Source organism: Pongo abelii, chromosome 12, assembly GCF_028885655.2.
Source record: "Pongo abelii isolate AG06213 chromosome 12, NHGRI_mPonAbe1-v2.0_pri, whole genome shotgun sequence".
NCBI classification, from domain to species: domain Eukaryota; kingdom Metazoa; phylum Chordata; class Mammalia; order Primates; family Hominidae; genus Pongo; species Pongo abelii.
Window position 1 is genome coordinate 124,889,559 of NC_071997.2, and position 144,179 is coordinate 125,033,737.

The following is a 144,179-nucleotide window of genomic DNA, read 5'->3' on the forward strand; positions in this document are numbered from 1 at the left end:
GGAACAAGTTGCTCTATTTTCATAAGTAAACCAGCTTTGTTACCCTAGATGGAAATGCACTAACCAGACACTCTTTGGACAAAACCTATACCTTTATGGGGAGTACTAGAACACTAATAATATTTGATTCTGAGATGCCATCAGGGCATGAATGGTGAATGAATGAATGAGTGAGTAAGTGAGTAAGTGAGTGAATGGAAAGTAAAGCAAAAAGCTAAATGGGACCCCAAAGGGCATAAAAGTTGTAACTCTCAACATCAGTGCTTGTTTGTGTGTGTGTGAGGTAGATCAGATGTCCTTCTGGCTTCTAGTACCTTCTTACTGACCCATAACTAAGGCTTCTTTCTGATAGGCTTCAATTTTGGATTGGCTGACTTCATTTTTCAGAGTGGAGATGGTAACTGCTATAACTGGGTTTTCATTTTGTTATAGAAATTTATAAAAAGACCCCTGCTCAAATCACACCAATTAAGCAGGCGTTTTCTATACCTGTGTAAAAAACCAGCCTTGGGTCTATAAAAACAGCCTTCTCTCTCTTCCTCAATCCTTCTGTCCTTCCTTCTCCTTTTTTCCTTCCTCAAAGATTTACTGAGGGCCTGCTGTTCAGGTCATAAAGTTAACCTATGTCCAATTATTATCAAAATCAATACAGGAGCAGCAATAACAATAATAAAATTATTTTTCTCTTTAACAGAGAAAGCAAGTACTCACCAACATCTATGCACCCTCTCTTCCTGGGTCCACAGCTAGAAAACATTCCTAGTACTCTTGCAGCAGATGACTGGGTTTTGGCCAGTGCAATTGTAGGCAGAAGTGATGAATGCCATTTTCAAGTGTTACTTGAACTGGATTTAGCAGATCCAAGGAAGAGTTCTGGGGGCCCCAGATGCTTATGGAGCTCCAGCTCTAGATAAAAGGGTCCCGGAGCCCTGGATGGAGCACTGTGATGTCCACCACCTCCAGTCCCAACAACCAACTGTGATGCGAGCCAAGAAAATAACAACAAAAAGACTATTAAGAGAAGCCAGTGACATTGAGGGATTATTGTTAAAACACTTAGCCTACTCTGAGTGATGCAGTCTCCTCAATGAATTGACAACAAACTCTAACATTTACTTTAATAAGCATCGTTATTTCTCCTCCTTCCCCATTATATTTAGGAGTGGTCATTCTTCTGATTTTGTACCGTCTTTCCCAACTTACCAAGGAAACTTATTCTCTTTTCAACCTCTCCTTCTATTGGCATTGAAGCTTGTCTAAACCTTCATCATCATAAACAAAAATAAAAGAAAGAAAAAAGGAAGAGAGAAACTGGGCATGGTGCTGCAGTTCCCGCTACTCAGGAGGCTGAGACAAGAGGATCACTTGAGCCCTACCCCAAATAAATATAGTGTTAACTGCTTTTTACCCCTGAATATCAAATTACTGTGTCAAATATGAGGGCATTTTTTTTGTATTTGAAAACTTGAAAGGAGTAAAAACCAACCGTAAATCTTATTTCATAGGTATAACTAACTGTTAAGCACTCGGCGATCATTGTTCTAGATTTTCCGTCTGCACGAACACTCGCACACATCCAAACCCATGCTAAGCACACTCAAAAAACCTTATAGATGCAGATCATTTTTGAGCTATGGCTGGTGTCCCTCCCTGTATTTCCCAACCTGGAACCAAGTAGATTTGGATATCAAGGCAGCTCTCACGAGTCGAATTCACTATCTAAACCCCTGACATGAGAGAGGCTTTGGATATGTGTGTGTGCCTGTCCCAGACTTTCCCAGAATGGCTCAATAGCAGATGCAGTTCTCTTAGCTGTGCCCTTTCAGTCAATGATATGTTCTGCTGGGGCAGAGATGCCTTCCTTTCCACCGTAATTCAATCTCTCCCCTCCCTTTCAAATAAAGTGGAGCCACAGAGGGGAAGCAGCCTGCCAAGTCAGGGGCTGTTTTCTCAGCACTTTGTGTCTAGCTGGGTCCCCAGGACTGAGTTCTGGTTGACGAATTGTGGGTCAAGATGGTGCATGTTACTTCTAGGCCCATTACATAACAATCGCCCCCGTGACCCTCTCCTTTTCCTCTCCTTTCTCCTATTTGCTGGGCAGATATTCATTCTGGGTGTCCCAAGAGCCATATGGTGAGGGTGACAGGCCTCTGGAAACCTGGGGCCCACAGGGCCATGTGGAGGGAAGCTCCCACACCTGCACTTCTTCTATTGAGTTTGTATGAGTGAAAAATAAATTTCTGTCTTCTTAAATCACTGAAATTTTGTGCGTTAACCTAATTAGCACAGTTAAGCTTGTTCCGTATCCATGAACATAGATTTATATTATTTTTATTAGTTGCTTTCTACCTCATAAATGAGGAATATACCATAATTTTTTAATTCCATTATTGATGGACATTTCAGTTGTTAATGTTTCTGTTTCTTTTATTTACTTCTTCCCTAATAGCATTACAGTGAATATTTCTAAACATAAATCTTTGAAAATTAATTGGCTATCATTTTGAGATAAATGCACATAAAAAAATCATTGGGCCATGTGATATACATGTTTTAAACACTGATATAATTTTATAAACAGACCCCCAGACTTGCAGTAATGGTTCATGAATGTGTCAATGTTTTGAATCCTCTTCCAGCATTGTTAAGACTCTCTGATATATACAAATATATTATTTGAATTGTATTTCTTTAATTAAAAGAGAGGTTAAAGATCTTTTTACACATTTATTGTCTGTGTAATTTTTATTTTCTTCAGGAATTATTCATCTTTTTGCAAATGTTTATCTTGTTACTTTTAAAGCACTCATGGCATATTAAGAATATTATCTTTTTATGACAAATATTTTTCCAATAGTCATTTTTCTTTAAGCTCTTTTGTTGTGTTTTTTGACTATGTAGATTAAAAAAACATATATTCAAACTTATAAATCTTTTCCTAAAATACGTTTCTAGCCATGATAACATACCATGTCTTTTTATACCACAAGATTATAAGCACATTCACCCAGATTTTTAGGAATAATTTTAATGTATTTTTTTTACATTATTGCTTAAGTCCATAGGAAATTCATTTTGTTAAGAAGGATGAGGAAAGGATACAGCTTTATTATTTTTTTCCCAAATAATTAATTACTTTTGTATTTTTATTATTTTTTTGGGGAAGGGGGTACGGAGTTTCGCTCTTGTGACTCAAGCTGGAGTGCAGTTGTGCGACCTTAGCTCACTGAAACCTCTGCCTCCCAGGTTCAAGCAATTATCATGCCTCAGCCTCCCAAGGAGTAGCTGGGACCACAGGCGTGCACCATCACACTCGCTTAATTTTTTTTTGTTTGCTTTTTTTGAAATGGAGTCTCGCTCTGTCGCCCAGGATGGAGTGCAGTGGCGTGATCTCGGCTCACTGCAATCTCCACCTCCTGGGTTCACGCCATTCTCCTGACAGCCTCCAGAGTAGCTGGGATTACAGGCGCCCGCCACCACACCTATTTTTTTTTTTTTGTATTTTTAATAGAGACGGGGTTTCACCATGTTAGCCAGGATGGTCTCGATCTCCTGACCTCGTGATCCGCCCGCCTTGGCCTCCCAAAGGGCTGGGATTATAGGCATGAGCCACCGTGACCAGCCCTAATTTTTGTATTTTTAGTAGAGACGGGGTTTTTCCATGTTGGCCTCCAGTGATTAGCCCACCTCGGCCTCTCAAAGTGCTGGGATTACAGGCGTAAGCCACTGTATCCTGTCTTGTTAACCACATTTTCTAATAATCATTTTCTAGTGACTAAAAGTGGTCAAATGCAATGCAGGTTTCTGGTCAGCATCCTCACCTGTGCGGCTGAGCTGGCAGTTTCCTGAGCTGCTGTTGGGATTTGATGGGCAACGTCCAGAGGGGCCGTGCTGCCCTGCAGAGGATGGCTGTTCTGCTCCCCCCTCAGCCCTCTGTCTCCTGTCTGGAAACCTGGGCTCACTGCTGCGACTTTGGGGCTCACTGCATCATCATGGAAGTCCGAAGATTGGGAGAGGTGGCCTTGAATATTCTTCAGTTCTGTAATTAACAGGGAGGGTATCTCATGGGGTGCAGGTAGGGCTGGAGTGTGCACTGAGGCATGTTCTTTTGCAGGCCAAGGGGGTTCTTGGGGTCAGTGCAGGTGTGGCTCTGAGGAAGACTTACTTGTGCTGCTTACTCTGAGTCTTGGGGGCTTCTTTGAGCTTCATGCTCTGAGGGCAGACATCAGGTGACCATGGAGACAGCATCGAGTGATGTGGTCACAAGCCAAGGGAGGCCTGGGGTACCATGAGCAGGAGGAGACAAGAAGGCTCCTCTCTCAGAGGCTTCAGAGGAAGTGCAGCCCTGCCGACACTTTGATTTTGGGCTTCTGGCCTCTGGATCTGTGAGAGAGTAAGTTCCTGATGTTTAAGCCACTCTGTTTGTCACACTTTGCTAGGACAGCTCGGAAAACCAACAGGACACCTAGCTGGGCGGCTGCGCCTTCCCCGGCTCTCTGTGTTTCCTTCACCTCCCAAATGGATCTTCTGTGTCTAATCTGCTTTGGAAGTAGCTGTAAATGACACAGTGATAGTGATAGGACTTGTTGCTATTTCTGCTGCTGTTCTTGTTTTATTATTTTCACCGTTGTTGCAGTTGCTTGGAGGAATGAAGAATTCTGCCCTTGACATGTAGATCCTTCTGGAGAATGCCATCTCGGCCATTAGTCACCGGAGGCCTGCTTTCACCTCCAACATTCTGGAACATTCTCAGGCAGGCTGATGACTCAGGGTGTATGTGACTCTCAGTGCAGCTTGACCGAGAAAGTGATTCAGTATTCCTGGTTTCTGTTTGAGGCTGTCACAAGCCATACCAAACCGTGCTACAGCCCAGTGGTGCAAGCCCCATCTTGGACCAAGCTGGGGCAATGGTTTAGAGGCAAGGGGCACCTGGCAAGCTGGCAAGATGCAGCTCTGCTTGGGACTGGCAAGTCCCCGAGGCTGTCAGAGAATGACTTAAATCATAGCAATGCTTGCAGACATAGAGGCAGAGGAGTCTTTAAATATAATCTTTGCAATGAAGCAGGTTCCACGTGGGTCTGTGCTGAGCTGAATGGTGATGAATACAGCCTTCCTTGCAGCTGTGGGCATTAGATGAGCAGACCTCCTTCCCTGGGAGGCAGTAACCACCATCCTCCTCCATTTGTCCTGAGGATGAAAGCCGTCCCACTGCTATGACTGCAGGCCGAACACATTGCCTGCCCATAGGAGATGCTCAGTACATGGAAGTACATGGCCCAGTTATTAAATGGGTGAGCAAATGAATTGAGGGAACAAAATAAAAACGGATGATATAACAACAAATATAAATTATGGGATTCTAACACTTCAGTGTCAAGTAAATGGATTTCCTCATCACTCCAAAATAGCTGAATAAAATGTGTGCGTTTGTTTCTCAGCCCTTTGTGTCATTTGACACAGCTGTCCCCTTCAGTAGGTGACATTCTGCCCATTCATTTGAGCTGGGACCTAGGGAATCTTCACATGCATACATCCACGCTGACCTTTTCACTGAATTTGACAATCCTCCATCATTCTTTCCCCAGGAACACCAAGGACCCAGTTCCATTCCTTAATTCCAATGAGCACATCCTTGACTCATGACATTACAGGTTCTCCATGAAAAGACCAAAAGGTATTTGGAATAATGGTATTGATGGGTTCTCAATATAGAACTTGTGGGTTGAGGGACCCACAGAACAGAAGTGGCTTAGAAAGAGATCATCATGACGAGGCTTCGGGCTAATCAAGCCATTGGTTCCCATTGGCATTCTGACAGAATTCCGTACCCTCAGTGTGTCTTCACGACTCCCCTCAGAGACAGACGAGGGGCATCATTAAGAACTCAGACCTTCTTGTCAGCCTTAAACTTGCCACCTGAGTCCCCAGAGAGTAGAGGTGATTATTGTTCCTGATTTGAATAAGGATGCTGAGATTCAGGTAGGTTAAGCAAAATCTCCAAATTCAAGCACCCTGTTAGCACTGGGGCTGGAAACTGTAAATGTTCAGGGCTTTGTGGAATAGGCCATGCTGCCTCTACCCAGAGACAATCCTCTGAATGTAGAATATTCTTTTAAGGTACTTAAACCCTTTTCATTCATAATAAAAGGGGTTTGGATGTGAGAGTTAGGGAAGAGGTGCCAGTTTGAATCAGTAAGAAGTTTTTATCACAAAACACTTCCTAATTGACAAAATACAACTGTATAGCACTTAGGCAGGTAGATAGGATATTGAGAAATTAGTAACAAAGAACTATGTGTTCCAAACTGATATGGGACAGTAATGACCACGTAATAAATGAGTTCACACGCAAATAGGTGCTTCTGCAGGGCCTGAGCCACAGAGACATCTGCCAGTTTAATCTACACAGAAACTACACTTGGTTATGCTTTTAGTTTTCTTGTGACAGGCTAGGAGCAAAGTAGATTCTTCATAAATAATCACTGGGTGGACATTATTAAGAATGATCATCTCCAGACACCTCTGACCTGGACAGGTTCTGCCTTTAGTTCCTCCAGTGACAACTGGCTGCCCACAGGTTAATCCCCCAAAGCTTTATTTAGGGTGAAATTCAAGGCTCTTGCAAATCAGCCACAAATGCCTTTTCCAGCCTCCTCTTCAGGTTCTCGAGGATCCTCATCCTGTTGTCTAGCCACGCTCACAGCTGCTCCTCACCCTGGGCCACGCCTTCTCTGCTGCTGTGGCTCAGGCCACGTCACAGCTCCTTCTGCCTTGCTTGACCTTGGCCAGGGAGGCAGGGACGGGTCGTAATGCCCCTGAAGTTAAGGCTCTTGAGAGGAAGAGCTGGGGCCGTGGGCTGCTCCAGCACCCCTGTGAAGGGTCGAGGGGGATAGGTGATTCTGGGTCTATGAGGCAGTTTTCATGGGGAAGTGGCCCAATTCCAGCCTTTTAGCGCAGGGTCCACCCTCAGGCCATCAGAGTGATTAAATCCAAAAGGCTGTGAGGTGGGGTCGAAGTCACTGAGCAGGTTCCTAGCCAGCTGAAGGGATGAGCCTCTTCCCTGAGCTCTGCATATCAGAGGGGGCAGCTGGGTCAGGCCAGAGGGAGCCAGGGCTGTGCTGTCTGGGGTTCAGTGGCTTCTGGCTTAGTGGCTGTCTGCTGTGTCGTGACCGAGTCACGTGGAGTCCATGTTTCTTGGATCCACCTGAGCTCAGATTCTCATGGGTAGGAACCAGGCTTAGGATTTGCCTGTGAGACAGGAGACCCTGGAGGCAGTAGAGGAGACCAAGGTCCTGTGCACTGCCCGGTCTCAGCCCTCCCTCTGTCCCCTGGAGCCAGCTCCTGCAGCTGTGGCAGAGAAGCTGGACCTCAGTGTGCCTCCCTGGGTTTTGGCTCCAGCAATAATCAGGGACAAGCCCAGCCAGCCCAGAGTGTGATGGTGTGGCCGGGGGACCCAGCCCAGAGTGTGACAGCGCCCAGAGTGTGACGGCACAGCCGGGGCACCCAGCCCAGAGTGTGACGGCGCAGCCGGGGGACCCAGCCCAGAGTGTGACGGCGCAGCCGGGGGACCCAGCCCAGAGTGTGACGGTGCAGCTGGGGGACCCAGCCCAGAGTGTGATGGTGCCACTGGGGGATCCGGCTAGAGTGTGATGGCGTGGCCAGGGGACCCAGCCCAGAGTGTGACGGCCCGGCCAGGGAACCCAGTGGGCAGGAGGAATCCTAGACTTCCCGTCAATCTCAGCATGGGAGCACTGGAGAGCCACAAATGGGGACACATTTCCAGACCATAAAGTGTGGATATAACCCAGTTATATCCACGCCATTTCTTGATACATGGGCGGTAGTTATCTCAGGTTGTCTAACCTATTATCCTAGCACCTAGTACCTGAAAGCATCAAACACTTATTGCCTCACAGTCTGTGTGGCCAGGGGTTGAGGAGACTCTAGCTTTCATTCAGGCTGTGGAGGACCAGGTGCACCCTTGTGGTTGACAGGCCTCAGGTCCTCAGGGATGTTGTCAGAGGCAGCAGTTTAGTGTTACATGGGCATCTCTGGATGACCTGCTCACAGGTGGTAGTTTGCTTCTCCTGGAGCGAGGTTTGAGTGAGAAAGAGAGAGGAGAGAATGAGAGTGTCACTTCCAAGTGGAGTCGTAATCTTCTCATAACCTCATCTTTGAAGTGACGTCCCATCACTCTGCCATGGTGATAGTCACCAGAAGCTGGTCATGAAGCTCTCCTAGACTCAAGGGGAGCAGGTCATGGGAAGGCATGAAAGCGGGAGGTGGGCATCACAGGGACTTCTGCAACAGCAAGCATTGACTGAGCAGGGATTCTGCTCCAGGGAGGACATCTATTTCTGAGGATAAGACATGAAAAGGCCTCGTCTCTGCTGACAAGGGGTACTCAGTGTGGACAGGAAAGAGGTGTGAACACACTCACAGGGTGGGCCAAGGCTGGCTTTGATGAGGGCCCATCTTGAGTACAATGAGGGCAACAGAAGCATCTGGGTCTGCACCAGTGGAGGGTCAGGGCTGGACTCCAGAGAAAGCAGCCCCTAAGAGGAGGCTTGGCGACCCCATGACTTTAACCCAGTGGATTACTGAAGCATCTGGGTCTGCACTGGTGGATGGTCAGGGATGGACTCCGGAGAAAGCAGCCGCTAAGAAGAGCCTTGGCGACCCCATGACCTTAACCCATTGGATTACTATTGCCTGGAAGAATGGATGAAGATACACAGCTCCACTTTTCACCAGCCTCCACCTGAAAAGCTCTACCTGAAAGACTCTGCCTTTTGAACAAAGGGGTGATGATTCATGGGGAGGGTCTCTAGAATTGAATAGTCTCTGATTTGTGGCTGGGAGAGGGACCCACAGTAGCACAGACCACCTTGGCTATGGCTCCCTAAGGCCATGTGTGTCCCCCACAGTGTACTCTAGGGGCTCTGATCCCACTCTATCTTCACAGCTGCCTCCAACTCCAAAGCACTGGGTTTAGAAACACAGCAAACCGCACACGTGGCTGGTGCGTGCTTGGCTGAGAGCTGACACTTGAAGTCCTGGTCTTCTTAGTAACTGCTTCCATCTGGGCTTACTTTCCATCCTCACCCTGCATGCAGAGCTGTACATTCCAGGGTACATAGAGAGGAGGGCCTTGGCGAAGGTGTCCAGCACACGTGGTGAAACTCCTTGGACTCACGGTGACTATTCTGCTCATCATTGCTAGGGGGTGAATCTCAGGTGCAGTTCTCTGGAGGCAGTTGAACGTTATGGGAAATTGCAAAGTGGCTCAAAATAGAATTGGGGATGTAGTTGGTGAGAACGTGGGGTGTGGTTTCCAAGCAGGGCCGGATTGCAACCCTGCTCTGCCACAAGCTAGACTTGTGCCCACCCTCTGCTCCTCCATGCGCTGTGTAAGGGCAGGATCAGGAAGCGCCACAGACCTGCTGTGGAAGCAGCTGAGGCCACTTGCGCTGATGAGCGGGATGTAGCTGATGCTTTAATAACATTATTCCTCCAACCTGGAAGACAGGATTGGTTTTAAATCTGCATTTTGATTCTACTCTTACTTGCAGATCCCTTCCAGGTATCAGAACACAGCTGGGCAAAGGGAGGTCTTCAGTCTGCCGTCACCTCACTGCCCACATTTCCTGAAAGTCCCAAATAGTGTGTGGTTTGCTCATTGCACCAAAAGCTGGTTAGAGGGGTAAACAAATTTTAATCTTCATAGTTCTAGATTTGCAAAGTTGTTTTTTTTTCTAAAGAAACATTAATTCTAACAACGAACTCTCCTCAGAGGCCATTCTGTCAGATAATTCTCCCTCCACTCATTATAAAATATATGTTCAGTGAAATTCTAAAATTGTACCTATTATCATGGCTTATTTGGGGGGAGTATTCTGTTTGTTTTTGTATGTCAATGCAGCTTTCTTAATTGTGGCTCATATGTATATTATTGAGAAAACCACCACAGGCATTTCTGTCTGGTCTAACTTTTGCAAAATCATGGTACACAGGTCATCACTCTCCTCCTTTACTTGGACAAGGACTCTTTTGATCTGGAAGATCTTGTTTTAAGTTGTATTAAGTATGCAACAAAAATGGTCATGAATCCATTGATATTAATATAATCATGGGTAATCAACTCAGATGCCTTCAAAGCACAGAGAGTGGCAGGATTGCGGGAAGTTGCTGCAGGTAGCATGGTGGGGACAGGAACCAGAGAGTGTAAATCCTACCTAGAAACATCCAGGTTTGCATGAAAATAAAATATGGCACTGGTGAAAACATCTGCAAGCCAGGAGACAGAGGCTTCTGGTTTGTAAAAATTGGTTGGAATGTATCACGTGGGGGAGGCTGTTTCTTGCCTTGTGTTACTGCCGATTTGGAGTGACCCAAATCCACAGACAAGGATACCTCTACAGACCTGCACACATGCATCTAGGTAATGGATCTGACCTTAGAGGCACAGCCATGCAGCCAGTTATGAAACCTCAATGAAGTACCTGAAAGACTACAACGGAGGGCTCCTTTCAAAGCCTCAAGAACAAACTGAGTAGCATGCAGAGTGTTAACTGAAGGTTGGAGTTGGACTCTGGGACAAATTAGGTCTCATTTCTGTGCCTCTGTTAACTGGGACCCCAGTGAAATTTCTGAATCTTGGGTAGCCTCAGCTCCCTCACTGGAAAGCAGGGATACCATCAGTAGCTCCCTGGTGGACTTGTCGAGGGGGTTCAGCTGGGTGATGCAGCCCGTGGTCAGCGCTCAGCAAAAGGACGCCTCTGTGACTGGGGTTCTTCCTTCTGTGCTTCCAGGAAACCTGAGAGGCCAGTGGAGAGTGGAGGTGGTGGGAAGGCGTGGAGAGGATACCCAGGGTTTCACTGGACATCAAAGGGCGTCCACTATTCTCTAGATGGCTCAAACCCTCTTCCCGGCTCCCTGGGTTTTCTTTCTCGGGGTTGCCCAACCCCTTTGCCTCTCTGCTGTGTCACTCATTGTTGGTTTCCTGGCTCTGGTCCTCACCCACATTAGCTGCACCCAGCATGGGGCTGGCATGGTATTTGCTGGATGATTCCATGAGCCAAATGCAGTCTTCCTGGGGGCCCTTTCTCTCTGCAGCTGCCCAAGATGTGACATTTCTCCCCGTCTTGTGAGGCACTCTCAGCCTGGATGCTGTGTCCTTCCTGCTTTTCCCTGGTGTCCTGAACCTCAGACTTCAGGCAGCTTTGGGCTTACACTGTCAGTGCCTCCACTTACCCCTCTGTGCCTTACAGTCACCTCCCATAACTTCTGAATTTAAGTGGCTCAAGCAAGTCACATGCATCTGTCCTCACTTCCACCCAGCCCTTCATTCTGTCTCTGGGAGACACACTGCCCAAACTGTCCTCACTCCTCAAGGTCATCTGGTCACCCTCTCTGGGCTTTCCTCAAGTGTCAACACTTGCTACCATTGCCCTTTATTTCCAGAGCCATCTGGTGACCCTCTCTGAGCTTTCCAGGCTGCCTGAACCGGGACCTCTGCATATGGCGATTCTGCCCCGAACTCTCCCAGCCAACTGGTCTCGTTGCTTCCCACCCCACCTGCATCTCTATCTCATCTGCATCCCCTCTCAACTGTCCACAGTCTGCCTCTCACCAGGGAGCTGCACGCGCACTGTCCCTGCAAGACCCTTGCAATTACAGAAAACACGCCACGTGACTTCATAGAGAGTCAAATTTACTTTAATTTGGGGGAAATGCAATGCCACTAATTTTAAATTAAGATATATATACATATATCTTAATTTTATATATATATACACACACACACACACCCCCCTACCCACACACGTATATATAGAATACACCGATCTAGACTTTTTTTTTTAAACAAGAAAAGATTTGAAGTAATGTCACACTTGTAGTTTCCAGTTTAGGCTGTGCACCCCAATTCTTAGAGCTGGACATTTACTCTGCTGTGCTGGTGGTGGGGAGCTTCAGATGCACAAGGTATGGGGTGCCTCATCTTGAAAACTAATGTCAAAAATCAAAATAGTAATTTCCTGCCTATGAGGGAGCTCCCCCATCACCTCTAAGGAACTTCCTGCCTTGTGGCTCACTCTCCCGTGTGCGAGCCCCTTGGACACACTTCCTCTTTTCTGTCCCTAATGTATGACAAAGTTAACTATGAGCTATCACCTCATAGCTCGAGGATTTGTGTATTTATTTTTCACTTCCCAAACTGCCTAAGTTCAGGCCCTCAGAATCTCACTGTGTTAGTCTGTTTTCATCTGCTGGTAAAGATATACCTGAGACTGGGAAATTTACAAATGAAAGAGATTTATTGGACTCACAGTTCCAAGTGGCTGGGGAGGTCTCACAATCATGGTGGAAAGTGAAAGGCATGTCTCACATGGCAGCAGACCAGAGAAGAGGGCTTGTTCAGGGAAACTCCCCTTTTTAAAACCATCAGATCTCGTGAGGCTTATTCACTATCATGAGAACAGCACAGGAAAGATCCGCCCCCATGATTCAATTACCTCCCACTGGGTCTGTCTTACAACACGTGGGAATTGAAGATGAGATTTGGGTGGGGACACAGCCAAACCATATCATGCACGCACGGATCCCTTCAGCTTCATACTTGCCAGTGTCTCTGCTCCTTCTCAATTCATGTCACCCTAAAGCTTGTTTTATGTTCTGTTCTAGGTTGAAACCAACAGACATAAAACAAGCAGATATATGTATTTTTAGATTTCTTGAGGAAAGGGTAAATGAGTTCCCTACCGCCCTGCCAAGGTTTTACAATCATACAGATGAAGCTTGGCTTTTAATATAAAAAGATCATAGGTTGTAGCAAAGCTGAGAATATTCTGCTCTCCCAGAGCTTCTGATCGAATTCTAGCCTCCCAACAGAAGAGGAGAGCTAACTGGAATTTGTGTAAGGACTGAGAAAGCAATGGTGGTCAAGGTAATTCCTGTCTTCATGAAGCGTCTATGGTTATTATCTTCTCTCTCCCAATGACACTCTATGATAACTGATGTCTCATACCATCCAGAAACTGAGGCCCAGAGAGCTTGAGTCACGTGTCCCTGGTCACAAAAACTGTTCAAGCTCCAAGCCCATTCTCTTTCGTTGGAATCATGCCCTCTCTCCTGTGTGACTAGGATAGTTGCCTTAGCACCTAGTCAAGTGTCTATCCCATGTGAGTTGCCAATATTTGTTTACTGAGTGGATAATTTAGTTCACATAAAGTCCTACATGCACATGGATATGTATACTGACATATTTCAATCTTTTAAGAATTTTTCTTAACAGGCTTGGAAAATTAAGTCAGTTCAAAACTACGGTAACTTGAGAAGGCTAAATGTTTTTCTTTGTTTCATTTTCCTATAACTGGAAGGATATGAACATGACCATAGGAACACATTTTTTCTAGAATTGTTCGTGTTATTCTTTGCTTTGACATTTGCCAAATACTTAAAAAAATCTAAGGTTATTATGCGTGTGGACCATTCTGTCTTAATCAAGATCTGCTCATCACTGTTGTGATGGAAAAGAAAATCCAGCCAAAGAAAAGATTACTAACCAGTTTTGATAAATGGCTTGTGACTGTCAGCAACATTGATTCCAACAGATCTCAGACAATAATTTGAGGGCGTTTTATCTTTGTTGGGTATTGGAAACTTTTTAAAATTATTTGACCAAGACACTTACGTGGCACACCCTACTGGATTTAATATATCTCTAATTTGGCAGGAAGTAGTCAAGTTTCCAAAACTTTGGAAAGTAAAATCTTTGCTACGAAATGTATATTTCACTTAATCTGCAATTTTTGGAGGTCTTTGGGGCTGAGAAAGCACTCATGAAGCACATACTGTCAAGACAGACAGGACCTCACTTTTCTGGGTCACTCTTTTGCTAAGGAGATGCTCCCCAATGTCTTGCAGGTGGATTGTGGGGTGAACAGCCAGAGGCTGCCTGGGTTACACATGTTTCTAATACTAAGTTCTATCCCTGACTTTAAACTGGTTCCCACATTTTAAAATCACAAGCAGGTTTAGCAGACATGTTACTGCAGTAGGGAGAAAAAAATAGTTTTCTCCCTACTGCAGATGTTATGGTGGCTCACCTGGCTCCATATTCATTTTTTTCAGAGAGCAGTGAATTGATAAAGTGTGAAGAGTTTTTCTTGGGCAACCCCATGGCAAGGTCCAAGCCATCCTGAATCTCTGAAATGTAGCCCAGATGATGCCCAGTAGCATCAGTGTGGTCTTCTTGTCTCCTTGTTCCTCACTCAGCAGTGTATCCAAATGTTGCTGAATCTCAAATGCATGGGCAGGTGCATGAGTGCCCCTCTCTATGGAGTTATGGTGACTTCCACGCTGCATTAAGATCCTCCTGACAGCCTCTCGGGCTCCCTCATTCCTTCAGCTCTTATTTCGCTTTCTTGTCTCAGCTTTTGCTCTTTGGTGCTGCCTGGTTTGAAGAGTACATTCCTTTGGCCCAGGTAAGACAGTCCGCTATTCTGGGCCCTGCGTTTTAGAGAATCCCACTCCAGCTTCTCCCGCTATGCCCCTCCTCACCTGATAAGGCAAACATGTGAGCCTGGGCCCACTGGGAGCCCACTCCATCTTCTCCACCTTCTAGACAACGCTCTGAGTCCCCGTGACTCCATAATTCCCTAACCAACCACCCCTAAATCTCTTCTGAGGCGTGCATCAGCTCATCCCAAGGAGGAACCATGGCACTGGTGTCACCCCACGGTAGTGTCTTTCTAAAATTCTACACACCAGACTGCACACCCCTCATCACAGGCCAGGGGTGGCCGCAGGGGTGGTTGTCAGGAACAGGAGGCTGCAGCTTGACTCCCAGGCTGGGGGCTCCACACTCAGGCTCAGGGGGACCCCTGCACTGTGGAAATGAGCAGAAGCTGGTGGGGAGAAGGCATATGTCTAGGGGCTGAGAGCCTCCAGTTCTCCTCTGGTCCCACAGTGTCAGAGCTGGGCCTGGGCTGGAGAACTCCTGGAGGCCTCAGCATCCTCACAGGTCACATCTTCAGCCCCTGGTGCTTCCCTCCTGGCAGATGAGAGGCACCTGGCCCTCTGGTCTTTGTGCCAGTCACACCCGAGGAGTCCCCCCATGGCCTGGCCCCTCCCTACAAGGGCACCAGGAAAGTGGAGCCTCTGGGCAGGGTCTTCCCTCTGGGGTCAATGCCAGGCTAACTCAGGACTCTCCCATAGTCTCAGACTATGCTGGAGTGGGGAGTGTGATGCGCCATTCTTATTCCATATGTGGCTTATCACTGAGGAACATCTGCCGAGGGCTGGCAATAAGGTCACTCCCAGCATCTCCCCACTCCTTAACCACGTCTGCCTTCATTCCACACTCCCATTGATTCCACAGGGATGACATAGTTGAGAAAGCTGGGCCATGCTCCTGACTGGCCAGGCCCCTATCAGCAGAGAACAGGCAGGACAGGGAAGAAGGATGTAAGGAGGCTTGCTAAGCACCGGGAGCCCTCCACAGACAGTGCTGCACTCGCTCTGCACAGCGCTTGCGGGGCAGGGCTTTCCTGCCATTTTACATGTAGGTGAGTGAAGGCCCAGGTAGCTGTCCAGACTTCTCTAGGGACCCGCTGCTTGGGAGTAGTTGGGATTGAAGGCAGCTCTGTTTTGTTCCATATCTCTGTTCTTCCTATTGCTTCAAACATCTGCACATGACATTGTCTTTCTAAAATTCTACGTGTCCCAGGAGACAGACACTCATCTTTCTTTCTTTAGACCCCGCCGTGGGCCACACAGACATTGGCTTGGGTGGCCCACTCATAGGATAAAGCAATTTAAGAGAAACAATGGTATATTGTGTTTATAGGGTAAGGCACAATAATGCAGAGATGGCACACAGCATGGGCATACACACATGTACACACAAATATGCACTTACACACATGCACACACATACATACACACACACGTAAACACACATGCACATACACATACACCCTCACTCACATACATGCACACACACACACTCACAAACCTACTGCTTGATTGACAGAGTGGTTACTGGCTCTGAGGTCAGAAATGTTGGTATATATTTGTCCTAATCAACCAATTTGCAGAAATCCCAGATTTTCGGACCAAATGAGGCAGTAAGATCAGGTTTCACCAAATTTTTACTGGATTCCACTTATTAAGATCCAGAATGGATCTTTGATGTTTCCACAAAGAATTGGGGTTAAGATGTTAGCCTTCTCTGCCCATGTTCTGGCATTTTGCAGCCACATAGGAGCCAGTATGCTCCATTGATGTGGCCACGATTTTACAGAATATTGAACACATTACTGAGCTACATCACCATGGGTGAATGTATGGCACGCATTTGGGCGGCCCTAATGGAACACAATTGGAGTCCTCCACTCCTGCCAAGGCAGGCTCCACCCATCCCTGTGGCCTGGTTCTAAATTGCATTCCTGAACCTATAATCATCTTGCGCTTGTCAGGACATATGGCGGCTGCCCTTGAATTCCATTTGGGATTTCTCAAAGGTCACCATTGTAAGGAGCCATCAGGAATGTGGTTCCTCTCTCTAGCCATACTTCTCCCAAGCCCTGGGGTTTGAGCTGCATGCCCTCAGCCCCCTTTATGTCCTGCCTTAGCAAAGTCCTTTTTCTTCTTTTGAGTTCAACAAAGTGGAAATTCAAATTCTTCTCTCTCCACTTTTCAATTGCCAATTCCCAAGCCAACTCTTACCTCATTTGAATAACAGAGTCCTTGGAACCTCTACTTACTCCTCAGTCAGCCTTCAGTGCCTCCTTCCTCAAGCAGTGTCTCAATTGCAGGGTGGCACCCTTTGGCCCTAAACTCCTCTCCCAAGTTCAACCTTCTTCCTGGGAGGTGAACACAAGCTGTACAAACTTCAAATAATAAATTATTATATTTGGTAGGGATCTTATTGACAATCTAAACAACTCTTCCCTTTTTACCCTTGGTGAAACTGGGTTCAGGGGAGATGAGATAATCACTTCAATGCTGCAGGCATCCGGTCACTCAACTGGGAAGAGGACAAAAGTGTCTTGGCATCCCATGCTCTCCTTCTCATGCCCTATTTTTGGGTTCCAGTTGCATTTAGAACACTCATTAATGCTTTTTTATTTTCAAATCTTGCTGGCCTACATGCATATATTCCTGCCTTGCTTTGTTTCAAAAATTTTTTGGTGCAGCTTGTGAGACTATAGTACAATAAAATAGCAATATGTAGATGGATGTTTTAAGTCAATATGCAAGAAAATATAGATAAAATGGAATGATGAAACCACAGGGAAAGTTAGTTATAGGAATTTATTCCGTAAGGTGTTACTTGCTTAGTGAAGTTGAATTGAAAATTAAAGCATGGGTTCCCTGGCAACCAAAGCAAAAAGGGAATGCCTACAGTTGAAGATTCACACTGTCCATAAAAGAAATATCAATTACTCAGAAGTAAGCTTTTCCTGGCCACATTTTTTCTTATTTCTGGCTCTTTTTCTTTTGTCTGAGGACATACATGTCATATCTGTCATTCAACAAAAGGTACATTTATTTTCCTTCCATTCACTCCATCCAGGCTGCTGAACCATTCTCTGGCATTATTCCAAACCGAGGTTACTCTCCATGGAACAATGGCTGGCAGCTCCTCTTTGGTAACACAGCCTCCTGAGCTTTCCTTGCTGTTCTCCCTCCTTGTTTCTGCCCAAGGTTGTGTTCCTTCCTCAGAGACTGGCCAAGGGTTAACTGAGGGATGGCAGCTGCCACGTGACATGTTTGCTGTGGTGCATTTACATTTGCCTTGATGCCTGAACAGCTGGACACACAGGCAAGAAACTCCCATCGCTTGTGTTCATGAGCCGTTCCCTGCTCCCTGGCAGCTGCAGAGGAAGACAAGGCAGGGAATCAAGGTCTCCTGTCATATCTACCTCCTGCCACCATCACTGTCTGCAGACAAGGCAGCAGGAAAGCCCTGTTTCCCTGTCCTTCACCAGGAGCCAAGAAAAAATGCTCCAGGTGCAAGTGGCAGCTCAGGGGACTTGAGGCAGGGTGCATCCTGTTCCCTGGAGAAACCAGCTGTTTCTTCACAGTTTTTATATAGCATCTATTTTTATTATCTTTCTATCTCTTTGCCTGTTTGTCATCCATCTATCCATTCATCCATCCCTTGCCAGTTTCCATAAATTACTTGAAGTGACATAGAATTTCAGATAACACAAAAGGATAGAGTAAGGCGGTCAGGGCCAAGCCTACTTGCCTGGAACCGGGGGCCTAGTGGGTAGGATAACAGAGCCTTTGAGTGTCATTACCCTCTAATGATGAGAAGCTACTGTTCTTTCTCTAACGACTTCAACTTTGAACTTCCTTTTCTCTTGGGCATCTTGTAGATTGACAAGCCATTTCTTAGGACTATCCAGGTTCCTATTAACATGCTCAGTCAGCACATGCCAGATGATTGTCCAATAATAGTACAACATTTGTGTAATGCTTTACAACAATCACTAATTGATTCTCAGGAGGAGAGGATTCCTACTGTGCTTAGGGATTTTGGTGTTCTGTTTTGTTTTCAGACTTCTGTTGATGTCACTCAGGAAGAGCTAGAGGACTTCAAAGGTCAAACTTCGCAGGTCACAGCTCTGCCCTTTTCTCAGACCTTCTCATAGCTTGATCAAGGATGGAGTGGGTGGGAGTAATGTTTGAGAAAGACGGTTGAGAGGGGTGGAGGGAGAGACTATAGTACCGGGGAAAGAACACAGAGCTGAAGGTAGGCTTAGACCTGAATCCTTGCTCAGCAACTGGCTTGCTGAGTGATCACAGGTAGGTCTCTTTGCCTCCCTGCGCCTCTGTTTCACCAGCTGAGAAGGATGGCATTGAATTAAGTGAATCTCAGACGTTTCTTTAAGGTAAGCATTGGGAGTCTGTGCACTTGCTAACAAAGGCTTTTCCTGAAGAAACAGCGCATGGTGCCCAGCTTGCAAATCTCAGGACTCTGCCTCATGTCAGGTTCTCAGTTCCTCTCTGCCTCACACTCCTTTATAGCCCATTACAAAAGCTGAAAGGACAAAAATGAAGATAATGAAACACAATGCAAAGAGCGAATCAGTCACTAAATCCCTCACTCCATACACAGAAAATTATCACCAGCTGTTACCCAATTAAATGCAACAATCCAGTAGTGCACAAGCCGTTCGCAGGAGATTTCAGTGCATGCTGTGTGCCCAGCCAAACGACTTCCACGAAAACCCGGAGGATTTCCACATAAAAACACATTTTTCCATAAACTACATTTGTGTTTTCACTAGAAGCATTCCAACACAAAGACTTGGTGAACAGCAGTGGACTCTGTTAGCAAACTTTGCTCTGGATTTTTGTACACATTCTGCCTTTCGCATCATACAGAAGGGAGTCTGAAAGGAGAGCTTCTCATTACAAGTGCAGGAAGACTATCTTAAACTCTTAGTAATGTCCTGTAAGATGAGAAGATAAATGCAACATCATTAGTAGGTGCACTCTTGCATTTAACAACTCATCATCCATTTATTGTGCATCCTCCGGGTGGCAGGCAGTTTGCTAAGTTTCGGAGGATAAAGACCAATAAGACAGAGTTTCTGCTATGAGGAAACTCAAAGTTCAGTGTAATTGACAGGTGTGAAAATTATAAGACAATGTTACAACGTTATAAGGGTGGCATTAGGATCTTGGATCAAAACAAAAAGCATTAAGATGCTCAGAGGAGTCAGAGGAAGCTTCTAGAAGGAGCTGTGTTAGAGCTGGGACAAAGGCATGGCTAGCTCCTAAATTTAATATAACCCATTTTTTCCCTATAATGTAGGGGTTGTTTAAGAAATGGTTTTCTGTTGGTGTGGATGTGGTGAAAAGGGAACACTTTTACAGTGCTGGTGGGATTGTAAACTAGTACAAACACTATGAAAAGCAGTGTGGAGATGACTTAAAGAACTAAAAATAGGTCTACTGTTTGATCTAGCAATCCCATTACTGAGTATCTACCCAGAAGAAAAGAAGGCATTATACAAAAAAGACACATGCATGTTTACAGCAGTACAAATCACAATTGCAAAAATATAAAACCATCCCAAATGCCCATCAATCAATGAGTGGATAAAAAAATTGTGATATATATATATATATATATCACAATATATATCAATATATATGATACAATAAAAAATTGTGATATATATCATATATAAATATATATGATATATATAATACATATAATCTATAAATGATATATGATTTATATGATATATGTGATATATGATATATACTTATAAGTGAGGGTTAAGCTATATTTTTATATCATATATGTTTATATGTATATATAATGTATAATGTATAATATATTATATATAGAGTTATTTTTATATAGATCATATATGATATATATTACATACATATATATTTATATTACATATATCATATATGATATATTACATACATATATGATATTTATATGACATATCATATATGATATATTACATATATATGATATATATCATATATGATATATTACATATATGATATATATCATATATGATATATTACATATATATGATATATATCATATATGATATATTACATATATATGATATATATCATATATGATATATATATGCGTGTGTGTGTGTGTACACATCATGGAACACTACTCAGCCATACAAAGGAATGAAATAATGCCATTAGCAGCAACCTGGATGGAATTGGAGGCCATTATTCTGAGTGAAGTAACTCAGGAAAGGAAAACAAAACATTACATGTTCTCACTCATAAGTGGGAGCTAAGCTATGATATTTTTCTCTTTAAACATATGTGTTTAGAAAAGATCCCATAAATTCTAAAATGTATTTTTTAACATTTCATTTAAAAATATTTTCTGATTTCCATTATGAGTTATGATTTCTCCATAGGCTCATGGATTATTTATAAATGCAATTCTTAATTTCTAAACATATATGTATTTTATAATTATCTTTTCTTTGTTCATTTTGACTTCTATCATAATTGCATTGCCATCAGAGGGCACACTCACTATAAATTCACTCTTTTAAAAACTGGTCATTATTTGTTTATGATCCAGTATATAGTTAATTTTTGTTACTGTCTTTGGTGTACTTTAAAAGTCCCTGTATTCTGTAGTTTGGGAGATAACATTCTATGTACTTATAAGTCAAGTTTATTAATCAAGTTCTTTAAATCTCTATATTCCACTTTGTTTGTTTGTTGTTGTTATTTTGGTCTGCTTGAATCAATCAATAATGAGAGAGTTGTGCCAAAAGTTTTAATATGATGGTGAATTTTTCTATTTTTCCTTGTAGTGGTAGCAATTTTTGTCTTATGTATTTTGTGACTATATTATTGACTGCATACAAATTCAGAATAGCTTTTTATCTTCTGGGTGATTTTAATGTTCCATTGTTGTGATTTGATCCTCTTTATGAGTGAGTTTTGCTCAAAATGTATTATATCTAATATACGAGGTTTCTTTTGGTTGATGTTTGCATGATCTGTGCTTTTCTTTCTTTTTACTTTTGACAGTTCTATACATTTTGTTTAAGATATAATTTACATGTATAGATTATATTTGGATTTTGTTTTTTTTTCACTCTGTGGCATTTTTTAGCTTTCTGCTGGGTCATTTAGTTCATTTATATTAAATGAAATTACAGATATATTTATATTATTTTGTGCTTTCTATCTATCTATGTTTCTTTTCCTTTTCTTTCCTGCATTCGTTTAGTAGCTACCCTAAGAATTATAACACTACTACTTAATTGATCTATATTAACAAGTGCTTTTCTCCTCCTCTTGAACAATACAGTACCAGATAAACAACTCCATCTCTTTGCCTCCTGACTTACTGGCTGCCCATCTCTCTTGCCCTCGGGAATGTCAGGTTCAGCATCTCCACAGCTAACTGTGAGCCAGGGTCCCTGGATGCCACCCTGCCAATCATTACAATCATTGCACCTACCTTCCTTTTAATGATCAAGCATTGCCACCTAGCTTTTGATTTTGGGGAATCCTACTGTGTTATGGATATCAGGGGACACAGTTCTGTATCAGCATTCCCTACTGTCAGACTTGACTTGTAGAAAGCAGCCGCACTGAGCTTTCCTGTGAAACTGATGCTCTATTCAACAGGACATTCCTTTTTGTTTGGAAAACAGCCTCCAGGCCCTCTTGTGATGCTTAATTGGCTGGTATTCCACTCCTCCCTGTTAAAATCAAGTGGTCTTCTATAGCACATTCACACCAGCAACCCCATTTCTGTGAGACTTTTGATTTCTTTTTTCATGTCTGAGATATTCTGAGATTTCTGCCTCACTTAGTATAGGCTGGTGCTTTCTCCTGGCTTCCCAGTGCCTCCACAGTGTGTTAGCATCCTCCCCCATGGCCCTAGCCTGCATGCTCAACCCTTGATCACAGGAGATTTTGCCCTTGTCCTCCTATGTCTCACCTTCACCTTGATCCCAGGCCTTCAGGCTCCTCTCTCCCAGCTCCTGCTGATACATGTTGATAAGGGCCTGCAGCTCTTTTGGGGAACAGTCCTTCTCCTTTTCAGCAGTCCCAACATGTTCCCAGCCATATTGTGCTGAGACGTAAGTGTTGACCTGGTAGCTAGGAGAGCTGGTGGGATAGGTCTTAAGCAGGGTGAGGGATAGGGAGGAAGTGGTTCTGGCTCTCATTCTCTTGTAAGGCAGTGGTCACCAGATCTTAGCAGAGAGGAGTGGGTTACTTCTGCTCACCCAGAGGTTTGGACAGATGAAGGGGCTTGAAATTTTCAAAAGCATTGATGTCCGTGCTCTAGCGCCAAATCTCAGCACCCAACTTCCCAAATAGGGATCTAACCTTGGCATGGTAGTAACTTTGCTGAAGTTGAGATTCTACTTCCACTGGAGCTCTGCCACACTGACAATGAACTTCTGGACCTAAATCTCAAATTTTCTGCCCCAAAGTATCAATAACATTCAGCAATGGTCATTGGAGTCTCACGTCCTCAGAATTATCCTATCCCTTGAATTTCTCAAATGTGTGGGGCCTCGCGCCCTGTGCATGCCCTGCTGTGTGTCTCTTCTTAGTTCATGACTGTGAAACGGGCAATTGCAGTGCAGCATGCTGGGGCTTTTCATGCTTCTGTCCCTGGCTCCCAGTGACGGGATCTTCACTGCCTGTCGGCCAGAAGGCTTCCCAGTTCCAGAATTCCATTTTACAGTCAAATTCCTGAGACCAGGCCTGGAACCAGCTGCTCTAAGTCAGGTTCCTCAGGCAGCAGATACAGATAGAAATCTGAGTCAGGAAGTTATGGCAGTGTGCCTCTATGGAGGAGTGAAATGAGGACAGTTGAACAAATGAAAGAGTTTAACTGAAATGTAGTTAATGCAAAGGCCTCATAGATCCCACAAGGAGTTCTCAACTCAGTGTTGTTCTATCTGGAGGCCAGGAGGCCAGACCTTTCCACTCTCTGCACAGGATGGAGGCTGTCCCTGGGGAAGGGGAAAGGGTCTCCTGCAGAGGCAGCTGTGTTGCACTGCAGGCAATTGGGATAATTCCTTGAGAATAAGTTAGCCCTGAGCTGTCAGTGTTGGTGGAGCTCCTCTGGGGAGGACTATGGAGCTACTGCCCAAAATGTAGTGCTTGTCACTGGCTTTCATTGTTTGAGGGGCTTGGGCTGCTTGAGGGCAGGTTCAGAAGAGTTATTATGGACTAATTTGTTTTTAAACTGGTAACGGCATTTGATCTGCATGGACCAGGAGGTTCCACATTCCAGAGAATCTGCTAGAGAGACGTACACCAAACAGGTTGAGACTTTAAATAAGAAAGAGTCTCTCTGTTCTCCCTCATATACTCATTATTCTTGTGAATGATCAGGAAGAAAAAAGCGGGCATTGAATTTCCATTGAAGAGAAACCAAGCTCATATCCAAGAATATCATCCAAGTATATTCTTACATGGAATGTGAAAAATCAGAGAAGCTCCCCAAAGAAATTCTGAGTCTTGAGTTCTGAAAAATGCGGCCAGAGTGGTGGAGGGTGGGCAAATGTGCCAAGTGGTTCTTCTGTGTCTCAAAGGCAGTGATTTCATGAAACATTGTTTCAGGTTTGCTTATTTATAAATCAGCAAGATTGTGGAAGGCAGAAAAGATGACTAACATGACATTGTGGACTGAATTGTGTCCCTCCAAATTTGTGTGCTGAAGCCCAAATCCCGAATATGACAGTTTTTAGAGATGGTTCCTGTAATGAGATCACAAAGGTGGGACTTTAACCCCACTAGTGTCCTTATGAGAAGGGGAAGGAACAGGGATGCAGGTGCACAGACAAAAGGCCATGCAAGGACACAGCCAGAAGGTGCCATATCCAAGCCAGGGAGAAAAGACTCAGGAATCCAACCTTGTGGACACCTTGCTCTCAGCCTTCCAGCCTCCAGAGCTGTGAGAAAATAACATCTCTTGTTGACATCCCCAGTCCATGGCACTTTGTTATGGAGCCCTTGGCTGACTAAGGTGCTTGGCAGCTTGTAAGTCATTCCAGGCACACCAGTACCCCTCAGAACAGTGGTTAGAAAGCCCTCCCATACAGAAATATGGAAATATAGCTTAGGAGCACATGCATATGTAGGAAAAGTTGAGGAAACAAATAAGAAAAGATACAAAGGAAACCATGGAAATGATAAAAATCCAGTTCAAGCCAGTGGTTACCTCTGGGAGCTTATCCCTGGGGAAGGTGGAAGAGAGAGGCGGGGGAAGAATTGGTTGAAAGTGGGCTTCAACTATGTTGGCAATATTTTGTTTCTTCAGCTGGTTTTAGGTGCATTGTTATTGTTTATATTTTTCTTTATTTCTTTGTATCATTTTGTATGCATTTTTGCATTCATATAATATTAGAAAAAAGAATAGTAAAATATTTCCAAGAGACACTGATTAATTTAATAAATATTTACTCAATCTGCTTTTCATGGTACTGATAGAATAGACAGAAAGAAGTAATCCAACACATGCTTGGCTTTATTTTTCAATGAAACTGTGTTGCCATTGACCAACCCATCCTTTCTGGTCTGGTTCTGGACCCAACTTACAATTGGATTTTTGCTTTTGCAAGGTGAACGGAGTTATGGCTGCAGGGCTTGCATATTTAAGGATCATGCCTCCACAGTGTGATGTCTTTAGTTAAAAGATGCCCATTTAACATGAAGGTTTGATTTCTGCCATGAGGCCAGCCATCACTAAGATTTGCTGCAGATTTCATTCGGTTGTGCTTGCAGAAGTTTTTATGCCCCATCATATTCAAAATAATATGAATTGCTATGGTCTGAATAAAAGAGGCTCGGCAAGATCCCTCACCCCTTCTACCATACGAGATCACATCAAGAGAGTACCATCTACGGATCCGAAAGCAGGCCCTCACTAGACACTGAATCTCAAAGCACCTTGATTTTGGGCTTCTCAGCCTTTAGAAGTGTAGGAAATAAATTTCTGTTATTTATCAGCCACTCAGTCTATGCTATTTTATATAGCAGCTCAAATGGTCTAAGGCACTAATTATACCTGACATTTGTTATTTACTTCACCAGTATCAAAGTGCTCCCAAAGACCTTAATATAATAACTCACTAGACCCTACTATTATGAGACGGAGACTATTCCATCCATCAAAGTTCTCCTGAAGGCAGGGCAGGCTATGTGGGCTGCCTGCTGGCCTGGGAAAAGCCCCAGCCTGGGGAACTGGACATCACTCCCTAGAAGACTTGACTGCGGGAAGACTTAGAGGAAAGGGGTGCAATTAACCAAATAGCAGAGACTATATGATATAGGATGTGATGCTTCCAAACAGCACCCACACCTTTAGTAAAACTGTGAGGCTGAAATGCCAAAGGGCGTTAGATTAAAAGATGAAGCTGAATAGAATGAACGAGCACAGAACTGGGGGCAGAGGCATCGAGGTGGGGGGACTTGCAGAAATCTTGGAAATGGCGTGAAGCTCTCACTCCAGATTCTAACCCAATTTCACAAGCGGAGAAAGTCCCATCCAACATCTGATTCCACAAACAACAGAGACAGGAGGTAAGTATGGCAGATGCTGGGACTGTCCCATTGCGGGGGTGCAGAAGCAAAAACCAGAGCCCACCAAGGTGAAGGAACAGATGGTGCCAGCAAGTGACAATGCCGGAGGTTAAGACTAAGGCTTCTCCCTCCACATTGTTTCTCTTCATGAACCCAAGCTGCCCCCAAACCCCAGGGACCAAGCATGGCCTGTGAGGGTTCTCCTCCGGCTTGCAGGTACCATTCTGTCACCAGCAAGGGGGGCTGACAGGAGGGAGATGAGAGCCACAGATCAGGAGGACATTTCGGTGGGATCACAGGGTATAAGCGGATGGTGCTACAAGGTAGGTTTCCGCTCCCATTTTCTGGGTGTCAGTGACATTTCCTGAGGCTTTACATTGTCTCTGACAATCAATCCTAATGACAGCCTTTGTGATGGGTGGCCAGGCCTGACTCAGCTCCAGCCCTGTGCTGAGGCAGCAGGAAGTGATCTCATCAACTCTGTGGGAAGTTCCTACATTATACTGGAAAGAACAGAATCCAAATAAATTAGATAGAAAAGAAAGCCCTCATCAGCAAGAATGGGAGTTTGAAACATGAGAAATAACTACCGTAGGATGTTGGGGGCATTTTAAGTGGGAAATGTAATTAACTTTGATTTAGGAGCAGATAACTCGGTGTAAAACAAAATAAAAACAGGCAGTCGGTTCAAAGTCTCTTTTATTTTGCTCCACTTGCTATATGTATTACTCAAAACTTACAAAATAATACAATTTTCTCTCAAATAAGGTTTAAAAACTCTTTGATTATGGAAGTTGTAAATGCTCCTTAATGAAATAGGTAACTACCAGGCCTGGATTTGATTTTTTTTTTTTTTTGGTCTTCTCTTTAGCTTCCTGTTTCCAAGGGAATTTTTTCCCACAGAAATATATTGCTTATTGGATGTTGCCTCTCTAATTTTGGAGACCATATGTTCTAGGTATTCCGGGAAAAATCTGCATTTCAAATCCTGGATCCATTGTTCCCAAAAGCCATGCAAGAATCCCAACAGAGATAGGTCCCTCTCATGGATATGTCCTATGTCCCAGGGATACTGCTCAAAGCATTTTGTGGCTAAAGACATTTAATCTTTCATAGAAACTCCTGAAGAAGATGTTATTGCTATTATAATCATATGTATTTGGAAATGAAGACTTTGAAAGGTTCTAATTTATTCAACATTTCTCAACAAGCATGTGGCAAAGTTCTGAAAGTCTGTTATTCTAACCAACATCCTACCTTGAGGAGCAATGATGTTCACCTGTCTGGTTGCCACAACTCACGTCCATCTGTGGGCAGCAGAGTTCCAAGACGTTCCCCAAGATCTCGTTTTCTAGAGGTGCATGCCTCCCATGACGCCCTCTTTGGATTGCCCACAAAGCCCGTGAAGATGGTGTTATCACTGCTGTGATAACTCTACTGATCAGGTGACTTTGAGTCAATCAAAAGGTAGATTATCCAGGTGTGCCTGATTTGATCAGGTGGTCCCTTAAGGAGGCTTAAAATGACCCTTTCTGAAGTAGAGTAACTGGAAAAGTAAGAGGGTCTACGGGTGGGGTCACCTGGCAAGGACCTGAACTCAGCCTCCATGAGCTCTGGCCACCAGCTGACCTTTAGCAAGAAAGCAAATCTTTCCTTGGTCAGTCTCCACAACAGGACGAAGCTGGCTGAGCCCTTGCCTTTGGCCCTGTGAGACACTGACCTGAGTATCCAGTGAACACGTGCCAGAGTCCTGACCCATGGAAACTGAGATGATGAGTTTGTGTTGCTTTAAGCCACTGTGTCTACAGTAATTGGTTAGACAGCAATAGAAAACTAATAAACCTCCCTCTTTTTCATTTACCATCTTTCTTTCCTTCTGTCCACAAACATTTATTGAGTTTTTATTCACGTATTAGAACATGTGCTAGGAAATGTAGCTACAATGGCCAGCAAAGCCAGATAAGGTCTCTGCCCTCACGTAGTTTATAATATCATGAGGGACATAAATCAAATAACATGGATACATGAAAAGCTGCAACTTAGATGACTGAGGAGACCCCATAGTCTCCTCATGTCTCATAGACCATGACAGTGTATAGTAGTTGCCTTGGTCTAGTCAGAGAGCATTGGAAACCTGTTCCTCGTTGCATTAGCAATTAACAAGAGCTGACAGATGTGCAGTAATTGCCAAGGCCAAATTGAAAGGAAGGACAATGCGGGCAGAGGGAACAGCATGAACAAAATCTCTGTGGAGGCAAAATCATACAAGTGCAAGGGACAAAAAGAAGGTCCTCTGACTGCAGCTTGGCCATTGGGACAGGAGATGAGGCTGGGCTGGTGCATACAAAGCCTAAAAGCCATATGAAGTGCGTTTCCTTTGTAGGAAGAACAATGATGTCTTAGTCAGTTTGGGCTGCTATAGTGAATTACCATAGATTGGGTGGCTTGAATGACAGACATTGATTTCTCACAGCTTTGGAGGCTGGGAAGGCTAAGATCAAAGTCCTGACAGATTCAGCGTATGGTGGGTCTGCTTCCTGGTTTGAAGATGGCCTTCTTTTCCTTGTATCCTCACATGGTAGAGGCAGTAAAGAGAAAGGAAGCCAGCTCTCTCCTATCTCTCCTTATGGGGGCACACATCCACCACGAGGTCCCCAACCTCAGAACCCATCGCCTCTCAATGCCCCCACCTTCTAATACCATCCCATTAGAGCTTAGGGTTTTGACATATGAATTTGTGGGAGACACACACACATGCCGTCCATAACAAATGGAAAGCCAATTACAGGAGAATATCAAGCAAAAGGAAGGCAGAAAGGCAGGAAATGGGCAGAACAGGTGTAAAGTAAGTAGTACAGATCCCAGGAGAACAGTGAGCCTCCACCTAAGTGATGGCACAGGGAAGGAGAAAGGCGGGCCAGGGGGCAGAGAGGAGGCAGGGTGTGTGGTTTGGAAACTGATTAGATGAGTGGAGCAAGAGAGAAGGGTAGCCAGTTTTGGCTTTGCTGTCCTTAGAGAATTCAGAGGAGGAGGAGGAGGGGGAGCAGAGGGAGGAGGAAAAGAAGGATGCAGGAGAAGAGAGAGGAGGGCAAGGGGAAGCAGGGGGAGGAGGAGAGGAAGGAGTGAGGGTCATCGGAAGGAAGGGGCAGAGCCTGGTTTATCCCTCCTGCGGTGAAGGGTGGAACTGTCACAAATATCTACAGCCAAAGGCACAATCAGGAACATTTACTACATAGCAGAGGCAGCTGAAATGATGACAGTGAATGGAATCTTGGATGATGCGAAAGCAGAGAAAAAAGGGCAAGGACAGAACCATCTGGACAGCCTCCATATCTTTCTCACCTCTTTGGGTGACTCAACTTTTCTGTTTCAAAAATAAACGGAAAGTGGGTAGCATGCACTTCCTTTCATTAAGTATCCAATCAATAAAAAAATTGAATAATAAATAATAAAAATTATAATATATGTATAGACTATAAAATAATAAAATTTAAATAATTTGAATTTTAGAGACTCTGATGTGATATAATAAGAAATGAGGCTGTATTATAATGACCTTGGGATAAGAGAAAGACTCAGATACACTATTACAGATTTAAATTGGGTGCTTTTATGAAGTTTAAGTCAATGATGTAGCCAGCTGTGGTCAGAGGACCTATGATTGTACTGAATCTATGAGATACTATTGATTTTGTTTGTTTTTAGCTGAGATTCAATGTATTGTTAATTTTTCATTCAAGCAATTCTGGCAGATATAGTTTTATTTTTCATCAGAAAATGAATGGAAAGATTTTATACTTTATGGACTCATCAAATTATATGAGAAAGTTTACATTTAGAAATACAGGGTGTGTTGGCTTACACCTGTAATCCCAGCATTTTGGAAGGCTGAGACAGGAGGATCACTTGAGGCCAGGAGTTGAAGACCAGCCTGGGCAACATAGCGAGACCTCGTCACCACACACACACACGCACACACAATAGAAAAAAATAAATAAAAAAAAGTTTTAAAAGACACAGTGGCTCACATTTGCAGTCCCAGCTACTGGGGAGGCTGAGCTTGGAGGACTGTTTGAGCCCAGGAGTTGGAGGCTGCAGTGAGCTATGATTGTACCACTGCACTCCTGGGAAACAGAGCAATAAGCAACAACCTGTCTCAAAAAAAAAAAAAAAAAAAAAAAAAAAAAAAAAGAAAAAAGAAAGAAAGAAAAAAAGAAAAGAATGCATTTTTATCCAGAAGATGGCGTGGTCAGTATCACTGGAGGCTCTCATTCCACCCAGATCCTTTCCCCAGCATATATTAGATTTCCATTTGGATTCAGGCAGAATGAGTTCAAATCCCAGCTCTGTACGGACCATCTCTGTGACTCTGTGGAAATTGTTTATTCTATAATATACTTAACTTCTTGGGCTGCTTGTGAAAATTACAGGGGATAAAGTAAGTGAAGTGTCTGGAAAGTGGTGGTTAATTGGTCAGTAGTAATTGCCTTCCCTGGTTGTCAGCGGTCACCCTTTTTTTTTAATCTAAAGGCGATGATCTAGACTCCAGTTCTGGGTCTATTTTCCCCCCAAATAAAATCCTATCCTCTCAAGAAGTAAAGTAAGAGAACAGTGAAAGTGTTGATGTCTATAATATTACCTAAATGTCTCCTGGGATACTGTGAATGGAGTGAGGGAGTTTATAAAAAATTCTAGCATTTCATTCATTTTCAGCTGCTGTCTCTGATATATGGAAGGCTGTAATTTCACAAGGAAGTGAAACCTTACCTCCTACCAGGTGTCAGTATATTTTAAGCAAAGAGATATTACAACTTGGGAATTATTGAAAACCTATGTTCTTTCCCTGCAATTGCTCGAGGCAGATTTTGAAAGCCACATTTTGAAATCAGCCTATGACGTCATCAGAACTAGCTGTAATCGAGGTGACACAGTTGATGACTCTCTGGGTAGGGCTGGTGTGGGAGATAGTGATAAACATTTGGCCTGAAGAAAGCTGGAGGACAGATCTATTTTTAGATTTTTATTATGCAGTTTTATCTTGAGTCTCTTTAAAATTGTGCAACTCTCAACTCTCCAAACAAATCAACATTTCATTGCTCTGTATCCTAAAACAATTTCTTAAAAACTTGCTTTCTGTCTTTTTCTCAGCTCTCCATATCTCAAAAGGTTAAAAATCAGAAGGTAAATTGCTTGTGTCCTTTCCATGCACCCAATTCCAGCTCATTTTAAGTGTTTAATTTACTTAAATAGCCTTCAATTCATCTTGGAACTATTTCGACTTAGCAAGAAAATATAAGAACATATACGATTTACTGCCATAATAGCGTCTTGGAGAGGTATGTAGTGTGTGTGTGCACGTGTGTGTGTGAGTGTGTGTTTGTCTCCCCCAAAGAGCAGCAGCAGTGCCTGGTATTCACTCTGTTCCTATTTTTGTCTTTTGTCATCACTGCTGTAACTGAGCCCACTGTCATCTGGTAGGAATATTTACCCGCTGGATCTGACTTGGCTGGGTAGCAGTGAACACACATCTGGAGTCTAGACTTGGCGGCTCTGTGGGCAGGCTCACAGCCCAGGGCTCCATCAGCCCCAGGGCTCCAACACTCCGGCGCCCTGCTCTGTTGACATAGCTGGTGGGCTGCCTCATCAGTTTCAGCTGCCTGACCCCCGGTCCCCCAGCCTCCCCCATCCCTGCCATATCCCAGCTCTGTGCACTTTGGAGAGCCACCAGAGGAGTGCCTCTTCTGCTTCCTTCGGCGAGCCCCCTCTACTCAGGATGCTTTGCTGGAGAAGAAGGGAAGGAGGAATCCATGTTAATGTGAAACCTGCAGACAATGATTCTGCTTCAGAGATGAGGGGTTGCTTTGAATTGGACAGAAGAGCTCTGATAAAAGCACTAAGCATAAGAGAGAAAAAATCTGATGGGGTAAAACAGATATACACCTTGGAATATATGATTTGGGTTTAAATCTTACACCCAGCTGTTACACCAGATGTGTAGCCTGGAAAGTCTTTGAGGCTCAAATTCATTATCTATAAATTCAGGGGAAGAGTGATGACCGCATTAAGTTGTTGGGCAGGATACAAACCTGAATAAGGACAAAAGGTCTAGTTCAATATCTGCCTTAAAGCGACAAAAATCAGTTCCCTTTTTCCTAGTCTATGTTTCATTTACACAGGTCAGAATGATTCTTTGACCCAAGGCAAGCAAAAAAATCCTTGAGATTTGCTGAAAATAGAGAGTACTTGTGGGGAAACCTTCATGTGAAATGAGAAGTTTTTGAAAAAGGTCCCACAGCAATACCTGCTTTTAGATAGAAGGTAACAGAGACAGAGGTGACCACATTCTTGTGGCAGCAACATTTCCCATGTGGGATTTTGTTTTCTCTTGTCTATTTTTATAAAATGATACTAGCTTGGGGCTTTGGTAATGGGTTGCTGACTTCTACAGAATCAGGCTGAGCCCTCCAGGAGTTGAGGCTCCCCTGAAACGTCAAGTTTGGGATTTGAGAGATTCTTAATACACATGCATTGGTCTGTGCTTTAACAGCAATGGGTTCTTAGTGTACTCTCACAAGGAGGCTAAAACACTCTTTACAGTTATTTGCATATGTGTCTACTCAGTTATATCTGCAATAAAATGATACCTAAATCAATTTTTTGCAAAAAGAATTATTTGGATGTCTACCCAGCAAACAAAAGTGTTTGAGAAATTATAAGTTTCTTTTAGAAAGTATATTTTATTATACTGTGGTTGGTAAACCACGGCCTGCAGCCCACAGACAGAAACTGTGGATCTGCATCCAAGCCTGAAATATGTACTCTCTGGTTCTTTACAGAAATGTTTGTTGATGCTTGTAATTGTATAAATAAATAAAATTAAAAAGTGTAGTTTTCTCTTTTAAAATTGGGAATACCTGTTGGTACTGTGTGACCATGGTATTTTCTGGTTTACAATCCATCCTGCATGTTCATTTTACTACAGTATTATGAGTGTGTGGGGGCTGCTGTGACAGAACACCAAAGGACTGCCTGATGGCTTAAGCAGCAAATGTGTATTTCTCACAGTTCTGGAGGCTGGACAGTCCAAGTTCAAGGCCAATTTGACTCCTGGTGAGGGCCTTCTTCCTGGCTTACAGATGGCTGCCTTCTCATGGTGTCCTCACATACAGAGAGGAAGGACCTCTGGTCTCTGTTTTTTTTCTTTTTTCTCTTTTTGAAATAGAGTTTCACTTTTGTTGCCCAGGCTGGAGTGCAATGGAATGATCTCGGCTCACTGCAACCTCCCCCTCCCAGGTTCAAGCAATTCTCCTGCCTCAGCCTGCAGAGTAGCTGGGATTACAGGCGCTCCCCACCACACCTGGATAATTTTTGTATCTTCAGTAGAGATGGGGTTTCACCTTGTTGACCAGGCTGGTCTTGAACTCCTGACCTCGGGTGTTCACCTGCCTCAGCCTCCCAAAGTGTTGGGATTACAGGGGTGAGCACCGCACATGGCCTGTTTCTTTTCTTATAGATTCTAGTCTCATCAAGGAGCCTCGACCTCATGACCTCCTCTAAATCTCATTTCCTCCCAAGGGCCCTATCTTCAAATCCCATCACATTGGAGGTTAGGGCTTCAACATACATATTTTAGGAAGAAGGGGAATACAAACATTCAGTCTGTAACAATTACACAGTAAGTTATTTACCATGGTGTAGAAAGCCCTTCCTTTTCTGATCTTAACATAGCAACTTCCTTCCATCGCACTCACTTCTACCCACCTTACGTTCCAGACAAATGATGAGTACTCATGATAGTCTATGGGAACATAAATGGGGAAACAGATAATTCTGTCTGAGGCCACCAGAGACATTTAAGTGAAAAAGAGTATATATGACTTGGGCTTTGAAGAATAGCAGATAAATAGGCCATGCGTGTTCTAACCAGTCAAAGCAGCACAGCCCAGGCCTGGCTAGAGGCATGAAATGCTATGTTGTGCTCCAGGGAACCAAGTCATGCCCAAGAGCAAGAGATTGGGCATGTGAGGCAAAGCTGGATTCACAGATCCACTCTATTACTGACCAGACTAGTGTCTTTGGGAAAGTGCTTAGGTTCCTAAGTTTCAATATTCTCACCAGTGAAATGGGAACAATAATGGCATCTGCCTTCTAAGGCTGCTGTCCTTGTCATTACATACGGTATCTCCACCATGATCCTCCCTCATTTAAGCAAACTCAACTCAAAGAAACATAAACCAAGCAAGTCACCAATCCAAACAGAAACCCATCTCCATGCTTGTTGCCGCCTGCTGGTCAAGGCCAAACTCAAGGAGGTCTCCTTGCACTTTGGAATCCTGATGATAATACTGCGTAGTGCAGTTTGTCTTAAAAGAATTATACCCCTTACAGCAGCTGAAATCACAGTCAGCAAGCTCTCTGCCTGCTACTTCAATACAGATGTATGCTTGTTGCTATAAGGAGACATTTGACCTTTAACAGTGACCGGGAATCAAAGAGTTTTGATTTATGTTTGGTTTGGGTTTGGTTTAACCATCTATCATGTTCCAGTTTGTTGGTTTGGTTTAACCATCTATCATGTTCCAGTTTGTTGACTAGTAGCAAAAATCTAGCAGGTTAACCAGACTAGCATTTCAGTTTTAGCAACATGAAAGTATATGAAAATATAATCACTTAAAGGGCTAACTTAGTCTTTATTATGTTTTAACATCATTGACTTGTACAATTAGTTGTATAACTAGATTTTAAAAATCAGGTGCCTTCAATATGAGCCCGTCAATCTTTAGGATTCTATTTTAGATTTATAATATTTTAGCTCTGGGGACACATATATTCTTTAATATTTAAAGTGAAAATTTCTAGCACCTAGATATGTACTTATTTTTGTTTTTTTCTGCTTCATATAAGTGGAAAATTGAGCCCAAATAAAGAAGAAGTTACCTAGAAGATCTTCTTTGTGTAGTCACCAGTCACCAGAATTCATCAATGCATAAGTCAAAGACTATAGGATGAAGGACTTGGTATGCCATCAATCAGTCCAGAGACAATAGCTAGCATTGTTCAGTGAGTGTGGGCATATGTGTGTGTATGCATAAGTGTGTATATATGTGTGCACATGCCTGAGTATGTGTGTGTGTGCATACATGAATGTGTGTGCATGAACATGTGTGCATGCAGGAGTGTGTGTATGTGTTTACATGCCTGAGCATGTGTGTGCTTGCATGAACATGCGCGAGCCAATAGGCTTAAGCATGATATAAGCTGATGTTTGCAGATGAGGAAACACTTGTGCCTTAAATAATAGGCAGCATTGGCGCCACTGAAAATTTCTCAAGAGATAGAAATCATGCGGAAATCTTGTCCCTATTGATTAAGACAAGCTCCAGGGTCCCCTAATGACACTCTTGCCTTTGGATGGAGGTCTTGCTGCATTAGCAGCAGGACGTGATTTTGAGTCATGAGCTGCTCTCCCCAGTAGCTGGGCTCCTTCTGAGCCGATGGGCAGGAGCCAGAAGTCTATGGAGAAGCTGGCTCACACCACGATCTATCTGTGACAAGCTGGTTTGGCACATGAAGTGGGAACATCTTCATTGTCTCCAGCAGGACTAGTGGCAGAAGCAGATTCTGCTTTCCTGTGGCATGCCCCTCCCTGCACTGTTTTTTTTTTTTTTTCCTTCTTTTTTCTTTCAAGGAGCCGAAAACCAAATCTCCCTTTTCAGGAGCTAGTTTCAGAGAAGGTCAGCACTGGCGTGGGGGGCGGTGGGGGGTGGGAATCTTTTTTTTTTTGGGATTATTGTAGGTTTTTTTTCTTCTTTTTCTTTTATTATACTTTAAGTTCTAGGGTACATGTGCACAACGTGCAGGTTTGTTACATACGTATACATGTGCCATGTTGGTGTGCTGCACCCATTAACTCATCATTTACTTTAGGTATATCTCCTAATGCTATCCACTGGGGGGGGTCTTAAAGTGAGTTTATCAGGTCTCATTGTTTTATAAATGAAGGATTCAAGGCCCAGAAAAGGGTCTTTCCCAAAACCAACCAGGCCACATTGTCATTGATACAGCCAGAAACAGAAATGCCATCTCCAGACTTCCACCAATCCAGGTTCTTTCTACCACCAAATTCTTTCTTGTCTTTTTACATTTCAGTGGTCTAGAGAAAGTAGCAAGAGGGAGGGAACTGTTCATGCTATTTTTCTGTAAGAAGAGATCATTTTGTTATTACATTGAACACATTTCCTGGCACATGGTACTCAATGAATTCTAGCTAAAGACCTCACTATTGAGATTGGCCGTCTTGTTCTTTTCTGCTGCAGTGCTGTTCTGCCTATATATAGCTTTGCTGCTGATATTAGACTAAGAAGATTCTGAATGAATTCAGTAAAATAATCCAGTTGAAACAAGCCCTAGAATTCTTCCCAAGGTAGGCACTCAGCTTCTGAAGCTTTAGAGAAGGTTCAGCATCCTGCACATAGCCATGGGCTCCGCCCCTTACAAAGGTGGGTGAACTCTCTAGGTTCCACTGTATCATCACCTGCAAAGGACCTGATGACATCTGCTGCTAGTAAGGCCAATGCCACTGAAGACCCACTGGTATTGGGGAGGTGCTCTCATCAGAAGGTATCAGCCCTGACATCTCTTCATTGCCATTGCCATTGGTGAACTGCTTCCAACCTGGAGCATTTGACCAATTGTATTTCAATTAGTAAAATCCTAAAATGTCTATGCTGATTTAGAAAATATTTAAGGGATTTCCAGAGCCTATATGTGTAATAATATGTAAAAATAATGGAAGTGAATAGGTGGCTTTCTCTATAGTTAAAAAATGCTTTTATGCATATCATCTCCTTGATTCTTCACAAATCTTAAGAGATATAACAATCTCATCGTACAAATTAAACACTGAGGCTCCAAGAGGTTGTGAGTAGCCAAGAGTAGAACCCAGGCAATGCTTTATTTGTTTTTGATTCTTATTTAGTACATTGTCACAGTGAGCTCAGTTTCTAATCACGCACAGGCCATTGCTGGATGAGATCTGAGCCAGTGGTACTCAGGGAACCACAGCGTTATTTCCCCAGGCCACCACTGTTTCACACACAGCTACCCTCTGCTACATGAATTGCAATACGGGCTTTGTCCATTCACATCGTCTTTGGTTAAAAGGGGGAAGAAAATGGCAACTTTTGGAGAATATAGATGAAAGAGAAAATATTTATTTATTTATTTTTTGAGACGGAGTCTCGCTCTGTCGCCCAGGCTGGAGTGCAGTGGTGTGATCTCAGCTCACTGCAAGTTCCACCTCCCGGGTTCTTGCCATTCTCCTGCCTCAGCCTCCCGAGTAGCTGGGACTACAGGTGCCTGCCACCATGCCTGGCTAATTTTTTTTTTGTATTTTTAGTAGAGACGGGGTTTCACCATGTTAGCCAGGATGGTCTCGATATCCTGACCTCCTGATCCGTCTGCCTCGCCTCCCAAAGTGCTGGGATTAGAGGCGTGAGCCACCACGCCCAGCCAAAAGAAAAAATATTAATCATATGTATTCAGAATAGTTGGTAGACAAAAAGTCGACCCTAACCCCACCTCTGTCAGTTTATGAGGTGTGCACAAGGTGCTTCCATTTCTAGAGGAATCTTCTCATCTACACATTGCAGAAATTGTATTTGATAATCATTCAGGTTAGTCAGCTCTAAAAGCCCATCTTTACAGATGCTGCCCCCTCTATAAAGAAATGGGTCCTATTAAAGTCTTTATACAGTAATCTCAGGTTATGCCTTCACATCTTCTATCTAGTTTTGGTCTCTCAAAAGCCAAACTATGAGAATCAGCATTTCTAAAAAGTCTGTATTGTCACTTCCTTCCATAAAAGTGAATGAATGTATACAGCGAGACCAGGTGGCACGTGGTGGGCTGGGTTTCAGTTCCAGCTCAACCACTCTTTAGCTGTGTGGCTTTGGACATATTGCCTAACCTGTCTCTGTTTCCTGATCCCTGAATTGGGGATTAAAATAAAATAACACTTCAGAGAGCTGTTGAATGAATTAAAAAATTGGTAAATGCAAATGTTTGTAATTGCTTCTAACTTGTAATAAGTACCATATACACTTTAATTGGAACTTTTCCTCCTCTGTGTGGTATATTCTCGTTTTCCTGCCAGGTGGTCACTCACTCCTTAGCCCAGGGGATGAGTTATGGCTGGAATAAGGCAGTCCTGGCTGTCTTACTCTTTCCCATCCATTCTCATGGTGTGATGGGATTTGGGCCTGTGGGATGTGAGAAGAGCTCTTCTTAGGGACTTTGGGGAAAGATTTTGCTCTCTGATAACACAGGGAGGCACTGGAGGAGAAGGCGCTATGGCTCCAGCCCTTCTTCATCTCACTCAGAGCTGCTCAGTGAGAATAAGGTACTAGAAGCCACAACAGCTGTGACTTTGAGAGGAGATATTCCTGACAGTACTGGGACAAAGGAGCAGGAAGGAGAAACAACTTGGGTCAAGTTTGTTGAACTTTGGAACCAACTCTGCTACCAACTCTATCCAGTCCTTATTTCCCATGAAATAATAAAATGTCTTTGTGCTTAAGTCACAGCTGGTCAGTTATTTTGTTATATGCTCCCCAAAGCATTCTTAAGACGGTTTAAATATGCAGTAACCTTGTCCCTTAATCAAATCAGACCATAGCAAGGAGGAAAGACACAATGAATACTAAATGGTCCTAGCATAGTTGCTGCAAACATGAGATTTAGTTCTGGGCTTCCTGGCTGCCAGGGGGAAACACACACACACACACACACACACACACAATTTTGCATGGCATGCAAGATCAAAAAGAAGAAAACAACCAACCTGAATAGCTAAAACTGTTTTGGCAACACATTTGAAAAGCCATTTCTCACATTCAGCATCATAGAAGTGAAACTGAAAGGCTGAATGTGCACCTTCTTGACAATTTTACATCAAACTGCATTTGGTTTTATAAATGGCTGTTTTTTTTTGTTGTTGTTTTGTTTTTGTAAGGAATCCGTCACTTAAAGCACAAACAAAGCAAGGACAGCATGCTAAAGTGAAACACTTGCTGTTTTCTGTGTGGCTTCCTGCTGTTTTTCTTGTTTCTAATTTTCTACCCCTACTTCATTAAAACTTTATCTCCACCTGACTTTGGTCCTTAGATGAAATTGCTTCACATCCTTTCAGGACCAGAGAGAAAATGTATTTAGTGATATGAAAACATCCTAAGTTGAATTACATGGATTCATGCCAGCATGTGTAGTTGTCAATGTGTATCATGATCTTCTAAGATCTGGACAAAAATAAAGTGAGACCTGCCCTCAACCAGGTCCCCTCCCTGCTGACAGCAGGAGCTGGGACAGGGGTTTGGCAGCATCCGTGGGGCTGTCCTGGGTGGAGGGAGCCTCGGAAAGCCCCAGGATAAAGGCAGTGGGAGGGGGTGGGTTGCCAGCATGGATAGAGCACACGTCTTAGGAATCACATTCTGTCCTGAGAGGAGAGTATTGGCAGGAAATGCATATTGGTTATTGACGACCAGTTGCTTGAGTAGTGATTGCCTGGTACAATTACACTTATGCTTTCTTTTCAAATAATCTCCAGCTTCTAGCTCAGACTAGTGTCTGTTACGGATGCAGCAACAATCTCTGTTCCTGCCTGGATAAGATTAGAAATGACCAAGAAGGCACAGGAGAGATTTCAATGTTTCTGAACTTCATCTTTTCTAGTACCTGCTGGGGGGAAAATGTAACTTTTATCCCGGAACATGTGAACATTTGCAGAGAGCTTAGGAGACAGAGACAAGATGTTACTTGTAAAATAGGCCCCAGGACTTGGAGCCAGAAAACAAACTCTGAGGAAAAGGGACCTTTGGGCACTGTGGCCTAGGTGTTACAGAACCTGGGCAGGCAGGCGCAGGCCCATTGCTGACAGGAGGACTCTTAGGATTTTGGTGAGTTTGGAAGGGAATAAGAGGCCTCCACTGGATTTTGAATTAGAAAATGCTTCAAAATAATCAGCCAGATGAAAGAGCTGATGAAGTGGATGTTTGCAGGCCTGAAGCAGACAGATGGTCAGCCCCCACAAGGCTGCGTGTGTTAGGAGGTGCACTGGCCAGGACAAGCTTGGGGGCTGCTGTGGGAGAGACCTGCTGCCCGGGCAACCCCAGGGGTCAGTTCACCAGGTAGATTACAGGGAAGGTGGAAGAAGGCACACTCATTCTGGAAAAACCTTGCTCGTCCAAAAGAAATCAACACTTGGCTCAATCGTGTTCTGCACGATTAAAAATGGGCATATAAATTCTTGCTGTTGTTTATTCAACTGCAGTTAGGACTTAAAGTTTCATGAGAAAATGGGAATGAGGATAAACTCTGGGAGAGGGGGTAGAGGTGGTATCTGACAACATCCGACGGAGAGGGAATGTGGAGGGGTCCCAGGGAAGGTGTGTGACTGTCCCCCAAAGGTTACTGTGGAAACTGCTGCCAGTGAGACAGATACGCTTTGCTGGCAGAAAGCTGACCCTCACACCCTAGCAGGGTGTCCTTGACTAGAAAATCCCCTGTCTGAATCCCTTTCTCTCCATCGCTGAGGTCAGGATAACCACAGTTGCCCAGCTGAGCTGTGGGGAGGATTAGCAATAGTTCTTGTGTAATCACAGCACGGTGCTTGTGCATACAAAGTTCCCAGGAAAGGAGCACGGATGTGTGATGGCTGTGGCTGAAGTCTCTGTGGTTGGCACATGGCCAGGCAGATAAGTGCTCTGTCCCAGGTGGCATGGCTCTGCCAGGGCAGGACGGGGCTGAGATATCTGTATCGTGGCCTGTCCTGGGTTCCTCTCCATGCTTCATGCATCAGGTCAGCCTGGACAGGGCCAGCACAGCTTTAAAGCCGAGGCCCTGTGGTTCAGTAGAAAATAAGTATTTGATCTTTGTCCCTGGTTCCTGACACAGAGGTCCTAAAACCTTGGAATTTACTGTCTTGGAGATTCTGGCGAGAGGACTTTTAGAGAAATAAAAGGGGGTCAGATAGCTTCAGGATGAGAAATTGAATTCAGTCACCAATGGAAATAGAACTTTCATAAAACCCCTAAACAACAGGCTTCAGGGACCTTCCAGATTGGGGAGCACACTGAGGTACCGGGCAGGTGGCACCCCTGCAGAGAACTGGAAACTCCGTGCCCTCTGCCAACCTTGTCCTGTGAGGCTCTTTCGCCTGGCTGTTTCTGGGTAGTATCCTTTACAGTCAACTGATAAACATAAGTAAAGCTCTTTTTCTGAGTTCTGCAAGTCATTCTAGAAAGTTATCAAACCTAAAGAGGGGGTTGTGGGCAACCCTGAATTTGTAGTTGGCCGGCAGAGGGTGGGTGACCTGGACGTCCCATTTGTGGCTGGTGTCTGGCGTGAGGGCAGTCTCGTGGAACTCGGAGCCTAACTTTGGGTATTTAGTGTCAGGATGGAATTGAACTGTAGGATACCCAGTTAGTCAGTGAGTTGGTTGTCACTGAAAGGAGAAGCCACACAAGTGCCCATGATGGAATGAGCCCCTCGTTATCCAGGGCAGAAGACCTGGGAGTGAGATGAAGTCAGGGAAGGCAAGGATTAACAATCTTCACTTGGGTGAAAAAAGAATGTCCCTTGGGCACTAGTATCGGATCATTTAGACTTTATAATAACTCCCTACCTGTAAAGTCTGAAGTTAATATGAAGCATTTTAGTATCAAAAAAGTAAATCCACATTGTTTGTTTTAACAAAGAAAACAAAAATCACAGACAACATTTATTGGGCACTTTCTAAGTTTCAGGTACAATGCAAAGAGTTTCACATGGATAAACCCAGGTTGTACTCCCAAAAATCACCATGGGGGAGCTACTATTATTGTTTCCATCTTAGAGTTGATGGAACAGAAGTTTAAGGAGATGAAGTGACATGGCTCCATCACAAGGCCAGGAAGGGGTGGTTAAAATTGGAGCCAGGAAGAAGGACTTCTGTGACTCACCAACAGTATGCTCACTGAAAAGGGCTGAATGTTGAAACAATGAAAGAATATGAAAAATGTGGAAAAACGTATATATAGGGAGCAAAAGCAATTCTTCAGCTTTCGGTGTGTTTTAGCTTATTTCTCTTAGGATCTGGGATATCTAATATTTCAATATCATAAATACCCAATGAGAAAAGTATTCATGCAACTAAAGTGACTATCATGAGCAGCACAGAGATTCCAAAGGTCTGTGGTTTATGAAATGTAATTTTCAGGAACCTGAAAAGCCAAAGGCAGGAATCCAGTGATCTGGTTTTAGCATTGACATAAACTGAACCTAAGAAAACTGAACATGCAGCTAATTAGTTATCTGAGCATCCTGCCCGTCACCATATCACTATAGAGACATTTGGGAAATCTGGTTTCAGGACATTAGTTTGCTGAGTTGATATGATTTGAGTGATTTTATGCCTTTTATTTTGCCTTTCATGCCTTTATTCACTTGTACATCCAGTCAACTCCTGTTTGTCCAAGGAGTCTCAGTCCAAGTCTGGCCACCTTCATGTATTACTTCTTGAAACCTCTGAGCACATTGGCTGTGTTCCAGTAACCCTATTAAGTGCTTCCATGAATGGAGTGACATATTGCATTGCAATCATTAGTTACAAGCCATGTCTTCCGGGTCTTCCTTGAGGGTTCTATCTTTGCATCTCTGATACCTGGCACACTGTGCAAATTTTAGCAATTGCTTAGTAAATATTTGTGGAAAGAATGAGTGACTTTAATTCTCAAAATATGGAGAATGTACAATAAGAAGCATGACAATTAGGAATATAATGACTTGGACACATTTCTTGGCTTCTGTTGCATATTTCAAAACCCAGTAAGTAGACAACCCTTCTTCCATGTACTGGGTTTTGTATTTATGTTTTTTAAATTTTAGTATTTTGAGTCTAATGCTGCAAATATGGCAAACTCTGGAACATGCGTGAGATCATCAACTTGAGAGAATGATCATTTATTAGCTACAGGAATGTATTTTGAGTGAATTGGATCTCGGTGAAGAAAAGAAGATAGAACATTTCTTCTCCTCATCTTTTACCCAGCTCAACAAAGAAATGAGACCATTCCAAAGGTGCATGTCAAATGATAAAAGGAACCACAAAAATCCTTAGTAACTGGGTAAGAGAATATGAAGAAAAAGGCAAAATAAGAAAATCAGAAAGTTGCACATCCAAGAACACAGATTTGGTGGTGAACACTGTTTCACTAGCTTATTTGCAGAAGTGAACTTGACTGCAGGGAGCAGCTGGAAATTCACAGAACATGCAGGCATTACCAGGTCTGAAAGGTAGAGCGGGAAAAGACTGGGGATGAGTGACTGACTCCAAATGTGCCTAACACATAAACTTTGAAGTAGGTGCTCTTGATTGGTTTGGATGAACATAGGATTTTCTATGGCTGGGATAAAGGGAGAAGAAAACCAAGAGTGATAGGATAAAATCTGAGGAGTCATTAATTGAGAATTTTGTGGGAAAGTGAGCTTGGGGAGAATGATGAAATCCATCTCATTCAAATGGGAGTGAAGGGGACTGAAGGCAAGGCTGAAATACCATCAAAGGAAAGGAAAGCATGAGCTTTTGGAAGCAGTGAATGGAAGACCCTATATTTATTCCTATAAAGATCTGAGAGGGGAGGATGGGAGAGACACAATCCCCCTGCCTAGGTGACTGAGCTAATCTTTCCAAATAACTGTTGGAAACCCTCTCCTTCTGTATGCGAAGAAGATGCTATATCCTTTTACATAAAGCATTCAAGAAATGGACACAAACTTATTGGGGAGAATAAAGGTACTGCCTGAGTTGAAGAAATATATATGTAAACATGGCAGCCAAAGCCAAGAGAATAGTAAGAGTCCATATTTACTATGAAATTAGTTGAGTTGGAGAGAAATTATTATCTTGATTTACCAGCTTCCTACTCTTAAGGATTATATTACATGTTCTGAAAGGTCTAAGAAATGTAAGTTGGATGCAAAAGGATTTGACGAAATGGAGTAGGTCTCCTCCCACTTTTCCATTAGAGTTATAAAAAATTTAATCCAAACAAGAATTGGTACATGCCTGCTTGTGCAAATTAATGAAAACTTCTCCAGCTCAGACATTTTGGTGTACTAGCTGAAGGGTTTTCCAGTTTTAGGTTAGGGAAAACTGTATGTCATACAAATTATACGTTCAAAGTATTGGTTACATGGGAGAAAGCTCATTTAACGGATAAATATTATTAATTGTTCTGTGTGTGTTCTTGCTTAGGGCTTAAAACTGAATAAAATTATTAAGAGTTAAACAGTCTTTGAAAAAGAAATAACAGCAAAGAGCTGTTTGTAATTATTCTATTCTGTTAAGGAGGACTTTCTTTAGCAACTAAATACAAACCATCCCAATTTTAGGTAATCTTCAGCTTTTTACTGCAATCCACAGAAACTACAACCAATTTTTAAAACCCAATCACTGAGTAGATACAGAGAACATAGGCTAGTAATACAGGACACATGGTTTGGCCACTTTGATGTCTGAATTCTTTGTAATTTTGCATTTGAAATACTACCAGGTATTTCTGAAGCAGAAACAGAATGTACTGAACTTGCCATGGCTCTTCTTAGTTGCAATTAGAGCTGAACCAGATAAGCACATCTGTTGGAGGATGAAAAAATGAAGCGTTTACATATTAGAGTTTCTGGGTCAAAGCCCCAGGAAGTGAACTGCAGAGAAATATGGAGAGGGATGGCGCCAGTCACCAGCAGACATCTTTGGGAAGATGATCCCATGTTGGGGAGTAGAGCACAGGAAACCAGAGCTGAAGCTGCCACGTACACCATCCAGGTGGCTTTCACCTTTGATAGATGGAGAGATGGGCCCACAAAGGTTGAATGATTCTCCCCAAATACACAGGAAGTTGATGGTAGGGCCAGTCATAGACCCGGAATCTTCCCTTTTCGCTCCTCTTCTTTCCCTTCACAATTAATGGGAATATTTTCATTGTTTGCTCTGTAACATAGACTTGCGCACCTGAAAGTTGTGCTGTTCTCTCAAGCATCTCATAGGAGGTGAAGAGGTGGACTTGAGAACACTGGATGTTCTTCACATCTCCCTTGAAGGGGGGTGAAGTAGAAGGGGCCCCTCTGAAACTGGGGTAGGTAAGCTTTTCCTCCTGGCTTCTGAAACTGCAAGCCCTGGGGCCTTCCATGCTCTCAGAGCAAGCCTGCCTTTCTTGGGAGGAGCAGATCACACTCTCACAACGTGGATGCCCTCTGCTCAGGGCTCTGGGCCGGGGTGAGCCCTGCAGTGAGCCAGGGTGGCATCTGTCCAAGAGTAACCTCTACTCTCAGGTAGCAGCTTGAGACCCTGGGAAGAAAATCGGCCCAGCTCTGTCTGGACAGGCCAGTTGCCTCCCAAATCCCAGAGCTCTACTCGGCCCCTGGCATCTGGCATCGCTTGTCCCTTAGGCATTTACCAGACACCTGCCACATGTCAGGTGTTCTGCAGGACTCACATTCTGGGCCTCCGATGAATACAGCACCAGCTCTTGGGAGGCTCCCCATCCAAGGAGACTGTGATCCATGACAGCACACTGTGTAACACGTGCCCTGCTGAGGCCTTGACTGCTGACACCATGGTGGCTCTTGAAGTTTTCTGGTCCCCGTTTCTTGGCTGATATAGCATCTTAGAAAGAAACAAAACAAAACAAAACAAATCCCTTTTGTTCCCTAGGTTGAGACAGCATCTATCACGAGGAGGGAAGCCAGAGAGAAGAGCTGGTCTGCGGACTCCTGCAGCACGCTTCTCCCATTTTCTATCCCCCACTCCATACACAAACCAGCTATGTTTTATATGAGTGGAAATGGGAACTAAATGCCATTATTGACAAGGACAATAAAGTGCATTTGAGCTGGAAATGACCGAGAGATGTCAGTAGCACATCCTCTTTATTAAAAAGTAACACATAAGCAAAACATGTTCGTGATAAAACATTCAGACAGCAGACAGGGTTCCAAGTTGAGGGCCCCTAATGCCTGCTGGACATTCTGGAAGCATGGACACAGATGAGTTTAGAGGTGAGGAAGCACAGGTCGTCTGAGGCTGTGAATCAGTGGGACCACCCTGAGGCCTGTTCGCAGATGCCCTACACCCAGGTCAACTCTTGCAATAATATTGGGCTCAGTTGCATCTCATGTCCTTATAGAAACCTTCTGCTTTTATTAGGCTGGTACAAAAGTAATTGTGATTTTTGCCATTTACTTTTGCACCAACCTACTTTTTGTCATCATGTTTGCCTGAGCACAATTATACCTGTAGTGGGATATCATATGCCATGTATTCCCCCAAGGGGCCTTCCTACTCCTTCTCCAGAAACTGTCCTACCTGGTATTTTAATTTTAATCCATTCAATCTTCATAACAATTCTGTACTATACTGTTGTTATTATTATTATTATTATCGATATCTTGATTGTATGGATTTGAAAACTGAGGCTCAGAAAGTTAAGTAAATTGCCCCAGGTTATAGAGGTAGTAAAGAATAAAGCTGTGTGTTCCTCCCATAATTATAAGCTCCTTTACTGGTAGAATGATGGTTTCAATCTTTTCTTGGAGACCATAGTCACTGGCACATAGAAAATGCTCAATTAATGTTCACTGATTAAATTAATAAATTCCTAAGGAGAGGAGGTCTTTCTATATTATTCTAGTGCTTTGTCACATACTGTTTGCTAGAAGTGACTCATTCATTAAATTGACTGAATGCTCCACAGTCCCCAGTTTCTGCAGATCCAGGATGAAAAGCAGGCAGTCCCGGACTTGATTTCTCTGTGTTTGTTCTCCTGTTCTCCAGATGCATGGGAGATAGGATTTAAGAAAGGAACACCACTTTCACCTTGGAGGAAAATATTAGTTCAGTAATTTTCTGATTATTGTACCTTGGAAATAAGAGCTATGGGAATCAGCTGGGAATGGGAAAGAAAGATTTCAGAAAAAAATACTCATTTCCAATTTCCTGGCATAGGAAAGTTGGCCACAGGTTTTGAAATTAGGTAGGGATCAGGGATATAGGAACACCCTCTTTCTCACCTTCTGTCTTCCAACCATTTCAAAGTCCCTCACCAACCTGCACATTCCAAGTGTGCAGCAACCTTGTGCTAAGGCAAATACAGGCTTTGGATTAGCATTTGAACTCATGGGCACTCCTCTGGCCAGTGTTGATAAGGTTATACAGCTGTGTTCTCCCAGCACAATGGGCCCCATGGTGAATGAGGTCATGAATTGGTATTTAGACAAATTGGGCAGTATTTTCTAAACTTTCTGTGCCATATGTCCATTCAAGAATGGGATAATGAGTGCATGTGCAGAGGCAGCAGCACTAGACTTCAACAAAAATAACATTTCCAAACCAGCAAAACTGCAAACACATGAAAGGCAAACGTTTCTAAACCAAATCTTATCCCCCAAATCAGTTGAACTATAATAATAAGAACAACCATTATTCTCATTATTACATAGATTTCTCATTTGTCTTTCATTACTGAGAAACAAGGAAGCCCTTGTAAAGTACTTTTTCCGATAAATGAGGCTTTCCATTCCAAATATCAATGAAGATCGTTATAAATAACCTACTGTCTTCTCTGCCTTCTTAAACAAAGTCTCTGAAGAAGAAAAGCTAGTGGAGTTCACCAACACCACTGGTGGGACTAATGTCTCCAAAAATGCATGTTCACTGGTGTATTCGTCAGGGTTCTCTAGAGGGACAGAACTAATAGGACAGATGTATGTATAAAGGGTAGTTTATTAAGAAGTATTGACTCACACGATCACAAGGTGAGGTCCCACAATAAGCCATCTGAAAGCTGAGGAGCAAGGCACCCAGTCTGAGTCCCAAAGCTGAAGAACCTGGAGTCCGATGTTCTAGGGCAGCAAGCATCCAGCATGGGAGAAAGATGTAAGTTGGGAGGCTAAGCCAGTCTGGCTTTTTCACATTCTTCTGCCTGCTTTTATTGTGGCAATGCTGGCAATTGATTAGATGGTGCCCACCTAGACTGAAGGTAAGTCTGCCTTTCCAGTCCACTGACTCAAACGTTAACCTCCTTTGGCAACACCCTCACAGACACACCCAGGAACAATACTTTGCATCCTTCAGTCCAATCAAGTTAACACTCAGTATTAACTATGACAACTGGGAATCTCAGAATGTGATTGTATTAGTTTGTTCTGGTTGCATAACAAAATGCCACAAACTATGTGACTTAAACAACAGATATTTGCTTCTCATAGTTCTGGAGACTGGAAGTACAGTACCAGGCTTGGGTTCTGGTGAAGGCTCTCTCCTACGGCTGCAGATGGCCGCCTTCTTGCTGTGTCCTCACATGGCAGAGAGAAAGAGCTCTGGCATTTCTTTTTCTTCTAAGGGCACCAGCACTACAGGGTCAAGGCTCCATGTTTAAAATCTTATTAAATCTTAATAACCTCCTTGGGCCTTGTCTCTAAATACAGTCACAACAGGGTTAGGGATTCAAAATACGACTTTTGGGAGGATACAATTCAGTCCATAGCAGTGATCTTATTTGGAAGTACAGTAGTGATTTTGCAGATGTGTTTAGTTAAGATGAAGTCATACTGGATTAGGGTGGGTCCTAATCTAATCACCTGTGTGCTTATAAGAAGTGAAAACAGAGACAGGCAGAGAAAGAGAGAATACCAAGTGAAGACAGAGGCAGAGACTGAGCTGATGCCACTACATGCCAAGGCATGCCAAGAATTGCTGGCAACCACTGGAAGCCAGAAGAGATGAGGAACGGATTCTCCCCAAGTTCCCAGCCAACACCCTGATTTCAGACTTCTGGCCTCCAGAACTGTGAGAGAACGCATTTCTGTTGTTTTGAGCCACCTAGTTTGTGACAATTTGTTATGGCAGCCCCAGGAATCTAATCCACTGCTGTTCCATTACCATAATGGCCATCACTGCTCTTCAACATGGTGACTTAGCAAGGTGTCTGCTGGGCTGTTTTTGTATTGGCTTCCTGCCATGCAAGTGTGGATCTATGAAAACTTGAGCTCTTCCCATCAGTTTTCTTCCTCCACTCTGCTGTAGGTGTGAAGACACCTCATTAGCCTGGGGTGGTTGGAAGGAAGAGGAGGTTGGAGGTGCAGCAGTCCTTGGCACATGCTAAGTGTTAGCTATTATTCCATAGAGTAGGGGCTGCTGGTATTCTTTTCTCTTTTTATTTCTCTAACCAATATATATCTACTTTTTTAAAGCATTTTGAAATTTATAATGCTTTTTCACATTATCTCAATAGATCCCCCTTGCATCACTAAGAGGTAGACGGGGTGAGTATTATTACCCCCATTTTACAGACAAGGAAATAGAGGCTTACGGAGTTATTTTATTAAAGTCACTTGGCTTGAATATGATGCTGCTGAGACTCAATCTGAGATGACAGGCTCCTTTCTTTAACCCAAACTTACAAGAGTATTGAATGAGGAGTCTCAAGAGAAGGGCTCTGATTCTAGCTCCATCCCAAATTCCCTGGGGTTGCTGGTGGTGTACCTTCAAGTTAGATAGCACATCGCATTTTTATGAACGGTATTATGCATTTAAAATCCATTTGTTCCTACAGGTAGACGTAGTATGCTGATGGTGAGAAAGCCACAGAGCCTTGTCTCATGGAGTTTTTGGGTCTGTGGGGAAGACAAGCAACCAAACAAGCAATGGCCATCATAGGAGGCAGATGCTGTGACAGAGAAGGCCCACAGTATCTCACCTTACTAGAGGAGGGGACAGGGAAGGCTCCCCAGAGAAGGACACCTCGAGTCCAGAGCTTGGAAGCTGCATCTCAGCTGGCTAGGTCTTTAGGAGGTGTGGCTAATCCAGGCTGAAGGAAAAGGCAAGAGACACATTTTGCTCTGACAAAAATTGAAGGAAGGAAGGATGAAGGAAGAGAGAGGAAGGGAGGGAATGAAGAGAAGGAGAAAGGGAGAAAAGAAGGAAGGAAGCTCATTCTGGCTAAAACTTAGAGGGTGGGGTAGTGTGCAGCAAGAGATGAAGTTTGCAAGGGAGGTAGAGGCTAGGTGAGAAAGAACCTGGGGGCCCTTCTCATGGATTCAACATGACCTAAGAGCAAGGGGAAGCCACTAAAGAGTTTCTTGCAGGGGCAGCATATCCAGATATGTTTTAGAAGGCTCGGTTATGCTGCTACGGGGAGTCTGGATTGGAGTAGAAGCAGAGTCTATCAACTGGCTACATGGGAATTCAAGTGGGGATTGGGGTAGTGACAGCAGAGAGAAGTGGACCCTTGTAGAGGAGTAGAATCGACAGGTCTGGTATTTAATTCAAGGTAGAATGAGGGGGAAGGAATGTCAAAGACAACTTCTCTTTCTGGCTCAGGAAGCAGCCCCGAGATACACTTTACAATAAATCATGTCTCTTAGTAACCACAGGAGCAAAGTGAAAATGAGTTAGTTTAGAAGTGAGAATGAGGTTCTGTTGGGTTTTAAGTGAAGTAGTGTTTATATTTGAATCATATTTGAATCATATTTTCCATTTTTTTCACTTGTTTCATTCACACAATGCATTTCTAATGGTTCTGAATGGACTTTTTAGTTGGGATGTTGATTTGGGATTATGATGAAAATAATTCCCTTACATATAATAATTGGTTATATAATACCTTATTCAATGAATTTTCTCAGATGCACGTAGCATGCTGAGGGCTGATGTAAATACATCTGAATGAAAAGTATATTAAAGACGGGCAAGATGGTGCCCAGTAATTTACTGGGAAAAGAACAGTGTCCCTGGGAAGAACCTTGACTACTTCACAGTGTCTACTGGGGCTAACTGAAAATATTCATTACGAAATACATGAGGGGGAAAAAAAAAGGAAAACACAGTGTTAACACCTGTGTGCATGAGGGATGGAAGAGTGATGAAGTTAAATGGAAAGAACTCCTTTTGTTCTGTTTTTCAGCTTTATTGACGTTTAATTGACAATTAAATGTGTATATATTTAAGGTGTACAATGTGATGTTTTGATATAAGTATATGTTGCGAAATAATTGCCAAAATCTAGCTAATAAATATATGTATAACCTCACATAGTTACCATTTGTTTGCAGTGAGAATACTTGAAATCTACTCTGTTAACAAATTTCAAGTACATAATACATTATTATTTACTGTAGTTACCTGCTGTACATTAGAACTCTAGGTAGTGCTCATCTTTTGTTTATTTATTTATTTATTTTTTTGAGACAAGGTTTCTTTCTATTGACCAGGCTGGAGTGCAGTGGCACAATCATAGCTCATTGCAGATTCAAACTCCTGAACTGAAGTGATCCTCCTGCCTCAGCCTCTGGAGCAGCTGGGACTATAGGTGCATACCACCATGACCAGCTAATTAAAAAAAAAACTTGTAGAGATGGGATCTCACTATGTTGCCCAGGCTTGTCTTGAACTCCTGGACTCAAGAGATCCTCTCCTATCAGCTTCCCAAAGTGTTGGGATTACAGGTATGCATTGCCGTGCCCGACCCTTATTCATCTTATAACCTAAAGTGTGTGCCCTTTTGATAAATATCTCCCCATTTTTCCTGTCCCCTAACCCCTGGTAACCATCCTCCTTTCTGTTTCCAAGAAGTCAAGTTGTTTAGGTTCCACATAGAAGTGATATGATGCAGTATTTGTCTTTCTGTGTCTGGCTTATTTCACTTAGTACAACATCTTCCAGGTTCAACAGTGTTGTTGCAAAACGTCAGGATTTCCTTCTTTTCTAAGGTTCAATAATATTCCATGACATATATGTATGTGTGTGTGTGTGTATCACATTTTCAATCTATTCATCTGTTCACAGTTACTTAGATTTTCTCCATATTTTGGCTATTGTCAGTCATGCTGTAATGAATGTGGAGCTGCAGACATCTTCTCTAGCTACTGATATCATTTCCTTTGAATGCATACTCAAAAGTGGAATTGATGGATCATGGGGTAGTTCTATTTTTAATTTTTTGAGGAATGTTCATACTGTTTTCCATAATGTCTGTATCAATTTACATTCTTACAAACAATATATAAGTGTTCCTATGACTCCACACTCTCTCTAACATTTATTACCTTTAGATTTTTTGATAACACCCATCCCAACAGGTGTGAGGTGACACATCACTGTGGCTTTGATTTACATTTCCTGGTGAATAGTGTATGAATAGCCTGCTGGCCATTTGTATGTATTGTGTGAAAAAAGGTGTATTCGTGTCCTTTGCCTATTTTTTAATCAGGTTGTTTTTCTTCCTGTTGAGTTGTATGAGTTCCTTACATATTTTGAATATTAACCCCTTATTAGATGTATTGTTTGCAAATATTTTCTCCAATTCTGTGGGTTGCCTGTCCATTTTTCTGATTGTTTCCTTGGCTGTGCAGAAACTTCTTAGTTTGATGGAGTCCCACTTGTTTATTTTTGCTATTGTTACTTGTGCTTTTGGTGCCATATACAAAAAGTCACTGCCAAGACCACTGTCAAGAAGGTTTTTCCTTATTTTTTCTTCTAAAAATTTTGCAATTTCAAATCTTACATATAACTCTTTCTTTTTCCTTTCAGTACCTATCAGCCTTTTTTTATTGTATTTTCCCAGGGAAAGGAGAAGGGAAGAGAAAAGAGTCAGCATGCCTTACAAAATGATTAGAAAATGGGAAAGGAGTTTCCAGGCACAGCAAAATCAACCATCAAATAAACACACCCAATGATGAGGTCACAAAAGCCTGGAGGGGCTCAGTTTCCTGCAGTTCAGGAATGAGGGGAGGGTATCAGAAAAATAAAAGACAGGTAAGTCTTTAATTCATTTTATGTTTATTTTTGTGTATGGTATAAAAATGCAACTTTATTCTTTTGCATGTGGATATCTAGCTTCCCAACATTATTTGCGAAAGATGATCCTTTCTGTATTGTTTATTCTTGGTGTCTTTGTGGAAGATTAGTGGACTATATATGCATGGATTTATTTCTGAGCTTTCTATTCTGTTCCATTAGTCTACGTGTCTGTCATTATGCAAATACCACACTGTTTTGATTACTATAGCTTTGTAATATAATTTGAAAGCAGGAACTGTGATACCTTCAGCTTTGTTCTTCCTTCTCAAGATTATTTTACCTACTTGGGGTCTTTTGTGGTTCCATATGAATTTTAGGATTTTTTTTTCTATTTAAAAATGCCATTGAAATTTTGATAGAGATTATTTATGTATAGATTCCATTGCATAGTATGGAAATTTTTGCAATATTGATTTTTCTGATCCATGAATACAGAATATCTTTCCATTTATCTGTTTTTTTTCAATTTCTTTTATTGTTTTGTAGCTTTCAGTACACAGATGTTTCACCGCCTTGGTTAAATGTATTCCTAAGTACTTTATTATTATTTTTTGATGCTATCTTCAATGGGCTTGTTTTCTTAATTTATTTTTTGGATAGTTTGTTTTAGTGTGTATAGGACTAATTGATTTCTGTATGGTGATTCTGTATGCTGCAACTCTGCCGAATTCATTTATTAACTCTCACAGTTTTTTGGTGTAGTCTTTAAAAGGACATGGGATGTGAAGTAGAAATGTTTCGGTTTTATTTTTGCCTCAATTATGGTATGATCTAACACAAGTTATAAAATTTATCTGAATCTCAGTTCCTACATCTGTAAAATAGAGATAATAACATTAGAGTTAAAATATTTTAATTATGTATAACCTGGTGCCTGGCATATAATAAACTATTCAGTGCCTAATAAATAAGTCTTATTATGATTCATTTCTCTAAATTTTTAGATGTCAGCAGCATCTCCAATTTGAGGCAATGGAATCCCCCGTGTAATGGCTCTTACCAAATGCCTTCTAACATTCACCAAGCAAAGAAACAAAAAAAAAAACTCTTCCTAAGGGGTGGAAACTTCTCAAACGTAACCCAAGCCAAGAACATTGACTTATTTTGGAAAGTTTCTTTAAAAATTCATTAGGCTATTGTTTCTGGGTTTGAGTTTGATTTGGTTTGAATTATGTTAGTACAAAATAAATATTGTAAATAAATAACAGAGATACCCTTTAATTGTAGAGCTGAGGAAGAAAAGTACACTTTGTGCTGGATTTGCAGCCAGCCAGTTTCCAGACAGAGTTTCTGAAAATCAGGCCTCTTCAAATAGTCTGATTGTGTGTAAACCAGTCAGCATAGGAATATCTCTATAGCCAGCACCTGGCCAAGCAGTGGTCAAAGAACAAATCATTGCAAGTCCCCACGTGGAGAAGTCATAGTGTCACAAACCTCTTAAGGAATTTTACAGGTCATCACCAATGTGCATTTGGGTCCATCAGCTGATAAAGCTGTAATAAATGGCCTTAGTAACTGTCAGATATGGACCTCTCATTGATATTGAAACAGTAAAAGTTCCCTTGTTCCCCAGGCAGGGTGTGCGACAGGGGGAGTGGCTAGCTTCCTCAGTGCCCCACTGCACAAACCTCTAGGGGAGCATACGAATGGGCAGGCTGTGGGACTGACCCCACAGCAGTGTCTAGTGATGAATGTTTCCCTTTCCTGAATCCCCGGGCGGGGGGTGTGTGCTCTTTCAGCTTAGCCATCCTCAGGTGGCTTGTGTTTAACCGTTGAATCCCAAGGACAGGGGGCTTTCTGTATCCTGGGGTTTCTTGCCTTCGTGTACCAGAAGAATCGGATCATACGTGGACTTGGAGAATGAGTGCAAGGTTTTATTGAATGGAAGTAGCTCTCAGCAGATGGGGGAGCCAGAAGAGAGATGGAGTGGGAAGGTGAAGGTGGTTCTTCCCTGGAGTCGAGCTGCTTGGCTGCCCAGGTTTTCCCCCGCCTGCCCCTGCCAAACTCCACATTGTTCTGCTGGTCAATGGCCTGCTGGCATCTGTCAGTGTGCTCTTCCACCGGCGTCCTTTTGATGTCCAGCTACTTGTGTCTCTGCCTGAGAGGGTCTTGGGGTTTTTATAGGCACAGGCTGGGGGTGCGGTGGGCCAAGCTGGTCTTGGGAAATGCAACATTTGGGCTCGAAAACAGGAGTGACTGTCCTCACCTAGGTCAATGGGCACAGGCCCAGGGGTGGAGCCCTAGCCAGGGACCATGCCCTTCCCTTCCCAGCACTTCCCTGCCTCACTTCCGTGTCAATACTGTAAGGTATCATGATGACTTAGCAGAGTTGTCATGCTGTCTTTTGCTTGTATAGCACTTTGCAGTTTGTAAAAGGGTCCCATTTACAGGATCTCCCTTGAACTTCAGAGAGATTAAGTCACCTGCCCACATGAAATAGGCTCTCATTGTCCAACCAAATTTAGCTTACATATTTTTTGAACACTGATATGGTTTAGATTTGTGGCCCCACCCAAATCCCACGTCAAATTACAGTCATCAGCGTTGGAGGAGGGGCCTGGTGGGAAGCCACTGGATCACAGGGGCAGATCTCCCCCTTGCTGTTCTCATGATAGTGAGTGAGTTCTCATGAGCTCTGCCTGTATAAAAGTGTGTCGCACCTCCCCCTGCTCTCTCTTTGTCACCTCCCCCTGCTCTCTCTTCTTCACCTCCCCGGTTCTCTCTTCCTCTCTCTTCCTCCTGCTCCAGCAGGTAGGACATACCTGTCTTCCCTTTGCCTTCTTCCATGATTGTAACTTTCCTGAGGCCTCCACAGCTAGGCCTTTTCTAGAGCCTGGGGAACCATGAGCCAATTAAACTTTTTTCTTTACAAATTACCTAGTCTCAGGTAGTCCTTTATAGTAATGCAGGAACGGACTAATACAGACACTTTCTATGTGCCAGGCAGGCAATAACCATGCTCACATATATGCCCTCATTCGATCTATTTGACCATTCCTATTTTAGAGACAAGAAAATGGAGGCAAAGAACATTGGAGTCACTCGCTGGCTACACACGCTGAGGTGATAACCAAGGCAAGACTTGAACACCACTCTCTTTCTGATTGCAAACCTGGTTCTTTTCTTATTATAATGTTACAGTAAATAGCAAATGTCATAAATTGTTATTTACTTACTTTCATGCTGCTCTCACTGGGCAAAAAGAACAAAGAAGAAATAAGAGGAGGAGGAGAGCAAGAGATAGAGGCAAGGAACTGTACTGGAAATCCACCATAACTCATGGAGGGAGGAAATGTCTTATAGAAGAGGCATTAGATTGAACATCCGGTGGTGTTTTCTCCCCCTCGGTTTCTGGAAAACCATATACTTTCATAAACTCTATGCCCAGATCCCAAAGTAGGAATCAAGAGTTCCTTTGAGGACATGCAACCCTTCTCAGAAGTGACTCACATAACAGGATGAGGTAAGATGAAGGCGGCACTGTGGGTCCAACCCTGGCTGAGGATCAGGATCTGGCACCCTTTGATTTCTCCAGGGAAGATTCAGGTAGGATAGGGGAGAAAGAGGGGGATGAGGTGCTCCCTGCCACCTGGGAGACCCACTGCTTGGTCAAGCCTGCCTGGGCCCTGCCTGAAGTCAGCCACAGCCAAGCAACACAGATGATCCTGGAGAACTGAGGATGCCTGGCTTGATTGACAGGAAGGTAGTGGGTTCCAGTAGCATTACTGAGGAGCCCAAGGGCAAGACTTGGGGCACGACAGTATCCAGGCTGATCAAGGAGCGTCTGGACAGAACCCAGATCAAGGTAGCCAGGGAGCTGCAATTCCTGTGCCTTGAGGGTCTTTTGATAACCAGCCTTTTGAGTGAAGCTGGTTTCTCTAAAGGAACTGAAAGCATGTGAGTATGGCGGGCTGCACGATGGAAGGAAACATCTTGTTTACAAATGTCAGGCGGTAATTAGCCTATTTTTAAGAGAGGAGCCACCACTGATGGCTTTTGTTAGCTGAAAACCTCAGTGCTTTCTTGTGGCTGTGCTTGAAGAGGCCGGGTAGACACGGAGACTCTGAACCCAGTTCATAAATAGTTGATTTCATATTTTAAAATCTTGCACTAAAACTGTCACCCCCTCTCGTGGATCACAGATGGTGAAGAACTAATTTGTTACTGTTTGATAACTGCTTTTATGTATCAAAGCTCTTATTTACTACTCTGTGGGGGAAATGACAGACTAAGAGCAATTGTGTGTTTTCTTTCCGTTTTTCTTTAACCGCTAGGCTTCTTGTTTTTACCCTGATGTGTTTCTTCTTTGAAAGATAAAATGGTGAAGCTTTTGCATATGCCAACTTGGCTGAACTCAGTTTTGGGGGGATTGGAAGATGCCTTTCCCAGCACAGACCAGCAGCCTTTTTTTTTTGGGATCCTTTTTAATGTCCCCATGCTCCATAATAATATTCAGGCCAGCCTCTCTTCTCTCTTAAGTCACAAAATGTTTCCAATTATCTATGCAAAGTGAGGCTTTTCTTGTAAAAACTGTCCAGCAAATGTAAATGCAAGAAGATGAGTAAGGTGAATCCAGTTCATCTGCTCCTAGGACGCGGGCAGACTTTCTTTCCTGTAACCACTCACTTCATTCATTCATTCAGTTCATATTTGATTCACTTTTTCATTCAATTAGCCAGTTGTTAATTCTTTTGGACTTTTTGGCTAGATCAGAGCTTAGATTGTGTGCACAGTGGAGGCTGGCACTGGTATGTACTCACCCCTACCACTCCTACCTATGTCCTTGGTGTGTCTTGGACATAACATGAAATGCCTAGAGAAAAAAATCCAACAATTAATTAGCTCAGTTTAGCAAACTATAGACTGTGAGCTAAGAATAATTTTTATATTTTCAAATGGTTAGGAAAAGTCAAGAGAAGAACAGTAATTCTTGACATGTGAAAATTATCAGAAATTCAAGGTTCAGCTTTTTGGAACACTGCCCCACCCACCTGTTGACGTATCATCTGAGGTTTCTTCATGCTGCAATGGCAGAGTTGAATAGTTGTGACCGGGACCATTGTCTGCAAAACCTAAAATATGTATTACCTGGCCATGTGCAGAAAAACCTTACCAATCCCTGAGCTAGCTCATTCCCTGCTTTCTTTAACACAGCAGGAACGTACTTGAACCATACGCATGGTTTAGGCATATGCAGCCTCGTCACTTGCTACTTACCTTTTGTTCACTGTGCACCAGTCATCCTGCCCAAGGTCACCTCCTGCCCTGTATCTTTGCACCTCCTATTGTGCTTGCATGCAGAGCTATTCATATTCTTTCTCCACATCAACTTTATTAGTTCTTTTATGTCAGATTTTATATCAAATACAACTTTATCAGAGAAGACTTCATAACTCCCCAGACCAAATTAGCTCTTTGTCATCTGTTCTTTTATGGACCTCCATTTTTTCTTTTTTTCCTTTGATAAGATCATTTATGAAAGTTTTCAGTTATATTTTTCTTAGTGCCATTATTTAATTAATATCCTTACACTAGCCTTTAAGATTTCTGAAAGCAAAAGCAATGACTGTTCATTTTGTCTTTGCATCCAGGTGCTCAAAAAGGGCTCGTGTGCAGCAGTGAGTGCCAGTTTGAATGAAGGAAGCATGCGTGGCCTGAAGCCTCACCGTGTTCCAGGCGTCCAGTTAAGTGCTCTGCACATAATATCACACATTGTGCTCCACGATAAGGTATTCATCTCATTTTACAGACGGAGAAAATAAGGATACTTTCTAGAATTTGGCAGAGTTCTGTCTGGCAGATAGAAACTAGTTCTATTTGACTCCAAATCTCTCATCTCATTCTTATGACTATTTTACAGATAAGGAAATTGTATGTAAGGCATCATGATTCAAATCAATTCTCACTGGGAAAGAAAAATGCCATAGAAAACATTTTATTCTATACACAAAAAGGTTTTCTCAGCATGTTTTATCAACATAATCATCGTCACATTATCATCATTAAGACATGAAAGAGGAGCGTACAATGGAGAGGCTCTCCTTCCCTCCTCAGTCACTCAAGAACGTGATGGTAAATGGGGTTTTAAGCTGTGTTTTGCTCTACGTTTAATCGTGTTTCCTTTCTTGAATAATCACAAGATGCTACAGTGTTAGAAAGAATATTAGAGAGAATCTAGCTCAGCCAGTTTCCTCGTCACACCCAGAAGTCTCAGATCACTTCCCCTGGTCGTAAATTATGGGTTGACATAGATTCCCAGCACAGACCTCCTCCTGCAGTGTTTGTTCCCAGGACCTCTCCTCCACTCTGCTATTCTAAAAGCACAAAAGAAAATCTCTCCAACGCTTTCTATAATTGAGAATAAATTGCCCATTTGCAACTTCATCATGTCATATTTTGAGATTTGAGATTGTAAATGCATTTTCATGCATGTTCATTCAGTGATGCCCCCACACTTACCCTGTTGCCATGTTAGATTTTGGAGTGCTGAACATATAAAATCAAGAAAACAAATTTTCCCATGTCACTCTTTGGAAAATGTTCATGCCTCATAAATATTGAAATGTGGATTTAATCATAAGTCAGTCTATGTTGGGTGCCCACTCTCTTCTGAACTCACACCTCCCTGTTACCCTGTGTTCAAGTGAAGTTTAGAAGGGTTAAATGTTATATTATCAACAATTTGATGACATTAAAAATGAATATGAACAGAGATCAATAATTCAGCGTGTAGTTTCAGAGTGTCTCTTAGCTTTTGTTAGAGTAGAAGCTGATAATGATGACAGTTATGATGACTAAAACAATAGATGTTTAGGAGCTATTTTACATTTGGCAAAGCCCCTTCATCATGAATTTTCTCATGAAATATTCACAACTTTTCTTGTTAGTATCATTCAGTATTATTACTGCCTTATGCAAATGAAGAAATGGAGCTACAGAAAGTTTGTAGGAATTTCCACAAATCATGTAATAAATACATGATAGAGCTAGGGAAATTATTCTTTTGTCTTCTAAGGAATAGAGGGAATTTCTATGTCACCAAACATATCTTTTCATCTTTTCTCTAATTCCTAAAATTGCAGTAATATGAAGAAAATCTATAAAAGAAAAATTCCAGTGAAAGATTAAAATACTGGAGTCAACTCACGTTGGAGCAAAAATCAGTGGCTGCGTATTTGCCTGAGAGGGTCCAGCTCCTGCTGCGGTCTCACGTCATAGTTCATCATGCCTCCCTTGCTGTTCCTAGAAGGTCCCAGTTTGGAGAACAATCGTGTCCTAATGTGAACTCCCCGGAGACAAAGGACTGAGCAGGCTTGCATTGGGGTCAAGGAAGGAAAGGACAGGAGAGGAGACCAAGAGCAGGGGCCCAGGGTCACCTTCTCCCCAAAAGCTGGCTCTGAAGTGGTGAAGGCACAAGATGCATTCTGCAGCGGCCACTGACTTGGTGATGTGTATCTTGACAGGACTTGGGGTTTACACAGCATCCAGGAGCTCCCCATCTAAGCCCCCTTTGACAGCCTCCATGTGAGCATCTCCCATCTCCTCAGTACCCTGCCGGCCCCTCCACACTGCCCTGTCCATCTCCAGCCATTCTCAGCTTTGCTAACATTTCATGAAAAAACACCTTCTTTCTCTTTGTGCCATGGTCTTTTTCCTTAATTATACCAGAACACCTCTCAGGTCAACTAGTCTGAGCATGTCCTACTGACATCCCAGCCTTCTTTCAGCATCACTTGTGGAGAATCTGCAGCCAAAGTCAGTGTCCAACAGAGGCCCTACGTCTGGCCCTGTCAAGCAAGATCACATTCCTCCCCGACTCTTAGGTAAGGCCCACATGGATCCCACAGATTTCCAAAATCCTCAGCCCTCCTTTCCTGGATTCCAAAGACCCACCATCCCTATCACCGAAATTTTTCTCTGCAGCTTTGCATATGCAGCTCAGGTGTGTGTTTCTGTGTGTTTGTGTGTGTGTGTGTATGCATGTGCACCCATGCATGTGTGTGTAGGAGTTGGGGAATAAAATAGAAACCTCAGATAACACATTCTGAAGTCATCCCTTCACCATCATCTCTCATATGTTTTTGTTTTTCGGCTAAAAGTGACAACATGTTTACTATTACTCTGATCCCCACATGGCAAGAGAAAGGCTCATTTCATACATTCCTCCTTGCACATTCTTCTTGGGAAACACTAATGTGCATACTTTTCACCAAAAAAGAATCAACTGTGCCTTCCTAAAGTACACTTGGTGCCTGCAACTGAATGCATTCAAATCTTAAATACATGGAAGTATAGAAAAGGATTTCTGTATACTTCTTGAATATGTTTATATTCTAACATGGGAAACAGATGTGAATATAAAGAGAGGAGATGTGTTTCCACAAAGCCAAAAGTATGTGAGAAATGTTTAAAATGGTCACAAAACTGCTCGTATAATCCTCGACAGAGGAGTTCAGGCCGGCACTTCTCTTCAGCCCACTTTCTGTATTACTCTGGCGGCCGCATTGATTTGATTTTTCGAGTCTTCATGCCCTGACCACGGTCCTGCCTTCTGAATGGGCATCATTAGGGCTTCTTGGTTTGTTTCTCTTGAGGCAGAGGTTTTATGACCTTGAAGATATCAGTTTTCATTTAAGTGGAGGATTTAGAGATGCCAGGCTAAGGCATTATTTGCCTGAATTTTAACTTAATATACAAATAAGTTCTGAATTTCTGCTTGGAAACAGGAAAAGGGTCATTTAAACAATTTAAATATTATTAACTTGCTTAGGAAAAGGAGAAAAAAACCCCTCAAGCTATAATGGCATCTACAGCTGACAGGATAGATTTATGGAAGTTTTTATTCCATGGTAGAAATATATCTACAGATGCCCCATGGTAAAATTAGGTAGGCTTATGGCACTTAGAAAACTGAAATCTAGAAACACATGGAATGAGTAAGATGATATTTCCAGCAATCAATGCATTCTATAAAGTGATTGGAGAGAGCTTCCTCTACACAACAATTTTGGACTTGAGGTTCCAATTCAGTGTTTCTTGCCCTAAATTATAGTAAAGGCTAAATCTCATTATGACAAACCGTAATAGATCATCAAAATTCTTGAGTTAGACCTAGAAATCTGTTGCGTTATGTGCCTTGATCTAAATGTGACTGGGACTTGGAAACCTTGTTATACTGAAAAGTCTGGCTGTACAGATATTTGGCTGATGTATTCAGTGATTCTCATTCCTAGAGCAGGAAAGGGAATGAAGTATAAAAGTTTCAGATTGTTTGGTGAGCCGGATCAGATCACAAAGTTGGTCATGAGTCCAGGATGGGGGCACTGGCAGCTCCTAGGAAGCTGCTGTAACACCTATTTACTGCTCATCCAGCAAGCAAACAAGCTTCGAGAACTCTTAGAGCTCCCTGGGTGGATTTGGTCCCTGAGGCTGACTTTGTTTCTCATGGATGTGGGACTCAGGACTGGCTGATCTCAGCCTAGCCTGAACAGAGCATAGATTCTGCTAGGTCGCCAGAGCTGTGGACTGACAAACTTCCCCCAGGCAGGGCAGGTGCAGGTGTCCACTCAGCACCCAGCCGGCCACTCATTGTCATACAAAAGAGTTCTTCACGCATGGCCATTATATAGGTCTACTTAAGATTTCAGTGCAGGAGGACTAGCTACAAATGAAACTGCTAAAATAGTCTCCTGAAATAAAAGATCACACTGATACCTGATGCATTAGTCTGTTTTCACACTGCTGGAAAGAACTACCTGAGACTGGGTAATTTATAAAGGAAAGAGGTTTAATTGACTCACAGTTCCACATGGCTGGGGAGTCCTCAGGAAACTTACAATTACGGCAGAAGGTGAAGGGGAAGCAAGACATGTCTTATATGGTGGCAGGAGACAGAGAAAGCAAGTGGGGTATGTGCCACACTTTTAAACCATCTTGTGAGAACTCACTCACTATCACGAGAACAGCAAGGGGGAAATCTGCCCCCAAGATTTAATCTCCTTCCACCAGGTTCCTCCCCTGACACATGGAGATTACAATTAAACATGAGATTTGGATGAGGACACACAGCCAAACTATATCACCTGTGTTTGAGAAAACACTCTCATCTGAAGGGTGAGATAGTAAAACAACTTTATTTAAAAAAATTTAAAAAGAAACAGAAGCTAGCATTTTAGAACCTAATACTTTCTTCCTTTTTGATGATAGACTGCCAAATTCCTTTGGGCAAGCTCAGAAAAAGAAAACAAAAATATATGAATAGGGCAATTTCCTCTAGATGTGTAGCTTAGCGTACTCATCTTATATGGAAAAAATATCAGCTTTACTCTTCATCCACTAGAGAACTAGCAAAAGAATGCATTCCTATGGGAGTTTGTACTCTAAGAAGTCTTTCCATATGCGACAGAAGGGGAAGAAATATCCTTTCACACACGTGCCACTGAGCAGTCTGTTCTTTTAATTTGGCCAAATGTTGTCTAGGCTCTTCTTGGAGTCTCATTCACGGAGATATTTATTCCCTCATCTTACCCTTATTTTAAGGTATATTGAGAAATTAATAGGATGTGTGAACTGTCTTTTGTAGTTCGTGTTAATATAGTTCTGCCTGAGAATCCTAAGAGGAGCTGTCTGAGAGCTTTCTAATATCAGAAAAGTTATTTGAAGTTAGGAAATAGGCAAAGAAGATTAGTAAGTATTTTCTCAGTGCAGAGCTGGTTTTGCGTCTTTGATTGACTTTTTGTTGACTGAGCTATTTTACACCTTCGTTAGGGGCAAAGTTATAGATTTTCATTTGGTAGAGATGCAAATAATTAACATCCACTGGGGGAAACCTCCTCCCAAATATGGTTTATGACCTCACAAAATATCAATCAATTGTGTCTCTCACCTAAGCAATCTTTTCCTAATATCCTCATATTAAACTGTCCATAAATACCCAGCTCCTCAAATTCTCCTTTGAACCCCTATTAACATCTTAGTGGTTTCCTCACTAATTAATGAGCTGAATAGAACTTGGACATTATGTTCATATTTGTGTGAGAGTTGTGTTTTTGAACCTTTTGAAAATTAGACAATAGCTCTAGGAAATAACACGGTCTGGGGCCTAGAAATTTTCTTTGAACATTTTACATACTTCTCTGACTAGCATTCCATTTTTGTACCTATTCTCTACCCGTGGAGCTTTTCTGAGAAGGATTCAATAACTATCACTCTTCCCAAGAAAAATGTACAACTCTATCTGCACATGCCAGTGCCATCTGGAAGGAGATCGGACTCCACAGCAAACAGGATGAGGCAAAGGAAGTCCAGTGGATATTCCCTCATTTAGAAACTCTGACAGCAGGATGTGGAGGTGCCAATCAGAGCCAGATGCTGCTCATGACAGTGATAACAGCTGCCACTCAGAAGTCTTGCACCCCACCCTGTGGTCCTCTCAATCCCTCTAATCAGATCCATCCGCCCAGAATGACTTGTGTCTGCTTCATTCACAGGGGCAGGTAAAGTCTCTGCTGAGGTTTTACCTACCTGCCCCTTTCGCATTGGGAGCTTTGCCCTCCCTATCCAGGTGCTGTCTTGGCTCCAGCCTCGTATCTGTCCCCAAGAGACCTGCTTTGTCTAAGAATGCCACAGGGCTATTAGCACAACTCTTTCTGATGGTTATTCATGATAATTTGTACCTCTGGCTTCACCACTATCTACAAAAATGCACTTCATGACTCATTATCTGTTTCTGTCTTCTCCGGTTTTCCTTTTCTGGGCATTGTACTCGCTCTTTGGGTACCAAGACTACTTGGAATCCTCTTTTTGTATTGTTGAGTAATTCATCTCTTCTTTTCCAGTGCAAGTCTTGAGGATTTCAACTTAGAAAATAGGCCACTAAGGTATTTTGCTAAGCAAAAGAATTATAGACTCCAAGAAATGTCAATTCTCTAGGAATTCGAAATAGCCATAATCAGTGTTTCTATCAGTCTGAGTGGCATGATTTTTAATGTTCACCCTACACTAGCAAAGGAGGCTGCATGGGAGGTGGCACCAGCCACTGAGGAAGTATCCTGGAGAAAGAATGGGTTTAGAGGGACAGTGGGAAATTTGGTTTTGAAACAGTTCCAAGGGAATTTCCCACGGAACATCCACAGTATCATATGATAACTTCCAAAGCTTGGAGAAGTTTGCTTCCACCCTGAAACTTTCTGTCCTTCTGCAGAGGTGAGGAAAGCCTTTTCCTCATTTTGGCTGTTAGTCATTGGGAAGCATTTGTTTCTTTCTCTCCGATCCCCTCCCATGAGGCTCCGCCATTCTGAATTACACAGAGGTAGCTCCTTTTGATGCTCAGGGTCCTGTAAAACAAGCAGAAGTTACAGACTTGGAGTGTGTCCCACGCAGCAGAGCCTGGCCCCCGCCCACAGCAGCCCTCCCCAGGTTTGCACATATGCCCGTCCCAGTTCTGTGTGGTCTTGGCTGCAGTGGCCGAACATAAAGCCTCAGCTGCTGTTTCACAGCTTGGATTTTAAAGAGCTCATAAGGAGAGATTGAAAGCTGAATATCTAATGCTGTCTTCAGATGCAACATCTATCACCCAGTCTGTGTACAGCATTAGTTGCTAGAAAACTGTCCCACACATGCTTTTTATATCTCACCCTCAACCAAAATGAACCCCTCAAATGTACTAACCAACCAACCGGAGTGTGCAGATCTCTGTTAGGCCAGAGAAAAGCAAAATTTTTCAAGTTCTAAACTTACATGTACGGGAAGTGAAATTAACCTAAACTCTTACCTTTTGTCTTATAAAAACGATGTCCTAGAGGACCTTAGAAATTTCCTGGCAAATATTTAATTACCTATTGTAGAGTCTGATAGTTAAATGTAGCTATTATGGAACAGACTTGATACCATTTTGACCAGCCATAGTCCAACCTGCCTAGGAATCTATATTGTGCCAAGAATCTTTCAGAGGTAATTTAGAGAGTACACATTTTTTAAAAAACTAATTAGTAGAAAGATAACTGGATAGAAAGCTGGAGATTTAGGTTCTAATTTGGGTTTGTCTTCTAACCAGCCATGCATCCCTGGAAATACGACCCTAGACTTTCAAGGCGCCAGTTTGATCTGTAAGGCCAAGTAGTTGGATAAAATACTTTCTAAGTGTTTTAGAAAGGTTCTTATAATAAATACTTTCTAAAGGTTCATCAACAACCTTTGCTTACTTCTATGTGCATTTCTAGTTAAGTTCGTTTTAAAGAAAAGGAGAAAGATAGAGCCTCTACATTCTCCCTGTTCACTTTTTTTCCCCCAATCTAAGGGATTATGGAGGTCTTGTTATCAGGTAGACACTGGCCTAGGCTATTGCTAAGAGCTTCCTCCAAACTTCCTGCTTTTTCAACAAGGTATTTATCATAATGAATCCATCTCATATTTTTGGCTGCCAGCACCTGAGCATATCTTCTCTGTTTCAAGATCTTTGCTACTTTTATGGGGGCCCTGGGAGCCTCGATGGGACATAGAAGCCACCTCCCATCACCGAAATTTCAAATGCCAGGTACTTGGCTTTGACAACCTCCCATGCACCTTGGGTACAGACTTGGAACTCACCAAGAGACAAATATGCCATGGGCTGTAAGTTCTTAGTGGGGCAGGGACCACAGAGATTCCGTGGTGTGGCCATGGTGTGGCTGTGGTGGTTGTAGCCCAGTTGCTTACTTGGGCAGTGGTGCTGGTGCCAGCATACAGGGACCAGCTAAGTGGCATTGAGGTGCAAGATGCAGCCTGCTGCTGGGCCACAGGGCTGTCTTCAGCAGACCAGTTCTGTGGCCTGATTTAGGGGAACTATTCCCAGTGAACCACCTGTAAATCTGCTGCTCAAACCGTCTCAGTGATTTTGCAAGCTAATCCACAACATTTTAATACAATCCCTTTATGTCTAACTCAGCCACACTCAGTTTATTTGTCTTGCAACTGAGTACTCTGACTTATATAAGTATAATTGGACAAAAAATAGAGGTTTTCTTATTTCAACTGTTTCCAGAGACCAAAGCTAGATAAAATCATAAATCTAAATTTCTGTCTCCTCCACTAATCTGTTGGTTCTTTGAGATCAGGGATGGTGCCTTGTTTATTTCTACTGCTTTAGAACTCATTGCCCTATGACGTCTTTCACAGAACAAGTTCTCACATGGGAACCGAGCAAAGTGTAATGGATGTTCCCAGGAGCTGCCCATGGGATTCAAGAAAAGTGTATGAGAGGAGTAACATTTGGGCTGGAAGCGAAAATACAAGTAAACATATGTCAAATAGGTAAGTATGGAAAGTGTATTCCAGTAGAAAAAAGCAAGTGTAAAAATACAAAATAAGCCATTTAGAGCATAGTAATTAATTTGGGGCTTGAGGACTACAGCAAGGTGTTTCTTTCCTTACCCAAAATTCTAGCAGTAGAATTACGGTCATGAGTCACTTAACGACAGGGATACATTTTGAGAAATGCCTCTCTCTATGATTTTATCGTAGTGTGCACTTACATAAACTTAAATGGTATAGCCTACTATATACCTAGGCTATGTGGCATAACCTGTTGCTCCTGGGCTATAAACCTGTTCAGCATGTTACTGTACTGAATACTGTCGGCAATTGTCACACAATGGAAAGTATTTGTGTGTCTAAACGTAGAAAAGGTACAGTAAAGGTGCAGTACTATGGACCACTGTCCCATAAGATTGTATGTGGTGCATTATTGACCAAAGCGTGATATGTGTGGTGCATGACTCTGTAGTACTGTCTCATGAAATCAACACAGGTCAGGAGCAGCAGACAGTCAAGAGCACGTTCACAGATCAGAATAGCTCCCACTTTGCCAATCTTGGCTCGAACTTGAGTGAATTCATTAATTGACTGCTTTAACATATCCAGAGGCAGAATTGGCACATAAAAGGTGAGTGGATCAGCCATGGATTGGCATCTAGTTTATAAATCAGTCTTGCTTGCTTGGTTAATGTGAGACTGTCACGAAAGATACAACTTTTCTATTTTGGTGATGATAAATTAAGGTTTCCAAACTGGTAAGGAGCAAACTAAGGACAGAGGATAATTTACAAAGAAAATGTCACCTTGTGAGGAATGACCAGCTAGCTATTCCCTTATGCCATGGTTTGGCTATTTGCAAAATATCCCTTTACTTTGAGTTTTTATAATTGGCATGGCTAAAAAGTAGGATTTCTTGCATGTGGGCATGGCATGTATGAATAGTAGGGACAGAACAAGAGTGTGGAAGCTAGATGTTTGAGGAAAAGCAGCCCCAATTTTGCATGCTTTATATACTGGACAGGAGTAAAGCTTCCAGGCTGTGAGTGGGGATGAAAGACAAACTAGAAAAATCACTTTGCTTCAACAAGCATTATTTGAGTGGGCTATGGAGATGTGGGCTTAGCAAGATGACAATAGCTTTATCATGTTCTCCAGGAGGTCACTATATAGTGGGAAACAGATGAGGGTCCCAGAATTGCATGACAAGTCCAACAACAGGTACCAGCATGAGACATGGCAATCTGACTGATCATCCACATAAGAAGAGGTTGGGAGGCCAACTGAACCCACTCTGACAGCCTCTCCCTGGCAGGTTGGGTGAGGAGGTGGGCTCTGTCATTAATATCCAGTTCCACTTCTTGTGTCCCTCTTGGTCCTGTAGACCTCAGCCGAGCACCTCCAGGAGGATGTTCTGGGAGGATGAGGTTGCATCCCACCATCTCCCAGTGGGTATTCTCCACATCAGTTTCCTCTGATGGTTCAATTGTCGACGGGTGTCCAGCCGTGTCATCTTTCAGAAGTTGACTGAAGTTCTATACTGGCTGACAGAAAATCCCTCCTCCTTCCCTTTTGGGACAATTTTGGTTTATGGATTTTTTTTGAGTATGAGTTCAATAGTTCTTAAGGCAGAGGAGAGGTAAGAGGGTTTGTCCAGCCAGTCATATTTTTGCATTGCTCATTTCACCCTCACTCCATCCTGGAAAGGCAGGTAATATTATTAATCTAATTTAAAAGATAAGTGTGCCTCTGTGAGTTAGGAAGCTTGCCAAGGTGGCACAGCTGTAAAAGGCAGAGCCAGGCTGGATCCCCTAGCAGACCCCACCGTGCTTCCTTGTGCAAAGTGGGCTAAAGCCAGTGGGTGTGCACCAGGGTGCAGCCAGTGTGAGCTCAAGGAGGTTGGTGTGGTTGGTGGGCTACTAGAAGAACTTTGCAGGGTGAAGGTGTGTCTTAAAGCAGTGGTTCCCATACTTTGCTGAATATTAGAGCTTTTAAAAATCTCCATGCATAGCCACATGCCACACCAATTAAATGCGAATTTCTGGCGGCGGGATTCAGACATCCAAAATTTCTAAAGCTCCCCAAGTGATTCCACTGCAGCCAGGGTAAAATGCAGATTCAGATTCAGTAGTTGTGAGGTGGGACCTGAGAGGCCACATTTCTTTCTCTCCTTTTTTTTTTTTTTTCCTGAGAAGCAGTCTGGCTCTGTCACCCAGGCTGGAGTACAGTGGTGCAATCTCGGCTCACCACAACCTCCACCTCCTGGGTTGAAGCGTTTCTCCTGCCTCAGCCTCCTGAGTAGCTGGGATTACAGGCTCCTGCCACTACACCTAGCAAATTTTTGTATTTTTAGTGGAGACAGGGTTTTGCCATGTTGGCCAGGCTGGTCTCGAACTCCTGACCTGAGCTAATCCAGTCTCCTTGGCCTCCCAAAGTGCTGAGATTACAGGCGTGAGCCGCCGTGCCCAGTGGAGTCTACATTTCTAACAAGTTCCAGCAGATGTGGATGCAGCCGGCCCCCAGCCCACATGCTGGGGAGTAAAACCTTAGACATGTGCAAGACCCTTTATTTCAGAGTTAATTTTCGGAAAAACAAGCCTGGTTTCCTTGGAGGAGTCCTTGCTGGGAACGAGTCCATCCTCAGGTGATGCTGCCTTGCCAGGCCACATCGCTGGTATCACAGCCACTCTGCCAGATCGGTGGTAGTTGGAGCAGCACCTTCTGCCTGCCCCACCGTTCCTGCCAGGCTCAGCTGAAGTTTTGCCCTACAGTTGGGGGAAGTATCAGACGTGTGTGCGGTAAGGAAAAATCATTTTATGGGGAAATCTACTTTGACTGAGAGTTAACAAAATCAAGTTGGAAGAGGAGCATTTCAGTTGGAAACTAGGGACCATTTTTCCCCATGGCACTTTATTAGACAGCGGAATGAGTTTCCCGGGCAGTAGCGGCCACTTGTTTCATTTAAAAAGACCAATATACAAGAGGTGCTGGCAGAGGGATAGATGAAGTGACCTAAGAGGGTTTCTATTGCTCCAGCTTCTGTCGCCAAATGAAACTCAAACAGCTTTTTCATGTCTTAAACAGACCTACATAGAGTAACTATGAAAATTCCATCCATTATAAATACCTCTTTTAGCAGCAGTTTAGAAATATGCCTCTTGGGTCCCATTCATCCTCAGTAGATGGGATTTGGATGACCAGGTGGGAGAGGACTTGTGGCTGGGGAGAAGGAAGGTAAGGTCTCCCTGCCGTATCTCCGGATCCCAGCCCAAGGAAGTGGGCCTGGTGCAGCAGAGGTAGGGCGGGCAATCACTTCTTCATCTTTTCTTACGGTGTTTTACAAAATGATGCTGCCCTACCTCTCACCAAGTAAACAATGCAAAGTAGGTGACCGTTTGCAAACAGGTTTTCCAGGGGCAGCTGAATTCCTCACAAGGCTTCGAGCTGATCACATCCATTTTGTGTCTGCTGACCGCTGGCCAGGCGGGAGGAGCAGGCAGGTGTTTTCCCTCTGGCTAATCCGTGGAACAGGCCGCTTGGAGACAGGCATGTGTGAAATTGCTTTTCACACTGTTAGGGAGCTGGGATGATCTCTCAACAGCGTAACTGCACGTGAACACTGGCTGGAATATTTTCATTTTAGAAAGGATTGGAGCAAAGTTCTCATTTTTCATCAGAGATACACTGGAGTAGGCAGAAGTCTTTCTGTTCCCCTTAACAAGGTGAGTGAAGAATGCAGGAACAGTGCAAGAAACAGATTAGACTTAAGAAGTAAAGCAACTTCCCTGACCAACTCAGATTTGTGGCTTTAATTAGGAAGGCCAACCAGGGTCATAGGAAAAGCAGAGGAATGACAGACCTGGGTTCAAATCTCATTTCTACGACTTGTTAATTGTGAGATTTGGGGCAAGAACCTCGAACAGACTTCGTTTCCAGTGGGAACAGTCAACCATCAAAACCGGTTGGAGTTCAGTGTAGCAGAACTTGTAACAAAGCCTGTTTACTCTGCACAAATGAGTCATTATTCCTCACTGACATGGTTTGGATCTGTGTCCCTGCCCAAATCTCATGTGGAATTGTAATCCCCATTGTTAGAGTTGGGGCCTGGTGGGAGCTGAGTGGACCATGCGGGTGGATTTTCCTCTTGGTGCTGTTCTGGTGATAGTGAGTTCTCATGAGATCTGGTTGTTTAAAAGCTTGTGGCCCCTCCCTGCTCTCTCTTGCTCTTGCTCCTCCATGTAAGACACCTGCTCCTGCTTTGCCTTCCACCACAATTGGAAGTTCCCTGAGGCCACCCCAGAAGGAGAAGCCTCTATGCTCCCTGTACAGCCTGCAGAACGATGAGCCAATTAAACTTCTTTATAAATTACCCAGTCTCAGGTATGTCTTTATAGCAGTGTGAGAACAGATTAATATATTCACTAAATATCCTTTCTTAGCTGAATTCCTAGGGAAAACACCACTGATGAATTATGAAGCTTACCACAAGTTTTGATTCCGTGATTAATGCTCATTTTATAGTAGCTGGAGAAATAGTTTCAGATATCAACAAGGCACCCCAAGATGCCATCAAATTAAGCCTCAGTGAAAATAGTTAAGATGAAGAATAAGAAATATTAGTTATTATCATTTAATCACTTACTATGTAACATAAGTTCTGAATTAAAGGGTTCTTGGTAGATGTGTTTGTGAAGACAAGGCTGCTTTGATTCTGTGGGAGTTTTAATATTTACATCCATTTCATTATGTAAGATAAAAATCACTTTAAATTATTATCAAGAAAAATAAATTATGAAGTAATGTATGCAGCAGAAATTCTCACCTCATCCTTGACCTTTAACCTCTGGTTAATGGGGTGAGGGTGGGCCTTTAGGAATGGCCAAGAATGACATGATAATGAGGGACTGGGGCAGGAAACAATTTAAAAACAATTGAATTTACATATAGTTAATGAGTATACATTTTAGAATATCCAAGGAACATCTGTTACTATACTCATGGTGTATATACACTGGAAAATTAATTTAAAAATAAATCAGAATGGTTTGTTTTTGGATTTAAAATAGATATACTTGTCCCAATGCCTATAGTGTTAAACATCCGACAGTCTTTCAGGATGCCATGTGATCCCAGCAGGGCCACAGAGATGATTCACACATGAAATCTACCCTCAGCTCCTTCCAGACCATCGAGGTTAGGCGATGGGAGTGTGAGTCCACTGTAATGTTAGACACACAGTGACCAGGGCCGCAGACTGGTTGAGCCCATTTCTGTGGAAGGGAAGAGAACAGCTCATTTAGAACTGCAGAGGAAAGCCAAGGTTCAAGGAGAAGAGGCATTTGAACTGCATCTTCACCTTTTGTTAGGATTTGAATCCAGAATGAAAAGAAAGGAAATGTTTAGCCTGAGCTAAGGATTAGGGCAAGAGTGTAAGCTGCCAGAAGGGGAAACAGTAGGAACTTGAGTTAGGATGAGTTGTGAACAGGTGTTGGCTTTCAATGCCTAGAGGGAGAGCTCGGCCGTTACTTCCTGGGTCCTGGGGAGCAGGTGAACTACAGGAGGATAAGGAAGGTGTTGACAGAAATCTGAGTCTGTTAGCATTTAGTGGGGCACAATGGAGCGTCCTGCAGCAGGGAGGCCGGGAGAAGTATTGTGACTGTCCCCATGGAGTAACGACAGCTCTCTACCCTGACTCAGACAACAGATGCTGAATGACAAGGGTAGTGGGTAGGCTTCTTAGACCTGCTAGAACCAGATCCTGTTATTGGTGTGGATCATTCAGCACATGCAGAGCCAGTCCTAGAAAGGGCCTCAGACAGTTCTCCACATTGAAAGGGACACATTTTACTCCCTGAAACTGAACAGGTCATGCTTTCTGTAACAGCGTCATCAAAAAGATATTCGGTAAAAAATGCACTCAGCAGGTTTAGGTGCATTTGTCAAGTCTGGAGTTTTTCAGGCGCAATACAATCTAAGAATAAAAGCACGATCAACAAATCCAGTAAGAATGCTTCTTTAAGGTTTCAGGAGGTGAATGATGAGACTAGGTTTGAGTCTTCAGGAAATTCAGAAAACATGAGAAAGAAGGAGACTAGTGATTATCAATCTACCTACACATCAATGCATTGAATATATTATCTCTAATCTTCATAAAAATGCAAAATCAATTATGACTCATTCTATGGTTGTGGAAATTGTAGTTTAGAGTAAACAATTAGTCAAAGGCCACAGGACTCACAAATGTTGAAACTGAAGCTTGACTTTTGGTCAGACTGACTCTTAAAATCTCTCCACTGGAACCCCTTATTTCAAGGAGATTAGAATGTTCCTCAACTTCTATTTACGGAGATCATTAGAACAAACACGCAAAAATATAAAATTCATGACAGTGCAGTCTACACAAGAGCATTGGGGGTAGTATTTGAAATAAAATTCTGCAATTTTAAAATTCCTTCTTTCCATGTTTCTCCCCTGCTCCTACTAGCAGTGTTCTTATTAGAGAAAGTCAGAGAGAAAAGCATTAGTCATAGCTTAGTTTTGCATTTCAAAATTTAGCTGTGATTATCAGGAGCCAAAATTTGGAGAAATTAGCATCCAGTTTATCTCCAAATTACAGGATTTCATAGACCGTGAGCCGAACTGGTCCCCTTTGTCTTCTATATACCAATTCTATCCCAGGGAAGGGAAATCAAAAGTCTTCATGGATTAGCTGTACGTGTAAGATTTGTTCCAAAGAGTTGGAGAGAAGCAAGTGTTAGATGTGGGTGTGGGTTTCCTGATCCCCATGCTAACTTCCAACTCTTCCTAGAAAGGGAGAAGTTGGAGAAGTTAGGGATAGAAACTTCCTTAATGTGAAGAAGTCCAAGAGCCAGAGAACTTATGCTAGCTTTTTTAAGCACCTAGCCTAGGGATTATTAGGGACTACTTGAAATCTTGTTGAGATTAACACCTGCCTTCCCTTTCTCTTAATGCTAGGAGAAATATTTTGATTTCACAGATTCAACCTCTAAATGGATACAATGAGAAATAAGAGAATAGGGCTGGGGGTTTCAGGTAGCTCTTTACAAAGTCTAATTGTTGGTCAGGTACATTTTCTGGGAGGAAGAAACATTTGCATGTGGTGTAAAGAAAATTGTCCTAGCCGACCTGGGTTATTAGATTCCTTTTTTTTTTTAAATTGAGATAGAATCTCACACTGTCGCCCTGGCTGGAGTGCAGTGGTGTGATCTTGACTCACTGCAACCTCCTTCTCCCGGGTTCAAGGGATTCTCCTGCCTCAGCCTCCCAAGTAGCTGGGATTACAGGAAGCTGCCACCATACCCAGTTAATTTTTTTTGTATTTTTAGTAGAGATGGGATTTCCCCACATTGGCCAGGCTGGTCTCGAACTTCTGACCTCGTGATTCACCTGCCTCGACCTCTCAAAGTGCTGGGATTACAGGGGTGAGCCACCTCTCCCGGCCAGTTATTAGATTTCTTAGACAAACAATCTTGACTTCTCTGGGTCTCAGGTGACTTACCTATGTGCTACTGGGCAGCTATGTGAAGATAGGAGTCTTGTTCCAAGTTTTGTCTGAAGTTACTTCCCTATCTAGGATCCTGTGAGAAGGGTCTAAAAGAAATATGAATATGTACCAGAGTGGAGAGTGAGTATCACTCTGTTATGGTTTTGTTTTTCAGTTTACCTGAAAGGAGAATGGTAAGGTCAATCAAGGGATGGTAGAGGGGAAAACCTGCACAGTAGTTCCCTAAAAAACTCCACATCCTTCAGTAGCATCCTCCCTCACCTGGGTCAGCAGGCTGTAACCACAGACCTTAACAGATCCACCTTGAACCTCAGGCCTGTCTTCTCACGCCTTGAGTCTCTCCCCTGCTTTGAATGGCCTCCATGTCCATCTCTTTTCTGCCCCAAGGCCTCCCCCAGCTGCTTTCTTTCCTCCTTCCCCTGGGCCTGACACATTGCTGGAAGGTCACTTCCCAGTGTGTCCAAGGTCCTGGCTCTGGTCATCCTTGTTCAGCCTTCACAATGAGGCCCAGGGCCTGGTTCCGACCAAAGTGGCAGGTTCTCATCTTGTTGAAAGGGGCGTCAGAAATTTAGCTCCAAAGGATGGAGACGAAATTTGGATTTCTATAGTCCAGCTATTAGAATGACTTTGTGATTACCTCAGGGAAGTTGTTGGACCTCACTGGAAACAGTCATTTCTCACCTCATCGTGAGCTACTACCCTTGCTAAGTTCTCAATGGCAGACCTTCTCCTGGTTCAGTCCCAGGCTGCGTGTCCTGCATGTGGGCTCTCATACTGCCTGACGCTTAACGTTCTGCCCAACCTGCTGTTCCTTGTGAGGTCTAACTTGATTATTTCAGTGCAGGCAGTGCTGAAATTCCTGATCCTCATCACATGATCACTGAATGCAGAGCTCCTGTGAGTCTACCCACAGAGGACATCAGGTGAAGCCAGCACCTTCTGTGTGAGACAGCACTGACCTGTGATGGGTGGGGGGAGAAGGATGGCAGGTGAGCAAACGTGCACAGCAGAGCTCCAGGATCCTTTGAGAAAGCAGGAACTGAAAGCCCAACCTTACTCCCAAGGCTCAGTTATTAAAACTTAACTGATTGTCTTAGCATGGTGCTTGGTACAGTGAAAGTCAGCCCAGAGTGGCTCTGACCAAGGCTTCCTGGAAGAAGAGTCTGATGAGCCTCCTGAAATAAAAGCATCATGGGATATAGAGAGACAACCAGTGGGCCAATCCCATGGAGAATCTGCCATTACAAGGACAATGTAGATTGCCATCTAGGAGGAGGTAAGTGCCCAAACCTTCTCAGAAGCAGCTCTCCTGGGAGCCCAGGCTGGTGTTGGTGTGGTATGCATGTGGACGTAGCTTCTGTGGGCAAGATTGTTCTCTGTCTCTACTTGAAGAGAACCACAGTGTCTGGTCCGATAAAGCATGGCTTAGAACAGGAGTTTGGGGTTCAGATGCATCCACCCCGGGATGCCTTGGAAGGAACTGGCTTTGGAGGTCAGGACGATTCCTCTACTGCACGGGGTATTTCTGGTTTCCAGCCCCAACAATGAGATGGGAGCTTCCAGAGCAAACTTTGAACACTAAAAATCACCCAAGAGCTTCTGGAGATTTTGCTAGGAAAGGTGGCCCTGCAGAAGCAGCGCTGCATGTCCTAGAGTCTCACGATATTTAATAACAACGTTCAAAGTGGCTGTGATTTATTTCCATGCTGGTTTGGAGCCAGCAGGACACATTGTTTACACGCACGTTGTTCTTGAGCTTCTGAACTATCTTCAGGGACAGCCTCATTGCTTTCCCGTGAAGAGGAGGCCTGCAAACACGGGGACTAAGCCATTATCATTTTCCCACCTCGGCATTCTAGAACATATCTGATGATCAGAAACACAAATTTCATTCTGCTTGCTCCATAAACACCTGACTGTTATCTTTTTCCTTCTGGCATCTTTGGAAAAAGCTCATCTGAGATCATCTACACTTTGCCCCTTGATGTCCCAGGCTTTCAGAGACCACCTGGATTTTCTGTATATCATGTTCTATTCACATGATTATCAGTGTACATCTCAGATAATCTGCTTTAATTTTAATTTTAACACCCCACAACTTTCTGTGTACAATCTGTAATCAATGCAGTACCTCCCCGAGACCTTTGTGCTAAAGTACATTTGCAGGTGTTATTCGACCAAGAGGTTATATACATTTGCATGATATATTTTACTGTATATGTTCGCATATATATATTTGTGTTTTTTATTGTAAAGATTTCAAACATGCCTATTAAACATAGTCACCATAGATCTTCATTTCAGAAATATCATCTTTGGCCTAAAAGTAAAAATTTAAGGTATATTGATTTAAAGAACATAGTTCTTTTCATATATAGTGGCTTTGAACATATCATATTTAGTGAATTGGATGATAATGATCAAATTTTTAAAATAGGGAAACTGAGGCCTAAAGCAATGAAGTGACTGGGTCAAGGTCATATCCCTAACGCAGTACAGATCCCGAATTTGAATCCAGCTCTCAGGTTTCTTCATTAGACTATTTCCAAGAAATAACACTTCTAACCTAATAAGTGAACATTTAGGTGGTAGGCAGCACTTCCCAGTTTACTTGGCATTCCTGAAATCCTCCTTTAAGCTTAACAACAAAGTGAATAGTGCTGTTCTTAATCCTGACAAGGATTTTTTTTTTTTTTTTTTTTTTTTTTTTTTTTTGCTGAGGGCCACACAGCCAGGAACCAGGACAGCCAAGACCAGTATCCATTTATTTTGACCATATGCACTTTGGTTTGGTTTTATGTTTGTTTATTGCTTTTTTCTTTGTTATTTTCCTCACTGTCTCTCTCTTCCCTCCTCACGCCCTTCCTCTCTCGGAGGTCACTTGTTTACCTCATCCTAGTATCCTCCAGAAAATGAGGAGGAGATACACGTTTTCCAACTCCATGTCCACAGGAGGATCTTTTTCCAATAGCATAATAATTATGACTTAATTCTTTCCCAATTGTAAAAGTAATATGTGCTCATTTTGTAGGAAATTTAGAAAATACCAAAAAGTCTAAAGAAGAAAATACAAATCCCATTATCTCATCATCCCCAAATAACCACTAGTAATCTCTATACATTTGCTTATTTATATATGTCCGTGTCTCTTGTCATCTATGTTTCTATCTAGCCATCCTATCCTCTATTTACGTATCTTTTATTCATGTTTCTACATCTCTATAATTGTTTTTACAAATTTCAGATCATAATAAATATGTGTTTTATTCATAAATGTGTAACGAATAGTGGCCTGTGTAAAAAATAGTTTTCAGAATAGCTACCGATACGATTTACTCAATCAATTCTTTTGTTGGCTGTGTCTGTTGTGTCCATTTTTTTTCCTTCCGTGATAAATAACATTGCAATGAACAACCTTACAAGATGCCGTTTCTACTCCCTCAAGACTCAGGTATCTTCTCAGGTGGCTTATGAGTTAACTCTTCTTTCTAACACAGGGGAAGTATGTGTGGTGCTGGGGCCTTGGTGAGGGCTTCAAGGACAGCATTGGTGGCAGAGAGACCATTGGATGCTCTGCGGCCCACAGCTTTGCTGGTTTCGATGAGCTCTTGCCCCATCAACTTCCTAAAAGCAGTTACCAAAGTCCCTGTTAGAATACCAAATGGGCAAGGGCTTGGTGTTAGGGAATGAGTTCCTCTGCTTTTGACTCCAGTTAGATAAAAGGGCAGGTCCTGATTCCTCCAGGGGCATAAGCATCAGAAGCTGAAAGCTGGAGACCAGAATCCAGAGCCTTTTGGACAGTATTGATTCACCCTTGGGAAGGCAATATAACTGATACTTCAAGTTTATTTGTTGTGTGCTTAGCCTAGTGTGATAAGTCTTGTTTCCTCATTCAACAAGTATTTCTAAGTACCTGCCTCTGCGAGGCATACTGTTGGTTGCCTGATATTGTACTAAGCCCTCCTTGACTTTCGTTATGTCCTCTATCATTCACAGCAATTCTGAGAGGGAAGTTCTCTAACACTCAGTGTTTTCAGGGTAAGAGAACGGAGGCTTAGCAATGTCAAGGAATGTGCTCCCCTGATGACACAGCTCATAAGGAGTAAAGCTGGGACATGAACCAGGCTTATCTTCCTAGAGCCTTCTCAAGTTAGCACTGTTCATTTTGGGCTGGATGATTCTTTGGGGTGTGTGTGCATGTGTGTGTGTGTGTGTGTGTGTGAGAGAGAGAGAGAGTGAGATAAAAAGAGAGGGAGCTGCTCTGTGCCTTGTAGGGTATGTAACAGTCTTCTTGACTTCTACCCACTGGATATCTGCAGGAGCTTGTCCCCGTCCCCAGTTGTGACAACCAAAAACATCCCTGGGGGCTGAACCACCCCAGTTGAGAACCACTGGTCCAACTCTTTATCCCTGCATTAACCACCATGCAGTGTTTCATCTCATGGGCAAACAAATTTTATCTAATAAATGCAGTTTGGTAGAAAATAGTTTCTCGTTGTCTTCCTGGGAGGAAGAGTGGCAGAAGGTGGAAACATGTTTAGTGGCCTACCTCACCCACAGCAGGGAAGGCAGTTTTTCTTCTCAGTGTGGGTAATTTCATTCCGTTTTTCAGAGAAAGCACTTTTTTTTTCCTCCCATCAAGTAACATGCTCGTCAAAATAAGAATCTTTTTATTAACATTCTGATCATCAGATAATTGTATGCGTGCCCATCTCTATGCAAGAGATTGCTCCCTTTTCCTTTCCCAAGCTGCCTCCGTGTTTCCCAATCACTTCCTACCTGGCACTAGGGGAAGACAGCAGTGTGTGAAAATGCCGACTCTTGCTTCCAAGTTAGTGTGAAGAAGAAGGAAAGTTTACAAGAGTTGAAAAAGTCAATCCCTGAAATTAAATGGCAATTGCTTCTCCTTAGTTGTCCAGAGAAGAACCAGAAGTTGCCAAGATTTCTGTCCAAATTGGTCATTGAGGAGGTCTGATGCCACTTGAATATTACCACCAGAAACTGCAAATTTCATTGCTACGTGGGCCTGAAAGCCCCTGTTCTGCATTCAAATATAGCTGCAAGCAGCTGTGATAGAAAATTGGTCATTTACCAGTGCTTAATGACTAATGCCCTACCCAATCTGAATTAGCAAGATTTATGACAGAATTGCATTGTGCGGCTGAACTCTCTGCTGTTCTCAAAGAAATCATAAGCATCCGACGTGAGGGAGAGATACTGTTGTCTGCGCTTGATGGTCGAGGACAAGCATTTATTCTCTACCTTAGAGGGACAGGGCCTGGGCACCCTTCCATCTCCTGAACCGTTTTAGAATCAAGCTGCACATCTCCAGCATTGACCCAAGCAATCATTCCTGAGGGTCATCCTAAACAACCCTGCTTGAAAGGTATCTGTGGTCAACTCCAACTTGAGCTTGCCAAGGCAAAGAGATTCACTTTCCTTATTCAGGCCAGATTCCAGCTCATTTCCAGCACCATCATCATCAGCATCTTCATCTTCCATAAATGAAAGACATATTTTTAAAGGATAATAGTCTTTTAAACACGTAGACCTGAATGTTTTATTGATTCACTTGTGTGTTTCTTTGTCTACTCTTTTAATCATCCATTGACATAGTCACTTAGTATTTATTCCTTATTTGTCAATGAATATGTTCCCCACACTGAATTAGGCTCTGCAGAAACAGATAAGAAAGAGACATTGCCTTTGCATCGCTCAGGGACTGGTGGGAAAATCAGCATGAGCCAGGTGGGCTGCAGTGCATTGTGTGAGGAGCTGATGTGAAGGCGTGTGTGGCCCTCCCTAAACAGTGGGGTTGGGAGGGTGGCAGTGTTTTATGGCAACACTGGCGGAAACACTCTTTGGCACCAGAAAATTTAGCTATGTTATTTAACCCATGGTAACAGACCTGTGAAGTACATTTTATTGTCTCAATTTTACTGAGGAGGAAGATGAGTCTCAAAGTCTACATGCCACCTACTAGTGGTAGAGCTATGGTCAAACCTAGACTTGACCCCAAGCCAAGGACAGTCCAGCTCACTGTAACTCTGGATGAATGGGGACGGGTAGAAATTCAACAGAGTTCCCCAAATCAGAGACTCATATTCCTTTTGCTTCATAATCTCACTTTAATGAGCCAAGCATCCATGCCATCGTCTAGTAATAATTTTCAATATGCACATTATATTATACTGGAAACAAAGAATACAGATTGTGTAGGGAAGAGCATAGAGGACCACCATCAGCAACCCTCTTGATTCCCTTCTCTATCCAGGATTGACCTTTGCTCGCAGTGCATTCTGTGTTCTTTTAGGTCTTTTTTTGTGCACTTACAAAACAGACATGAATATACTTATATATACACATTTTACCTATGTCTTATTTAATCACACAATAGACCTTTGAGGGCTTAAAAATGGACAGACAAGGCAATGTTTCTCTCCATTTTTTAAACCAACTTAACTTTCCCACATGGCCAAAAATTATTTCTATATTTCTAGGGCAAAAGCTTCCTCCATCAAAACAGCAGGACACTATCCTAACCTGAGGGCATGGCCAGGGTTAGCTGTGAGTGAGGGGAGGCCACATTGTTGCCCCACGAGACAGGTTCATCCATCTTAAGCTCACATCTCCTGGGAGCAAAGGATACCCCCTGTGCAAGTGTCTGCTCTTGTGGAATCAGTGAATAATGAATGCATTGCTTCTTTTTGATGCCACACACCCCAGAGCCAGGTGGCAAGCTCATGACAGGCAGTTTTTTGCTCCTGGAATGCTTTGGTCCCAAGCCACAGGAGGTGGTCCACTGGGGGACCTGCACCTGTCAGATTGCAGGCATTGTCATTGATTAGACCACTCCTCCAGGCTGGCTGGAGCCATACGTGCATCTCAGAAAGAAACGGACAAAGGCTTCCCAGAACAGATGTTGCTGCTGGAAGCGAGGAAATTTCCCTCACTGCCTACTGCTGCTGGGGCCCAGCTGGGCACAAGAGCCAGGCTTCAGCCACACACACACCCTGGGCTCCAGGCCCCTTGCAGGTAGCCAGACATGCAGAGGCTGACAGATGAAAGGCTGCTCTCCAGATGTCCCCTGCTGAGGGTGAAGTGGCCTGTCCAGAAATGTCGTGTTTGGCAGCTGCTGAAAGCCCCCTCTCCCTGCTGTTGGCTCATGGCTCCTGCAGGGATAGGAGAGAGGCTAGCATTAAAGTCTAAAGAGACAGCATTAAAGAGAATTTAAAGGCAATTTTTGCCCTCACTCACATCAATACAAAGCTGACAATGGGTTGCACCTTCTTGGTATCTCATTAATGACATTTTATAACATAATGAGAGCCACGGGATTCTGCTAACATGTACCTCTGATAATGCCACCCATCCATGGCTTCCCAGTGATGCCAAGACAGAATTCAACTTGTTCAGATGGCTTCAGCTTCAAGATGGACAATTCTACACACCCTCAGCTCACATGTGTAAATAGAACGTGGTTTTTTGATTTTCTGTTGCTTCCATAACCTACTTTATGAGTCGCTCACCCTTCTGGGCAGCAGAAAAATGTGGAGTTCCCAGCTGAGGAGTTTGTAGCCTCTTTTAGTTTGAATGCATACTTTTACTTTGAATATTGACTATGAACTCAACTCTTTCTCAATATTTCAGTGGCTGCTTTTAGCTATTGTAATATCTTGTAAATGCTAAGTGACTGTGCATCCCTGGGGTCACCCGCCCACACCGTGCTGGCATTGTCTGTGTAACGTCCCTATTGGCTGCATGGATAACTTTTAGCTTGTTGCCTCCGCATTGCCATGTCTGGGATGTTGTGATCTGGGAAGAGATGGATAAATAAAAGAAGAAATGAAAGCGCTGTTGTGAGCCAGGGATATGTGGCAGCGAGGGGTCGTTGGGCTCTGGGACTGGCTTGACTTCAGTGGAGGTTCATCAGGAACCTGGAGGGGTGCCGAGGAAATGAGGATCCCAGGCTCTCGCTGGGGTTACAGTCCAAAGACCTTGAACAACTGCATTCTCAGCATTTTGATATCATTTTTTCCTTCTTGTTTTCTTTTTTGCCCCCATTTTTTGTTTGTTCCTAGAAATGTGGCCAGGAAGTATGCAGTCACTGTTAGCCACCTCACCCCGCCAGGGCTGAGCCTCACAGGGCACTCAGCCACAGCAGTGGAGGCTCCTCTGAGAAGCCTGTGCAGGGCTGAAATCTGGCGGGGGGCAGGGAAGGGGTGGGAGGTGTGGGCCGAGGTCGTGATTTCGCAGTGCACGGAGTTGGAAAGTTCAGGACTCTTATCTCCTGCTTTGTGAATCTGCACAACCGACTTTGACCAAGGTCCACCTAGACAATTGTTTCTGCAAAATGTAATTTGGAACAATAAGACCGGTGTCCACTATTTCCATAGCAATGGGCAACAGGAAGGAGGTTGGGCTGCCTTCTCCTTACTGCATTATCCCATGTTGTCATAATGCTTTTCTTAATAAAATACGCTCACATCAACTTGATAAGAAAGAAAAACTTCAATCCAGGGTGATTTGTCCCTGCAGTTTTCTCTGAAATTAAGTAAATAAACATACTAATAGCCAACATTTGCTTTATGTTATTCACTCTCCTAAGTACCTTACATTCATTAATTTGCTTAATTTCCATAACAACCCTATGAGATAGATCTTCTTATTATGCCATTTACAGAGGACACAGAGGCACAGAGAGGTTAAGCTACTTCCCTGAGGTCATACAGCTAGTAAATGGCAAAATCATGCTTCCTACCTGTTGTTTTGGCTCAGAGTCCATGCTCCTAACAGCTTTGCTATATTGTCTTTCAAGAGAAAATTGAGTTGTGCCATTTCCAGGACAGTGACCATGATGGCAGGTGGCTTTGCTGGCAGTGAGCTGAAGGAGGAACAGGGTGGCCCTCTCTCCCTGCCCTGGGAGGGAAGTAGCTCCACCTTACAGGATTTGCAGGAAACCTGGAGGCTCTTGGAAGCAGCCCCTAGGAGAAGCTTTATAAACTGACTTTCACCAGTCCCGTGAAGGCCTGGCTTCCCTAAAAACAGCTCCAGAGAAGGCCTTCCTTGTCTTTTGGGCACAAGCCACCGCTGGTGACCAGGAAGGATGCTCTACAGTGGGACAGAGGCCATGCCACTCAGGTTAGCCCAACCAGAGTCAACTCTGAAGTGTGAACAAAGGCATATGTGGTACAGGCCACACGGCGGGGGCTGGGCCCGCTGCGCCAGAGGAGCAGGGTTCCCTGTGAATGGTGTTCACCTGCTCACAGGCCCTGTGGCTCCCTGAGGGCATCTGTTCTGTCCAGCTATGCCCTCCCCTCCCCCGCTATAATAAGAGGTCTAAACAGAGAGCAGTCAGCATCCCTGATGGGCACAGCACCCACATGTATACCAAGACATGCCTGTGTATTCCACTACTTCTCACATACATGGAGAAAAGGGTAAGGGACATAGTATGTGTTCAGTTCCACCCTTACCAGGTGTCACATGGCCCGGGAGATGCTCTCACATAAGTGGCCACGTTCGTTCTCATCACCACCCTGGGAGGTGGCATCCTCAGCTTCATTGCCTCCGAGAAAGGATCTTCAAGACCTAGGATTGCCTCTGAGTGATCCCGCTGATAGATATGGGAAACAGGGTAAGATTTCAGGTACCACAGACCCCAAAGCCCTGGTTTCTCCCCATTATCACACTGATGTCCTGGGAACCTTGAGGAACCCCTGAGTACAGAGGGTGATTTAGAGAGGTTTTACCTTCCTCTTTCAGTGGGACATCAGAGCTTCCCAAAGCAGAACAATAAGGCTGATAAGTCTCCTTCTCCCGTGGGGGAAAAAAAAATGAAACTTGATTTCCACTGGGCCTATTAATTTTCCACCTCTGCATTATAGAGAAATCTGACACAATGGGAGAAAAATTTAAAAGAAAATAAGTGCTCACACCCTCTGTGGCTGACTCGAAAATGTCTCTGAGTGCCCTGTATTTATAGCTGGAAAGAGCGGAGAGGAGCAGCTGCTCGCTGTTATTTCGAAGAACTTCAGGCTTCTGACCAAAATAGTCTCTGAACTTTTGAAACTCATTCTAATAGTCTCGAGGAGGAGTGAACCAATATCCTAGAATTTGAGAAGATATTTTTAGTCTTGAAATGAACGGTGCCCTTCCCTCCCTCCATCACTCTTTCTCACGCTGCCTGTTGAGCTATGTGCTTTACCAAGGGCGGGGCGGTGGGTGGCGGCACACAGAGGGCTGGTGCCCAGGGAAATTGGATTAGGGCTTCATTAAGTAGAAAAAAAAAAGAGAGAGAAAGAAAAGAAGACCTCAAAATATGTATAAATTAAAAAATGTTCCACTGAGTCAAGAAATAATTTAAAATATGTTCATCAAACTAAAAAAATATATAAGAAGGCTGTTTTTAAGCTTAATAAAAGTGCTTATTAAAATAGATTTGCAGATGCTGTGGCCCATATGCATCGTGCATATCTGTGTTCCCTATATGCATATATTAAGCTCAGCATGTTCTATGCCATATGCATCTATTCTTTCCTTTAATAAGGCAGCCCTGGTGATAGATGAGGATGAATCACAGATCATCGAGCCCATTGAGTGCCGTCCTCAACCTGAAAGCTTCATTCTTCCCCTCTTCTTAACCCCGACACGGAGCCCATCAGCAAGTGCTGCAGTTCCACATCTAAACTCGATTTCAGGTCTCTCCTCATGTCCTTCCCTGCACTGCTGTGTCTGGTCCAGGCCACCTTTGGCTCCTGCCTGGGTCGCTGCAGCCATTTCCAACTAATCTCATCTCTTCCACCCTTGATTCCCTCAAACCAGTAACTGTGGTGGAGTTGGAGTTGCTTTTTACGCCCTTTGAGGATCAAAGTCCTGATTTTGGTGAAGACATCATCATCGTCCCTTGAGAACAGTTTTTCCTCCATTGCTTTAGCCTTGGTGGGGCTACAGGTTGAGGATCCACCCCTGACCCCACACTTCTGCCAAGGGGTTTGTGTGTGATCCAAGCTAAGCACTCAGATGCTGACTCACAAATTGGAATCTTGAGCAAGGATGACAAGAATCGGGACTATTGGAGGCTGAGGATCAGCTCCTTCCTGCCGTCGAGATGCTTAGAGAACCTTTCTAAGAGCAAGTTTTTCAGAGGTTTTATCCTTTCAGATTTCTTCATTTAGCCGGAATTAAATCATTTTGTTTTTAATCAGAAAGACTTAACCAATCCAGCAGTCTATTGAGAATGTAGTGGGGAAACATTATTTTTCTGCTTATGAGTTCAACCGTGTCCCAGTGTGCTAAGAATAAAATCCAAGCATTGCAGGGTGCTGGACAATCTGGCCCTGTCTATGTATCCAATGTGAGATTTGATGAACACCTAGTAGGCTCATTTTATAGAACAGGAAGGAAATTGAGGCTCAGCTGGGTTAAATAATTTACACTAAATAACAAAATTATAAGCAATGAAGCAGAGACTGAAATCTTTCTGACTACATAAATCTTTGCTCTTTCCTTCATTTCATAGGATATATGGTTTCTTTTCTCACTAACTTATTCCCTGCAATCAGAGCACAGAAACCCATACATAACAATTTTTCTTATGGCAAGATCATTTTCAGAGACCCTGGAAGAGTGTATGTATCTTTCTTCCATCCAACTCAGTGGGTGTCAAATGACCCCAAACTCCAAATTCCTTGAAAGCTTACCTTAATATCAAGTTAATTGTTTAGTTTGTGTAACATCTTTGAAGATGCTGTGCAAGTCTTTTTAATTACATGGAAAATTATGTTTGCAACAGAGCAATTAGGGAGGAATTAGTTCAATATAGTAGCATTTGGGGGCATGTAATAGGCATGGCGGGATCTTGTTGTAGATCATCAAATATTTGTCCCTTTGGGTGAAAGGGCATTGTGAAATTCTCCCACACTTATAATCCCTAGTTTTCCTTTCTCTGTTACATTATTTGCATAAAATGGAAAGAAGACTTTACAGGAACCAGGGCTGAGAACAAAATGGGCCATGTCTCACTCTTTTAGCTCCTGCCAAATAATCTGTAAATTATAGTCCATTGCCGTTTTTTCATTAATTGCACATATTCTTTTTCATTTGGCTGCAAATTCCATCACTTTGGCCAAAAATGTGTACTTCTGTGACAGCACAAAGTAAGCACTTTGAAAGGACAGGCAGTTCAGAAAGAGTAAGTAATTATACCAAGAAAACCAAATGCAAGAGGACAATAATGCCCCAAGATTGAAATGAGAGAAAAAGATAAAATAAAATGAAGTCACCTTATCATGTTTTATGTGAATAGATTGATAAATGGTGCAAGCATTAAAGGCCAGATGTGCTGGCTAGCTCTTCTTCCCCCTTATTCCATCACATGTCCATGTCTGAGTGGTCGGATTCTTTCCTTTCATCCTCCTTTCCAGATGCAATGGAGGCATCCAGACTTGAGGATGCAGGATTCAATCCACCCCTGGTAAACACTGGACTCACCAGGGATAAGTCTTGAGTGGCAGAGGTACCACTGACTCCGTGCCTTCTACGTGTGAAACACCTCACTCTGCATTTACTGCTCTCAGTAGCACTGTGTCATACGCATCACTGTCCCCATCATATTTTTCAGAAGAGAAAACTAAGAATTAGTAACTCCAGTGGATTTTCCCAAGAACTCACTGGGCAATTTGGTAGGATCAGGTGTAGACCCTGGCCTGTGTGAATCCAGGGCTGGGCAGACACACCTGCTGGAATTCCTAATGTCATCCATTTGTCTTCCTTCATTGGAAATCTTGAGAGACTGCTGAATAGGATGGGGAAGTGCCTCAGCACACTCTTCCAAAGATGGCTTTGGATTTATGTTTCAGATCCACCTATTAAAGTCCTTGGGTTTATTTGCAAGGGTGGGGAGGCCAAGTATGGTGGGGCTACTGTTTTGATTGTGCTATACTGTCCAAATATACAAACTCTACATTGAAAGGGGGAATTTCACTATACATAAATTATATCTCAATTATAAAAATAGAAACAAGTATCTCATAATTTCTATGTCTTGAGAAACAAAAACCAGAGATTGTGATGATTGACCTCATGGCTTAGCAGAGTTCAGGTTCCCAACAGGGGAAGGCGAATCATCATTAGAGGGACAGGATCATCAGTTGCTCTGTCTCTCATCCCCTGAGCTGGGTACCTTTGAAAACCCAATCTTATTGGGAAAAAGTCAGACTTAGAGCTGATTAAAAACAAACAAAAATCTTCTGATCCATGATCTTAGTCCATCCTAGAGAAGAGGACTATGTTTGTGTGTTTGTTTTTTTAAACAAACCATTTGCTTATGGTTAGTAGACTGTAAATATTTTGCAGGACATTACTTCCCCATATTTAATCACTTAATTATGTGTATTTTAATGGGAATCTAATTTGTAATTTTGAAATAATCAACATCCTGCTGTGTCAGGACTTTGAGAATAGTGGAACAGTTTCCTTGACATGGTATATGTTCCCAGTGTATCTCAGAGCCCATTCCAGAGCTCGAACAATACCATTAGAGGGAGTGAAAAGCAATTTTTTTTTATTTCTACTTAACATCTCACCTGTTTTCAGAATGATCAGAGTAGAGAAAGACCAACAATATCTGAACTTTTCAAGCTTGTTGGATCTTTACAGCTTACAAAAACAGAAAACTTGTGTGGTGGGTGGAAACGTGTACACAAACTTCCAAATGCCCAATGCTAGTAGACCTGCTATAATGAGGGATTTTCCCAGAATTATTTTCTAAGGCAATATTGTTTTGCATCTCACTGGTATTGACCTCTTTGACTATGCCGAGGGCCTTTCCTCCTTAAGACTTTCCCATGCCATGTCAACGTGAGTTTGTATAGAAAAATTGAGTTATGGTGAGTATTCTGGGAAAACGGGGCTTACTATGAGCATTAGGCTTTCATGAACACTGGGAGAACGTGGGAGAAAAGGTCAGGTGCACTCCAGTTGAAAGATGAGAACAGACACTAGGACCTTAGCCTGAAACGCCAGTGGTGGTTGTTTCCACAGGCTTTCCAGGAAACTGCTACAATTTTCAAGAGCGCCTTTGAAAGCTCTCACCAACTGCCGCAGTCTGCATCAGCCAGGCATGTGTACCCACACAGCCTGCCCAGTACCCTGTGTGAAGCCCATCTCCACTTCCAGGTCTGGCTGTGTCCAGCTCTAGAGAGCTGTGGAGTCAGCACCACTTCTGCTTCAAGATCCATGTAGGTTTCTCTTGTTGGCAAACCAGGAATCTCACGGGAAAAAGGATCCTAAGATATAGCATCATTCCCAGCTTCTGTTCCCACTGTAGAGAGTGGGGAGTGGGGCAGTGCCTTGACAACAGAGCATTGTCACACACCTGCTGTTCCTTCCTCTGGGAACACTGTTCCTCTCACTCTATCCTTCAGGTCTTACCATAAGTGTCATAGACTTGGTGCAGTCTTCCTGGACAACCAAATCTAAAGTTTGAGCTTCCTAATTAATCTTTTGTAATACTCCAATTTTTCCTTCATAGAGTTCATTATGATTCATAGCATGTATTTGTTGGTTTTATTGTTTATTGTCTAGCTTCATCCTAGAAAGTAAGTTTCCATGAGGGTAGGTACCAGATCTCCTCAATTTGCTACTATAGGTCTAATTTCTAGCATAGTACTTAAAAACAAATATATTTTGATTACATTTCTGAATTTTAATTTTTTCTCAGATATTCTGAATTGTAAATTTTTTCTCAGACATTTCTCAGATTTTCAGATATTCTGAATTTAATTTTTTTCTCAGATACTCTGCCACTCTTTATCATACACAAGGTATATATGCTGATCTAAATAATAAAATAAGAAAAACCATGGAACATCAGTTATTTGCAAGGCAGTCTTCTAGAGTCTTAAGGAGGTGCCTACAGATATTAAACAGAATGAGGTTCATGGCTCTGCTTTTAGATAATTTAGTCTTGAACACATGGGTTCCAACATCACTAAAAATCTCACCTGAAGAGAGCCTTTTACTTGTTTCTACTTAAGTTTGATATGGCCCCATGTCTCATAAAAAATACAAGCCTCTTTTATTTATGTAGTTTATGCAGTGGTTTAGAGTAGAGGAGCTTATATTAGCTTTCAAGGTTGTGAACAGGATATATGAGCTGAGAAATTTGGAATTAGTCTGCATAGCCAGGGTTTCTGACCAACACAAATACTATTGCCCCAAAACAACAGAAAAACAGCTTATGACAAGCAGCCTATGGTGCCACTGCTGTGGGACATGAAGCTCTATATTACCATTTCAAACAGTTTCAGGCAAGTTTAGGGCAAAAATAAAAGTATGTGAACCTCCTTTGGCTTTGGATGACACAGGAATACTATAACTTCAAGATCTCTATTTTTTTTTTCTGTAGGAGGGAGAAGATTCTTTAAAAAAATTGTCTTCATTTAGATGTAGTATTACGGCATCTACCCACCAGGTTAGATGTCTATCTAGTTAAGAGGGGGATTTTAATTAAAGAACATAAAATTTAAATGGTTTGGAAAATGTCAACATGGTTTCCTATTTTGAGCCCAACACAGATGATAGAACAAGAGGGTATAAATGAAAATTAAAGAAAAACAAATTCAGAACAGATGTCAGGAAGTGTTTCTTCTTCTTCTTCTTCTATTTTTTTTTTCCATGCAGAGAATCATGAATATGTGGAATAGCTTACCAGGCAATAGTTAAGGCAAAAAGAGAGAGGTCATTAAATCAACAATTAGATTTCAAAAACAATGCGATGTGGTGAAGTGAATGGTCTTTCTCTTTCCTCATGTTTATATTGTTTCAGGATGAATGCCATCTCTGGACATCCCTCAAGCCTTCACTATATAGACCATGCAGAGAGAACTTGCAGATATTGTAATGTCTGTATTCCTACACTTCAAATGTGAGCTTGTGGGGTGTCATCTTGGAGATTTTCATGTTGGAAATCTTCCACTCAAACACATGTGCTTCAGGAGAAACATGAAGTGTGAAAATGTTAAGTTCCAAGAAAGCACAGACGTGCGTCTAATGAATAGATTTGGAAATGACGGGTAGACACGGACAAGGATCTCATCTACTGCATTTGCTAAATAATCAGACCTAATCTTAACATTTTAGCTCATTCTACTCGTGGTTGTCCATGTGGCAAGGAGTCATGAAGTAATAACATATCCTCTGTAGTCAGTGCCTATGAAGGGGTGACAGACATCTGCATGTAGAGGATATGCTGTGAATTTAATGAGTTTTGTCTTGTGTCCCATATTGACTTTATCAGGAAGCCCTAAATGTCCCAGACTCAGCCTTTACCAATAAATTACAAAAACTGGCACATAGAGCTATTTTTCTGCCATGGTAATTGGTGCTTCAGTCATTTACCTAGCTGACAATCATACCTCTACACACAAAAATCTGGACAACCTCTTCTGGTCTCTCCCATAGGGTCAGCTGAGGGAAGACCAAAAGAGGGGACTGAGAAGAATTAAAAGTACATCTTTTCACCCTCAAGAAATGAAAAGATCACTCTCTGGCCTGAGTCCCAAGGAGTGAACAAGTGCCCAGCGTTAATGAGAGATAACTTCCCATCAGTGCACATGCTCTGAAAATCAGCCAATCCCTGATAGCCTCACTTGTGTTGTGCTCCTGAAAAGAAGCCAGTCAGCAACAGCCTCGCTCTAGTAACTACGCTTCTGAAGATCAGCCAACCAATGACAGCTCCAGCTCCTGAAAGTCAGCCTGTCAGTGACAGCCCCTCACTTATAGACAACAGCCAATCTGCCGGTCTTCACCCCAGTGACAGTGCTTCTGAAAGTCAGCTAACTCCAGTGACCAGGGGCACAGCTCACGTCCTGAGTCCCCCACACTCTCACCTCTGGAACCCACCAGCCTCTCCAGGATGGGCTTCTTCAAACCTCATCCAAGATCAGCTCAGGCTTGATTTGGGAGAGACTGTTCCTCCCTTACAATTTCAACTCTTCCTTGGAGGAAAATGAGAAGTTTTCCTCCATAACAGATATTGAGTGTAATTCATCATTAGCTTACATATTTGCAACCATTGTGACAGTTCATTCAGCCCCTGTTCACAGTTCAGACTTGCCAAAGATGGACATTAAGATGCTCAAATTTAATCTTTTCCATCTTTGTGACAGTTGCTATTATCCATTTTTATTTGTGTATTTTTGAGTGCCCAAAATGCTAAAAGGCAAGTGTGAATATCATGACAAATTTTATGAGCAGTGGATATTTACCAAACAAGTATATGTCTTTTCGAAGCTCTTTGTGTAGTATGCAATTGTGCATTCAATATGAAAAATGGTGGAAAGTAAGAATAAGTCAGCAAATACTAACAGCTAAGCATGGGAGATGCATGATATCCTTTACCAGTGCGAAAGAAAGTAATAATACATTTTTTGTGTAAGAGAAATTCAACTGAAACTGATATATGAGTGGCAGCAGACCTTGTGATGGCCTTCCACATTGTCTGTCAATCATCCACCTTTCAGCTTAAACCACTCTGTGTTCTTCTACCATTCAGAAGCACTGTCTAATTCCAAATTTGCAAATAAATTTTTTAAGTGCCGGGTAAAAATCTACTTGCATAATTTAAAAATGTAATAGTTCCACTAACTATTATAAAGATTATCAAAGATATAAATGCCTCACCTTTTATGGCAACTGCGGGTACAAGTAATCAAAACGCAGAACAAATTTCCCTTTGCTTTTGTAATATTTTTTTCTCATGTGAAGAACCTTCCAGAGGCGATTTCAGTAACAAAACAAATTTTAGGAAACTCATATGTAGGGTTGAAGAAAATGATAAAATCTGATGACAATATGGTTTTTTTGTTTGTTTGTTTGTTTGCTTGTTTGTTTTGGCCAGAAAATAATATTTCAAGAAGTTGATCAGGAAATTCAATATAATCCTGAAGTGTGGAAAAAATAAGTTATACCATGAAACATGGTTGGTGCTTGAACAAATCAAATTTGAAGAGCAATTCTCAGAGTGCCAATGTATAGTTAATAAACTTGTAATGCTAATATTGAGCGTAATTTTCAATTAACAAAGAACAGAATAAGTTAGATGTGCAGAAGCTATGTTTCAAGGTAAAGAAACAGAGACTTTAACTGTAAGGAATTGTGTAAGGAAGTTCTGTAAAGCAAGGAACTATTAAGAAGAGCCAAATTACATATAATAAATATAGTAAACAAGTATAAAACATAATTATTTCAGATTAGCCACAATTAATGTTTTAGTATTCATATGTCTCATGCCACATTTTCTTTTATTTCAGTGTACATATGTACAGGCAATTAGAAATAACTCAAATTTAACTGGGTGTTCTATATTTTTATTTGCTAACTCTGGCAACTCTACCTCACTGATACTTAAGGCCTATAAATTTTACTGACATAAAGGACATGTTATCTGATTTCTTTTCTCTATTAGCCACGAAAGAACATGTCATACTGCTTCTGACAACCCAATTCGGTGCAAAACATGCAACTTTAATGGCTAGAGAAGTGGAGAGGAGGGATGGTTGATTCTTTTGAATTCTAAGCTTTCCTGGTAATGAACGAGTTGACTGGGAGGAAGTTAGTTCTCCTTTCTAAGTTTAGAAATACTACAATGAAAACAACGTATTTTTAGTACTTCACTGCTTAAAACAACAACCACAAAAAAATGGCTGTCTGAGCTGTATGGGGAAAGGAAGGAAAGAAGGAAGGAAGGGAGGGAGGGAGGGAAGGAGGGAGAGAAGAGAGGGAAAGAGGCAGCAAAGCTCTGCATTCTCAGATCTCATATCTAGTTTTTTGTTTGTGTCTTTCTTTTATGTTATTAATTTCAAATACATAAAGTTACTTAAACTGACATAAGAAACCATATTCTAGTAGATGTAACCAGTTTAATAATTAAATCAGAGTAATTTTAGTAAAATACATCATTTTTAGTTATGTGAGTATTTAAATGCTCTTCAAGCTGCCCATTAAAATATAATATGCTCTTATAGGACTTCAAATGCTTTTCAATCAATATAGTTCTAATAAGTGGGTCTGAAACAATTGTAAATTTCAGCCAGCCCACTTTAGTATTGGTTCCAGTATCATACTTTCTTACATAGAGAAGTCCCAACTGATGATTCTAAAATCATAGACTATATTTTATCTTTGGTACCAACAAGCATTTTTTCTTGCCATACGAATATATTCATTATCTGATAATGATGCTATTTTTTGTTTTTATTTGTTGTGGAGGAATGTCAAATTAATGAACTGGTTACCCTTCTCAAAGACTCTCAACACATGTTCCTTATAATTGTCAAAGTCAGAAAAGGTTCTTTAGATGTCACATGCAAACACTTCCTTGATTTCTTTTGTGTATGTGAGATTATCCCCTTGCTTTAACCTGCCTGTCATCTTTGATGACTTTGAACATGAGCTGTTTTCCCTGGATAGAGTAGTTTTCTGTTTATCTTGTAGAGCTTAGGTCTCTATTGGGACCACTAAGGACTTATAATGGCCTGGCTTTCAGGCACAGAGGGACAGACTAAAACATAATTCTGTCGAATAAAAACAAATCCGCATTTAGGTAAGAAAAGATATTTTTCAGAAGGATTTTTGCAATAAGCGGGGAAGAGACTACTGCTGTAGAGAGAATGCTCCAACCGTAATATCTACAGGTCAGAAATGAATTTTCTTTTATAGAGGGATGTAAGTAAGGCTAGAAAGAAACAGGTACAGGGGATAGGTGTGAGCAGGTGGCATGGTGGTTCCAGCGCTTGGGGGTGGACCAAATTTAGGGTCCTGTAGGGGAGGAGGGAAGCTTAAATAGTTTGATTAAGGCAAGTTAGCAGGTGTCTTGTCCAGATTGGTCAATGGGTACAAATAATTCAGTCAATCATTTATGGGGCAATGAATGGAATTTGGAGGGTCTATGTCTGGCTGTATCATAAGCAAATAAATAGGCACCTACGTGTCTTCTCTAAGTCACAGGAGAAGTGTTTCTTTGCAAAAAGCCTTTCCCAGGAGACAAAACGTGAGGAGATTTCTTTACTCTTTCCTGTTTTCTAGTATCACAGGGCTTGGGTAAATTGTCAATCTCATCTTGCAGTAAAATAACTAAGTAATAACTAACCAACTAATCAATACATCCATGTGAGCTAGAATGCAGAAATATAATGTACTTCCTGTAAAAATGAAGCTAAGCTATTTAATGTCCAAGCCTTAGCATACTGACTTGCAGTAAGCTGTAACCTCACTCTCTGGCCCTCCAAGAACACTCTGCACTCTGGCTACATGGACACAATCATAAGACCTTTCCCTATCTCAGGATTTGTCTTCATCCTGTTCTCCATGAACAGTCCTCTCGTATTTCTCTGACTACCCAAATTCCACCCATTCTTCAATATCCATCTCAAATGCCACTTTTCCCCCTAAATTTTCTTGGTAGTTCATTTTCTCCCTCCTTCCTTAATCTGACCATCTAGCACACTTTTGTGTTGAGCACCTACCAGGTAGAGGGGCCAGTGCTAGTTGGGCTTTCTTTTTATGCCCATAGTTTTACTCGTCATTTGAGTATTACTCACAGTTCATGATTTATGATTCAACTTTTGTTGTCACATAACCAGTGGCGTGCTGGTTAATGTTTAGTAATAGCCTCTGTGGGGCGTGTGTGTGTGTGTCTTCTGATTTGTAGCATTTTCTAATTTCAGTGGTGTAAGCTACTCTAAATTTGGAAAGGAATACATAGAATTGGTTCTAAGGAGCCTGTATGAGCCAGCCCCAGCATACCACTATACTTGACTGTGTAAACGATGTTTAAATAAGAATGTGAGTGCCTTGTTTACCTCACCAGATGACAAGACTCTGTAGGGCAGGTAGTAGCTTACCAATTAACAATAGTAATAAGGACACTACTATTTACTGCATGGATATTCATTGAGTAAATGAATGAAAAAATAAGTGAATTGAAACATGTTCAATATAATTTATAATTGATCATGTTTTCCCCAGTGGCTTGCTGAGAGTCTTGCATTCCATAGGTACTGAAGAATATCTGCTCATTTGCTGAATGAGGCACTGCTTTTATGGGGTTAATTTCTGTTCACTGGCTTTAGGCTTCATCATGAAATACATATGTAGCATGATTCTGTTAAAGCAGATATGTAGCATCTGGATCCACTCCCTTGCCCTTCCATCTTTCTTGTAGAGGCTACCTGTGTTTGATGTCCTCCATTTTAGCCACGTGCTTCAGGAGAGTGCCCAGTCTCATGTGTGTTGTGATGAGTCCAAGCCCATCACAGTAAATGTTTTGCCCTCACTGCTGATTGATTGGCTGAGGCATGCCCATATGCTGGCAATATGGCCAATGACACTGAAAGAATGCAAGCCAGGGGGCTGGTGAGTATTTTCTCTCATTTCTCTCATTTAAAAATTGAAGTCACGGAAAGAATTTGCCTCCTCTGACTTTATTTGCTGTATAGAGATGTGTGCTGCAGGGGTCTGTCCTGTGATCACAAAGAAAGGGAGCTTGAGGACAAAAATCAGCATATTGAGTATGGGGAGCAGAGAGGAGGAATGAACCTGAGTTCTTGGCAATGCAGTTGAGCAGGAGAATGGACTAGTCAAGGAATTCTCCTCTCCCTGAGTATCTTATGCAGATAATGAATGCTTTTATTGCTCAAGTTACTTTTACCTACAATGTATCCTGGACATATTAGTATTGCTATGATGATGATGATGATGATGATGATGATGATGATGATGATCAACACCATTGTTATTATTTTGTTAAAAGCTGGCCTTGTTGCCTTATCAGGAGCAAGGAATGCAGACAGATGCTTGTGTAGGTGAGAGCTGGTAGTGCATCCTCAACATGGTTTGCAAGTGAGGTGGGAGTATTACTGACTGATAGTTGGATTTGAAATGGACTGTCTCAGCATTGTAGAATGTTTGAAATGGACTGTCTCAGCATTGTAGAATGGAGTTCTAAGTGCAGAATCTTCAGGGCTGTATTTGAAATTTTTATCTAAGCAGTCTAAGAGAGAGAGCAGATATGCAGATATGCAAACAGGAAGGCAGAGCTGCCCCTTATAAAATTCTGCCCTGGTGATAACAAGTCCAGAGGAATTTGAGAAACAGATGAAGAACACAATCATAAGATATCTAGTAAGTCAGCTCTTGGAGGGTTTTGCATCAGAAGGTAAGAAATATCCCACTAGTGTAATGCCAAGTGTAAGAATATTTCTGTACCCAAATCAGCATGCCCACTGTATTACTCAGAATTCTCCAGAGGGAGAGAACTAATAGGATAGATAGATGATAGATAGATAGATAAATAGATAGATAGATAGATAGATAGATAGATAGATAGATAGATAGAGGAGCATATTAAGTATTAACTCACAAGGTCCCACAATAGGCCATCTGCAAGCTGAGGAGAAGGAGAGCCAGTCCGAGTCCCAAAACTGAAGAACCTGGAGTCCGATGTTCAAGAGCAGGAAGCATCCAGCACGGGAGAATGATGTAGGCTAGGGCCACAAACCCCTGAACTGTCACCAGAATTGATGGGTGGAGAAGTAGTAAGGACTTCTTTTGCACAATCAAAGCATGGATGTAGGAACAGAGACTCAAATCGTCCATCCTTTGTAAAGTCATCCTGCATTTCTGTCCCACCATTTCAAGCACAGATTTAGCACCATCATTTGTGGCAGCTCCTGGTTTCTAGATCAGTATTATAAAATTACAGGTTATTCAGGAACGTAAAAGATATATTTTTAAAAAGTTGTAAAAGAGCTTACCACTCACATTTAAAGTCAATTAACTTTATCTAGAGATCTTTATGAGCCAGACCAGGAACAATTAGGAAATGAAAGATTTAAATAAGATGAAGGTAGTTGTTCATTCCTGCTCATATCTTCCAAATATTTCAGCATTTCTGAGATTGTCTTTAAAAAAATTGTTTTTGAGAGTTCGTTTTTAGGGGAATATTTTAAACATTGCTTCTCATGTTATCATTCTCCTGATGTAGTCTGCCAGGATGTTCCATTCAGCTGCCACAATCTGCTCATCCCTGTCTTATAAAGGAAAACTATTCTCAAATGAAAATCTCTCTCTCTTTTTTGCACCAGTATACTTCACAAAAGAATAAAGGTGTCAAATTTCAGAATTTTTAAAAATTTTAAAATATGGGCATTTCCTGAAACCTGTCTTTAGATGATCACATTCAAGGTGTTCACTTACATATTTGCTACTCTTTCTTGGGTATCACTGAGCTTCACCACATACTGTTTATTAATTCTGCTTATTAATTTATTTAAAGATACAGGGCATTCACTGAATGCCCAGAAAAGGTAATATCTAAACACTGGGAGCTGAGATCTACAGAACATATATTCCCTGTCTCATAGAACTCAGGGTCAAGCGGGAAAATATTTATTTTGTGTATTCTCATCAGAAAAGGAATCCAGTGAGAGAGAAATTCAGAAGAGCAGTTTAGCACCAGAGCATGCAAAAACACAACCTCTTCTCACCTCAATGCTCACCAAGACTAAGCAAAAGGGGTTTTTGAAACATATATGGATTTGAACCCTTCTGCAACTTATTAGGCAGCCACATCCTTATAGTCACATATTTGATTTCTTGCAGCCCAGGATTCTGCAACCATAATTTAGCCACCTTGCTGTATTGTTATAAGAGATAAGAGAGATGTCACACAGCAGTTACCATCTTAGGTGATCAATACATGCCAGTGGCCTTTCTCCTCCCCTCTTCTCCAAGAACTCCAAGCCTGTCTCTGTATGCTATTTTATCCTTTTCATACTTCTAATTTGGCCTATCAGCACAATACTTTTGTCATGGTATTAAATGGGTAAATAATTTCAAAATATTGATAATCAAAATGGGGAGTAAGAAATATATCAATGGAATATTTAAGCAATTCAATAGGGTATAAATTAATGTCAGTGTGCATTCATATGACTAAAAGAACTGTAGGATGCCGTGTTTTTTCTACCATTAGCAAGTTTTGATCTTCTTGAGAACAGAGTACATGCACAGGAGATGTCTCCACCCATGAAAATATCTTCATTTATTCATTTGTCCATTCAACACACACTCACAGAAAGACTATTTTGATATATTTAAAAATATGTTATGAAACTTTACTGGTCTAGATATATTTGATAAGTGCTTGAAAACAGAAGCAGCAATGAATCCTCCCATTCCTCTTTGAGAGGGAGGTGCTAGATTTATCCTTCTTGGGCTAAATCCCTCCACCTCCCCTTAAAGAGGAAGGTGCTAGATTTATCCTTGTTGGGCCAAATACACCAGGGCTCAGCTGGCACAGCCACTGCACCCTCCACTCCATGTAGTCTGAGCAGGGAGAAGCTGATGGATGTTGAAGAGGCAGCACATGGTAGCCTCGACTGTGATACGGAGCTTCCCCTGGGCTATGCAGATGCTGAAGAAAGTAGCCAAACTTGGGATGCTTTGAAGAGACCAAGACCAAGAAAGCAGCCGGCATCACAAAGCTGTGGGGTGGAGTCGCAGGTACAGGAGCTGGTAATGAGAGGGAGGGCACCAAAAGGAGGTTGACAAGCTCACCATGTGTTTCTGGGAAGCATGTAGTGTTCATGTTGCCCATGGCTTCTGAAAAACTTGTACATCTGCCTCCAAGGAAAACTCCAGTATTGGAGTGTCAGTCACGAGAAGGACTTCAGTAAACATCTCATAACAAAAGCAATCCAGTTAAGACTTCTGTATGTTTTCTTAGGTCATCTTCTACTTTACTCTGACCTTTGTGGTGCTAGTCTCAGGAGTAAGAGCAGGTAACTAAACCAGACAAGAACGTGACTATCACAGCACTGTTCACAATAGCAAGGACATGGAATCAATCTAGATGCTCATCAACGGTGGACCGGATAAAGAAAATATGGTACAAATACACCATGGAACACTATGCAGTCATGAAAGAGAATATCATGCCCTTTGCAGCAACATGGATGGAGCCGGAGGACATTATTCTAAGTGAACTAATGAGGAAAGAGAAAATTAAATTGCCATGTGATCTCACTTATATGTGGGAGCTATACATTGAGCACCCATGGAAGGGAATGACAGACACCAGGACCTAATTGAGGATGGAAGTTGGGAAGAGAGTGAGGATAGAAAAACTACCATCAGGTACCATGCTTATTACCTGCGTGATGAAATAATCTGTACACCCAACCCCCATAGCATGTAATTTATCTGTAGAACACATTCTGCACATTTACCCCTGGAATTAAAATAAAAGTTAAAAAAAAAAAAAAAAAAAAGAGCAGACCAAATCCCCTTCTGCACTGAAGGCCCTCTAGCTATGGGTCAGGCCTGAACTGGGAATGGGGTGAAGGTTTGAATCAGGTGAAATGGACTTTTCTAAACCTTAAAGTAAGTCCTAATTACCAAATTAGAAGATCATAAAAGAGACTGGCCAGAAATTAGTGTAAACATGAACAGGAAGGGTACTGCTCCAAAGCGTGTTTGAAAGCAGTAATTGGAGGAAAAATAAATCTCTTTTCCTCTTGCACCTAACCAAGTTCCAGCCCCCTCCATACACTGCTTAGACAGCCACTGAACTCTGAGCATTCATCATATGGGGCCTGATCTGCAGATGCTACTGGATGGGGCCTGATCAAGAGTAAGAAAAGTCATGCTCCCAACTCAGTTCACACATTCACTACCTGTATAGTCCTGGACAAGTCTTTGAAAACCTCTGACTGGAATGCAAAGCTCATCGCTTTCTTCAAAGATAATCAGACTTGTATTATTTTTCCACTTTACTTTAGACCAGACTTGAACTCGCACAAATTGAGTAATGAGAGCCTACTTAATTGAATATACACTTATTATTAAAAAGATGAAGAGGATAGGAAAAACCAACCGTATCTCCTCGCTCCTTCCATTCACTATACTCATGGAGCCTTAGATGCCTCTTGAAGGTGCTTTGGGGGCTATGTGCTGATATCTGTAATTCAAGGGACCCATTCCCTCCAAGTAGTGACCATAAACATGGATCCATTAATACTCATTGATGTGCAAGTAAAGAATATCTCAGGGAATAGCTTGGACCCAGAGGTGGTAGAAATCTGGGATGAGACTGATAAAATCACTAATTGCATGACCCTACAACATGGGCCTTCACTCAACTGTTTTGGATGAGGGGCTCCGGGAATACCAATTGCATATTGTAGCTTTAGGCTCTAGAAGCAACAAATCTAGGTTAGTAGTAATGTATTTTTAAATAATTCACAAACATACTTTATAAAGGAGTGAAATGGAGGGTAAAAATATTCCTGGTAATGAGACCCCGAGAAAAATACTTTTCCATTTTATTATCATAAGCATAGTAACTACTATGTACGAAACAAACGTAGACCTTGCACTTTGCAAGCCTGATTTCACTTCACAAGAATTATGCTCAGGAAGAAGACTCTAAAATTTAGTGTCCTTTAATTAGACTGTGGTAAAGACTGGATTCTGTCCCAACTATGGCTGTTTCCAAAGTGAATGCTCTTAACTACTGGGTTATACTGCCCTTCCTTCACTTTTGAGTGGAGTTTGGGACAAGACTTCTTCAATTAAACCTCAGAATGATGCCTTGTCATTATTTCTCAGAACAGTTTGACTTCAATTGACAAACATTTATTGGACACTTACTATTGTAATAATTCACCATCCCTTGCAATCCATTTCCTTAGTAAGAAAAAGTATTGGAACTCCTTTTTATCCACTGAAAGAATGTTGGCTCCTGGTGGCTAGAGTTGCAGATCATCTGTATTGGGAATAATTGCAAAAAAAGAGGGATGAAGACATCATCAACAGAAAAAACAAACAGAATGGAGGACATTAAAAAATGTGATTTGTGCAATGAGGTCTTGAGAGAGAGAAGGAAGGAAAGATGGAGTGATGGCAGCCTAGATGTGGCACTGCATGGCTGGGTTCCTCAGAGCTGGGCACCCTACAGGGATCTCATGGCCCACACTCTAACGTGGGCTTACATCGAGAAAGCTAGTAAAATCTAGGAAAATGTTGAAAAATACTTACGAACCTTTTTACAAATCCACAAATCTTTGCTTGTTATGGCATAACCTAAGGTGCAAAAGGAAGGACATTTTCATACATAAGACCAAACATTTATTAAGTGTTTTGATGAAGGACCAGATGAAGGCAAAATAAATCACCTCTAGTCTGTTTATAATCTACAAAGAAGTCAGATGAATTCACAACCATCTTAATGACACCACAAAAATGATTATTGAGACTGTCTAAAGAGTGATAAAAGGAAATTAATTTGCAAAACACATTATTACTCAGCTAGCATTCTTAGTATGACAGTATTGATTTGTTTCTTGTAGGTAGCTTTAATATTTTATTTATTTTTTATTCTGGTAAAATATAGATATCATATAATTTGTCATTTTAACAATTTTTAAGTGTCCAGTTCATTGCTATTACTGTGTAACCATCACCACCATCCAGATTTAGAATTTTCCATCTTCTCAAAGTGAAATTCTGTACCCATTAAACACTAACTCCTCATTTCCACTCCCTTCAACCCCTGGTAACCTCTGTTTTGCTTTCTGTCTTTATGAATTTGACTATTCTGGATACCTCACATATAATGTTTATCCTTTTGTGTCTGGCTTGTTTCACTTAGCATAATGTCAAGGGTCATTCATGTGGTAGCACACATCAGACTTTCGTTCCTTTTTAAGGCTGAATAATATCCCATTATATGTATTTACCACATTTTGTTTATCCATTCATCTGTCAATGGACACTTGGATTGTTTTCACGTTTTGGCTATTGTAAATAAAGCTGCTAAGAACATTGGAGTACAAATATTGTTCAAGTCCTCACTTTGCATTCTTTTGAGTAAACACTCAGAAGAGGAATTGCTGGATTTTATTGTAACTCTGTGGTTAAAATTTTGAGGAACGGCCACACTGTTTTGTACAGAACCTGAACAAAACCATTTTACATGTCTACCAGCAAAGCACAAGTGTTACTATATTATATTCTATTGAGTGTGAAAACACTTACTTCCTAAGAGTTTGCACACCCCCTCCCCACTACATTTTCTCCACATAGATTCAGTTCTAGCCTTTGTTATTGGTCCATTCTCAAGCTGCCAATAAAGACGTACCCAAGACTGGGTAATTTATAAAGAAAAGGTTTAATTGACTCACAGTTCCACAGTGCTGAGGAGGCCTCAGGAAACTTACAATCATGGTGGAAGGAAAAGCAAACACATCCTTCTTCACGTGGTGGCAGGAAGGAGAGGTGCTGAGTGAAGCAGGGAAAAGCCCGTTATAAACCCATCAGATCTTGTGAGAACTCACTTACTATCACAAGAAGAGCATGAGGGTAACCACCCCCATGATTAAATTACCTCCCACTGAGTCCCTCCCACAACATGCGGGTATCATGGGAAATATAATTCAAGATGAGAAGTGGGTAGGGACACAGCCAAACCGTATCACCCTTAAACCACAAATTCACCTTGGCCGGTTGCTGAGTGGAGGGATATTCTAAATGGGATTTCTGTGAGATGGTAGAAAATAATAACAGAGCATCTACACTTTTTCAAACTTTTTTTACAAATATTATTTCATTTAGTCATCACAATACTGTGAAGCAGGCATCATTATCATCACGATTCTCAGTTGACAGGTAGGTTATTGGAGGCTGATTGGCTTACGTGACTTCCAATGTGCTATGGAGGTGCCCAGGGTGTGAAATTCAACAGATCTATCTGGCTCTGCCACTCTGAGCAGGACTTCAGCAAATACTGTGATAATTTGCTAAGGTAAGTACCTGCTTGTCCCCTGCAGCTGGGGTCCATGGCTGAGCCCCCATACTGTGACAGCTGACTCACTCCTGGGTGGCTCGGAGTGTCTCTGTTTGCTGTATATGCAGCTATTTGTATTCAATTATTAAAAATTTAGTTTGTTTGTGAAATAATTGTCCATCTCTCCCCCCAAAAAAGGCCAACTGCTAGTGCAGATGATGAAAATGAAGAAAAAGTGAGACAAGCTAAGGCACGTAGGTTTCTTCGCCAGAATATAAAAGTGAGTAAACTAAAGAGAGAAATGAATTCAGCAGTGGCTCAGATCTGAGGAATGAACAAGTTCACCAATTTCTTTCTACAGAAATGAGAAAAAGACATTTGTGAAACTGTTGCAAATGATCCAGCCAGTGAAAAAATTGCTCATCAAGTGAGAGATAAGACTTAAGTGAAAACTGAAAAGAGGGTTAATGTGTGGAGTGAGAACATGCACAGGAAACACACGACTTATGATGGAAACGGGGCTCGGCAGGAAGCCCAGATCCTGTACAAACATTTCCACGAAGCAGCAGATGGGAAGGCTCCAGAGTGGCTCCTCAACCAACCTTTGCTGTGAGTGCAATTGATTGGAAAACTTGAAGAAGCATTTCTTTTTCTGGGATGATGCAAAGTAACGAGGAGAAATGGCACCTGTTAACCTCTCGGTAGATGTCCAGTTTTCTTCTGCACTCAGAAGGATCCTCAAGAGGAATGTGGTATACCAGAAGAAGAGTCAGACACTGCTTTAGACACCTCTGTTGGGGCCAAAGTGTCTTCTGAACACAGGTATCCAGGAGGAAAGCGAACTCTAAGATTAAAGGCAGCCAAAGACAGAGTCTTCTAGACTTTGGGGACATGGTGGGCTTTAAGGTTGAGCCGCATTTGCTGAACCATTCCTTAAACCCCCAGACATTTAGAAGCAAGGCTAAAAACTTCATAGCCATGTAGTAACAATGTAGGACAACAATGTTGGGATCATGGAACATTTCCTTTTGCCCAGGATAACTATGTCATCCGAGTGGAATTTGGATTTCTATAGGTCTCAAGACCCTTGTCTCCTGCTGTAGCTGGGGATGTGGATCCTAAAAACACCCTGTTAAGAGGTGGGTGGGCCATGCTTCAAACACAGATAAACTTGACTCCAAAGTCTAGGCCCTTTCGACTCTTCTCTACCAACTTTCAGAAGTTGGTCAGGCAAACTTATTCCCCAAAATCATGGAATTGGGGCTAAGATTTATGCAAAGGTCTAGAGTTCTTTTCTGGTCCCTCAGCCCTTCCTTCCCTCTACTCTGCTGCTGGGGAGTTGTGGGCAGTTTGCTAAATGGCACCTCCATCTAGGCACATCATATATAATAGAGCAAACTCCCATAACGTGATAAGCTCCATTTTGATTTTATATGTTTTAAAGATATTTTTCTATCAATACCGTTCACAATTTAATTACAATAATTAACATAGTTTTCCAATATTATTTTTGCATTTGATTATATGCCTAAAAATGTTGCAGCTGTGTTTACCTATATGCCTTTTGTCTTAGGCTTCATTTAAAATGAGAAGTAAATATCATTTTTATATATAGCTTTCCACTTGCTTTGTGAACTATTTTCATAATACCCCAATTTAGCCACAAACATCCTCTGGTGTGCTCAGATCTCTCCAATTAGGGTGAGAGGGGGACAGAAATCAGGGGACAACATCGGTTCCCTGGCCCTAGCAAGCGACAATTCCAAGTGCTAGGAAAATAAATATATTTTTCTTCATAAAAACAATGTGGATAATTTGTAGTCCTATTTGGCTATCCATATCGTTGCAGGCAAAATGGAACAAAACAAAATCCTTTTTGGCGACTCTACCTTAGAGGAGGGAAAGAAAGCGAGTTGCTGACCAGAAGCCAATTTCATCTTGACTGTTTGGAAAAAAAAGAAAAAGACAAAGCCTTTTAAAGACCATATGGCGCAATTCAACAGCAGATCAGAGCATTAGGCTGCTTCTCCATGTGGAGTCTGGGTTAGGGCTGGAGCACACTGTGGATGCCGCAGGGTGGAAGCGAGGTCGAATTGTCAACTCAGCATCCTGCCTAGATCTAGACCATGGCAATTAGTACCTGGAACTTCAGACAGATTCTGGAGTCCAGAATGCAGAGGGTGCAAGTGGATAATTCAGATATACGTAGGCAGGTCTGAGCACATTAATTGCTGACAGGGATTGATGATTTCAGTGAAGATTGAAGAGATTACTGAAACATAAATGCAGAAAACTCATTCACATACTTGGGAAACATATCTAAATCATGCACCTGCCAGGAAGGCCGGGCATTAGAGTGGTTTGTTTGTTTGAGGCGGAGTCTTGCTCTGTCGCCCAGGCTGGAGTGCAGTGGCATGACCTTGGCACACTGCAACCTCCACCTCCTGGGTTCAAGCAATTCTCCTGCCTCAGCCTCCTGAGGAGCTGGGATTACAGGTGGGCACCACCATGCCTGGGTAATTTTTAGTAGAGACGGGGTTTCACCATGTTGGCTAGGCTGGTCTTGAACTCCTGACCTTGTGATCTGCCTGGATTGGCCTCCCAAAATGCTGGGATTACAGGCGTGAGCCACCATGCCCTGCCCTAGAATGTTTTTGTTCTTAATCTTGTTTAGTCTTTTGGAAAGTATAATGTGTTTACCATGGCAATCTCAGGGTGATTTTCCATTGAACTGGGATGCAAGAAGAGACAGAGCTAGGGTTGGATTGCCTATATGGAGTATGCAGGTTGGGAACTGAGAGGAAGAAAGGGATGGGAAAGGAAAACAGGAGGTAGGAAGGGCAGCTCCTCATGGGTGACTTCTGTGCCTCCAGGCTTCTGATGTTGACATTTAACTAGCGCACACGCACGCGCACACACACACACACACACACACACACACACACACTTGGCCTCACAGGCACCCAGCTGGCCCTGGCCAACAGCTCACTTAAGGTATGACTGTGGCACTTTCAACAGTGGTGCCAGGTATCCCCTTGCCTGCACATTCTAGGGGCCCTGGTGCCTGACTAGTGACTCTCCCCTCCCCAAGATAAGGCCCCATGGTGGGGACATGAGCCTGCTTGTGCTGAGGACATCTGGGTGTGTAGCTGCAGCCTCTGATTCCAATTTAGAAGTTAAGAGGACATTCTGGAATTCAACATTCTTGAGGTTCATATTTTGATTTTTATCATTACACTGCTATGTGATCCCAGGCAGGGCATATTACCTCATTGAACTTCTAATTCCTAACTGTATAATGGGAATTCCAGTTATGTAAGGGATTGTGAGAATTATATGAGATAATGTGTGCATGCTATTTTATAGGATGTCTCAGGGCCAGCAATTATTATAATTGTTCATCACACAAATGCACCTAGATCCTGGGAGTGAGTCTTCTGATGAAATTCACTCATTCAGTCAAATATCTAAAACGCTATTGTTTACCAACCTGGTTATAAACTCATATAAAGTAGCTAAAACAATGTGGAACATCATGAAAAGACAATAGAGACTTAATACACGGTATCCACGGGTGTTTCTCCAAGTCAGATGGCAACAGTGACTCGTAGACGTTGCTATTTCTCTTCTTTTGGGATATTGCCATGCAAACCCATAAACAAACTTATTCAGCAGAAGAAGTGACTCTGTAGAGTGTTTCAGAAGTAACAGTTTATTAAGTAACTCAATTATTTTAGAATAGCAATTAAATCTCAGTATTTAACAGTGGAAGAGAAGGTAATTTACCCTTTTCAACCACATATAAGTTAATTTGGTGCTAATTAGCTAAAACTAAAGAAACTAAATTGTCATGAATATAGACTCCCACATGTCCAGCTACATATATCTTTTATATGACTGACCAGAAACATCTCTCTCTTCTTCATTGAGAAATTTATTTTCAGGTATTCATTTTTTAAAAAGTTTGGATTTATTATGTTTGCATTACATAATGTATCACAGTATTTAATTGCACAATTTTCTTGTAAACTGAATAACTTTTTTACATTTAATACTGTATTTATCTTTCATTTATGTGATGGCATAAATGTTTACCAATAAATTTATTTGAGAATAAAAGTGAATCAATTAAAAAAATATGTAAATATTAGTATGAATAAATATTGCAAACTTGAGAATGACTAAATTTGGGAACAGTGTTCCAGGATACACATATGCAATTGATTGAATAGATTGCTCTGCATATAGTCTTGTTTTAATAAATTTAAGAATGCATATAGCCTAGAATTTAAAGAGCTACTTTGCATCCTTACAGGTAACATGTGATCTCATACATGTCTCCTTTCTTTTTATATAAAAAATTGCTCTACGCTCATTTTCTTTTTCATTTATTCTATATATGAGACATTCTTCCATGTCACTAAACGTGTCTTAATAATTTATATTTTAATACATAAATGATGTTCTTTAATATGGATATAATATAATTTATTTTATTATTCATTTAATGACATTGTATTCCTAATTGTGGACTATTACAAACAATGTTACAAAAAACGTTATTCAAATATTCATGCACATGGGTAAATATTTCCCTGGGAGAGGTTGCTAGAGATAGAACTGGTGAGCCAAAGTATTTTTTAAATCAACATATGCAATTAAAATGTCCTTTAAAAGCCTATTCTACTTACAGAAAGCAACACTTCATGATATGGTCTGATTTTTCACATTCTGTCTTTATATATTATAATTCTTTGAAAATTTTTACCAATTTAAAGAATGAAAATACTGTCTTACTAATTTTCATTTGTTTTTGTCATCTGTAATATGTCAATTTGTATCCTTTATTTATTATTATTTAAAATTTACTAGGTGATTCCTTGTTCTTAATTGATATATATAGTTTCTTTTTATATAGTTTGGATACACATCATATTGTGCATGTGTGTTTGTGTGCGTGTTTGTGTGTATGCACAGGTATATAACAAAGATGTTTCTACAACTGAAAAATTGTTTTTTAAATCTTGAATTTGTTTTTCTTCATAAGAAACATTTACATTTTTATGTGGTCATATTTGTCATTTTTTTCTTTAATGTCTGTATTTTACACCTTGAATAAAAATGCCTGTCTTACCAAAATGTTACCTAAAATAGGCTCCATATTTTCTTATACTTTTTTCTCATGGTGAATCCTTTGTATCCTTGGGTTCCACATCTGCAGATTCAACCAACTATACATAAAATTATTTTTTTTATTTACAAAATAAAAATAATGATACAGCAATTAAAAATACAAATAAAAATACAGTATAATATCTATTGACATAGCATTTACATTGTGTTAGGTATTGTATGTAATACATGACTTCAAGTATACGGGAGAATGTCCCTGGGTTATATGCAAATACTATGCCATTTTATTTCAGCAACTTGAGCATCTGTGTGTCTTGTATCTTTGATGGTTTGGAAAGCAGTTCTCCACAGATATAGAGGGACAACTCTAATTTCATTAGGGCATTATTTTTGCATTATATGAAAGAAGTCTAACTTTATCTTTCTTTAAGTATAATGACAATTTTTTCAACACTACTCAGTTTACTCTTATTTGAGATTTAATAAATGATTGCTGTATTAGTCTGGATAGATTAGGATACACTGTGGCAACGTATTAACTGCAAAATCTCAGTGGTTCCACATGGCAATGCTCTTTCTTCTTATGCATACCAACGTCCTCTGAAGGTAGCATGGGCTCAGCTCAGCACAGCTGCTTGGGAAGCCAGAGTAGTGAAGGTCCCACCATGCTGAGGCTGCTCCAAAGGCAACGTGTGTTTTTCCTGGGCACAGCATTACAACATAGGTGAGGCTGAAGGATCACCAGGTTCTCTGAAGCTCAGCCTGGGAAGGGCTATCCTGGGTCCCTTCTGCTGTCATTGCCTTGGCCAAAGCTAGTATGAGGGCCTCGCCTAATGTAGTAAAGACATAGAGAATAGGATGGAATGTAAGATTTTCTCCAAACTCAATCTATTCCATTTCTAAAGTTGGAGAGTGAGAATTCCATAGCAAGTTCAGATAGTGTGGAAAAAACTGTTCTCCAAATCTCTTTGATCCTGAGTTTTGAACAGCAAGTAGGGAGGATTCACATAACATGGGGTAATCCAAAAATTGGTTAAATCTATTCAGTGTCTGAATTTAGAAAGCAAGAATTGGAAGAGCAAAGGATACCTGTATTTGGTGAGTGTTGCTTTTTCTGCCAGAGCTATCTATAAAAATAAGTAAATGTATGCAATGAAAACCAAATAGAGTGATTTGCAAATATAATCATCAACGGTGTCCACACTTGATAACATCTTTTTATTTAAAAACTTTAATTATGAATTTAAATTTCCAATAGTTTTCAATTACCTATTTGCAAATTCTTAAATTATACTTGAAACTGTATCTTTTATTCAGTTGATAAAGAACTTTAACTGTATGGCAATGTGAAAATTGTTAAACTTCTTTGTGTGTTGGTTGCTTCATCTATAAAATGAGGATAATAATAATATATCTACACTGGAGGAATGTTGTGCATATTCAATGAGTAAATATATACATATATATGGACCTGGCATATAGTAAGTTCTATTTAAGTATGAGCTATTATAATAGTCTCATAGTTGGTTATTTAAAAAGCTCTAGGTGGAAAATGATAGTTTTCAAAATTAAGCACCCCCTCTTCTCAACTTATACTCTATGTCTGATTGGATTTCCTAGAAGCTGAGCCTGAGACAGGATTCTTGGGCCAGTGGTTTCCAGGAAAATGTGTTCTCAGGTGAAACCTGTCAGAGACTGAGGACAGCAGGCCAGGGCAGGGGGAAAGCTGTGCTGGTGTGGCCTCAGCTGTGGCCCAACCTCAGCCTGACCCCACAGGGCCTTCTGGCTTGCGAATAGCATCATAGAGTTATGCTACTTTGCAGCAAGAGGGCTGCCTTCAATATCAGTCAGTCATTGCCCTGTATCAGTCAGTCATTGGCTACAGGCTGTATTAGGGGATATAAGCAATATAGAGATGATTTCAAGTATGTGGGAGAATGTGCCTGGGTTGTATGCAGATACTACGCCATTTTATAGCAGGAACTTTAGCATCTGTGGATCTTGTATCTTCGAGGGTCTGGAAAGCAATTCCCCACAGAAGGAAAGCAGAATCTTCTGGGCATTTCTGATCAAGTGGACTTCCTTCAGCTGAGCACAGTCCTCAGGAGAAGCGGACAGGTGCAAAGTGTTGGAAGCCAACACTCACAGCAGTTGGGGGTTGGAGTGCTCTGGCTTCCAACAGCATTGAAACCAACAGCATTGACTACAGCGAGTTTCTCAATCTTCAGGACACATCCCAGCCTCCCTGGGGACTGCTAACGCACAGATTGCCATTTCCCACTCCAAGAGTTTCTGATTCCAGAGGTCTGGGGTGGGGCTCAATAATTTGTTCTTCTAACTACCTAATGCTGTTGGTCCAGTGACCACACTTTGAGAAATGCTGTACTATGTTTTTTCATGTTTAAAAATTCTCACCTTATTTATGGTTTAAAACTTCTAGAACAATTCTGAATAGTTTTTGTAATAGTGAGCCTCACTTTCCTGTCTCTGCCCTTAATGGGAATGTCTCTAATGATTCACCTTTCATACGGGGACTTGTGGTTTACTGGGCAATTCCTTTTGGCAGGTTAAAAAAATTCCGTCTGTTTTAAGCTAAAGCCATTTACCAGGAAGAGATGCTAAGTTTTATCAGAGGGTTTTTCCAGTAACTACTGTGATAATCATGTTTTTTTTTTCCTATTTATTAAGATATCAAACATGAAACTTATTTGAAGTCCTGGATTAAACACTGCTTGTCTTCTGTAGTGTTTTGTTCCTTAAATATACTGACAAGTTTAATTCATTATTTTTTTAGGATTTGAGGTACAAGTTCATACGTGATAATGACTTACTGTTTTGTTTTCATTATTTCCTCCTTCCATCCTTTCTTGATATCCTTTTTATCTCTTGGTTTCAAAATTACACTAGTGTCATAGTATGAGTTGGAAATTAGCCCATTATTCTCCATGCCATGGAGTGTTTTGCAAAACATAAGAATGATCAGTTCCTTGCATATTTGGTAGAATTTACCTTATAAAACACAGTAGGTTTGGTGTCTCTTCTGGGGTCCAGATACTGCTATGGACTGAATGTTTGTACCCTTCTAAGATTCATTATGTTGAAATCCTAGCCTCAAAGTGGTGGTATTAGGAGGTGGGACTTTGGGAGGTGATCAGGCCATGAGGGTGGAGCTCTCATGAATGGGATTAGTGCCCTTATCAAATAAGGCAAAGGGAGCCCTTTAACCTCTCCCACCATGGGAGGACAAAGTGAAAAGACACCATCTATGAACCAGGAAGCAGGGCCTCACCGGATGCCAAACCTGCCAGCACCTAGTCCTTGGACTTCCAGCCACCAGAACTGTGAAGAAGAAATTTCTGTTGCTTATAAACACCCAGTTTATGGCATTTTGTTATAGAAGTGCATAATGGGCTAAGGCAGATGCTGTATGGTATTTAGGATTGCTTCTCTATATTTTTAAGACTTTTTTATTTTGGAATAATAATAATTTACAGAAAATTTACAAACAGAGAAAGTCTCCACATGCCTCTCACCCCACTTCCCCTAATGTTAACATAACTGTGGTCCATTTGTCAAAACTAAAGAAATGAGGATTGGTACCACACTATTGACTGAATTACAGACATTACTTGGATTTTGTCAATTGTTTTACTAATATGCTATTTCCGTGTCAGGTTCCAATCTGGGTACCACATTGCATTTGTTCATCACGTCTCCTTTGTTTTTCCTGGGCTGTGACAGTTTCTTATTCTTTTCTTGTACTGCCTGGCTTTGAACTTTTGAGGAATCCTGGTTAAGTATTTTGTAAACTGTCACTAAATTTTGCTTGTCTGATGTTTTCTCATGGTTAGACTGGGCTTACAGGTTTTGGGGAAGAACTCTACAGAAAGGAAGTGTCTTTCACGTTTCATCTAATCAATGGATATAGGATATCAGCTTAACTTATTGCTGGCGATGCTAATCTTGATATCATGGTTAAGGGAGTACCTGCCAAATTACCACAAGGAAAGTTTCTATTTTTTCATTCTTATACTCAATTATTTGGAAGCAAGTCACGAAGTCCAGTTCACACTCAAGAATAGGGAAATTAAACCTCACCTTTTTGCATAGGGGATATGAACTTTAAAAAAAACAATATTCTGAAAGGAGTCTTGTCTCTTGTAGTTCCATGTTTAATGCTTTCATGTATTCGTTTTTATTAATATGAACTCATAAATACTCATTTTATTGGAATAATCCATTATTACATATTTTGTTGCTCACAGTATTCCAGCTTTGACCATTGGGCTCTTTCAGGTTGACTTCCATGTCCTTTTGACATGCCCCAATCTATCATTATTATTCTTTAATTTTTTTTAGCACTTTCTTACTTTTGTCACTTCAAGATGTTCCAGGCTTGGTTTGTATTTTTCTTACTCCATCTTTAGAATCAGCCATTTCTCTAAAGACCTTTGGGTTCTTTTATTGGAGAGTGGTATTTGGAAACCAAGATCTGGGCATGAGGTATGCTCATTGCCACCAGGATGTCACTGCTTCTAGGCCCTCTCAGCTGGATAGAAGTATGACATATATGTGTGTAAATTAATCTACACATATCGACATATCTATAATTAGCTCTGTCCTATTCACTATTTAATTTACAACCTCTTTTTTTGGTAGATGTTTGCAATCCATGTTTTACTGACTGATTAACAGTTTTAATCTTTGGTAACAATTCATAAAATAGAAAATTGTAATTTTAATAGAGCTTTTCCAAATCTGGAATTATATACTCTCTCTGGAGTATAAATTATTCATCGATGTCTTTTCTTCTTATATGTTCATTGGACTTACCAAAGTCTTTTGTATTTAATCTAATTGTTTCAAATATAGTTTGGTTTTACTGGTATAGCCTAATCTCTGTTTTCATATATTTAGAATGTATCTTGCTACTTTTCCAAAACAACCATTAGTTCTAGTAATTGTTATATTCCTTGGGATTTTCTACATACATAATTGTGCCATCTAAAGGGAAAGGATTTTTACTTCTTTCTTTCTTTCTAAACTTCATAATTTTTGTTTCTTTTCATTTGTTTGTTTTAGCGAACTGGCTAGAACCTCCAGTATAATGTTTAAAAGGAAGTAATGAGAGTAAGCATCCTTTTCTTGACTCTAATATATTGATTAATTTTTGAATATCATAAAAACTTCTTACTCCAAAACTAAATCTCACTTGGTCATAATGTAGTCATTTTATATATATTTGTGTGTGTTTATGTGTGTGTGTATATATATGTGTATATATGTATATATGTATAGTCATATATATACACATACATATGTGTATAAATATATACATGTACATATACATATATACACACATACATATACATGTATACATATACATATATGACTACATTACATACATGCATGCATATGTATACATATGCATATGTGTGTGTGTGTGTGCGTGTGTATTTGTATTTAATTTGCCAACATTTTGTTGAAGAGCTTTGAGTTGATGTTTATATGGGATATTTGTCTGTAATGTCTTCTGTAAAACCACAGTCAGGTTTTGACATCACATTTACTTATCTCATCCATTTGTTGTTTCTCAATCTGGATTCTAAAGCACTCACTGGCCTTGAGCACTGAGGAATTTCTTCGCTGTGTGCCTCCCTAGATGCAGACTTTCAGCTGACTCTGGCGTTAGTGTTCAGCTTCATCATTCCGTGCGAGTCCTGAAGTACTCACTAAGCTCCTACTATGCATCAGGCACTGTTCCTGGGCACTGGATAGGAAGAGCAGAAAAACTGTCAAAATGAACATCAAACCCAAGCAGCCCTCAAATTTAAATCTCAATGATATTTTCAAAGGCTCTTGGCCAGAATTCTTGGTGCTCCCCTAACTCTGGCATTTGGTGTTCTGCTAAACCTTTGTAATCCTTATTCATGTGACCTGTGCTATTCCACATCTCCCATTCCATTTGAACCTCCAGCTTGGAAACAAGTATGACTTTATGGCCACTCAGGACTGTGTGTATTCACCCCTGCTGCCTGCACCACTTCCATACCTCTCTCATCCCAGGACTCAGTGCTAAGACATCATCCAATCATTATACCTAGAGAGAACCCATACAAACACTCAGATGAGTTAGGAAAGGATTTCCCCAAACCTGACAGCTGTGTAACTCATAATGATTTATTGATTGATTTAATAAATATTTATTGAGTGCCAACTACATGCTAAATGTAATACAAGTATATATTGTATTAGATCCTGTGGAACTGATGATAAGTAAGAAAGAAAATATTCATGTTCTCCTAAAGTCTATATCTCATGGGACAAATTGCAGCTTCTAGTACTGCCCAGTGACATGAAGAAAGTACACAGACTGGTTGTACTGGAGAATGCTAGATACTGGGGCCCACATGTGTAGATTCTCATGGAAAACCTCTAGGAGACACTTTATTTGAGACCTGAACAATCAAGAGCATACAAAATTACTCAAGTACCCGGGGAGAGATTCCAGATAAAGTGGAAAAGCTTTGATGTGGGAACAAGCATGGCGTGCAGGAGGATGGGAAAGAAGGCCAGTGGGCCAGGGCACAGTGAGTGCAGTGGGGAGTCTGTGATGTCAGGACAGTGGAGCAGAGGGCGAGGCCATCACACAGAGCTCCCAGTCAAGGAGTGGGGCTTGGAATGTATTCTGATTGAAAACCACTGGAGAAGATTAAGCAAGGATCTCAGCTGAGCCTCTCCTTAGACATTTTAAAAGATCATTCTGGCCAGGCGCATGGTGGCTTACGCCTGCCATCCCAGCATTTTGGGAGGCCAAGGCGGGCAGATCACGAGGTCAGGAATTCAAGACCAGCCTTCTTGATAAACCCTGTCTCTACAAACATACAAAAAAATTAGCCGGGTGTGGTGACATGCACCTGTAATCCCAGATACTTGGGAGGCTGAGGCAGAAGAATTGCTTGGACCCAGGAGGTGGAGGTTGCAGTGAGCCAGGATCGTTCCACTGTACTCCAGCTTCGGTGACAGAGCAAGACTGTGTCTCAAAAAATAAAAAAAAAAGAAAGATCATTCTGATTATGGTACAGAGTGAGTTAAAGGAGAATTCTGGAATTGAACAGAGAAACAAGTCAGTAGCAACAACAGCAGTCCAGGTGAGACAGCAACATGGCTTGGTCTAGATGTATTTCAGTGACTACAAAGGTGAACACCCTCTATTTTGGACGTAGAACCAATGGAATCAAATGATGACTATACTTAGAGTATGGAGAATAGTAAATAATTAAAAATGACTCATAAGTTGTTAGTTTAAGCAACTACATTGATGGTGGTACCATTTATTGCAATGTGGAAAACTGTGGAAGAAACAGATTTGGTGGTGGTGGGAGGCAGAAATTAGGAGTCCTGCTTTGAAAATGTTAAGTTTTAAGACCGATTAGACACTCAAGTGCATATAGTGTATGTCAAGTAGGCAATTATATGCAAAATTCTCGAATTCAGGGGACAAGTCAGAGCTGGGATGTAATTTTGAGTTATCCAGGAAGATAATATTAATTACTAGACTTGCCCTTGCACTTCCAAAGTCTAATCAAAATTGCTCTTGAAATTCATTTTGAAAAATGCCTTGCATGGGACTGACATACCACCTCTAACTAGTCCAGCACAGCCGTATTTTCCTCCGATGTTCCAACATTTAACCATTTTTAAATCAGTTTCTTTGATGAGGCCACACTGGCTTGTACTTAGCAGTCATATTGAAGGGAATATACATTTTAAGGCATTATAATCACATCCGGCATAAAAGTGTAATAGACATTTCAAACTAAAGATTTCCAAAACAGATGTCATGGTTTCTTTCTGAAAACTCTATCAAATTTATTTCTACCCAGTAACCCCATCTCGGTACATGGTATCCTTATTCACCTTGTTGCTCAAACAACCTAAGAATAATTGTCTCTGTGAGAGGTTCGCAAAATGGTAAGATTGAAGGAGTGAAAGATTTTATTTCCTCTCCCATTTGTTTGGCGAGTGTGGTGTCTGGCCTGCAATGTGGGTCCTGATGCCCCCATCCCAGTCATTCACACCCTCGTGCTGTCCTTTCCCACGCTGTACCAGGGTTGGTCTGTATGACAAAGAGGACATGGAGAGCTGACGGTGTGTTACAAGATTAGATGTGAAAGGCCTGAGCTTCCATCTAGGGTTCTTTCTCTTGGATCGCCTGCTCTGAGGGAACCTGGCTGCCATGTCTTAAAGACACCCAGGAGGCTTCATATGGAGAGGCCCACATGAGGAGGAACTGAGACCCCCCACCCCCCTTCCACAAAGACAACAGCCAGGAAGAACTGAGGACTGCCACCAGCCATGTGAGTGTGCCCTTTTGGAAATGGATCCTCGGCTCTTCCAGGATGTTCATGATACAGATCAGACCGACAGCCCGACTGCAGCCTCATGGGAGTCATGGGAGACCCCAAGCCAGAGCCACCCAACTAAGCCAGGCTTCTGATCCTCAGAAGCTGTGTAAGATCCTAAATGCTTGTTTTAAACCACTAAGTTTTAGAGCAATTTGCTATGCAGTGATACATAGCTAATAGAGCAAGAGAATATATCCATTCTACGTAAGCTGGGATCTCCAGCTCTGAAGGCAGCTTGATCTGCTTCCTCCCTCTCTCTCCCTCTCCCTCCTCATTAACAGTGAATTCACTACATTTCCACTAGTGCCACTGCTCCACTCTAACAGTGCCTCTCTCTACATGCATTCTTTTAAATCTGCAAAAGAGATAAGAATGTTACTGAGCTTCAGCTGAAGGGTACCACACTTGGGCTAGAAAGCAAACCACTTCATCATGTTTACTCGCTGGGCTCAATACCTAAGTTGCTTTCTATCCTTTTGATAAAAGGGAGAGTGATACATGAATTCTGTTGACTTTTAAAATTAAAGACTGTATGGGTTCCTTGAAGCTTTTGGTAATTTCTGAAAATTAGACCTTTACTTCCAAAAGAGAGCATAGAATGTACCAATTGGAAAGGAAATTGGAGATTATTTACTCAAGAGTGCTGATTTCTTTTTTCAGGGAGAACCACTGTGGTCCACAGTGAGGGAGTCAGAGACCAACATGTCTTCACCGATTGAGTGACAACTTGTATGAGACCTCAGGTGTTTCAATTCAGTGCCTTCACTATACCTCCCTGTGTACTGAGCACCATAGCAATGACCCATTGTCACTCATGACAGAGCTGACACTCCCAGAGCCCACCATGGGCCAGCACCTTTCTAAATTTGTTATATTCACAAATTCACTCTCTTCTCATAGGCCGGTTAGGTCAGTACTAGTATTATTCCCATTTTGCAGGCAAGATGATGAGATACAGCGAGCTTAAGGGGCTTGCCAGCATTTGCTCTTTGTTATTGGCAAGCCTGGGATTTGAATTCAGACAGTCTGATTCCAAAGTCTGTCTTCCTGTATTTATTTTGTTACCTATGTACTTTCAGATAACTTCCTTTTCTTCTCCACATTCATACTACAGCAATATATTACAATCTATTCTCAAATATTCATCAGCAGTAAAGTCCTGAGTCTAGGGCAACTTTTCTCTTCATCATTAATACTATTATGTTATTTGAAGTTGGAAACTGCCAAATTTTGCCTCAAACTTTTTTCCAGTGAGAATGAGACATTTATACATTTTTTATTGCAGGAAAAATAGCAAATGTTATAGAAATACTATTAAAATATCTTATGGGAATTATTTTTAACTTCTTTCATATAGATGGGAATAGCTCCTGTTTTTTGGTTTTTGATGAGTACATCCTGAAGTGTGCAGAAATGCTTGTGGAGCCAGATTAACGCCAATTATAAAACACCTCTTAGGGCTGGTTCTTAAGCCAAAATCTGGATGTGATTTCATTACTACACCTTCATCTCCACTTAAAACTCTGCGCTCACCCATCAAAACACATTTTCGATACCAAGTGCTAATTATAATATGGTACTAATGGCCTTAAAAGAGGCTGAAATGACGTAAGTAAACTTGCTTCACTTTAAATTCAGGTCCAGGGGGCTCTGAGGCTAGTCTATAAATCCACAAGCCATCTGGACAGGGTGATCATTTTATTTTTACCTTCAGCTCCTTTGTGTCTCGTTTAGTAATGAGCTTGGAGATTATTTTTTAATATTGGCTGAAGAACCAACTAGTTTGTAGTCCAGAGAGAATAAAGATGATTTCAGATTGCCTGAAGAACAGGAGTTAGTGGAAAGAGGCAACTCAGTTTAACTTTTGAACACATGGGAAAGATTAAGCCCTTTCTTTTCAAGAGGACTTGGTGTTGTTCCATGACTCCAGACTGATAAGCCAGGCTCCCAGGGACTTAAGATACTGTTGCTCTGAATATGCCTTTGAAAGAAAGCTCAGATTGAGTGGCGCTTTTCTTATGGAACTAATGTTTACGGAGAGTATCTCTGAGCCAGGTAACTTGCCAGGCACCAGGGAAACAACCATGAAAACAAACCATTTCCTGTATCCTCAAAGAGTTCACAGCATAATCTCAGAAACTGCCATGGTACTCACTCCCTGGACCTTCCAGGACACTTTCTATAGGCAGGAATCCCAGCTGTGTTTCGTATGCATATAAGATGTGGTCCCTGCTCTTAGGCAGCTTACAATCTTGTTGGGGAAATGAGCAAATGCAACCAAGTTAAATCCAACAAGAACTTGATTGTCTACATTGTGTGAAAGTAAAACTGGTCAATTTCATCTTTACATGCATGTATGGCGTATTGAGCACCACATGGCGGACCTACACAAGTCATTGCAGGGAATTAGAGAGGGGATGCAGCCGATGCTGGAACAAGGCTGAAAAGGAGTTCTCAGTAAAGCGGAGGTGGGGAGTGGAGGAAGGAGGATGGGCTTTATCTGGGAAATTAGAGAAAGATTTGCACCAGGCTTAACAGTTGCCTAAAGAGTAATCACAAATGAGCAGGATTTGAGAAAATGATCAACCAGTGAGCTGACAAGCCGATTTTCTAATTTGCCAAATTTTGCCTCAAACTTTTTTGCAGTTAGAATAAGACATTTATGTATTTTTTTTTTGGCCAGGCGCCGTGGCTTTTGCCTGTAATCCCAACACTTTGGGAGGCCAAGGCGGGTGGATCACCTGAGGTCAGGTGTTCGAGACCAGCCTGGGCAACATGGTGAAACCCCGTTTCTATCAAAAATACAAAAATCAGCCAGGCATGGTGGCACACGCCTGTAATCCCAGCTACTCGGGAGGCTGAGGCAAGCGAATCGCGTGAACTTGGGAAATGGATGTTGTTGTGGTGAACCGAGATCACACCACTGTACCCCAGTCTGGGTAACAGAGTGAGACCCTGTTTCAAAAAAAAAAAAAAAGAATGTGACATTTATACATTTTTTATTGCAGGAAAAATAGTAACTGTCTCTGTTCATTTGATAGAAGGGTAATATATCACTTCTCAAATATCTCTCTTTAAAATTTCATGTTTATTTATAAAATTGAAAACTGCTATTCTTATGTCCTTAATAGTTTTATATGAGGCATTTCTGTTTTGACATTCTTAAATTATAATATTAGTGTGCATGTATCTGCTAACTATAATAATAGCATAATGAAATATCTCCTACTTGTTTACTATAAATCATAATTTCCTTGAAGTTAAGGACCATATTTTATACGTTATCATTTTTAATGGTGCCCTGGTATTAAATAAATATATATCAAATTGAAATGACATGGAAATAATAAGAATAATGACGATGAAAATAGCAGCTGGTAAATATTAGCCTGAAACAGCTGGATGAGATTATTTCCATTAAAAACTTGAGTAGATATTAACCTCCCTAAAAGTTTGATAGCCTCTAGAGTGACGTGTGGAAGTCCAGGAGCAAGTTCCTAGAAGTATTGTTCTTGATAATATTATAAGTTTTTTGCACAGATGTGAGAATCCACCAAGGAAAGCAGAGTGGGGAACCTGGTGGGCAAGGAAAGGGGTCCAAGGCGTGAGATACGGGAAGCAGGCAGTGGTTCCTTCGGATTCTCTAAGGAGCACTGCGCTAACAAGACTAGACAAGATTAATGATCCCTAAGCAGAGGTTAAGTGTGCCGCTGACAGGCTCTGTCAGAAAAGCTGAGGGTCAGCTGGAGCAGGGATGTTGGAATGCATGTTCCATGCACTCTGATGACACTAAAGGAATTATGGTCAAACATGCAACATTGCTGAGGCCTATTGACTAGGACCCGGATTATGACCCGGATGATTAGAGTTCAGTAGCTGGGCAAAGGAAGGGAGAACACCAGAAAAGACTCAGAGGAGATAGACTTCAAAATTAGCAAAGTGCATCCTTTCTTTGAAATATTTTTAACAAGAACTACATCAATAATGCTATGAATGAGGGGAAGGCATACCATGTTTTTTAGTCATCACAGATTTTATAGTTAATCCCCTTTTCTTTACTGACCAGTTTGCATGGCTAACCAGTCTGAGTGTTTTTCTTTCCTGAGTTGAATGAATGGCTGTCTGTCTGAGCAAAGTGACAAGAGAGTTAGTGTAATTTCTTCCATTGTCTTTACTGAGCACCAGACCATGCCAGTCTGCACTGCTAGTTTTGGCAAAAAGTAGATTCACAATAAACATAGTTATCTCTCTATTCATATTTATGACTATTAATTTTTTAATACATGAGTTTGTAACTTATACTACTACAATTAAGTTTACTGTAAAGCATTTTGAAAATGAATAAAAGTAAAACAAAAATAAAAGCAGAAAGGAAAAGAAATACAAATTCTCTATAATCCATCAGCCCAGAGATATCATTGCTCCTACTTGGAGGATCTTTTTGTAGGCATGTGTGTGTCTTTTTTCTTTCTTTAATAAAAAACACATAAAACAGATTTCAGGTTATATTATTTATTTATTTATTTAGAAATGTAGTCTTGCTTTGTCTCCCAGGCTGGAGTGCAGTGGTGCAATCTCGGCTCACCTCCCGGGTTCACGCCATTCTCCTGCCTCAGCCCCCCGAGTAGCTGGGACTACAGGTGCCCGCCACTATGCCTGGCTAATTTTTTGTATTTTTAGTAGAGATGGGGTTTCACTGTGTTAGCCAGGATGGTCTCGATCTCCTGACCTCGTGATCTGCCCACCTCAGCCTCCCAAAGTGCTGGGATTACAGGCGTGAGCCACCGCGCCTGGCCTAGGTTATATTATTTATTTAGATGGCTTCAAAATCTGCTCTTGTAGTCTTACATTATAACTTCTAAGTTTTAGAATCTTGTCAGGTTCAGCACAACTGCCATCCCAAGAAAAACAGAGAATTGACCTCTCAGGGACTCAAGACAAACATTTTGAGAAGCAAAGTCCTGGAGTCCCAGGGAGGCGGGAAGAGCCAAATAAAATACTAGATTTAGGGAAAGAGTTTTCTTGTTAAATGAAAAGTGTTTTCTTTGCTAAGAATGGTCCTACTTACTTACCTATTTGGGTTTTCCCATTTCCTCTGGGCTTAGCTTAAATTCTATCATCTCAGAGAAAACTTAGCAGACAAGTCATTTCTGAATTGAGTTCTCTCCTTTAAACTCATAGCACCATGCCCAGCAGGCAGCTCAGCAGTTCTCATCCATGTTTACTGGTGAAGAAGAAGGAAGGCACTGAAATTGACGTCTGCTGTGGTCGGAGGCTGCACTGCCTATTTTACGTACGCTTGCTGTGGCCTGAATCTTTTTGTTCCCCGCAAATTTACATGTTGAAACCTAATCCCCAATGTCATGGTTTTCAGAGGTGGGGTTTCCTGAGGGAAGTGATTAGGTCATAAGCGGGGAGCCTTCAGGAATGGGATAAGTGCCCTTATCAAACAGGCTCAAGGAAGTTCCTCTGTCCTTCAGCCATGTGAGGATGCAGCGAGAAGATGCAGTCTATGGTGTAGCCAACGGACCCTTGCCAGACACTGAATCTCCCGGAGACTTGACCTTAGACTTCTCAGCCTCCAGAACTGTAAAAAATACATTTCTGTTGTCCACCTAGTTTATGGTATTTTGTTCCAGCAAACTGAGCAGACTAAGACAACCCTAATGATATATCTGTGGAAAATATTTCAAAAATAGGAAAAAGAAAATTTAGCAACTATATCAGGAAGTAGCTACATTTTTTGTGCCTTCTCTTAACTGGACAAATAAATTCACTCATTCAAATAAATTATTTCATTGCTATCTCTTGTATTATTGTTTTTCAATGAAATCCTTAATGAAATTCTCAACTTCTCCTGTCTCGTGCCTTTATGTCAATTTCACCATGAGCTCTTTGAGGGGAAGGTCCACATCTGATTCCCATCTGCATTGCCCTTAATGGATTGAAAAGAAATGATAGGTGTGACCATCAGGCTACAATTCAGGTGTTCCAATGATCATTTAATGTTGTATAACAATTTGGCCTTTGAGTTTCTGCCTAGCTGTCGGAAAACATAACTTCATCATCCTAGGAGTTCCTTTCTTTCTTGATAGTCCCACCTCTTGGGTATAGGTCACAATTTTAGGATCTTAAGAGGTGATAAATGTTGTCTGCTCCTCTGGTCTTTCTCCGTATGGCAGAAATCGCCATTGTCGTTATCTGCATGGTGCCTATGGTGTCCTTAGATTTGGTGGCCAGGGCTGGATATGAAACTTGCAGAACCCTGTGCAAAATAAAAATGTGGGTCCCTTGTTCAAAAAGCAGAAAACATGGGGCCACTAAGGATCCTAAAATATAAAGCTTCTTTCTTCTGGTGTCTCCCTTTCATCTTGTTGTGGTGTTTTTTATTTGCTATTCAATGTCTTTCTAAGTAAAGAAAAATAAAAAATCTAAATAAATAGTGTGAATTCTACCACTCATCTTTATATTGCGCAATACCCGTTTTAAATACAAACATAATAGCATTTAATTTGTAGGTAGGATCACCAAAATTATACAATATGTATTTTGTAGTTTGTAGGCGCATATATATATTTTGTTCTTACCAAAACAGTGAAAGCTCCACACAAAACTCACTCAAATGTTTTTATATCACTCTTGATACATCCACCTCTACCAATATCCTCTCCCTTTGGCTTACTGATGAGGAAGAAGGAAAGGAAGTGTGGGTTGCCTTATTTTTCCCTTTCCTTGTATGTCATCATTCTGTAAAAGTGGATGTAAGGGAAGTAATCTGAGTAAGAAAGGAAATAATTGGGTTGTTTAATTGTTTGTGTTTCTTAGTACACGATTGCTTCTTTTTTGTTTTTAAAACAAGCTCTGGTTCAGTCAGAAAGCATGATATCTCTGGGCCACAGGTCTCTTGCTGACTCAGCAGTGGACCTAACAGGCTTACCTGGTATCACCTTGAGTCTCCCTGACCTCCCAGGCATTGTGGAGCCCCCAACATTCTGTCTTTACGGGGCATTATGGGCTCTGTATGTCAATGGGTGGCCAGGAAACACCTTGTGGACAGGCACATTGTGAGTATCATTGTGGGACAGGCACATCTCCACTGTCCCATCAGATTTTACTTACAAAGCACAAATTCAAAGATAGAAACATTAAGAATTCCAAGATGGCACCACCGGAGCATCAGCCAAGTGTGGCCCCTTCCAAGTGCAGAGCTCGTGTGACTGCACAGACCACATGCCCCCCGAGCTGGCCCTGCCAGCAGCTTTCTGCCACGCTAGGGTGTAGAAATTTTTGTGAAACTTCCCTTGATCCTGTCTTGCCCTGGGTAAGCTGTGCTGGCAGAAACAGCATCAGAATGCCCCTGCTCTGGGATCCACGGATGTCTCTTTTTTTCTCCCTATGGTGGCCATGAGAAAGGCCACTCAGATCTTCAGCTGCAGACAGGGTGACTGACCGGGGGGCCTTGCTGCTGCTATAGTTGGAGGTCCTGCAGCCCTGCCTCCCATGGGCAGCTCCTGGGCAACGAAGCAGCAGGAATACTGCAGGAGATCTGCTCCTGGGGACTTGGGATTCACTGACACTCTCACCAGGGACTGTGGCCTCCTTGTGCCAAGAAGAGTCAGCAGACAGCAGGGAGAGTTGACCTGGACCAGCAGGGTAGGGAAGGATTGTTTTTATACATTGTGAGCAGGGAGTAACCGTAGACTCATGTAACGGTGAGCAGACGTGCGCAGCGACTCTAAATGAAAATGGGTGGGACGGCTAAGGGCTCAATGTTTTGGGTGGCACTGCCAGGTAGGTAAGCCACTGAGACCTTGTGAGGTGAGAGCTGAGTGGGAGAGAAATTTCAAATGAATAGAGAAGGGTGAGGAGGAGTCCTAGTGTGGAGTTGAGACCACCTGCAGTGACAGAGGCTGGAGTTTGTTCCTTTCACCTCCCTCTTCCTAGTTTGCCCTCAGAGGCCTTGCTCTTCTGAGTCCCTAATTGATCCTCCTTTTCTTATCTCTGGATAAGAGGCATGGCCAAGACACCTGTGGCAAGCCCCATGATATGGCTTTGCTGTGTCCCCACCCAAATTTCATGTCGAATTGTAATTCCCAGTGTTGGAGGAGGGGCCTGGTAGGAGGTGATTGGATCATGAGGGTGGATTTCCCTCTTGCTGTTCTCATGCTAGTGAGGGAATTCTCATGAGATCAGGTTCTTTAAAAAATATGTAGCAACTCCCCCTTCTCTCTCTCTCTCTCCTGTCACCATGTGAAGAAGGTACTTGCTTCCCCTTTGCCTTCCACCATGACTGTAAGTTTCCTGAGGCCTCCCCAGCCATGCACTCTGTATAGCCTGCAGAACCGTGAGTTGATTAAACCTCTTTTCTTTGTAAACTACCCAGTCTCAGGTAGATCTTTACAGCAATGTGAGAACGGATTACATTTATTTACATTCTGGGCTTGAAATTCTCCGGCTGCAGTTGTGTTATGGAAAGAGTTTTTATTGTACCTCACTCAGTCACCTCCTCCTTCCTCATTGGAGTTCTGTTCTTTTTGGGTTTCACTTGTTGCAATGACATAGCCTCTTTTTTGGAAGATTAAAACTGCAGATAAGTAAATGAGGTGTATTTGCCTATCTACCTTTTCCTTCCTTTCTACCTTCTCCTGTCTCCATCTAAGCTACAGTCTTCATTGCCCATACCCTCAGAGTTGTCTGATGACAACTTCCATTCCTGTAATTTCAAGTACTCTCTCTATGTCTCATGCTCAGCAGCGTCTAAATATGGGCAACATGTCCTGCATCTTATAAAACCCTTGCTCGGCCTCACCCTATTCCAGCTACTACCCTTGTGCTTACCTTCCCTTCATGCTCAAACCTCTAAAAACATTGTCCATACTCCCTTCTCTCTCTCACTCTACACACACATGCAGGCACATAGACACACACACACACACACACACACAAATAAATAAACCACATGTATGTAACACAAAAGGTTCGAATGGTGCACGGGAATCCAGTGAAAAGTGAGTGCTTCCCCTGGTATAGGCCACTAGCCACTCAGCTGCCCTCCTAAGTGAAACCACCAATATGAATTTTTTTTGTGTATTTCCCAATATATACAAGTATATATACAGTATGTGTGTATATGTATGTGTGTGTATATACATATATATATAATTTCTTTCTATATATACTATATTATATATTGTTTTTATTTTAGGATATGTTTAAGAGAACTTGTTTCATTTCTGTGTGAATAGAACTTCTCCATTCTTTTTCATGACTGCATATTATTCCATTATAGAAATGAGCTACAATACACTTCATAAGTTAAGTATTGAGAGGCATTTCATTTATCTCTAGTCTTGTTTTATTATGATAATACTGCAATTTATCTCCGTGTGTGCATTTTCGTGTGTGTATGTGTGTGCAATTATATATCAAGGATAAATTATGAGGAATAAAGTTGCTGGATCAAAGAATACATGCATATAGAGTTGACGCATATTATCAAGTTACCAGTTTCTTCTGTTTCTTTGTTACTGCAATAGAGAAAGTGATTATTTTCCCTGTACCATTACTAGTAAAAGTTCACCTTTTTCAACTTTTGCTAATCTGACAAGCAAAAAATTGTATCATATTTTGCTGTTAATTTGTCTGTCTCTTATTATAAATAACATTGAATATCTTTTAAAATGTTTAAGAGCCATTTATGCTTGTGTGAGTGTGTGTGTGCAAGTCTGTGTGTGCACCTATCTTGTTCTTTGCCCATTTTTTTATTGAGTTGTTTGACTTTTTTGACTATTTTAAAGTGTCTTTAAAGTTTAAGAAAATCAGTACTTTATTTAATTTTCCAAGCGTGTATTTTATCTTTTGATTTTGTTTAGTGTGGTCATGTCCACAGAAATATTTTTATATGACCTACTTTATCAAACTTTTCTTTATGGTTTCTGTTTCTGTTCCTGTTCTGAACTTTGAGATGTCCTTCTCATTATTTTAATGGATATTTGATATAATCAAATTTTCATCTTGAAAAGATTATTCTAGTTACAGTTTAAAAATTAGATGAGGTGATAACAATTAGAAGGCAATTGTAGAAGTTCATGTGAGTGAAATTAACAGCCAAGCTTATGATGATGGCAGTGAAAGTGGAAAAACAGGGATGAATTCAAGATCCATTTACAAGGCAAAATAGGCAGTAGATTGGATATGGGAGAAGGTTTTTTTGTTGTTGTGTGAGCATGTATTTAGAGGATATCATTTACTAAGCTAATATTACTTTTTGTGTGGGGGATCATGAGTGTGGTGTAATACACATTATCTTTAGGTGGATTTGAGATTTCCTAAGGGAGCCATTGAGTATAACATCTCAGACTGTGTACCAAGGGATGCATGCATGAGGAGTGGTGAAACAGTCACGGGCATTTGATGGCATGAGCCCAGATGAGATTTCTTATGAAGACAACATGAAGAGAGCTGGGAGCCAGGGAGGCCTTTGAAGAAGTCCAGCCTTTCCTTGCTGAGTGTAAGAAGGTGATGCTGCTGAAGGCATGGCTCGTGAGCAAGCCCTGGATGCTGCCTGGCTTCCAGATGTACGAGATGGGACGGACCTCGAGCAGAGGGGGGCTGTGGGGTCACCCGGCCTGTGGGGCACAGGCAAGTATCTGCGAGGGTCACTGCGGAGAATTCACTGGGCTGGGCCGCTTTGTCTACCAGGGAACTCTGGGACCTCCATATTTTGCTTTGTACGGTTTTCTTTCTGCCTTTGTTACCATTTCCACATTATGAGAGGAGATTCAAGAAACAGAGTTCTCTAACTATGCCCCAACATTGACACCAAGTGTTTTCTCTCCATGTTGACTTGTTAGTGATGCAAAAAGATTTCTTCAAGAGAAATATGCTACATTCTTTCCAGGCAAGATGGCAGAATATATTAAAGAAACCACATTTGTACCTCAAAATCAGGAGATGAAAAACATGGGAAAAGGGTTTTTCAGCAGTTCTACCTAAATGCCTGTTACCATCTGCCTTGTTATTAGTGTGGTGTCATAGAAACAGCTTGGATTTTAAAAGTATATGGACCTTGGTTCAAATCCCAGCACTGTCTCCTACTGCAGCTGTGGCTCTGAACGAATGGCTTAACCTTTTTAAACTTCAGTTTTCTCATCTACGAGGTGAGGATAATTGTGTTATTTCCCAAAATTGAATCAAATGAGATGGCACGGACGAGGGCCAGGCAGAGGCTCTGTCACACAGCAGGTGCTTAATGATCTCTGGTGAGTCCCTTTCTTCTCCATCCACAGCCCGGATCTTTAGCAAGCTCATTCAGTTCTGTGCAAGTATAGTGCGTTTTTCCTTCTGTCAAAAGAAAAAAAAACCCAGCAAAATCCTCTGAATTTCATTCTAAGCAACAAAGGATTTTTCAGGTAAAAAGGTCCATTTGTATTCTAACTAACATTGCCACTGGTTTCTGGGTAACTGTAGTTGGTGAACAAAATAGTTACAGAGACGGTAGAGGACAGGATCCATGGTCTTGAAAATTCATCTGTTCAGAGCAAGAAGACAGCCAGTGAGAAGTGTGGTGGCAAAGGGATATGATGATTAGAGAAAAGTGTAGCCTAATTTTAAGCCTAGAGGCTGGAACTAGGGCTTCTTATGGCATTACAGTCAATCTATTCATCTTTTGAGAGGCTTAGAAAAATCCCTTGTTGACATCACCTAAGCCACCCCATACAGGAAAGATTGTGACATTTCTGAACCAAAGACTAATTTATGTACATCTCATTTTAAAGCACCTGGGTACGATATTCCACCTGATGCAAACATTCAAAGCTTACCATGTTTTGAGAGAGAAGATCACACCTGTGTTGACAGGTGGAACTGTCCTGGCACCGGGCCAGTGTGCTCGCACCGTGTTCAAATCTCTGGCACTTGTTTGCTGGTGCATCGGGCTGTACAAGGTATTCGCCTTCTCTGGCCCTCAGAATCTTCACCTTTAAAACGACAATATGATGTGCCCTTTGACCTCTATGATCCTTTGCAGTCTGACAAACTATGACACAAAAGGCCTGGAGATCTTTGTAACTTCACCAGGGCTGATATTGGTATTACAATCCCAGGAAGGACTCCATCTCTCATATGAGCAAATTTTACACTTTTATTATTTGCATCTCATTGTGCAGCAAAGCATGTATCATTGGTTAATTAATGCTGCCAGCATGGCACTCTGCTAAACGATTGTTTAGCCTAGAGTGGAATAAAATGCTACAATGACCAGTACTGTATCATTATGTAACAGAAAATTAAAAATCTGATAATTTGATTGGAAGTCTCAGGTGAGTTTTTTGTATAAAAATTTTAACCTCAAGTAGCTATAAGCAGGTAAATGTTTTATTCATCCCACTGATATGAAATAAATGCTTATGATATAAATTACGTATAATTAATGCTCCTGGGATAAAAAATGTATGCTAATAGGTTGTCAGTTAATTAAGAAAGGAATATGAGGTAAACAAAGGTGATTATAATTTATCTAGGGACCATAAACAGAAATCGTGCCTTAAATAATCTCTTTGAAAAAATACATTATACAGCAAATCCTTCATTTTCCTCCAGAGCGGCCGCCTAATGGTATAGAGCAAGTGTTCAGTGGAGATGTTAAATGAGGAAACAGCTCAGGAGAGCAGAGCAGGCTGTGGGCTTACCAACAACAGCTCAGCTGAGGTGGTCTCATATGAGCAGTCCTGGTCTCCTTAGGAACATTTTCTGAATTACAGTTTTTTGGAAGCTAGAAGCTACATTACAAGAGAGGGGAAAATACATCAACTGATGAAAACTTGAAAAAGTGTACCTATACTAAAGGCAGTCTTTGGCATTCTGGCCAATTTCATCTGCTTTGAAACTGCCTAGCAGGTACACTACACTTTTCCCTGTATGTGGCTGGGGAAAGTCACAGCGATGGCAGATAGGGACCAGGAAAATGTATCCACTGAGTATTTCTGAGCTCACTTGGCTATATATGTATTCATTCACTCATTCATTCATTCAACAAACATTTCTTAACTACATAGCGTGCTCAGCATGGAGGATAGAAATGTGCTGTGGGTATTGCCATTTTGTCTCTTTTCTCCTCTCGTGTGGTGGTCTTCATTGATCTATGGGATCTGGGTATTCAGGCAAAAATATCCAGCTAAGAGATGGATATAGAAACTTAAAGGTCTGGGGGAAAAATAAAGGCTTAGGTTATTTGAGCTGTGTGAGCAGGGGACAGAGGGGAGTGGCTAGGGATGATGAGCATTCAGGGGCAGGAAGTGGCAAAGTCCAGCAGGGAAAGGCACTCCACTCCAATCAGCAGGTCAGAAGGGCACTTGGAGGAGCCTCTGGAAAGGCAGAATCACCCACTATGTCACTGCAGCAGAGAGGGTGAGCCAGGAAAAAAACCCCAGAAATTTCAGGTAGATTTTGAAATTATGTAAGTTTGGTGGAAGCAGCTACAACAAAGTGGAGGGTGCAGGCTCCACCACACCCACTCAAAAGGGTATCCAGAAGCAGGCAGAAGATCATGGCGGCCTTGCCAGAGACCAGTTTAGATGAGAGGTGAGTAGGGGAGAGGTTTCGGATGGTGAAGCCAACATAGGAGGAGTCAATTTGGAGGGTAATTCAGGTTCAAGAGTGAGACATGAAAGAGAGGCTCAGTTTGGGGGATTGAAGAGACGCACTTTTTTATAAACTGCTTGAAAGAATCCTTAAAGGAAGATGGGAGGATTGAGGGGACGGGGGAATGGTTCTGGGTGAAGAACCCAAGGCCATCCTCCGGCCCTAAGGCATGAGAAAATGGATGAAGCTGGCGAGGGCCTCTCTGCAGGCATACGGGCAGAAGGGCTGGGGTGGCCTATTGGCTTCAGCTTCTTCTAAAGTAGAAGTTCAAGACTGAATGCTGGAACAGATGAAGGAGGTCCAGTGAGAAACTACAATCATGGTGAATATTGAGAATTGTCATCAAGAGAAACAAGAGAGGAAATTCACCAGGGACGAGAAAAAGCCGAATTGCCTGCTTCAAAGTGCCGTTTCCTTCCATCTGCAGTTCATTCTTTTCTGTTATGCAGAGGAGATGGGGGACTTCCAGGAGATGGAGGACTCTGTGAGATGGGGGACTCTGTGAGGAGATGGGGGACTCTGTGAGATGGGAGACTCTATGAGGAGATGGAGGACTCTGTGAGGAGATGGAGGACTCTGTGAGAAGGTGGAGGACTCTGTGAGATGGGGGACTCTGTGAGGAGATGGAGGACTGTGAAATGGAGGACTCTGTGGGATGGGGAACTCTGTGAGATGGGGGACTCTGTGAGGAGATGGAGGACTCTGTGAGATGGAGGACTCCTTTTCCTGCGAGGAGGACTTTCCATCTTCCTTTCTCTTATGCGGAGGAGATGGAGGCCCCTAAAGGGAAATTCTTTTCTTTGGTATTCCACATACCCCTTGAGGTGGGGGTTTAAAATGCTCATTTTACCAAAACCTCTCCTACAGCTTTAAGAGACATTAAATGTTCTCTTTTTTTACCAAATAAGAAAATAACATTTTATCTGATTCCAGAGATTCACAATCTCCAATTTAGCAGGATGAAAAGAAGAGAAGACATTTCTGTAGATGAGACCCTGACAGGCAACTCCCAGCCCCACAGGCTGTTCTTATCCCTGCCCAGTACCAGGGATGTGAGAAAGTTCTTCCTACAAAAGATGGGAAGAGTTGCTTAGGACTGGCAGATCCTGCATCTCTTGAGTTATGTACTTTGATGAGGGTTGTTACAAAGCACCACAAATGCATGAGGGACCCTACACAGTGGGGGCAGAAATCCCATCAGCATTGATCTCTGCCTCATTGAGACAGACAGAACTCCCAGCACTTTTGTGTCACTGTGGATAGGGGTGTCAGTTTGAGTGACTCAGTATTTACAAACTGAGAAGGGTTTCTGAGTTACAGATGAAAAATCGTGCCATTCTTTCGTGAAGTGGGAAATCTGCATAGAATCAATAGATTCTGTCCAAGAGTCAAGTTTGACCCTGATGGGAGCTGGGTGGCTGAACAAATTAGCTACCTTCAATTTCCCAATCCGTGCAATAAGAATTCCAATTCCTGCTTCCCAGGACAGTGTCAGGTTATCAAAAAGTCACCAACATATTGTCTATCACCTAATAAACAGTAGTGCTATTTTCACTGTAGTTGAAGATATTTGTCATTGTTGTCATAATTATCATCACCATCTTCATAACCATGGCCCTGAAACCTATTAACTACAAATTTTAAAGAGTTTACTTTTCAGTCAGGAAAATAGAAGACACTCCAGGTGGTATCCCCAGGTTGAATTTTTTTAATGTAACATTTTAATTAAAGTATAAAATTTATTTAAAAGTGCACAAATATTAACAGTGAATTTCAATGAAATTTTACAAACTGAACATGCCATGTAACAAGAATCCAGACTAAGGAGTTCGACATTAACAAGAACTCCCCCTCCTTCTAATCATTACGTCCCAAAAAGTAACCACTATTTTGAGTTCTAAAGCCATGGATTTTGTTTTTCTGATTTTTAAACTTTATGTAAATGGGATTATCTAGTATGTATTCTTTTGTATCCAGGCTATTTTGATTGTGAGTCATCAAAATTATGATTTGTTGGGAAAATGTATAGTTATTTCATTCTCGTTGCTTTATAGTGTCACATGTATGAATACATCACAGCCTATCTATTCTATGGATTGATCGATGGGTTGTTTGTAATATGAACTATTCAAATATTGCTGCTATAAATAGTCGTATGTCTTTTGTAAACGTGTGTACATTTCTATTAATATGTATGTAGAGGTAGAATTGCTAGGATGTAGGACGGATGGATGTTCAGTTTGAGTAGATAATTTCAGTTTTCCAGTGTTTTCCAATGACATGCAAGCATAGTTGTACCAACTTACTCTTAAAAGTAGGTGAGTTCTAGTTGCTCCAAACACAATACTTTGTTTTGTCTGTCTGTCATTTAAATTATAGACTTTCTCTTGTATATATAGTGGTTTTAATTTGCATTTATCTAATAATTACTTAATTTGAGAAATTTTTAACATGCTTTTGTCTACTTAGATATTCCTTTTTGAGGTACCTACTTTGAGACATCTGTCTTTTTTATTGATTTATGTAAATTTTTATATATTCTGGGTAGTCTTCTCAGATATGTGTCATGCAAATATCCTTTCTTATTCTGTGGCTTGACTTTTCCTAATGGTGTCTTTTGATATGCAGAGAGTACTAACTTTATTGGAGTTCTATTTATCATTTTGTGTGTTATGACTAGCAATTTTTTGTGTCTTGTATAAGGTCTGCCTACCCCAAGGTTATGAAGATGCTCTTGTATGCTTTCTTTAAAGCATTATTGTTTTACTTTTCACATGTAGATCTAAACTGTCTGGATTTTGTTTTTATAAGGGAGGGGTCAGGATTTATCCTCTACCTCAACTCTGTGTATCTAATTGACCCAGCAGCACGCATTAAAAAGATGACTCTTTTGTCGTGGGAAGATTTTAACACAAGGAAATAAAACCTAGCAAAATTTTGGAAAAGCCAGGGAACAAAGGACAGTGAAGTTATTGCTAAAGTTTTCAGCTTGCAACACTACAGCAGGAGCTGTGGAGGAGCTTGCCTGGGAGCTGCTGAGACGATCCCATCTGCTTCCTCCCCACACTGGTCTATGAGTCACCTGTGCTTCTTCCCACCACAGCTGCTGGAGAACATGGCCTCCTAACATGGCCTCTTTCCTTTTCATGGAAGCCTATGGGGAAGGGATTCTAAGAAATGCTGTCCTAGGCTTTGTCTCTGAGACAAAGTGGTAGAGAAGACTCCAGGAGGTGGAGTTGATGCCAAAGTGCAAACATAGTTCGCAGAGTCACTGAACATTCTTGCACCTGTGATGCAGAAATTAATTTTGAAGTTGGGTTAGAAGGTCTCTAAGAACTTTCTCTCTCGAACATTCATTAAAACATTAGATATTATAAATGCTGTCTTCATGAATTTTATTCATTCACTGAGGTATTGAACTAGGCCAAAAATATAAAAAGAAAAAGAAGGAAAAGCACTTTTATCAGAAGCACTTCGAATACCACTGAAATAGGAGCAGGCAAACAGATGACACAGTGCAGGAAAATAATGGCTATGGCTGTAAGAATATACAGTGCAGCAGGTTATAGGCAAAGGTGTAGCCAGACCACCTGAGGGACACTCCTGCAGTGTTATTGGAAGGCTGTGTAGAATCCTGCCTGGAGGAGCAGAGCAGGAATTGGGAGCCCCAGAGAAAGAACAGCAGGTGTACCCAGGGATGCCATTGTAGTACCTGGGAAAATGTAAACTCAAGCTTTGTTTTTCTTTTATCTTGAATTTCTTGAGGAAAACCACAGGTGCCTTCAAGGAAACAGATGGAAGTTGTAATCTGTTTTGTGTAACCAAAGCATTAGGCAGTGTTTGTATGGCATTGGGCAAGTCACTTCCTCCCTGTGCTATGATCTCTTCTCTCAGTTAAATCTCCAGGATTCTTCCTGCATCTTGCAGTTTCGGCTCTGGAGGGTTCTTGAGTTTGTTCTTCCTCTGCACTTTATTTGCAATTGCAAAAATTCAGGTATGCCGGGCTTACAAGTTAGAGACAAATGGCATCTAAACTGGCTTTCTCTTCTCTACAGGTTTCTTTCCAGAATCTTTGGACAATAGGTGGAGTGATGGCAGAAAGGGGAAGAATGGACGTGGTGGGTGTCAGCCAATCACAGCATATTCAATGATTCCCCATGGATTGGAGAGTGTTGAATCATGAGGAGGCTGGCAAAAGGGCCCTCTCCTCATGAGGTCTGGTTAATATCAGGAATTATTGCCTCAAACGCTGCAGGTGTGGATCGATCTCTTTCAGTCCCAGTAAATGGGGCTGCAACTGCCTTTGACAACCTCAAAGCTGCACAGTGCTCATGCCCTGGGGCAGACAATGATGTGGGGGAGTTGCTGATTTTAGGATAGAAAATTACAATGCTTATATAGTAAACAGCACCTGGAAGTTTACTAATGATTTTTACAATTAACAGCAGCAGTGCGGTCTGATTATTCATGCGTGCTTTCTGTGAAAGAAAAGAAAGGAAGCAGATGTTGAAAAAAGTCACATGGCTTAGATTTTATTGGGAGGGGAGATGCGGTGGTGAAAGAAGGATGTATTAGTAGGAGCAGGAGGAAGGAAAGAGTATGAGGTAGAGAATTCTTACTGTTATTTTCTTCAGGCTGTAATATGCAAATCACGCTCTTTCAAATTTCAAAATTAACCTCAAGGTATGTTCTATATCATAAGAACTCTTTTCTACAGCACGTATGTTTAAAAGCTTATATATTTTGCAGTAGCTAGGCAATTTCATAAGTGCATTAGGTATCTATAAAACATATATGATTGGGCATTTTAAAAGTCTTTCTTTTTCTTTTTTTTTGAAACAGAGTCTTGCTCTGTTGCCCACGCTGGAGTGCAGTAGCGCAATCTCAGCTCACTGCAACCTACACCTGCAGGGTTCAAGAGATTTTTTTTTTCTTTTATTATTATTATTATTATTATTATTATACTTTAGGTTTTATGGTACATGTACGCAATGTGCAGGTAAGTTACATATGTATACATGTGCCATGCTGGTGTGCTGCACCCACCAACTCGTCATCTAGCATTAAGTATATCTCCCAATGCTATCCCTCCCCCCTCCCCCCACCCCACAACAGTCCCCAGAGTGTGATGTTCCCCTTCCTGTGTCCATGTGTTCTCATTGTTCAATTCCCACCTATGAGTGAGAATATGCGGTGTTTGGTTTTTTGTTCTTGTGATAGTTTACTGAGAATGATGATTTCCAATTTCATCCATGTCCCTACAAAGGACGTGAACTCATCATTTTTTATGGCTGCATAGTATTCCATGGTGTATATGTGCCACATTTTCTTAATCCAGTCTATTTTGTGCCTCAGCCTCCTGAGTAGCTGGGACTACAGGCGCCAGTCACCACACGCGGTTTGTTTGTTTGTTTGTTTTTTTGTTTGTATTTTTAGTAGAGATGGGGTTTTGCCAAGATGATCAGGCTGATCTTGAACTCCTGACCTCAAGTGATCCACCTGCCCCAGCCTCCCAAAGGACTGGACTTACAGGCATGAGCCACCATGCCCAGCAGTTCCATGTAGTCTTTAAATGTACCAACATTTTCTTGGTTGTTGAAAAATCTAGTATTTTTTACATACAGTAATTAACCAATTATTGATGGGGAATTTGTATTATTTTAGATACAAGAAATGTGCTTGAATAGATTTTTGCTTCTGTTAAATTTTTCATTAGGTAAAATTCCAAATGATGGGATCACCTGGTCACAGGAAAAGAGCAACAACAATCAAAGAAGGCTCTGGTTTCTTGTTATGCTATTGGACTGGAAAGTGCTCTCAGGAGCTGTGCATGCTAAATTCAGCCCAGTCTCACCAATATCAGAGTGGGGGTCTCTGTGTGTTCGCGTGCACATACATGTGTGCATGCAAATTTTTCTATCTATGCCTAGTATCACAAGATGGTTTTAAATCTATTATTTATTAGATTATTGGCCAAGAAAAATTTTTCTGTTTTTAAATTTATTGAATTTTCTCCCATGTATCAAGGGACCTTTCATATTTGCCTCATTTATCTACCATTGGAATCAACATTTTATTGAAAATTTCCTCAGGCAGTAAATTCTACGAGGGCAAAGATGTATCTATATATACACAGAGATGAAGAGTGACTTGCCCCTCTTTTTGTCTCTCTCTCTTTCCCTCCCTTTATTCATTCTTTCTTTCTCTCTCTTCCTTTATTTCTTTTTCTTCTTCCCTCCCTCCCTTCCTTCCTTCTTTCTTTCTCTCCTTTCTTTCTTTTTATTTTCTCTTTCTTTCTCCTTCCTTCCTTCCTTCCTCCCTTCCTCTTTTCTTCTTTGCTTCCTTCCTTTCCTTTTCTCTCCTCCTCTTTCTCCTTCTCCTCCTTTCTCTCTCTCTTTCTTTCTCTTCACTCTCCGCCTCTTTCTTCAATGTTTCTGTTGCTGAGGACCTCAGTGGACAATAATGGCTGTATTTGAGATTCCTAATTAACAAACCAATATGGTTTAATTTTTCTTTAAATCTAGGTTCAACCTGGATCAGAAGCCAAGACCAATGCTGCACTTGGAAGGGATGACCAATAGTTCTGTGTTCCTGACCTGTCTTACAGTCTTTCTCTTCTATCCGCAGTGGACCGTTTGGCTGATCACGTCACTCTACAGCTGAACTTCTGCCACATTTGAGCACCCACATTAAAGACAAAAGTATATATGAGAAATAGAGCCACTCGGAGCCTGTCTGCTACACACAATTTCAGCACGAGGACAAACAGCATGGTGACAATGGCTAATCACTGTCATTTACCTTTATTTCTTCCTTAACAGTTGAGACACATTAAGTCAGTGTTTACCTACGTGCTATACCTCAGACTTGTCACCAAGAAAGCTCAGTGGAGATTTTTTAGGTAAAGAGAGAAAATAATGTCTTAAATGCAACTAGGAATCTCAGTTCTTCATCTACAAGTTGTGGATGGTATAAAACACCTCACAAAATTCTTGGGTAGTTAGTTGTGAAAATGTGTGTGAAGCACTCACCACAGCACTGATCACAAATGCACATCTCGGTGACCATTAGTTCTCTGTCCCTTTCTTCATGGACAGAAGGCAAGTGCAGATCTTGCACATTATAAAGTAGTAGAGTATTTCCCTTTTTTTTTTTCTTTTTTTTGAGATAGAGTCTTGCTCTGTCACCCAGGCTGGAGTGCAGTGGCACAATCTCAGCTCACTGCAACCTCCACCTCCCGGGTTCAAGGGATTCTCCTGCCTCAGCCTCCGGAGTAGCTGGGATTACAGGCGCATGCCACCACGCCCGGCTAATTTTTGTACTTTTAGTAGAGATGGGGTTTCACCATGTTGGTCAGGCTGGTCTTGAACTCCTGACATCAAGATCCGCCTGCCTCGGCCTCCCAAAGTGCTGAGATTACAGGCATGAGCCACCGCGCCCGGCCAGTAGTAGAGTTCTTAAACAAACATCCCCTAAGGGTCTAAACACAGGCTCTACTAAGTTCTACTTCACCTACTGAATTTCCCAGCTGATGGGAGAAGCCCTGTCTTTATTCATTCAGAGGAGTTAACATCTGGATATTCATAGGCACATACTTTTATCCCTCCCAAAATATCAAAGCTTATACAAATACAAAGATGATAATTAGAAATTGGTCTCCAGCCGTTTTGGACTTGGCTTCTTACTTGAGATAGAATCAGAAGATTCTGGAGATGTTTTCTAATTTACATGAAATGCCTTTCTTATTTTCACTGTCCTCAATCCTGTAGGTTATAAATCTAGGCACTTCCTGTAGAGAAATGCATTGACTTCTTCTAGCAGTCTTCCAAAGTGAGCATTCATTCTGACTAATCCATATACACTAAGTTTCACTGGGTTTTACCAGATTATCAAGAACACAGGAACAGTATGCGCAAACAAAGAGACTGGCTGATATCATGATAGGACAATTTCTATTTGGTTCAAATTGGCTTGTTAAACCCTGCTTCAGTCTTATCAGGTAATGGACAGTGCTTACTTTTGAGCTGACAAACAAAATGTTTCTCTTTAATCTCTCAGGTTGGGGAGATAATGGAGAGGCAAGACAGCAATATGGGGTTGGCTGGAAAAATGACAGACTGCATATGCACATCAAATAAATTCCAAATGCAGCCGTCTATTCCCAAGGTATCTTAACTCCACCAGATATCATCTCACTGCTGTCTGTCAATGATTGCTCTGTCTAGTTTTAATATTGAAAGCAAGTTTTCACCTTCAGCAAAGCCATGCAATGTGACCAGAATGTGATCTAAGAATTCAAGGCTGTACCAGCTGTTCTCTAGACACTGAGTCCCACCAACCATGGCAGGAAGAGTGGGCCTTGGGTTGATATGGCTGCCAGCTCATCAATCCCTCCAGATGTTCCTCATGCGACTTCTTTCTAGGAATCTCTATTCCAGGCCCTTCATTCTAACCATCACCACCTGCATCTTGTATCCTGGATTCTTTTATTTTAAGAATTTTAAATAGTGCACTAGAGGTTGTAGAAGAGATACTTAAGATATGGGTATCTTCACTCTATTCTTGAGAGGCTGTGCATGATACATGGAGGTCAATGACATCAGAACCTTATAAAGCCTGACATAAAGATTGTGGGGAGCCCTTAGCAGGAGAGAAGGTCATTGAGTCCCCATAGCTGCAGCAGAAGGTGGAAGAGGAACTGGATACCAGCCTGGAGCCGGAGAGAATCATCACCCACAGCCAGGAAGGGGTGGACTTGTTTTGCGTTGGTTGTTTAGTTTTGCTTTTATTCTCATGCTTCCCTGAATGGATCTCTGTCAGTGCTTTAACATCAGCAGAGTAAGAATAAAACATGGGTCAGCCCTGTCTCAGCCCAAGGTGGGTGGGTGATGTTAACTTGGAACTAGACCACAGCATGGGTGGAGTCCTCAGCAAATGGTACAGCAGACTTGGCCAGCCTGACAGAGCCCCTGAGCCCCACCTCCACCAAGTGGGACATGTAATGACAGAGAGGTTGATAACCACGGGGATAGAGCAGTGCCCGGAAAGGAAATCCTAGAAAGTCCTATGGTAGGGAGAAGGCAGTAAGGAGAGTCCAGACCCTAGAATGTAACACTGGGAACTCTGTTCCCTGGAACAGCCCCAAACTTTCCTGGAGGAAAATAAACTAAAGGCATGCTTTTACTCCGTCATCCAGCACACATTGTAAACAAAGCAGCTAGTAGTCCCATGAGAATAAAAGATGATCTCACAGGAAATCCCTCTGGCCAAAGCACTAAGAGAACCACTGAATAAACAGAAATATCAATACTTGAGGAATCGAAACTAAGAGAATGATATAGAATAAGAATATAAAATATGTATATTGTCTTCTGAAGGTTCACTGGAAAATCATCTTGCAAAATGCAGGTTAATTGGAGATTAGACATACAAATTTACTTAATGTGTATACACAGTAGCCTTCAGAATGAAGATACGAAGATATAGAGGAAATTGTCTGTTTTTATGCTTAGGTTCAACAAAGTACGAACAGCTGTATAGAAATATGATTGGACCAAAAGTATATGATCTAATGCTAATAGGCAGAGTGTGGACACCCAGCAAGCCCTGTCTATCTGGACTCTTCTTAGCCTCTCTGAGCCTGCATTCTTTCCTTCTGAGTATTGGGCAGGACCCTCTCTGGAATGGGGTGGTATTAGTCCATTCTCACACTGCTATGAAGAAATAGCTGAGACTAGGTAACTTATAAAGAAAAGAGGTTTAATTGACTCACAGTTCCACATGGCTGGGGAGGCCTCAGGAAACTTACGATGATGGCAGAAGGCACCTCTTCACAGGGTGGCAGGAGAGAGAATGAGTGCTGAGAGAAAGGGGAAGCCCCTTATAAAACCATCATATCTCATGAGAAGTCACTCACTATCATGAGAATAGCATGGAGGAAACTGACCCTGTGATTCAATTATCTCCATCTGGTCCTGCTCTTGATATGTGGGGATTATTACAATGCAAGGAGAGATTTGGGTGGGGACACAGAGCCAAACCATATTAGGGGTCTTATAATCTACAGTCAAACAAGGTAGGTCAGATAATTTCTCTATGGCCAGTTTTTACACAAAAAAGCAGAGACGACACTTACGTAATATTTCCAGGTTTTATGATTGGCTTAGGGACAGAGGGGCTTTGGTTTCTATGACCCGCCTTGGGAAAGAGAGATTTTCATTTCTCTGGCTGGCTAAGGACTGAGAGACAGAAGGTCAGGAGAAAGAGAAAAACTTTCACTGCTCAGCGGCCTTCTTTTCGGAGTGTCATTTTCCTGAGCTCTAAATGTGTGAATGTGTGTGTATATATATATACCCATATACAGATATTCTCAGAATAAAAAAGATATTGAAAGCAAGAATAAGCATACATGAAGTCTTTGGGCATGACAAATGAAATTGATGAAATAAAGAGCTTAATGAATGGATTTTTACAGATGAACAGATAATAGATATAGCTGAAGAATCAATTTGTAAGTTGAATTTAAATAATGTCTTCCAGAATACATTCAAAAGCAATAAAGTAATATGATGATTGAGAAAAAAGTTAAAAGATATGGAAGATAGAAGTACTAACATTAATTTAATAAAAGTTCCAAAAGGGTCAGGCTTGGGGGCTCACGCTTATAATCCCAGCACTTTGGGAGGCCAAGGCAGGAAGATCACCTGAGGCCCAGAATTTGAGACCAGTCTGGCCAACATGGCAATACCCCATCTCTACTAAAAATTAAAAAATTAGCCAGGTGTGGTGGCAAATGCCTGTATTACAAGCTACTTGGGAGGCTGAGGCAAAATAATCACTTGAACCTGGTAAGCAGAGGTTTCAGTGAGCCAATATCAGGCCATTGCACTCCAGCCTGGGTGACAGAGCGAGACTCCATCTCAAAAAAAATAACAAAAATTTTAAAAATTTCCAAAGGCAAGAAATGAAAGGAAGGAAATATTGTCATTATATATTAGAATGTTTCCTATTATTTTTCACTTTTCATAGTGAGTATTTATTTGCATATTTTCTTTTAGCATCTAGTTTGTCTATATCTTACTTTCGTACAAGTCAAAAAATCTTTGCTTTAAAAAAAAATCACCCAAAAACACACACCAGATAATTAACAAATCCTTCAGCCCATGAAATGGAAATACTAAAATGTCAGCTAGATTTCTGACAAAAATGATCCCAAAGTTAGAGAGAAGATGGTAATAAATAAAATGGACTATGAAAATCGGAAAATGATAGTAAATTAAGCAAATTACTAAACTTAACATATAGTAACACTGTAAAAACTATCTGCCAATAAAATGGAAATCTCATTGATAATAGATGGATTTCTGAGAAGCCAAATTCGGTATATATGCATGTATATATATATGTTTGCTCAATACAAATTTATTTATATGTGTATATGTACACATATAAATATGTGTATATATGTACAGATTAGTAACCATGAAAGAAAATGAAATATTAATGATATAATTTTCTATAAGTAGCTATGTAATTTTAAACTTCCAGGAAACAGGTAATCCCTATCTGATGGAACTTGTCCCATATAATATAAAAATGAAGTCATCTCAAAACACTTTGTGAGGCTTCACACTTTATACGATTGATTCTAAAATTAGATGAAGATATTATAAGAACAAAAAAAATCAGTTTTACTTATATATGTAGATTTAAGATCCTAAATAAAAATTAATTTTCTAATTTAATGACAGCATGAAAAATAGTATCTCATGACAAGCAGCATTCGTAACAGAGATTCAAGGAGAGTTCAGCCTCAGAAAATATAATTATTCAATATATCATATAGTGAAAAGTAGAAAAAAATCCAAGTAATTATCTTAATGGAAATGGATACAGAAAAAAGCATAAGACAACTTCAATACCAATTTATTATTTTTAAAAAACCAGTGCCATTAGAATACTAGAAAGGGAAGATGACTCTTGTAGTTTGTTGAAAGTTATTTATCAAAACCCTACATCCAATATTATATTGAACTGGCAAATTTTAATCACATTCTTTTTAAGCACATGATAACAAAAACAACTGTTCAACATCTGTTCTGTGAATGGCAGTCAACTGAATGAGTCAAAGCATTAAGAAAAGAAAAAGAAATGCACATAGACACTATAAGAGCAGTGACATTGTCATTAGTTGCACATAATGTGATTATTTCAACAGAGATTATCAAGAGGGGATGGGTAATCCAGAGGAGCCATTACTACTATCATAAGGTTTAGTGAGATTGCCAGAGAGATAATCAATAAGTAAAAACCATCAGTGTTCTTCCACACTAGCTAGAAATTTGACCACCAGAAAATGTTAGACAAAATGGCAATAGAAATACCATTTATAATAGCAACTAAAATATGGTATTTAAGAATAACACAACAACAATGTAAAACACCTTTATTAGAATAAAACAAACTCCAAGAACAAACAAAAGGAGATCTGTACAAGAGTTGACTGATTGGATGAGTTAACTTCCAGCACTTTGAATTTGCCTTTGGGTCTCTGTGGTTTCTGAGGTGGAATCAGCTTTGAGTCTTATTGAGTATCCTCATAGGTGATGAGTTCTCTGGACCTAAGGCTTTGAAGCAGCTCCAATCCTGTTCTGCCTCCTGCCGGGTTTTCATTATGAGTGTGTGATGTTGGTTTTAAGGCCCCTGCAGAGATGGAGAAAGAAGGAAGGCAATTGGGCAAGTTCAAATCCTTCAAAGCTTGCTGTTCTTACTGAGATTCTGTCACTTTTCTTATACAAATGCAACCTGAATTGCTTCAAGTCTCGGGCTAATTTCCAGAGTTCTGAAAAGGTTGATTCAGACCATTTTTCCCCAGGGTTTTGTTTCCATAGAGAAAGGAATTCTCAAAAGCCCTCACTTTGCCATTTTTGCTGCTGCTACCTGTTGGATAAGTTAATTTTATGAATAATCAGTTTTGCTAAAATCCATTCATCAATTCAATACAATTCTAAGCAATTTCTCAGTAGCAGGTTTTGGCAAATTGGAAAACCAATTCAAAATACATTCAATAGTTAAGAAACTTTGGAAGTGAAGAAAAGAAATGGGGGAATAGCCCTACCAGATAAGAGGACATGTTTCCAAACATTTGTCAAACAAATAGTATTTTAGAACAGAAATTGACATACAAGCCAGGAACAGATGGAGAAACCTGCAAACTTGATGTGTAACGAAGTAGTGAAAGCACAGAGGCTTAACAAATGTATTGGGAAACCTGGGTCTAAAGTTTGAAAATTAAAGGTAGATCCCCAATTCACAACATCTCAAAACTCAACTCCAAATGGAACCGTATCCTAAATGTAAAAT

General features: G+C 41.7%; 2 long non-coding RNA genes across 2 annotated transcripts in view; both read left to right on the forward strand.

The window, feature by feature from the left end:
• The first annotated feature begins 58,579 nt into the window (after positions 1-58,579).
• LOC100939368 (uncharacterized) lies at positions 58,580-112,703 on the forward strand. The gene is made up of 3 exons (XR_152248.4): positions 58,580-58,701; positions 67,127-67,261; positions 110,783-112,703. It is a non-coding gene; the product is annotated as an uncharacterized LOC100939368 (long non-coding RNA).
• A 22,319-nt stretch (positions 112,704-135,022) lies between these two features.
• Positions 135,023-144,179, forward strand: part of LOC103889906 (uncharacterized) — a 13,226-nt gene continuing 4,069 nt past the window's right edge. The window contains exons 1-3 of the long non-coding RNA XR_654278.3: positions 135,023-135,072; positions 137,342-137,518; positions 138,876-138,983. This is a non-coding gene — a long non-coding RNA (uncharacterized LOC103889906). The remainder of the gene's footprint in view (positions 135,073-137,341; positions 137,519-138,875; positions 138,984-144,179) is intronic.